The sequence below is a fragment of the Pituophis catenifer genome, unplaced genomic scaffold, assembly GCF_029215685.1.
Source record: "Pituophis catenifer annectens isolate HBS135680 unplaced genomic scaffold, rPitCat1.0.hap2 SCAF_8, whole genome shotgun sequence".
Lineage (NCBI taxonomy): Eukaryota > Metazoa > Chordata > Lepidosauria > Squamata > Colubridae > Pituophis > Pituophis catenifer.
In genome coordinates this window covers 74,822,101-74,966,279 of record NW_027256888.1, presented here as the reverse complement: position 1 = coordinate 74,966,279, position 144,179 = coordinate 74,822,101, and the positions used below count along the sequence as shown (strand labels likewise).

The window sequence follows — 144,179 nt, the reverse complement described above, 5'->3', positions numbered from 1 at the left end:
CTCTTGAAAAAGCACCTTTGGGACCGTCAGCTAACATGATCATTGATTGGGGTCTTGGAGGTCTTCTGGTCCAACCCCCTGCCCAAGCAGGAAACCCTGTACAATTCTAGATAAATGGCTATACAATATCTTCTTGGAAACCTCCAGTGTTGGAGCACCCATAACTTCTGGAGGCAAGTCATTCTATTGGTGGGTTGTTCTTACTGTTAGGAAATTGCTCCTTAGTTGTACGTTGCTTCTCTCCTTGGTTAGTTTCCATCCATTGTTTCTTGTTTTGCCTCATGGTGCTTTTTGGAAAATGACTTCCTCTCCTTTGTGGTAGCCCCTCAAATATTGGACCACTGGTAGCCCTTCTTTTCACTAGACTAGACATACCCAGTTCCTGCAACCGTTCTTCATATGTTTCAGCCTTCAGACCCCTAATCATCTTTGTTGCTCTTCCCTGAATTCTTTCCAGAGTCTCAACATTTTTTTTTTTGCCCCGGTGATTGAGATGCTCCAGGGGCGTTGTGCAATGTAGTGAGCCTTGTGTCTTTTGCTATTCTAATGGTGGTGGTTAAATCTTATTATCTACACTATCCACTTTACTAAAAATAAAAATAATAAAAGCTGGTTTTAAAAAATCTAAAAAAGAAGGCAGGGAGGCAGATACAGTGTCTTTTACATAGTTTCTAAAAGTTCAGACAGTATATTTAGTAAGATGAAGCCCAAAACAACTGAAAACCACTAGATGTCGAAGGCCGAATCGTCCTGTGATCTTAAGCAGAACTGCTATTTTTTAAAGAGCATAAAATAAAGGATAAAAGAAATGGGAAGTGGAAGAAAAGATAATTTCCCTTACTTGAGATTTGTACACTTTGGGATTTTATGAAGTTCAGGCCTCCCCAGTGACTTTTTGATAACAGAATAACAGAGTTGGAAGGAACCTTAGAGGTCTTCCAGTCAACCCCCTATTCAAGCAGGTGACTGTGGGAAGAAAAATCCGGTCCGGTTCCAAACCAGGAGAAAGGTGCTGGAAATAAAATGGAGGATAACTGCAAGGAAAGAAAGTTTCTTTGGTTTCCAGAAACTTCAGTGACAGCAGCAATGTTTCTGGGGTGGCTGACAAAATGGCTGAGTGAGTGGATGGATTTTTATAGAGTTCTGGGGTTTGGTGATTGAGATGCTCCAGGGGGGTTGTACAATGTAGTGAGTCTTATGTCTTTTGCTATTCTAATGATGGTGGGTAAATCTTATTATGTCCTAAAAGGTCATGCCCTGTCCTTAGAATTTGGGTGGGGGAATGTAAATTCTTAATCCCATCAGCTCCAGCCTTCTGTGGGAGCTGTTGGCTGAAGGCGTTTTGTTTATGAATAGATTGGCCCAATATTTCTTGATCGGTACAAAATATCCATCTCTACAGAATTGAGGCTTCTGCTTGAGGCCATGGGGGGAAGACTGGGGCTGCTTTCTGCCTTTGTTAAGATTTTTCTCCATTTCTCCTTTGGGGAAATATAATATTCTGCCTCTATTAATATTCCGCAAAATATTTTATTCTCTTGGGGGGGGGAGACGGCTTCCCACAAGACCTTATACCATTCGGGACAAAATGGCTGACCAGTCCCTTCTTAAAAACCTCCAGTGATGCCATTCCACTGGTTAATTGTTTTCATTGTCGGAACATTTCTCCTTTTTTTCTAGATTGGCTCTCTGTCTTTGATACGTTTTCATCTGTTATTTCTTGTCTTGCCCTCAGGCTTTTGGAGAATAGGTTAACCTCCCACCCCCCGCCTCTTCTCTTTGACAGCCTCTCCAATATTGGGAGTCCGCTATCATGTCACCCCTCGTCTTTCTCTTCATTAGACTTAAAAAGGCGAAGAAGATTTTTTTTCATTCACAGCATATTTCAAAATGATTTACGCAGATGGCCTGAAGCCTTGAAGGTTGGCACGAAAATGCAATATTCTGCAGCCTTTGGAGATCACTCAAAAAAACCTTCCCTGGGCTGTATTAACTCAGTCCCACTTTCTGGTTTGATGTTTCAAAGCCACTGAGCTCTCGGGAGGCCAGAAGAAATCCAGACTGCCAGAATTCACAAAAGGTTGGAGAAAAACAAAGCCGGTCCATTAAGTCCTTTGCGTTCTGCTTTTTTCCTAGGTTGGCATCCCTGTGATAAGGCCACATCAGTAACCTTTCCAGCTTAGCCCACAGATAACAGGAAAGCTCTCGGATCCGTTTATGTTCACTCAATGGAAAGTATCGTGGGAGATAGAAAAAAGAAAGAAAGAAAGAAAGGAAATCCATCAGAACGGCTTTGGGAGACAATCATGTCCAGTTTAATAGAATGTGAAAAACAGGCCTTTGTGTTCATTTCCTGTGGTGTTATTTTGTTAACTCACTGCAGATCAAAACAGCCACACCGTAAAAGGAGGCCTTAGAAGGAGACACCTGATCTCCCCAGTCCAAGCTTCAAGTGCCAAAACTCGTGGTTTTAAAAAGCTACAATCGGAAAAGAAAAAAGCTGGATTGAAATGGAAGACAAATTACAGCATGACTGTGAGAAAGATCGACTGCTCTTGTTTTACAATCCTTTCTGCTTCTTTCTCATTTTTTCATCTTTCCTTTTGGTGTCAGAGTTTGTTGCGAAAATCAAATCCAGAAGCACACACAGATAACTGATTCAGCTGGATTCATTCACTTCTTTATATACATAATAACAGATGAAGCATTTACAATACCAATATAGATTCTTCTTCAACGTAGTAGCAGTTACAACACAAGGCAGGAGAGAACAGTTAGTTTCATTTCAGCAGAGCAGATCAGAATGCACACACTGCTTAGTTTCAGTTTCAATTCTCTGCACAGAATCAGAAGCTGCAGACTAAAACATGCCCTGGCTCCAGTCTGCCTCAGCTCCCAATTGGCTGACTTAGTTGTTATGCCTATTCATTGGCTGACCTTGTTACTATGTCTCTGCCAGTTCATGACTAATCTGACAATTGGTATCTACGATTTATCACTTGTTGTATCTTATGATTAATGTTTGTAACTATGATCTATGCTATATGACCCATCACTTTGTTGTTCGTATGTACACTGAGAGTTTATGCACCGGTGACAAATTCCTTGTGTGTCCAATCACACTTGGCCGATAAAAAATTGTATTGTATTGTATTGTATTGTATTGTGTTGTGTTGTGTTGTGTTGTGTTGTGTTGTGTTGTGTTGTGTTGTGTTGTGTTCTATTCTATTCTATTCTATTCTATTCTATTCTATTCTATTCTATTCTATTCTATTCTCCATTCCCTATATTCCATTTCATTCCACTCCACTCCACTCCACTCCACTCCACTCCACTCCACTCCACTCCAGTCAACTCAACTCTACTCTACTCTACTCTACTCTACTCAACTCTACTCTACTCTACTCTACTCTACTCTATTATTATCATCACCTGAGGGCAATAAATCCATAAACCAATTTTGTATATGACTTTAAGCCACTGTTTCCCAATCTTAGCCATTTTAGGATGCCTGGACTTCAACTCCCAGAATACTCCAGCCAGCATGGTTTCCTATGCCTAAAGTTGGGAAACACTGCCCTAACTATCATATAATTCGTTTGGGTTGGGTACATAGAGTGTCATGCGAATCTAGCCATGGTGGCTAGTTAACCACAGTTGATAGCAACTTTCCTTAACTTGGATACATTCCATTGTGCCCTTCAGTGTGGTTCGTGATGGTACGTGATGGTTCACTTAACCATCATGACAACAAAGGTCGTAAAATCATTACTTAACAACAGGAGTTCTGGTCCTAATTGCAGACATAGGTCAAGCGCTACTTATGTATAGTTTTTTTCTTTCACAACGTGGTGAAGGCGGTGATTGGGCTATAACAGTGAGGCCCCCGTGCCTCATTTTGGGCCTGGAAAGCCTCCTGCACCAACCTGCACCCCCACGCATGCGCCCCGCCCCCATACATGTGCCCCGCCCCCTGTGCATGCGCCCCTCCCCCTGCGTATGCACCGAAGACCAGCTGGCCAGCAGAAGATGGGCGTGCATCAGTGGTGGGTTGCTCCCGGTTCGCACCGGTTCTTGAGAGCCGGTAGCGGTGATGATATGACATCACCGAACCGGTTCTCTGTCTTCGGGAGCTGGGCCCTCCCGCCCGCCCCGGCGTTATCCCGACCTTATATTTCTTCTTTTTTCGCCCAGCTGAGAGGTGCGGCAGAGCGGATTGCCGCATCTTAGCTGGGCAGATTCGCAACGCGCTTGTGCAAAGCGCAAGTTTGGCGTGCAGGCGAGCAAAGTGAGCATGCGCACAGCGATCACACGCAAAGCGCGTGACCGAAGAGGCAATCGTGCGCAAAGCACAAAGAGAACTGGTAGTAAAGCCAGTTAGAACCCACCCCTGGTGTGCATGCACGGTGGAGCTGGGCTGGAGCGATAGCTGGCATGCCCGCAGAGGGGCTATAACCTGGATTGCTGTTGAAGAGGTCTAATGTTCTTTGGAAGGACAGATACTGAAGCTGAAGCTCAAACGCAGGTAGTCCTCACCTTACAGCAGTTCATTTAGTGACCGCTCAAAGTTACAATGAAAAAAGTGGCTTTTGACCGTTTTTCACAGTTGTGAACATTGAAGTCTTCCCATGACCACGTGATCAAAATTCAGACTGTGGGCAACTGGTTCGTACTTATGACGTTGCTGTGTCCCAAGGTCATGTGATCCCCCTTTGCGACCTTCTGACTCGCAAAGTCAATGGGGAAGCCAGATTCATTTAAGAACCATTGGCATCTTTCAGTCTCGAAAGACTATGGTATCGTGCTCTGGAAAGAGGTCCTAAAACAGCATCTAGTGTGGGGGTGGGCAAATGTGGCTTTTTGACAACCTGTGGACTTCAACTCCCAGAATTCCTGAGACAGCTGGCTCAGGAATTCTGGGAGTTGAAGTCCACAGGTTGTCAAAAAGCCACATTTGCCCATCCTTGATCTAATATGACTAAACAAGCCAATTCGAGAGTGGCAATCCCTTCCACACTGAGGGCAGATACATTCTGTCCCCTGCCCAGCCCTCCGGATTTCACTGGTTCCGGGACTGCCTCTTTTCCTCGGCCTGCCGAACAAGTGTCTCTTCGAATTGGAGAAGGCCATGCTGCGTCTTTAGCCTCCAAGCTAAAACAATTGGAGGTCGAGGTTTCCCAGTCGTTAATGTCCATTCCCAGGGCCAGGTTACTAACTTATCAACTGCAGTGATTCACTTAACAGGAAGGTCATAACATGGGGCACTAAACAAATGTCTCACTTAGCAACAGAAATGTTGGGCTCAATTGCGCTCATAAGTCGAGGACTACCTGTCCTTTGGCCACCAAATGAGGAAAGGTTGAAAGCAAAAAAAAAAAAAAAAAAAGGAGAAGGGGACGGCAGAGGATGAGAGGGTTAGATAGGCTCATTGATGCAATGAAGATTAGATTAGAGTTGGAAGGGACCTTGTAGGTCATCTAGTCCAACCCCCCACCCAAGCAGGAGACCCTACACCATTTCTGACAAATGGGCAAACCTGGGGAGACAGAGGTGGAGGCAGAGGTGATATTCAGCTGGTTCAGACAGGTTCGCCCGAACCGGTAGTGGAAATCGCAGGTGCCCCCCCGCCCCTCCGCCCCTCCCCCACCCTGGCACTATGCCATCCTATTTAGGCCTGTTTTTTAGGGCGGGTGCATGCAGGGAAGGTGCGTGCACGAGCAAAGCACATGCGCGGAAGGCTAGGCGCATGTGTGGAAGGAAGGTGCACTCGCGAACCGGGCATGTGTGTGCACGAAGCACGTGTGCAAACTGGTAGTAACATAATGTGAAACCCACCACTGAGTGGAGGATAAAGGGGGACCTAGCATGCTATGGTCCATGGAGTTGCAAAGAGTCGGACACAACTTAGTGACTGAATAACAACGACAAAATCCTCAATTCCTCCAGTATTTTTCTAAGCATTCCATTATCCCTCCCTCAAAAATATTTCTAGAAGGACTCTTTGGCTGCTAAGTTACTGCTCTAAACTACCATTCTGAGCTTCTGTAATGTTCTCTCCAGAGGCTCAGGATTTAGAGCTTATTACTGATCTGAGCTGGGAATTGAGGGACCAACTAACTCCCTTCTCTGGAAGATGCTCCAGGAGGGAGTTTGCGTTGTCAAAAAAAGAGAGAGAGAAAGAAAGAAAGAAAAAAAAAAAAGAATCAGCATTCGTCGGCAACCTAGCTCAAAATTAGCTGGCAAAGCACGACCGGTTTCATAGCAAACTCCAAAGCTGTTTTTCTCCTTTTGTGCTCCAGAGAAATCCACCACAAGCAGCAGCAGAAGAAGAACAAAATAGAAGGTTCTTAAAGACTTTTGCAAAAATGAGTCTCGAGTCGCCTCATTAAAAGGGCAGAGAGGAAACCCGGGGGGGGGGGGGGGGCTTTAAAAGGATTTTTTTAAAAAAATGATCTTGTTCTTCTTAAAGTTCTTGCTCTTCTTCTGAAGAGCCTTGATAGTACAGTGGTATATGCACCCTGTCATTAACACAGCTGCCTGCAATTTCTGCTGGTTCGAATCTCTCCAAGGCTCAAGGTTGACTCAGCCTTCCATCCTTTCTAAGGTAGGTGAAATGAGGACCCAGTTTGTGGGGGCAATAAGCTGACTTTGTATAAAATATACAAAAGAATGAAGGCTATTGCTTAACGCATTGTAAGCCGCCCTGAGTCTCCGGAGAAGGGCGGCATATAAATCAAATTAAAAAAAAAAAAAAGTAACTTCAAGAATAGTAGAGGTTTCGTTGCAGCTGCAGAACACAAAAAATAGGTTTTACTCATCGTGCCACGGTGTGATTGGTTCGTTGCTTGGCGTGTCACATGATCCCCGTCATTGTGGCTAGCCAAATGTGGCTAATAACAGTGGGTTTTATTTGAAGTGCTATCATCTGCGGTTTAGTCAACATTTATGAGGAATAAGACTATGCTTTAGTAGCAGGCCCAGGAAAATGCAGGTGGCCTCAGTTTATGGCCGTAATTGAGCCTGGAATTACAACCATAAGTCATGCCGGTCGTTAAGCGGATCATCATGTTACCAATTTAATGAACCTTTCTGCAGTGGTCATTAAATGAATGCCATGGTTCTAAAGTGAACACCACAGTTGTAAAGCAAAGCTGCAGTTGTTAAGTGAAGCCATACTACCTTCACAGTTAGGGAAATTCCTTCCTTCCTTCCTTCCTTCCTTCCTTCCTTCCTTCCTTCCTTCCTTCCTTCCTTCCTTCCTTCCTTCCCTCCTCCCTCCCTCCCCTCCCCTGCCCTCCCCTTCTCTCCTCCCTCCCTCCCTTCCTCTGAATTAAAATTACAGTTTTCTAGTCCTGAATATTTAATGGTAGATCCATTGGCTAGTTTGTACTTAAGTGAATAAACTGAATTAAGTCTACTTGAAAACATAAAAAAATTAAATGCAGCATTTAAAAAGGGTGGAGGGGTAAATAGCAAGAGGGAAGCCAGAATATGAGGGGAAATAATGTAGAGTGAGAGAATTTAGATTTCTCTCAGAATTGGTATAAAATCATGGCTTAAGTGGGACTAGAACTCTCCATCTCCTGGTGATTGGCCCAGTGTCAACCAACCGGCTTTCATGACTAAGGTGGGACTAGAACTCTCTGTATCCTAGTGATTGGCCCAGTGTTAACCAACCAACTTTCATGACTAAGATGGGACTAGAACTCCCAGTCTCCTGGTGATTGGCCCAATGTCAACCAACCAACTTTCATGACTAAGGTGGGACTAGAACTCCCAGTCTCCTGGTGATTGGCCCAATGTCAACCAACCAACTTTCATGACTAAGGTGGGACTATTTATTTATTTATTTATTTATTTATTTGTTTGTTTGTTTGTTTGTTCGATTTATATGCCGCCCTTCTCCGGAGACTCAGGGCGGCTTACAATGAGTTAAGCAATAGCCTTCACACTTTTGTATATACCTGCTTAGTAGGGCTTTCGAGCCCCCCCAAGAGGTGTTCTTTTTTATACGAAGTCAGCTTATTGCCCCCACAATCCGGGTCCTCATTTTACTACCTCGGAAGGATGGAAGGCTGAATCAACCTTGAGCCTGGTGAGATTTGAACTCGCAGTAATTGCAGGCAGCTGGCAGCTAAGTGCTACTTAACAGCACTTTAGCCCGCTGTGCCACCAAGGCTCCTAGAACTCTCCATCGCCTGGTGATTGCCCCAGTGTCAGCCAACCAACTTTCATGGCTAAGGTGGGACGAGAACTCTCTGTATCCTGGTGATTGGCCCAATGTCAACCAACTGACTTTCATGGGTAAGGTGGAACTTGAACTCACGGTCTCCTACTTTCTAGCCTGGTGTCTTCACCAGTAGACCAAAATGGACAGACATCAGAATTTATAGTCTCTGCGCTTCTTGGGGATTTTACAACTCCACTGAACCTTGTCCACTATTAGTAGACTGACTGAGCCAATCTCATTTGTCAGCGCTGCTCCAGGGGTTTAAATTCTTGGCAACAAGCGTGCTCAGAATCACTGAAGAAGTATGTGAAAATTTCGTCGTTATTTCATGACACTTTCGGATCTGTCAAGCTGACAACACCATTTCCTACTCTGGCAATTTCCTTCCTCCTTTACAAGAAATCACCCATGTTTCAATTTACAGTTAGAACTTGGAGATTATCTTGTTGTTTTTATTTGAAAGAGGGTTGAAAAAGTTTTGATCCTGAGGTTTTTGTGGCCTCAGTCACTCATGACGTTGTGGTCCGACAGTTGGACGAATTAGATCATCAAGTTTCATCAGGCTTTCAAAATCCTATGTAACCTGCTTGACAGAAGATAGTCGTGCAACAAGGAAAATCCTTGTGACTGGCACTGTTTTGGCATCCTATTGTATGAAAACAATAAGCACCCAACCCCATTCAAAATGTTGTCTTCTAACATTTCTGTAATATTTCCAGCCTGAACAGAATCGTATTGTCAGAACTGCCATCATACGGGAGATGAACCGGGCGGGAGAGGGGAAAGCTACAGTTTTATCCTACCTTCCAGAGACACCATCTTAAGGTCAAAACCCTGGGAAAGGAATGTAATGGCTCAACAACCAGCCCGCTATTGAAGAGACCGTTCACAATTTATTCAAATATAATTGGACAATAAGGGACCGGCAGAGGAGAGGAACTGGATGGGGAAAGTTAATTGGGAAACTTTGGCGCGCGAACGTCAGTTCCGGCTTTGCTAAGTTGTATTCCACTTGGCTTTTAGTAAAGTATACCTTTCAATCCAAATGGACTCTGGGGTCTTTCTTATCTAAAGGATCAAATTGAGGAAGCCCTGACACTTATTATATTGATCATGATTTAGTAATTTAGCTCAGGGGTGTCAAACTCAAGGCCCGCAGGATTCTTAGATTTGGCCCATGGGGCTGCCCTGGAAAGTGAAAATGGAACTTGCAAGCTCCATTTTCAGCTGCAACAGCCTCCTGCAACCTATTTTTGCTGGCAGAGGGTTCCAAGAGAGCTCAGTTTTTGCTGGTGGAAGGTTTCAAGAGGCCGTCGCAGCTGAAAATGGAGCTTGCGAGGACCACAGGCAGCCCTCCTCAGCTCCGTTTTCACTGACAGAGGGTTGCAGGAGGCCGTCGCAGCCCAAAATGGAGCTTGGGAGCCCGTTTTTGCTGGCAGAGTGCTCGGGCCACCACAGTCACCCCTGACACGAGTGACCTTGAGCTGGTCATGCCCGCTAGCCACGCCCTCATGCCCGTCCGAGGTCAAACACAACCCTGATCTGGCCCTCAATGAAATTGAGTTTGACACCCCTGTCATAGCTGCATTGCTACAATGCACACTGCTCAAGGGTCTCCAAAGGGGGCAGGAAGCACATCAGTTGGACCCACACCATATAAGACCAAGAGATGGAAGACCAACAGAATGTATCCACAAACACCAACAACTAATCAAGACATGAATCACTAACCTCTCACGCAGAAACCTGGGCTATAACTTCCGCAGTAGATATTTGAATACAGGTTGATACATGCAAGGAAATTGTTAGAATGACTTAAATGCAAGCAATGGACATACAATGTTCATACTATCGATGAACCTATTAAAAGATATAACCATTAGGTAAATTATTGCATTCACTTCAAATGAATGGCTACCCACGGGAAACCTACACCCAAAGCTGGACATAAATGACCTATGAGAAAGATGCTGGAACTTTTGCAATCAGCAATCCTTACTTCCTGTGAAAGAACAAAGGCTCACCAGGCTCAAGGTTGATTCAGCCTTCCATCCTTTCTAAGGGAGGTAAATTGAGGACCCAGTTTGTGGGGGCAATAAGCTGACTTTGTATAAATATACAAAAGTATGAAGGCTATTGCTTAACGCATTGTAAGCCGCCCTGAGTCTCTGGAGAAGGGCGGCATATAAATCAAATTAAAAAAAAAAAAAAAGAACACCGAATAATATAGAGCCTTGGTGGTGCAGCAGACTAAAGCACTGTTAAGTAACACCAGCTGTCTGCAATTACTGCAAGTTCAAATCTCACCAGGCTCAAGATTGACTCAGCCTTCCATCCTTCCGAGGTAGGTAAAATGAGGACCCGGATTGTGGGGGCAATAAGATGACTTTGTATAAAAAAGAACACCGCTTGGGGGGGGGGCAAAGCCCTACTAAGCAGGTATATACAAAAGTATGAAGGCTATTGCTTAACGCATTGTAAGCTGCCCTGAGTCTCCGGAAAAGGGCGGCATATAAATCGAACCAATAAATAAATAAATAAATAAATAAATAAATAAATAAATAAATAAATAAATAAATAAATAAATAAATAATTTTTTTATTTTTATTTTATTTTATTTCGAATTTATATACCGCACCTTCTCCCGAGGGACTCAGGGCAGTGTACAGCCAGATAAAACATACAATACAAACATTAAAAAACAATTAAAAGGATGTATATTAATTTGGCCCCAATTTAAGATAACAGACCAATTAAAAATTAAAAATATGTTAAAACATATGTTAAGCCGAATGAATGAATGAATGAATGAATGAGTTGGAAGGGACCTAGGCAACGGTGGTATTCAGCTGGTTCAGACTGGTTCAGGCGAACCGGTAGAGGCGACCTGCCCACCCACCATAGCGCTATGCCCCCGCCCACCCACCCTTTCCTATTTAGCTACATTTTCTAGGCCGCGTGCATGAGTGCAAGCCATGCATGTGAGCAAAGCCCATGCACAGAATTCTGCACGTATGTGTGGAAGGCGCATATGCAAGCAAAGTCAGCGTGCACACGAGCCCGCTCACATTTTCAGTGCGTGACGAACCAGTGGCAAAATTATGTGAAACCCACCTCTGGACCTAAGATGTCCTCTACTCCAACCCCCTGCTTAAGTGAAGGCCCTATATCATTCTTGTTGTGGCTCCGTTACCTGAGCCTGTGTCATTGGCAGGAGAGGACTCCGAGAGTGAAGGAGAGGAGTTGGCAAGGCCTCCCTCTCGAGGACCCTCCTCTCTGGCAATGCCTTCGGTGTCCGCCGAAGGGCAAGAGATAGGGCCGGGGCCAAGCATGTCCACGCAACCACAGGTGGACAGTGATGAGAGTAATGAGTCTTGGCTGGATCCACGCCAGCGTCGCAGAGATAAGCGCGCGCAACAGAAGAAAAGGCGTGCCCGAGATTAGGCTGAGTCACTGGACCACTCTCCACAGGATATAAAAGGGAGCGTGGTGGCCAGTCAAACCTTGTGACGAACAAAGCTGAAAGCTTCCACGCCATTCTGCATTGCCGGACTTTTGCTATAGACTTTGCTGGATTATCTTTGGACTTGATTTACTCTGGAATTATTGAGCTGTTTACTTTGATGTACCAGAAGCGGGGAGAAGTTATGTCTCCTCTTCGTAAGTAATAAACTCTTGGCAGGCAGCTACTAGGTTGTTGCCAAGTTCCGTTATCATAAGGAAAAGGATTTTGCCGGCTGGTTTGGTCTTTAACTCTTGGACGTCTGTTGGTGTGGGACGGGGACAGAACAATTCTGGACAAGTGGCTGTCCAGTCTCTTCTTAAAAGCTTCCAGTGATGGAGCAACCACAACTTCTGAAGGGGAGCTATTCCATTGGTTGATTGTTCTCACCGTTAGGAAATTTCTCCTTAGTTTGGACTAGAAGATCTTCCAACTCTGTTAATCTGTTACAGGAACCTACTGAATAGCATTGGTACCTGCACAAAAAGCTGATTTTTTGGCTTCTTTCGCACACTTCAGAATAATAGAGTTTGAAGGGACCTTGGAGGCAGTGGTGGAATTCAATTTTTTTTTTACTACCGGTTCTGTGGGCGTGACTTGGTGGGCTTGGTGCGGCTTGGTGGGCATGGCTTGGTGGCCATGGCAGGAGAAGGATACTGCAAAATCTCCATTCCCACCCCACTCCAGGGGAAGGATTCTGCAAAATCTCCATTCCCACCCCACTCCAGGGGAAGGATTCTGCAAAATCTCCATTCCCAACCCACGCCTGGGGAAGGATTCTGCAAAATCTCCATTCCCACCCCACTCCAGGGGAAGGATTCTGTGAAATCTCCATTCTCACCCCACTCCAGGGAAAGGATTCTGCAAAATCTCCATTCCCACCCCACTCCAGGGGAAGGATACTGCAAAATCCCCATTCCCTCCCCACTCCAGTGGAAGGATTCTGCAAAATCTCCATTCTCACCCCACACCTGGGGAAGGATTCTGCAAAATCTCCATTCCCTCCCCACTCCAGGGGAAGGATTTTGCAAAATCTCCATTCCCACCCCACTCCAGGGGAAGGATAGTGCAAAATCCCCATTCCCACCCCACTCTGGGGCCAGCCAGAGGTGACATTTGGCAGTTCGTCTCAAAATTTCTGCTATTGGTTCTCCAGAGCCTGTCAGAATCTGCTGGATAGCACCCCTGCTTGGAGGCCTTCCAATACAACCCCCCTCCTCAGACAGAAGACCCTATCCCATTTCAGACAAATGGTTGTCCAATCTCTTCCTAAAAATGTCCAGTGTTGGAGCATTCACAACTTCTGGAGGCAAATTGTTCCACTAGTTAATTGTCCTAACTGTCAGAAAATTCCTCCTAGGTTGCTTCTTTCCCTGATTAGTTTCCATCCATTGCTTCTTGTCCTGCTTTCCACCACCCCATTCCTTTCCCCCTGTAAAGGGAATTCCTTGTTTTGCAATGACTTGTCCAGATAGCTCAACGAGTCCATGCAACACGCAGAGAACAAAGGAGAATGTTGCCATTGCTTCTCAGTAATTGGTCATTGGAGGAAAGCTTTCCTTAACACTCTGGAGATTTATTCTTTGCTAAAAAAACACACACCACAATAGCACCAAGAAATGTGTCTCTGTCCGTGTGAACGGTTGCTAGGTGGTTGTACACCGATGTAGAGAATTCACATGTGGGGTTACAACAGAGAAGCAACCAAGGCTGGGATTCAGCTGGTTTGGACCGATTCAAGCGAACCGGATTTTAATTTTAATCTGGTTCGCTGAACCAGTAGTTGCAAGGACTGGCTGACCCTGCTTCCTGCCCCTCCCCTCCCAGGACTCTCCACACAGCCTGTTTTGGATGCCAGGTAAGTGCAGGACTTGCACAGAGGCTCTGGGAGGGCAAAAATATGGGCGTACCGGAAGTTCCAGAAGTCCAGAAATAGGCCCGTTTCCGGCCTCCGGAGGGCCTCCGGAGCCTGGGGGAGGCCATTTTCGCCTTCCCGGAGACTCGAGGAAAGCCTCTGGAGCCTGGGGAGGGATAACCCCCCCCTCCATGGTGTAGGAGGCCGAGTAGACCATGCCCACCCAGCAAGCAGGCAGAGAACCAGTTGCTAAAATTTCTGAATCCCACCCCTGGAAGCAACCGACCTCTTTAAGCCTTTTGTTTCTCTTATTTTTTTCTGAATCCTTTAGGACTCTTGGCTCAGAAAGCCACCCCGATGATTTCGGAACAAGTTCTGTTCCAGAAAGCAGAAGAAACTTACTACCCAAATCCCTGCTTGTGCAAAAAGGGAAAACAGCGGGAAAAAAAAAAACGTTGCGTCATCTTTTGACACCGCCTTTCGCTGACTCAGCAGGCAAAGTCAATCTACTCGGAGTGGATGGTTCCCGCTCTGCAATTGTTTTTCCAATTATGAAAGTTTCTGGCTAGCTGCCTCTGGATAATTAAATCTTGGCGATTGGCATGGGCTCCTCTTGGTAAGGGCAGCTCGAAAGAGGAAGCCAGGGATGGGTGAAGTAAGTTGCTCCCCGCGTGTCGTCGATGAGGAAGGGCATTGGGAAATGCAGAGGTGGGAGTCTTCACGCAGAAAGAGCAGGGTGGAAAACGTATTTGGTGCAGGGGTGAACTCAAGGCTGGTGAAATCAGAGCTATGGTAAGCAGGGACATTCAGAGTAGGGCGTTGTAGGAAGAGCGTGTCAGGCTCCAAAACCCAAGAAAGACACGTAGAATTACTAAGCTCAGCACTTTCCTTTATTGTTCCTCATCTACAGGCGGAAATCTTGCCAAATGAACTACTTGCAGCGTGAAAGATATACTCTTGCAGTAGAATAGAGCTGGAAGGGACCTTGGAGGTCTTCTAGTCCAGCCCCCTGCTGAAGCAGGAGAACCTATACCATTTCAGATAAGCGACTGTCTAGTCTCTTCTTAAAAACCTCCAGTGATGGAGCGCCTACGATTTCTGGTGGCAAGCTGTTCCACTGGTTAATTGTCCTCACTGTTAGGAAGTTTCTCCTTCATTCCAGGTTGCTTCTCTCCTTGATTGGTTTCCATCCATTGTTTCTTGTCCTGCCCTCTGGTGCTTTGGAGAATAATTTGACCCCCTCTTCTTTGTGGCAGCCCCTTCAAATACTGGAATACTGCTATTATGTCACCCCTAATTCTTCTTTTCTTTAGACTAGCCAAACCCAGATCCTGCAGCCGTTCTTCATATGTTTTAATCTCCAGGCCAGGGGTGGGTTGTAAATGTTTTTACTACCGGTTCTGTGGGCATGGCTTATTTTGTGGGTGTGGCTTGGAGGTCATGTGACTAGGTGGGCGTGGCTAGCTGGTCAGAGTCATTTCTGGAAGGTCCACGCACTTACGACCAGTCCTCGCACTTACGACCCGACTCATTTGTTTGCTTTTAACACTGATCAGCTGTAGGGCGGCCCTTTGAAGGCCCGCGGCAAGAGTTTAAACAGTTTTTTCCCTCTAGTCATCAGCTGGGACTCAGGAGGCAGCAATAGATTGGGGGTGGGACCAAATAAAAGGTAAGAATAACGTGGGTGGGTGGGGAGGTGGGAGGGCGGGGGGGGGAGAACCAGTTCGGTGATGTCATATTGTCACCGCTACCAGCTCGGCTGAACCGGACCAAACCGGGAGGAACCCACTACTGCTCCAGGCCTCTGATCATCTTAGTTGCTCTTCTCTGAACTTTTTCCAAGGTCTCAACATCTTTTTTTGTAGTGTGATACCGTGTTTTCCCGAAAATAAAACCTCCCCGGAATAAGCCCTCCCCTGAAAAATAAGACCTCCCCCGAAAACAAGCCCTCCGGAAAATATTTAAATGTATGTGCAGCTGGTCCCCGCCATTTCGTCTGGTTAGGGTTAGGGAGACAGAACTGGAAATCAGGTAAGACGGCAAGAGGATCCCCGTCTTGCTCCATGCGCCCCAAAATAATAAGACCTGCCCGAAAATAAGGCCAAGTGCTTATTATGGGGTTCAAAAAAATATAAGACAGGGTCTTATTTTCGGGGAAAAGTGGTAACAAAAATCCTTTAGGGAGGAGTAGTTGCCTTTACTCTCTTCCTCCCAACGAAACTATCTTAACCAGGAATATCCAACCTTGGTAACTTTAAGACCTATCGACTTCAACTCCCAGAATTCCTCAGCCAGCCATGCTGCCATGCTGGCTGAGGAATTCTGGGAGTTGAAGTCCACAAGTTTTAAAATTGCCACGGTTGATCGCCCTGACCTAAACTTTGCTGTCTCTTGGCTCTCCTGGGAATCCAGACTACATTCTACCACAGAGAGCCACGTCCTATGGAGACAAGTGCCAGGAGGGATCTGGGGCAGGTACAACCGCCATCGAGCCCAACACTTCTGTTACTAAATGAGTCATTTGTTAAGTGAGTTTTGCCCCATTTTACGACCTTTCCTGCCACCGTTGTTAAGCGAATCACTGCAGTTGTTAAGTAACTAACCCGGTTGTTAAATGAATCTGGTTTCTCCGTGGAATTTACATATCAGAAGGTCGCAAAAGGGGATCACATGACCCTGACACATTGCAACCGTCGTAAATATGAGTCGGTTGCCAAGCATCTGAATTTTGATCACATGACTGTGGGGATGCTGCAACAGTCGTTGTGTGAAAAATGTGCACAACTCCCTTTTTTCATTGCTGTGGTAACTTTGAATGGTCACTAAATGAAGTGTAAGTCGAGAATTACTTGTACCGTAAAAATCCCTTTTGTGCCTCTTGTTGAGCCAGTTTTCAGCTCTAATTAGCAAACAGTTGCTAATGAAAGAATACAGACGATTTACCTGCACCTGTGTCTTTTACGTACTCCTTTCTGTATCTTTCGGTCTGCTTTCCACTTCCACTCCCACGGTGTTATGTTCACACTCGGAGGATTAGCAGCCTCAGAGCTCTTTGGTGGGTGGACAGTTACAATGTGCCTTTACAACCCAGGAACAAAGTGTAATTGTTGCTTTTGAAGTAAACACAAGGCGAACAAAGACTCTGCTGATGTGTGTGTATGTGTGTTTATTTTCCAGCAGCCCTAAACTTGGTGTACTTACGGCATCTTTGTACGGTTGATGAAAGAAGAAGAAAAAACCAAAAACAGGTCTGGGCAGAGATCTCCTCGGCTCCCGGACGTTTCGTTACGGTTCGCACCGGTTCTCAAGAACCGGTAGTAAAAAATTTTAATAGTTCGGAGAGCCGGTAATAAGATTGGCTGGCCACGCCCCCGAACCAGTTCCGGCCCTGTCTCCATTGGCTTACCCCACCCACTCCCAATCTATTCTGCCTCCTGAGTCCCAGCTGATAGCTAGAGGGAAAAAAAACTGTTTAAACTCTTCCCGCGAGGCTTCAAAGGGCCGCCTTACAGCTGATCAGTGTTAAAAGAAAACAAATGAGTAGACCGGTGCCTGCAAAAATAGAAAAAACAGCCCCTTTCAGCTTCACCATAGGTTAATTAGCACAAGTTGATTAGATCGGCCTCCCGACTCTCAGCTGATTTGCTCTCAGCTGTTTTGCGCAGGGCTCTGCAAAGAGTGCTGGAGCAGATTTTTTTTCCCCTAGCTATGCTGAAAAAAATGAAACTGAAAGTAAAGCAGGGTCTTTGCTGCAACGTGACAAAATGAGGCAGAGAGAGATTTCTTTTTCTTTTTCCTCACCAAAAAAGGTAGGTGCAAAACTGCAAACAATGGGAAATTTAGGGCAAAAGAGGAGAGTTCAAGATTTTAAAACACAAAAGAAAAAAAAGTTCTATTTAACTAGGGAATTGTAATAATTGAAATACTATTAATTGTATATTGTGTTGAAAGCAGAAATGGTTAAGTTGTGGTTTGGAGGAATATATGGGGGAAATTATTTGGTTTATTATTATTGGTAAATATAATTAATTGATTTGTAAGAAATTGGATTGCATGGAAATAATTGGAATATTCATGTTCATATTGATTAATATACAAAAAAGATAGTTATATAACTAATTAATTTATATTAAAATGTTGAATTTGTATTAAACAACTGTAATATTACATAATATGTGAGGATGGATATAAAAATAGATGACAATGGGAAGGGGTATAATATAGAATAGAAGGAAAAAATTGAATTTGATTAAGATTAGAGATGAGATGAAGGGTAATATTGTTTTTTTTTAAAAAAATAGATGAGGAATAAATATGGCAAAAAGGAAATATAGAAATTGTAAATTTAATTGAAATGACTAAACACTGTTTAAATTTGTGAACCGGCCAAATACTCTGTTCAAAGAAAATACATTGTATGTTTGTATGTGTGTTTCTAATTATTGCTATTTATTCATATTTGTTCTCTTTTATTCTTTAAAGTTTAACAATTCATTCTTTATCTTAATATCTTTATATTTGTTTGGGGTTGGCTTTCTTCCCTTTCATCTTTTTTATTGTACAGCAATCTTTCTCCTCAAACCTACCACTTCTCTTTTTTCTTTTCTTTCCTTCTTACTTTCTCTTCCTCCCCCTCTTCTTCTCCTCCCTACTTCCTCTTCCTTTCTCCTTCTCCTCCTCTCTTCTTCCCTCTCTTACCCTCACTCCTAGTCCTACTCTAATTTCCCTTCCCTTCCTTCATCCCTCTCTATTGCTGTATCCTTTTATGCATATGGACTACTCAGATGGCTGAAAAAGTTATTTTTGACTGGTCCTCGCACTTTTGACTCCTCCTCGAACTTACGACTGTCCTCACATTTTACGTTTTTTGCCCTATCTTATCACCATGGTGAAGAGAAGCAGTTGTGAAATGAGTGACATGGTTGTTAAGAATGCTGCATGGGCATAAATGTGAGGATGGTCATAAATGTGAGGACCAGTCAAAAGTGCGAGGACCTGTCAGAAATGACATTTTCAGCCCTCTGAGTAGTCCCTATACACATAACCATGGCCACCCAGTCACATGACCAGCTAGCCACACCCATCCAGACACATGACCTCGAAGCCACGCCCACAAAATAAGCCACACCCACAGAACTAGTAGTAAAAATATTTAGAACCCACCCCTGAAACTAGGTAACATCTTCAGTGGAGTTTGGAGGGAAATGTCTTGTTTTTATAGGTCCTGGCTGCTTGTTTGGTCTCGTGACTCGTCAAATCACCAGACTGACTGAGTCACAAGGCTGGTTGAATCACAAGACTGACTCTGGTCTTGTGACTTTGTGACTTTTTTTTTTAAAAAAAACCACAGTTTATATATACATTTTCAGTTAATGTACACCGGTGCTTTGTGAACTGACTTCGTGACTTCTGACTGGTTGCCCTGAGGAGCGGAATTCAGCCGGTGAGATGAGGGTCGATTCTACTGTTGATCGATGGTTTGGATGGGTCCAGGTGTGGGATTCAGCCGGTTCGGACCAGTTTGGGTGAACCGGATGCTAATTTTACATCTTGTTCACCGAACCGATAGTTGCAAGGACTGGCTGGCCCTGCCCACCCCATCCCGCCCCTCACACGCCCATGGACAACATTCCTCCAAGCCTTCCTGTCCTCTGCCATCCCCCAGAGTCCATTTAAGCTCACGCCTACTACTTCAGTGACGCCATCCAGCCACCTCGTTCTCTGCTGTCCTGTTCTTCTTTTGCCCTCAGTCTTTCCCAGCATTAGGCTCTTCTCCAGTGAGTCCTTCCTTCTCATTAGGTGGCCAAAGTATTTGAGTTTCATCTTCAGGATCTGGTCTTCTATAGAGCAGTCAGGGTGGATCTCCTCTAGGACTGACCAGTTGGATCGTCTTGCAGTCCAAGGGACTCGCAGGAATCTTCTCCAGCACCATAGTTCAAAGGCCTCAATTCTTTGGTGCTCAGCCTTTCTTATGGTCCAACTTTCACAGCCATACATTGCAACTGGGAAAACCATAGCCTTGACTATAAGCACTTTTGTTGGCAGGGTGATGCCTCTGCTTTTTAGTAAGCTATCTAGATTTGCCATAGCTTTCCTCCCCAGGAGCAAGCGTCTTTTAATTTCTTGGCTGCAGTCCCCATCTGCGGTGATCTTGGAGCCCAGGAAAATAAAATCTGTCACTACCTTCATTTCTTCCCCATCAATTTGCCGGGAATTGAGAGGGCAAAACATCAAAATGGAAATAGTTATGCCTAATGGCAATTTTGCTTAGTGTAACAAACTTGGTTTTTCTTTCTGTCCACACGGCATGAAAAAATGGTGAAATGACCTCCTGGAATCCTAGCAGCAAAATTGAGCCGGTCTTATGGTCTAGGAAGGGAACATTCACAGAGCTGTCTATTCCCACCAGCAAAAGCAATTTTACAGAATGAATATTTTTGGAGGATGTTAATTCTTGGAGTAGCACTATTCATGGAAACTGTTATTTCTGTACGTCTCTTGAATTACTCCTAGTGGAATATAGACGTCTCTCCCACCCCAGTTAACCTCTGTAACCTCCAATATTACAGCCTGCAGAAACTTTCTTGTCCCCTTTGGCCAGCCTCCTCGGATAGTCCTTGACTTACAGCAGTCCATTTAGTGACCGTTCGAAGTTACAACGGCGTTGAAAAAAAGTGATTTATGACTGTTTCTCACACTTACGACCATTGCACTATCCCCATGGTCATATGATTAAAATCCAGACATTTGGCAACTGACTCATGCGTAGCAGAGACCCGAAAACCACCTGGCTGGCAGGAGGTGGGGCATCCCAACACCGGCAGCTCGGCAAGAGGTAAGATCTTTTTCTTTCGTGAGCTTCTGTTTCGTCGTTTGCAGGGAAACAGAAGCTCACGAAAGAAATGCCACGGAGATCTGACTTGGGGCGACGGCACACGTGTCAGCAGAGAGGGCTCTGGGTGCCACCTTTGGCATACGTGCCGTAGGGTCACCATCATGGCCCTATACCATTTCAGACAACAAAAGCTTCCCGTGTTGGAACATTCACAACTTCTGAAGGCAGGCTATTCCACTGATTAATTGTTCTCACTGTCAGGAAATCTCTCCTTATTTCTAGCAAAAAAGTAAGGTTCTGCATTTAGGCAAGAAAAACCAAATGCACAGGTACAGTATAAGTCAGTGATGGCTAACCTTTTTGCCATCGCATGCCAGGAGAGGGGGCGTGGGGGAGGGACGTGCACGCACGGATGGAAGGATGGAAGGCTGAGTCGACCTTGAGCCTGGTGAGATTCGAACTTGCAGTAATTGCAGGCAGCTGGTGCTACTTAACAGCACTTTAGTCTGCTATGCCACCAAGGCTCTTATATTATATAATTATTCATGTATTAACCACAGCTAGAATTGTATTTGCACAAAACTGGAAAAGTGAAGAGATCCCTACTGATGAGAAAGTGATTAGGAAAATATTAGAATGTGCAGAGATGAACAGATTACCGCTGGCAATTAAGGAGAAAGAGCAAACTGAATATTATATGTTATGGGAATTATTTTATCAATGGTTAGAGAATAAAAATGGAAGTTGGAAATAAAGGAGATTAAAGAAGAGTAGAAAATATGTTAAGATAGAGATGTAAACAATATGATATATATTTTTTTTAATTTGATTTATATGCCGCCCTTCTCCGGAGACTCAGGGTGGCTTACAATGTGCTCAGCAATAGCCTTCATCCTTTTGTATATTTTATACAAAGTCAGCTTATTGCCCCCACAAACTGGGTCCTCAATTTACCTACCTTAGAAAGGATGGAAGGCTGAGTCAACCTTGAGCCTTGGCGAGATTCGAACCTGCAGTAATTGCAGGCAGCTGTTCTTAATAACAGGGTGCCTTAGACCACTGTACTACCAAGGCTCTTGATCTTTATACAAACCATTTTAATATCTCTTTACTAAAACAAAATTCTGCCTATCAAATTTTTAAATATAATTATATTATTTTGGGGGTAGGGATTATATTACGAGCATCCTGGAAAATCATGCTAGGGCTTATTTTCCGGTTGGGTCTTATTTTCGGGGAAACAGGGTATAAGTGCATATTCATTTATTTGGAATGTCCTTAACAACTCTGCATGGTACAAGGTACCGTAATTGTATCTGTAAAAACAACCATAAATACAAGAAGGACAAAAAGTACCATTACTGTAAAAGGCCTGACAAAAATCAATATGTTTTCCACCTCTTCCTGAACTGTAAAACAAATAGGTTTGCTTCACCTCCAGTGAGAATTTATTGGAGAAAGCCAAATTTGTGATTGATGTGACACATAAACGGATATAGAGGAAACAAACATAAATTTACAGCCTAGAAATGCTGTGCAATCACGACCAACACATAAACTGCCTTTCAGAATTGCATCAGGTCAGTTTTATTTAATGTAGTGTCTTTCAAACTTGGCAATGTCAGGATCCGTGGACTTCAATTCCCAGAATTCTTCATGGTCAGGCTGGGAAATTCTGGGAATTGAAGTCCACGGATGCTGACATTGCCAAGTTTGAAAAAACACCGATTTAAGGATCGGAGATTATTGATAAACACAAACCAGTTCTGGAGAGGATTTTCCCACCCAACTGTAATTTCTCTGACTCCTGTTTTTTTTTTTCCTCTTCATATCTTTTTACACATCTGGATTGAATGCTACTGTTGGAAGAAATATCCATCTGGTTCAGTTCCAAGCTAGGAGAAAGGCACTGGAGACAAAATGGAGGCTGGAAGCTCATTGGAAAGAGGGTCATTGATGAAGCAGAACTATCAAGCCCATGCAATTTGGACCACATGGAGTTGAGAGTGAGGGGTTTTTATATCTTCTCTGGGCTTTGCACTTGAACTTCCTGTTCCTGTGCAGGAACGTGTATTCCATTGGTTGTTTTCAGACTCTCATGGTGCCATGTACAAATCCTAAGAGCTTGTCTGAGCTATGCTTGGTTGAAGTTTGGCTGATGCAATGAAGGGGCTTGTTGGGCAATTCCTATTGTGGCTGAGGGCTAATCCTACCTTTGTTCAGACCTTGCTGTGGGGAATTTGCTTATGAACAGAGCTATTTATCTCTTTATCTCTTAAGTGCTGACATCTGCTGAGAGCTATTAAGAAAGGTGGGGGCTGATTTCCAAGAGCGTGTTTCTCCATTTCTCATCCAGGGAAATATAATATTCTACTTTTGAAATATTTCTTAAAATATTTCATTCTTCTAGGAGAGGGGTGGGTGCTAACCAGAAGTGGGATTCACATAATTTACATACTGGTTCATCCAGCACTGAAAATGTGAGTGTGCGCACCACATTTTTTGGTTTGCTCACACGCGCCACCTCCGAATATGTGCCTGGCCTTCCCGCAGACATGCCACCTCAGTGCATGTGCTTTGCTCGCGAGTGTGCCTTCTGCGCATGCGCCCGGCCTCAAAAATGTGCCTTACTGGGACAGCATAGAGCCAGGCCGGAGGGGAAGGGGAGGCGGTGGGGTCCGGGGAGGGGCAGGCCCACCCGCAATTTCCGCTACCGTTTCGAACCAGGCTGAAACGGCTGAATACCATCTCTGGCGCTAACTTTCTACATTGCAGTGAATGTTTATGTTGCAAGTTCCAAAAAGAGGAGGGATAATCTGGGGATTTTTATGTTTGCTAGTTTGTTTCTTCCTCCAGTCGTTAGTCAAGGCCTTTTTGCATTAAGGCATGGTAAAGAAATGAAGGATTTCATGAGAAAAAAGTAGAATGGACAGCAGAAGAGAAAGAGGTGCCAGGGGGAGGGGCAAGGGGGAGATTAGGGGAGGAAAGCAGGATTTGGACTCAATGGCAAACGGGCTGTCATTGTTTCCTAGCAACCTCTCACAAGTGTGCAAAAAAAAAAAAAAAAGCACAAAGGAACTTGCTTGGAAGAAAATGCCTGTGTCCATTCCAAGGGGTGGGGTGGGTGGGAAGGAGATACTTGTGATACCTTTGCTGCAAATCTACTGGGCTTATTACCGTAATAATGCTTGCTTCAAGTCTTTTTGGGTTGAATCCAAAGTGATAAAAGCAAAATGGGTGTAAAGTAGTCATGGCCCCACAGAAATGTGGAATAGGAGCACACCCCAACAATTGCAGGCTGCTCAGGTTGTTGGAGGGAAATCAGGAAGGCTTCATTGAAATATCTTCTAGTCCCCTGATGGCGAACCTATGGCACGTGTGCCACAGGTGGCACGTGGAGCCATATTGGTGGGCACACGAGCGTTGCCCTACCTCAGCTGCAGTGCGCATGCATGCACCAGCCAGCTGATTTTCAGGCCTTCTGGGCCCACCGAAGGTCAGGAAACAGGCTGTTTCTGGCCTCTGGAGGGCCTCCGGTGGGTGGGGTGGGGAAGGCAGTTTTCACCCTCCCCAGGCTCCTAGAAAGCCTCTGGAACCTGGGGAGAGCAAAAAACAGGCCTACTGGGCTCATCATGTCATTGCGTGCCAAAAGGGGGGGGCACATTTATGGGTATGAGCACGTGCACGTGTGAACCCCAGCCCCCTCGCTTTTGGCACACGATGGCAAAAAGGTTAGCCATCCCTGTTCTAGTCCCTTCTAGTCCTAGTTCTCTAGTTCTAGTTGAAATATCTTCTGGCCCTGGCTTTCAAATTTTGCAGGAATTAAGGCCAGGGGTGGGATTCACATACTGTAGCAACCGGATCGCCCAGCATCAGAAATGTGAGAGTGTGCGCACCATCCGTGCATGCGTGCAGCGCAGTGGTGGGTTGCCCCCGGTTCGCAAGAACCGGTAGTAAAACTGGCGGGAGGCCCTGCCCACTGCCCCGGATGTTGTCATCGGTGATCTGCGCTTGCGCAGAAGCTTCTGCGCATGTGAGTGAAGCGAATGTGCACGCACGATCCTGTTCTGAACTGGTAGTAAAGGTAAGTAATAATAATAATAATAACAATAATTTTATTTCTATACCGCCCTTCTCCCGAAGGACTCAGGGCGGTGTACAGCCTATTTAAAAACACAAAAAACACAACAACAATTTAAAATTTAAAATCATTAAATAATTAAGCTCCAATTAAAATCCCAGAAATTTAAAATACCCCAATTTAAAACGTTATGTTAATAGCCCTGCCTGGCGGAACAACAGGGTCTTCAGAGCGCAGCGAAACACCCGGAGGTCGGAAATCTTTCGTATTTCGGGGGGCAGTTCATTCCACAGGGCTGGAGCTCCCACAGAGAAGGCCCTCCCCCTGGGTGTCGCCAGCCGACATAACTTGGCTGATGGCACCCGGAGGAGACCCTCTCTGTGGGAGCGGACTGGTCGGTGGGAGGCTATTGGTGGCAGAAGTCGGTCTCGAAGGTACCCGGGTCCTATGCCATGGAGCACTTTAAAGGTGGTAACCAACACCTTGAATCGCACCCGGAAGACCACTGGGAGCCAGTGCAGCTCGCGCAGGAGGGGTGTCACGTGGGCGCAACGAGTTGCACCCATAACCACCCGCGTGGCCGCATTCTGGACCAGTTGGAGCCTCCGAGTGCTCTTCAAGGGGAGCCCCATGTAGAGAGCATTACAATAGTCCAACCGGGAGGTGACAAGGGCGTGAGTGACCGTGCGCAAGGTGTCCCGATCCAGAAAGGGCTGCAACTGGCGAATCAGGCGAACCTGATAAAAGGCCCCCCTGGCCACGGCCGTCATGTGCTCTTCTAAAGACAGCCGTGCGTCCAGGAGGTAGAACCCACCCTTGGCGCGGTGTCACAAAACATGGCAATTTGCTCATGCATGCCGTCCGCACATGTGTGCGATGTCAAACAACATGACAATTCTCTCACGCGCGCTGTTCACACATGCGAGTGGCATCAAAAACACAGTAGGGCACCTACAGGGGAAGAGATAGGGTAAAATTAAGCATGGAAAGCAGCTGTGATTTTGTGACTGAAGGCCTCCCTCATTTTATATATGTGATAAAGGCTAGGCTTTGATCATGCAGTGGCAACCTCCATCTTGACTTTTTTGACCCCTGATGACACCCCTTCCCCAATCATCCCTCTGTGAAATGCAGGGGTGGGATTCAAAAATTTTAGCAACCGGTTCTCTGCCCGTTGCTGGATGGGCATGGCTATAGTGTGCATGGCCTACTTGGCCTCCTGCATCATGGTTGGTGCGGGGGGGGGGGGCATTTTCGCCTTCCCCAAGTTCTGGAGGTTTTTCTCGAGCCTCCGGGAGGGCGAAAACGGCCTCCCCCAGGCTCCGGAGGCCCTCCAGAGGCTGAAAAAGGTCCGTTTCCAGACTCCTGGAACTTCTGGGAGGCTCATTTTTCACCCTCGCAGAGCCTCCGCGGAGGCCCTGCACTCACCTGGCATCCAAAACGGGTCGCATGGAGACACCTGGGAGGGGCGGGATGGGATTGGAGGGGCAGGGTGGGCGGGGCCAGCCAGTCCTTGCAACTACCGATTCAACAAACCAGATGAAAAATTAGCATTCGGTTCGCCTGAACCGGTCCGAACCGGGTGAATTCCACCCCTGGTGAAATGTATTCACAGCAGAAGACACTAACCTAGGCACGAGAGTAAAAGGAATATTAAAAGATTTTGATTTGAAAGGTTTTCAAGAAAAGATCGGATAATCATTTTATCCAGGATGGAATAAGGATTCCTGCGTTACTGGGGGGAGGGATGAGAAGATCTCCAAGGCCCCTTCCAGCCATGTGATTCTATGTTTCCATATGGTCTGGACCGGAAGGTGAAGTTAACGGAGTTGGCAGAGATGGTGAAATTGACGGCTTTGATTAAAGCAAATACTTTGTCCCAGCTTCATTTTTTTGGGAGGGGCGGGGGGGGGAATCACTTTTGTTGGACTTTTGGCTTGAAACTGAAAAAAAGGAAATTTTAACCTTGGGATTTGATGACTAGAAGTGTTTATGACTACAGAAGTGCTGTGTTTTATGTTTTACTCTCGTTCAAAAGGTCATTGTGTTGCATACTTGCATTTGTGCTGGAGAAAGTCAGAAGTTACTCTCTTCTATAGTTTATTTTCCCCTTCTTGTCTGCACCTCCCATTTTTTTTTTCCTTGGTCCATCCCTTTCCGTTTCAAACTTTTTGCTTTGTTCTTTTGTACAGGTAGTTCTCGACTTACAACAGTTTATTTAGTGACTGTTCAAAGTTACAACGGCACTGAAAAAAATGACCGATGACCATTTTTCACACTTATGACTGTTGTGGAATCCCTATGGTCATGTGATTTGCATTCAGATGCTTGATAACTGACTCACATTTGTGACGGTTGCAGTGTCTTGGGGGGGGGTTCAGGTGATTTTGAGACCTTCTGACAAGCAAACTCAGTGGGGGAACCAGATTCACTTAACAACCATGTTACTAAGAACTGCTGTGATTCACTTAACAAATGTAGGGAGAAAATTCGCAAAATGGGGGAAACTCACTTACCAAATTTCTCGCTTAACGACATACATTTTTGGCTCAATTGTGGTTGTAAGTGGAGGACTACCTGTACTTTATATTCTTTTGAAATTCAATAACATTTGCAGGGGGAAAAAGATGACATGGTCCATAACAAGCATGTCCAGAACTTTGAGATTGAACAGGCCCATAAAAAGGCTTGTTCCTCTAACTCGGTGTTTCCCAAACTTGACAACTTTAAGACACATGGACTTCAACTCCCAGAATTCTGTCTTAAAGTTGACAAGGTTGGGAAACCCTGCTCTTACTGAACCAAGGACTAGAGTTTTTTAGTTTACCGTTCGGTTTCCAGGATGGAAGATAGGTAGAGAATCCTGAAGATGTCCCCCCTTCATCACTGACCACCTGAAACAAGTCCAGAGACTTGTAGGGAAGTAAAAGTTGGACTTCTCTCTTTTTTTTCTTTGGTAGAATCAGTGGTGGGATTCATCCAGTTCGGACCAGTTCAGGCGAACTGGTAGTTAAATTGCTGGCTGGCCCCACCCCTCCCCATCCCTTCCAGGAGTTCCAATGCGCCCCATTTTGGCTCCCAGGTAAGTGCAGGGAGGCCTCCTAGATCCAAAACGGGGCACGGGGGAGCAGCGGAGCAGCGCGGCCCCCTGCGGCCCATTTTTGCTCCCAGGAGGTTGCAGGGAGGCCTACTAGGCCTAAAAAGGGGCATCAGGGGGCTGTGCATCCCCCCACGGCCCGTTTTTGCTCCCAGGGGGGTGCAGGGGGCCGAGTGCCGAGTGCACCCTGCACCCCCCTATCACACTCCCTGGCCACGCCCACCATGGCCACGCCCATGGCCACACCCACCCAGCCGGTCATTAGGGCAGAGAACCAGTTGTTAAATTATTTGAATCCCACCACTGGGTAGAATGCAACCCAGTGTTTCTCCTTTTATAAAGGAAATTTGCTTCCCCCCCCCCCAAGGATCATTTTGATATTTCCTCAGTGAAAGATCCATCTGGACTACTATGGTTTAAATAAGTGGAATTCCATAGCTTATCTACTCCTCTGTGTTCAGCTAGGCTTCTAAGTAGTTCTTGTCAAGACATTTGATTCCAAAACCAAACCTTTTTTTTTTTCATGTGGATTTTGTTTTTCTGAGCACCGTTTCCAGTAAGTGCTGCATATTCTGGTTTCACCACCACAGTGGGAGACAATTAGGTGGTAACTGTGAGTCAAGAACTGTTCGGAATAAAATAGAAAATTTGGGGGCCTGAACGGGATGCAGGCCAGAAAACAGGATGAAGTGAAAGAAAAGGGGCAGGAGAGGAGAAACCCCACAAAGCCACTGAAGTTTCACTTGAGTAATGATTACATAAAGGATAACTCTATACACTACACAATTTGACAGATACCATAGAAATGTTCTTTTCTCCTTCAACTGTGGAGATCTGCAATGCTCAGGCTCTTTGCAATTTTTACTGTACTTAATGGTCAGTAGACCATTTGGAAGGAGTAAAACTGTTAGATGCAAAGAATCAGGGTCATTTGTAAAGTTGTAGCATGGAAGATTTATTCAAACCTTTACACAAGAATCTGCTGAACCAATGGGCATCACTAAATTGGTGCTAGATAAGGGTCAACAGAATTCAAGGGAGACTGAACTTGAATCTCTTGTGGCAATGAAAGTACTCTGAACTAATGACTCGTTTAATTCTATCCCCTAGCTTTGCTCGTCTTCTCACACACAAAAAACTAGATTTGACAATGTTGGATATTGGTTTGTTTTTATACTTTTGCTTAATTCAATTCAATTCAAATCCAGCTCAAATCTTTATTGTCAGTGCACAACATATGTACAACAAGATGGGTTGGGCTCCTTCAGTGCACCCCGCCTGTATTAAAAGTAAAAGTTTTTCTAATTTGTCAAAACAATCAGTCACCTGGTCCAATCACTGTGCAGTCTGACACCTGAGTGGCATCACTCTGCCTTCTTCTGACCAGGTGTGAGAATGTCCTTGGTTCCCAAGAGAAAGTATTTTGTTTTGGCTACAAAAATCCCTCTATGTCAAATCCTCCTTCCTTGACTCTCAGCTCCTGTGTGGCAACACTGAAGCGGACAAAATGGCTTCAGTCAGGACAGCTTCAGTGTTGACAATAACATTGGGAGGGGAGATTCTCTGGTAATAAAGAAATAGCCAAGAAATCATCATTGTATCATTTCATCCTTTATTATTTGTTTACATGGGTGTATTCTATACATTTTCGTTTCCCCAAAACAATTCTGGGATCTGTTGAACTGAGAAAGGGTGACTGTCAGGCACAAAGGGTCAGGACCATACATTAAATTGCAGCACAGAAAATTTATTTAAGCCTATATATAAGAATCTAAAGGGACACGGTGGCTCAGTGGCTAAGATGCTGAGCTTGTCGATCGAAAGGTCAGCAGTTCAGCAGTTCGAAACCCTAGTGCCTCATAACGGGGTGAGCTTGTCCCAGCTTCTGTCAACCTAGCAGTTCGAAAGCATGTATATAATGCAAGTAGAAAAATAGGGGCCACCTTTGGTGGGAAGGTAACAGTGTTCCGTGCGCCTTTGGCACTTAGTCATGCCGGCCACATGACCATGGAGATGTCTTTGGACAGCACTGGCTCTTTGGCTTTGAAACAGAGATGAGCACCGCCCCCTAGAGTCGGGAACGACTACCACATATGTGTGAGAGGAACCTTTACCTTTACTTTATAAGAATCTAATCAACTAATGGTTATCACTAAATTGTCACTAGATAAGGGTCAATAGATTCAAGGGTGGATTGGACTTAGATCATTTGTAGCAATGTAAGAACTCTAAGCTAATAACACATTTAACCCCATTCTCCATCTCTACCTATTCTTCTCCTACAGTGACTGCCCAAGTCAGCCAGTGAATTCCATAGTCATCTGGAGACATGTTGTCAGCCCTTCAACGGGCTTTAAATGGCCCATTTCTTACACAAATTCACACTTAACATAGGGGGTAGGTTCTACTTACCTTTACTACTGGTTTGTAGTGGGAGCACGCGTGCGCATGTGCAGAAGGTTGTACACATGCGCAGATCACCCATGATGAAGTCGTGGCAGGTGGGCGGAGCCTCCTGCCAGTTTTACTACCAGTTCTATAGAACCAGACTGAGCCAGGAGCAACCCACCACTGCTTAATATGTGTGAACCAGCTCGGGCGGGCGCTACAAAGACACACAACTGACCAAACTTTCTACCGATGTCTTCACAATTGTAGTTTGCAATTCTTAAGTGAAAATATCATGACCTTTTGCATTTTGTTCCTCGCCCAGCATGTGTTAAAAAGCTGAACTCAAAGTGTAGGTGGGGGTTAGAGGGTTATGGAACATAGCAGCCGTAAAATGTAATTTTAGCTGTAAAAGTAAACCGAGACTCATATTTTGGAAAGTTTCATGCCTCTTAAAGTGGAACTGTTTCTTCCCGCTTTCTGATTAACAGCTCTCCCTGGCCACAATTTAAATTTTTCAGGGTGCTATTTTCAGACTGTGGGTATTCCCCCTCTCGCCATGTCATGGTGACAACTGACAGATACCCCAGATTATGAGGCCTGGAAAGGGTTGGGTTCCAGTACAGAAGAAGAATAATATTTGAAACCACTTAGCTGACTGCAAGATGCTGGTCGGGAAAGAGGAAAAAGGACTTCTGCTTTTACACTTTCTTTGTGGCTAATGAAAGGGTATTGCTTAAGCCACAACCACAGGCCAGCTGATGCTTTCATAAGAATGCACAAAGAATTATTTACAGTATGACAAAATCGGTAGCTTATAAAGAAAATCACTATAAGATGTGGTACCTATGGTATCTGGCCCCTGCAAGGTTAGCGAAAATGTACCCGAATGTAAATCCGGTTTGTTGGAAATGTAAAAAAACACAGGGAACTTTCTACCATGCTTGGTGGCTCTGCCCAGAAATTAAGAAATATTGGAACAAAATAAAAACATGGATAGTAGAAATAACAGATTGGGAAATTGAATTAGAACCCGAAGTCTTTTTATTAGGCATGATCAAAGGGAATATTAGAAACGATATAAAATATTTAATACTTCACATAATCACGGTGGCTAGACTAGCGTTAGCACAACTGTGGAAAATAGATCGTTTGCCAACCGACCAGGAGCTAATACAAAAAATCTACACATGCGCAGAAATGGACAAATTAACTTTAGAGTTAAAGGGCAAGGAAGACTCAAAATATTTTACAATATGGAATAGATGGTACCAGTGGATAAATCAGAGGAGGGGGAAAAATGGGTAAAGATGAAATCCAGAAGAAATCAACACAATTAAAAACAGCACTGTCAGATGGATAGAATAGGTAATAAGTCACTGTGTGTATGTATATATGTATATATAATAATAGAAATTAGTCAGTAGGTGAAGTTGTGTACTGTATATGTACATTTGTTTTTGATTAAGAGAAACTTGTATATTTTAAATGTTTTTAAGATTTAATAAAGTTTTGTTTTAAAGAAAAAAAAATAAAAAAAAATAATTATTTAGAATCATAGGGCTATAAGGGACCTTGGAGGTCTTCTAGTCCAACCTCCTAACCAAGGTTCCTTATACCATCCCAGACAAATGGTTGTCCAATATTTTCTTGAAAACTCCCAGTGATAGAGCACCCACAACTTCTGAAGGCAAGCCAGTCCATTGGTTAATTGTTCTCATTGTCGAGAAATTTCTCTTTGATTCTAGGTTGATTCTCTCCTTGGTAAGCTTCCCTCTGCTATTACTTGTCCTGTCTTTAGGTACTTTAGAGAATAGGTTGACCCCCTCTTCTCTGTGGCAGACCTTCAAATATTGGAAGATGGCTATCATGTGTCCCCTGAGCCTTCTCTTCATTAGGCTAAACATAACTAGGTCCCTTATGCTATGGTTTAGCCTCCAGAACTCTTACCATCTTTGTTGCTCTTCTCTGCACTTGTTGTGACCTAGGCCCAAGTAGTTATTACCAGACACAATCAGTCCTAAACTGATTAGAAATAGCTGAGAATTACTTCATTCTCATCTTAGTCCAAATTAATTCCAAAACAAAGCCTTTCAGAAAAAGTACTTCGGCCTTATCACAAACCGTCTTCTTTGGCACCCTGCCAAAGGATTTTCTTGGCAAAGCCCCATGAAATTCAGAAATAAGAGGTGCCAACAAGAAATAAATGTAGCAACATTGCTTTCCTACAAAGAGCCTAAGAGCTGTTGCTGCTCTTTTAAGCCTTATGGGAGGGGCCAATCATCTCCTGGCCTTACTCCCGAGTCGTCCTTTTTGCTTTAGCTGCTCTTGCCTTCTGGCAGCTCTTCGCATGCGTGCACTAGGAACAGGCTGCTCCTGTTCCTCTACCTCTCTGCTATCTGCCTCTGGAGGCTCCGGAGTCTGTGCATCGCTCCCAGATGGCCCTGGCCCCATCTCTGCCTCTGACGCAGAACCCTCATCCGGGGCTTTCCCTGACTCCAGGACTGGCCCATTGTCCTCCCCAGCCTCCTCACTGTCCGACTCCATTGCCAGCTCTGCAAGCTGCTAGTGGACCACAACAGCACTGTTTACAGGGTCTCAACATCTTTCTTGCATAATGATGACCAGAACTGGACACCTGCTGATGTGCTTACGTACAGCATTTAAATATCACTAATTCATCATTCTATGAAATACATCGTCCTTTTAAATTTGGATCTCCATCCCTAAATTACAGATCAAGAGACGATGATTTGTTTGGGTCTGTGAAATCTGGAGCCTTAGCTGAGTCAGGAAAATAAGTCTTTCATGAAGGGCATCTAATGCTTACAAAATTGTATGCGACGTTCAGAGCAGCGGTGAAATCTGGCCGGTTCTATCCGGCTCACGCGAAGTGGTAGCACCAGTGGCGGGAGGCTCTGCCCACCCGCCAGGATGTCATTACATCCTGTTTTTGACCCTCTGCACATGCACAGAAGAGGCACATGCGCTCACACTCCTGAACCAGTAGTGAAGATAAGTGCATTTTACCGCTGATTCAGAGTAGTCTTTAAAATTGGCATATTGATTTGTGAATATTGGTGGGCTCTAAGAAGTTAAAAAGCAACTTTATCAATACAAAATTGAATTCAGATGATGTTTTCCTTGTGGATGAATTTTGTCGATTCTGTGGCTAGATATAAAATTCCGAAAGTAAGCTTTTTGGCTGTATTTGGCCGTTCCTGCCATGGGAATCCCCCACCCCCCAAAAAGTAATACGGTGGTTAAGTGAATCTGGCTTCCTCACTGACTTTGCTTGTCAAAGGTTTGCAAAAGTTAATCACACAACCCTGGGACACTGCAATCATCATAAATACGAACCAGTTGCCAAGTGTCTGAATTTTGATCATGCGACCAGTGGTGGGATTCAGCTGGTTTGGGCCAGTTCGGGCGAACCGGTTGTTAAATTGCTGGCTGGCTTCGCCCCTCCCCACCCCGCCCCTTCTTGGAGCCCCCCCCCCGGCAGCCTGTTTTTGCTCCCAGGAGACTGCAGGGGGGCCTACTAGTCCCAAAATAGGGCGCGGGGGCGGCGGTGCACCCCCCCTCTCCCGTGGCCCATTTTAGCTCCCAGGGGGGTGCAGGAGGCCGAGTGCTGCCTGTCACACCCCCTGGCCACGCCCACCCAGCTGGTCATTAGGGCAGAGAACCGGTTGTTAAATTATTTGAATCCCACCACTGCATGTGGGGATGCTGCAACAGATGTCGGTGTGAAAAACGGTCATAATTCACTTTTTTTCAATGCCGTTGTAACTTTGGTCACTAAGGGAACTGTTGTAAGTCAAGGATACCTGTATTCCGGTAATGTTGCTGTAACAATGAAACAGACATTATATAAATTTAATAAATAAATGTAGGCTACGAATAGAAATTGGAGATTAAGAATTCAAGATGAATCCAAATGGTTTAGGTGAAAAGGTCACCCCAACCAGCATTCAGAAAGGAAAGAGAAATTAATTTTTGCATGCTATTAATACCCTGCTATGGGAACAGGATATCGGAGAATCTTTTCATGATGTAAAGTTATTTTTTTAAAGGAATAGGTCAATGGCCAGGGAAAACTGCAGTTTTCACTTACTAGAAAGTAAATCTGATTGAATGCGGTTGAGATATTTTGAGTAAATATTCAAGGATTTTTCTTGGTATTTGCTATCTGATGGATATTTATTGGGGTGTAAACAACATTCAATGCTAATTCCAGATAATGAATTAAACCAAACAGAAGTCAAGGTCAAAGATTTGCACATGAGCAAGCTAAAAATGAAACATATGTACATATAATATTTTTTTTAATTTTGGTTACATGAAATTGTTCAACTTCAAGGTCACATCTTAAGAGTAAATGAGTTTTTGAAAAAATGTTTAACTCGGGTGTTACCGTCAAAAGAGTTTAGAAAGCTACATTTACTCTCGAAGTCTATTCCCAGTCAAAACTGAAATCTAGATTGTTACAGAGTTTGGTTCTGCAACCCAACAAGACAGACACAGACTTCAGAGGATAATTAGAACTGAAAAAAAAAAATAATGGCTACCAACCTGCCTTCCATTGAGGACCTGTATACTGCGAGTCAAAAAGAGGGCTGTGAAAATATCTACAGACCCCTTGCATCCTGAACATAAGTTGTTTCAACTCCTACCCTCAAAACGAGGCTATAGGACACTGCACACCAGAACACAACAGTTTTTTTCTCGAATGCCATCACTGTGCTACACAACTAATTCCCACAACACTGTCAAATTAACTACTATTATGTACACTAAGAGTGTATGCACCAAGGACAAATTCCTTGTGTGGCCAGTCACACTTGCCCAATAAAGAATTCTATTCTGTTCTGTTCTGTTCTGTTCTGTTCTGTTCTGTTCTGTTCTGTTCTGTTCTGTTCTACTCTACTCTACTCTACTCTACTCTACTCTACTCTACTCTACTCTACTCTACTCTACTCTCTATTCTATTCTATTCTATTCTATTCTATTCTATTCTATTCTTTCTACTCTACTCTACTCTACTCTACTCTACTCTACTCTACTCTACTCTACTCTACTCTACTCTATTCTATTCTAACCATTTGTTTCGTGACTGTTCCAAGTTACAATAGCATTGAAAAAGTGACTTATAGCCATTTTTCACACTTAATGGCCATTGCAGCAACCCTGTGGTAGCATGTTTAAAATCCAGATGCTTGGCAACTGGCATGTATTTATGACAGCTGCTGTGTCCAGGGATCACGTGATCTCCTTTGGTGATCCTCTGACAAGCAAACTCAATGGGGAAGACGGATTCACTTAAAAAGAAACATATTGCTAGATTAACAACTGCAGGGATACACTTAACAACTGTGGCAAGAAAGGTTGTAAAACGGAGCAAAACCCACTTAACAACTGTCTTGTGTAGCATCAGAAATTTTGGGCTCCATCGTGGTCGTAAGTCGAGGACTCCCTCCCTGTATAGTAGTTTGCTATTGCTATGGAGTAGTTCAAGGGCCTTTTCAAGTGATTAAAAACTATAGATTAGACGACACAAGAAGAGGATGCAAGTGGCTTCTGCTCTCAAATTAGAACCATTAGTATGAAGATCTGAACAGAGTATATAAATATTTCCCTTGGCATCCATCAGTTGCCAGCTTTCAGCTTTTAAGGAGTGCTTCTCCTTTTTTTTTTTTTTTTTTTGAAGTACTGCAAAATAAAGTGCCAACCTCCAACGGTATATTTATTTCTGATAATGCCTTAATGGGTAGCTCTTAGAAAACGAGAAAGAGCGGATAGCTGCCGTGCAATATACTTTATTTGGAAACACACCTCCTGCCAAAAAAAAAAAAAAGATTAATTGGCGAGTGAGAATTTTGTCACTGGCCCTGTCCATGATGTGCCCACTTCATGCTCATCAGATCAAAAAAATCGATGTTCACAGCCGTGTGAGCTTGTTTCTCTCTTCACACATAGATTATCCCACTTTTTAAAAAATGTTTCAGATCAATGACCATAGGCCTGGTTTCTGGGTTGAGGCCTGGACATTTATTTATTTATTAAACCAATTTGTACAGCCATCCAACTTACACGTAGGTGACTCCAGGCGGCTTACAATGTTTTAAAAATCCATCATGTAATAAAAACCTGTAAGAACCCCCCTTCTCCTCCCACCCGGGGCAGTAACATTATAATCAAATCAGCCACTTGATTGATTCCATCTCCATTTGAGGTCCCCAGGCCTGCTGACAAACCATGTTTGGTACGGCTGGCCCCAAGAACAACAGTCTTGGGGCCAGCCGTACCTCGAGTTGAATGATGTTCTATAAAGAAGGTGCCACCACTGAAAAGGCCCTTTTTAATAATAATAATAATAATAATAATAATAATAATAATAATAATAATAATAATAATAATAATAATAATAATATCATCACAAATTACCGGGACTTACAAATTGAAGTTGAGCGATTGTGGAAAAAGAAATCGTGTGTTGTCCTGATTGTAATTGGAGCCCTCGGAGCAATACCCAAAGGGCTACCCCCTATTTAGAAATTCTAAATTTGCCGGACTTGAACATTTTGACTCTACAAAAAACCACCTTACTCGGAACAGCTTACATCCTCCGACGATACCTTAACAGTTCCTAGGTCCTTGGTTAGGACTCGAGCTGCTGAGCTATTAACCAGCCTCAAAGGCTGTGAATCTCACTAAAGATTAACCAATAAATAATAATAATAATAATAATAATAATAATAATAATAATAATAATAATAATAATAATAACCAAGAGCAGAGGGTGGTCGAGGACTCCTACAAGTAAAGCAGACTGTGGAAGAAGAAAAACGCAGCTTGAATGATTACATCCAGAAAAGTGAAGAACCAATGATTAAGGAAGTAAATAAAGGAGGCCTTTTAAAGACAACTAAAACAAAAGCAGAATATAAGAAAGAAGTAATTGAGCAGCGAGCTGAAAATTGGAAAAGCAAAGCTCTGCATGGCCAATACTTGAAAAGTATTGAAGGCAAAGCTGACCAGAAACTAACTTGGAACTGGTTAAGGAGTACTGAAAAAAGAAACAGAAAGCTTTATTTTGGCAGCTCAAGAACAAGCATGAAGGCAAAAATTCAACATGTTACCACCAACAGCAAATGCCGCCTCTGCAATGAGAAAGATGAGACAGTCGACCACCTGATCAGTGGATGCAGCAAAATTTCACAAACTGACTACCTACAATGCCATGACCATGTTGCTAAGATCATTCACTGGAAATTGTGCCAGAAGTTTGGATTTGAGTACAGCAAAAACCACTGGGAACATCAGGTTGAGAAAGTTTTAGAGAATGAGAAACTCAAGATCTTGTGGGACTTTAGGATTCAGACTGACAGGCACTTGGTCCACAACACACCTGACATAACAATAGTTGAAAAGAAAAAAGTATGGTTCATTGACATTGCAATACCTGGTGATGCACGGATTGAAGATAAGCAGCAAGAAAAAAATCACAAAGTACCGGGACTTGCAAATTGAAGTTGAGCAACTGTGGAAAAAGAAATCGTGTGTTGTCCCGATTATAATTGGAGCCCTTGGAGCAATACCCAAAGGGCTACCCCGCTATTTAGAAATTCTAAATTTGCCGGACTTGAACATTTTGACTCTACAAAAAACCACCTTACTCGGAACAGCTTACATCCTCCGACGATACCTTAACAGATCCTAGGTCCTTGGTTAGGACTTGAGCTGCTGAGCTATTAACCAGCCTCAAAGGCTGTGAATCTCACTAAAGATTAACTAATAATAATAATAATAATAATAATAATAATAATAATAATAACAACAACAACAACAACAACAACAACAACAACAACAACAACTTTATTATCATTGTACGTGTATACACCAGTGGTGGGTTTCACATTTTTTTACTACCGGTTCTGTGGGTGTGGCTTGGTGGGCGTGGCATGGCATTGCTTGGTGGGGGTGGCTTGGTGGGGGTGGCAGGGGAAGGATACTGCAAAATCCCCATTTCCTCCCGATCAACTGGGACTTGGGAGGCAGAAAATAGATGGGGATGGGGCCAGGCAGAATTTTTACTACCAGTTCTCCGAACTACTCAAAATCTCTGCTACTGGTTCTCCAGAATTGGTCAGAACCTGCTGAAACCCACCTCTGGTATACATAGTATACCCAGTGGTGGGTTTTAAATTTTTTTACTACCAGTTCTGTAGGTGTGGCTTGGGCATGGCATAGCTTGGTGGGCGTGGCTTGGTGGGTGTGGCAGGGGAAGGATACTGCAAAATCCCCATTTCTTCCCGATCTCTGAACTACTCAAAATTTCCGCTACCAGTTCTCCAGAACCTGTCAGAACCTGCTGGATTTCACCCACCCCTGCTCCAAGCCATGTAAAGTGATAACTAGCACCTTGAATTGTTGCTTTGAAATGAGATGGGCAGCAAATACATTTCATAAATAACAACAACTCAGAACTGCTGACATCCTGCGATGATATCTGCGACACCATCAAACATCCACATCTGCCTATCCCCAATTCTTAGGAAGGACTTGATAGGTAGACAAAAATGCCAAATCCAGTCTGAACGTTTGGCTGACTCTGCGATGAATCATAATAATAATAATATCCAGAAGCAGGTTGGCAGCCAGTGCTTTTCCCACAGGAGAAGCAACATATAGGTAAAAGTCTATGGAGATTCTCAGTCATCGGGGTCATGGTTGTCCCAAAGGTGCTTTTTTTTTAAAAATTTTTTATTGAAAATTATTAAAAAATACAAAAAAAAGTATAACAATATGGATAGAATTGCAGAGAGTAATATAATATATAGAGAGTTTTAAAGTATCAATTTTCGCTTAGAGAAAGTACAGACCTCCATTAAACCAACTCATCAAAAGAAAGAAAAGTTTATCCAGAAGAAAAAATTCTCAACTGCCATGCAATGCTCCTATAAATATTTACCCACGTTCACATTAAGGTTAATATTTTCATTCTTCTTAAGATTTCTTTTTTTGCAACCAAGCATAGCATCTGTCCCAGCTCCTATATAACTCCGATTCTTGTCTATCTCGCAAAAGTCCAGTAAGCTTGTCTGTTTCTGCACAGTCCATGATCTTTGCGGTTAATGTAGCCTCCGATGGGATATTTTTGGATTTCCATTCTTGCGCAAACGAGATCTTGGCTGCAATGATGATGTGGAGAGCGAGATACCAATGAGATTTGTTTAAGTTCTCTGGTTTCATGCCTAGTAAAAACGTTTCCGGGTTCAAATCTATCCTACATCCTATGATTTCTAAAATCCATTTTTGAATTCTAGCCCAGGATTTATAATCCTTGCAGACAGCTGGTCATTTGCATCCTTTTTAGAGAGTCATTGAGGCCACTTGAAGATTTGTCTGTGTCCCCAGGGTCACCTGAGTAGGGCTAATGGCTCCTGTAGTCTGCAAGTTTGCTCTGGAAATCCGTTCATACTCCCACACCATTTGAAGGGCGTTGATCCCAAAGTGCATGGCTAAAGGTCTATGGAGAGTTTTCTCAGTCATCCAGGTCATGGTTGTCCCATACCCCCATAGACTTTTAGCCATCCTTTGGGATGAACACCAGTGGTGAAATCTAAAATTTGTTACTACTGGTTCTGTGGGCGTGGCTTAGTGGTGGTGGTGGGTAATGTGACTGGATGGGCGTGGCCAACTTTTTTTTTTTTTTTTACTTTTAAAACCATTTTTTCTACAACCTCTTCGGTGAAGATGTTGTAAAAAAATGCTTTCAAAAGGCTCTGACGATCCCAGCTGAGTTGCCGGATCGGCAGAGGTTTTTTTTTACTTTTAAAAGCCTCTGCCGATCAGGCAACTCAGCTTAGATCGTCAGAGGCATTTAAAAGGAAAAAAGCCTCAGCCGATCAGGCAACTCAGCTTGGATCGTCAGAGGCTTTTAAAAGCATTTTTTCTACAATCTCTGAAAAGGTTGCTTTTAAAAGCCTTTGATGATCCCAGCTGAGCCGCACGATCATCAGAGGCTTTTTTTACTTTTAAAAGTATTTTTTCGGCCGAAGAGGTTGTAGAAAAAATGCTTTTAAAAATAATAAAAAAGCCTCTGATGATTGCGTGGCTCAGCTGGGCATGGGGGCAGGGCAGGGATTTTTGCTACTGGTTCTCCAAACCAACCGCCTCCATCGCTACCGGATCAGGTGATCTGATCCGAACCGGGAGCATTTCACCCCTGATGAACACCCTTCAAATGGTGTGGGGGGGTATGAACAGATTTCCAGAACAAAATTGCAGACTACAGGAACATTTGCACCACTCAGGTGACCCTGAGGATACAGATAAAACCTCCAAGTGGCCTTAACAACTCTCTAAAAAGGATGCAAATGACCAGCTGTCTGCAAGGAATATAAATCCTTCCATTCCCCACCATCCAGCCAGAACTGAAGAAGATTCTTGGATGAAAAGCGAAATGTCTTCAAAGAAAAAAAACAAGAAAAGTCCAGTTGCCTCCTGAAAAAAACACCTTTGGAACAACACTGTCAACCCTGAAGCTGGCCTGACTGAGGCCATAACAACAAGTTATGTTATCAGAGATAGTAGCTATTTATTTAGAATAAATTCTTCAGTGTCTCATATTGTATTGCAACAAACATTACTTCATTCTTTCTGGCGTTAGATTGTCCTGGGCAGTGGGGGACATCAATATGCGGCATTTTATATTGGCTTGTTCTTATTGTTGAACATTATTGTTTAAATTATATGTTGCATGACTTGTTGACGTGACATTGCTTTCAGGTGTATTTCTATTATATGTTCTGAATGTCTCGCTGTGATTTAAGACCGGATGGGCAGATCTCTTGGGTTTGCCAGGATTGCCCCCGTTTTAAGAGAGGCATGGTAGATACCGGTCTACAACCCCCCAACCTGGAAAGTGTTGGAAATTAAATTTAGTAGCTGAAACAGTAAAGTATACAATGGGCCAGAACACACCATTATAGTTGATGAGTTAGAGCAGGGCTGTCAAACTCACGGCCCGTGGGCCAGATGTGTAGTGTGTTGGCCACACCCATGCCCGGTTTAGTGAAGGGGAAAAAGGTCACGATATGTCATGTGATGTTGCCGTGACGATGCGAGTTTGACACCCCTGAGTTAGAGAGTCCTGACTCATGCATGAGGCAATCAACGCTGTGATTGGTTGCTGTGGATGTAAAGGGGCAGTTCCCCCTTTTCCCGCCTTTTTTCTTTTGTGTTATGCTGTTTGAATTTACCTCATGATATTCCTGTGTCCCTGACTATATTGTCTGCTGTAAATGTAAAATATATTTATTTATATAAAACTGCAACTTTGTGTCTGTGTTTTTTAATTCATTTGGACAGTTGCTACACTATTCCCTGACAGAAAGACGCCAAACATCTGAGAGGCTGTCCCAAGAGAAGATAACCAGGGAAGGCAATGAACTCAAGGGATTGCTTCGCCTGTCAGAAGAGGAAACAGAATAAGATAATGTGACGGTTTTATTTATTTTATCCAACCATTGTTATTTTTACAAATAACTCAAGGTGGTGAAGACATTTTCTTCCTAGTTTTCCCATAACAACTACCCTGTGAGGGGAGTTGGGCTGAGAGGGAGAGTGACTGGCCCAAAGTCACACAGCCAGTTTTCATGCCTAAAGTGGGATTAGAACTCTCAGTCTCCTGGTGATTGGCCCAACGTCAACCAACTGGCTTTCATGCGTAAGGTGGGATTAGAACTCTCAGTCTCCTGGTGATTGGCTCAACGTCAACCAACTGGCTTCCATGCCTAAAGTGGGATTAGAACTCTCAATCACCTGGTGATTGTCACAATGTCAACCAACTGGCTTTCATGCGTAAGGTGGGATTAGAACTCTCAGTCTCCTGGTGATTGGCTCAACATCGACCAACCTGCTTTTATGACTAAGTGGGATTAGAATTCATGTTCCCCCGGTTTCCATAACTCAACAATTATTTATATTTATTAATGTCTCTGTTTTTATGGTCAGACATCACTAACTTGAGAGATGGGGTTCTAATGGTAGAGCCTAGAATAGATGCTATTGTAGTTTTTACCCACTTCGATTTGCCTAAGGATAAATTCTCAGGGTTGTATTTAACAAAGCCTTAAGTAGCAACTGCTAAAATAAATATAACTTCTTTGCTTAGTTATTAAGACCGTATCATTAGGAAGCTCATTAAGACTTGTTATACAACAGATTCTAACACTTACTGTTAATTGCAGGGGCCTGCCAATAAGACTTGTTGTTCTTTTGTTTTATTTCCCTGTCTCTTCCTTCCCAACTTATCAGAAGCAGCAAAAATTATTTATTGGCCTCTTTGCTTTAGCCTGAATGTTTTTCTCATCATTTGAATCCTGCAGTTTAGTCAGTAATATGTTCCCCATACCAGAAATGTATTGGTTCCAAAATGACTTTAGAAGTGGAATGCCACATTCTGAATGTATATACCATATTTTTTTGACTATAAGACGCACCAAAATTTAGAAGAGGAAAGCAACAACAACAACAAAAGGTTTTGGCCTCCGCGCGTGCCATTTTCAGCCCTTTTTCCAGCCCCTTTTTTGGCCTGTTTTTGAGCCTTTTTTGTCCCATTTTTGGGGCTATTTATTTATTTATTTATTTATTTATTATTTATTTATTAGTTTGATTTATATGCCGCCCTTCTCTGGAGACTCAGGGCGGCTTACAATACTTTTAAGCAATAGCCTTCATACTTTTGTATATACCTGCTTAGTAGGGCTTTTGGCCCCCACTAAACCAATTATTGGTCTATTTTCGAGGCTTTTTTCAGCCCATTTTCGAGGCTTTTTTCAGCCTGTTTTTCTGAAAATGCCTTGAAAATGGGCCAAAAAACCCCCTCAAAAGCAGGCCAAAAAACCCCCTCAAAAATGGGGGCAAAAAGCCTCAAAAACAGGCTGAAAAAATCCTGGAAAATGGGCCAAAAAAAGCCTTGAGAATGGGGCTGAATAAAAACCTTAAAAATGGGGCCAAAAAGCCTACAAAATGGGCCAAAAAAAGCCTAGAAAGTGGGCTGAAAAAAGCCTCAAAAACTGGCCAAAAATAGCCTTAAAAACTGGCTGAAAAAGCCCCAAAACGGGCCAAAAAAAGCCTAAAAAATGGACCCAAAAAAGCCTCAAAAACGGGATGAAAAAGGCCCAAAAATGGAAGCCAAAAAAACACTGGCAGGTGGGTGGGGCTTTGGCAATATTCGGTCTGTAAGACGCACAGACATTTTCACCCTCTTTTGGGATACAAAAAAGTGCATCTTATAGTCCGAAAAATATGGTAAATCATAGACTTGAGAGCCAGCTGGGTCTAGTGGGTAAGGCACCAGGCTAGAAACTGGGAGACCATGAGTTCTAGTCCCACTTAGTCATGAAAGTTGGTTGGTTAATGTTGGGCCAATCACCAGGAGACTGAGAGTTCTAGTCCTATTTTAGCCATGAAAATTGATTAGTTGATGTTGGGCCAATCACCAAGAGACTGACAGTTCTAGTTCCATTTTAGGTATGAAAGCTGGTTGGCTGACATTGGACACATCACCAGAAGGCTGAGAGTTCTAGTTCCATTTTAGGCATAAGATACAACTCTGAGTGACTCCAAAAATGAAAGTACTTGCATGAGTCAAGGATGGAAGAAATGAAACTGATAAGAGATGCCAAAAAGCTGTGTTTGGAGTTGTCTGTATATTTTATTTTTCTTTATTAATTAATTTATGCCACCCATCTCCCCTACAGGGTGACTCTGGGCAGCTATAAATGTCTATGTGTAATTTAGTTAAGCCACTCTATCTGCTGAATTGGAAATAGGTTGAATTATTTAGCTAAAACATTTTAACCTCAAGTACAGCATACAGGTATCTGGCAAACTCCTGTCCTTTTTTCCCCACTCTCCAATGATATTGCTTTTCTTGTTAATGCCTTTAGGTGGAAGGAGCATGAAGGTGTGTGGGCAGGGGATTGGACTAGATGACCTCCAAGGCCCCTTACAACTCTGTTACTGTAACTGTAACTTCAAGAAGGAAGGAAGGAAGGAAGGAAGGAAGGAAGGAAGGTTCTTTCCAAAGGTTTAGTTTCCGCATTAAGTAACCAGCATTCTTGATGTTATCACTTTCCAACATTTTGAGTTCCCACAGATTAATAATAATAATGCAACTCTCCCAGTTCTGACTCTTCGTTCTGATTTTAAAAAGCCCCACAGCAATTGCACAAAACTCTCGGTTCACACGCTCTCACTAATTGGCAGAGACCTGTTTTAGCAAGATGTACGGGGACCTGGAATGCCCAGGTGTTTACACAATTCACCTATTCTGTTTATTGTTTCTAAGGAGACAATCAGGAAGTTAATGGGCTAAGTAAGAAGAAATTCTCAGGTGGCCTTTGGCCAAGGCTGCTGTGTAAAGCTAGAAATCATGTGAAAATTGCAAGTTAAATCAGTTTATGGGTACAGTTCAGTCCTCTCTGTGCACGGCAGAAGCAGGGCAACTTTTCAGCTGTTGAGGGCCCTCAAGGTTGATCTGTTGGGGGCTGTATGGTAAATACAGTTAAAACAAAGAGAGGACATTATCTTTCCGCCCATTTCCTTAATTTTATGCTTTATAGCAGGGGTGTCAAACTCGATTTCATTGAGGGCCGCATTGGGGTTGTGTTTGAACTCGGGGACCTGGAGTTGATGTGGCCAGGATGGGCGTGGCCAGCTCGATGCCACTTATGTCAGGGGTGCCTATGGTGGTCCGGGCACTCTGCCAGAGAAAATGGGCTCCCAACAGAGGTGGGTTTCAGCAGGTTCTGACCAGTTCTGGACAACCGGTAGCGGAAATTTTGAGTAGTTCGGAGAACCGGTAGTAAAAATTCTGACTGGCCCCACCCCCATCTATTCTCTGCCTCCCAAGTCCCAGCTGATCAGGAGGAAATGGGGATTTTGCAGTAACCTTCCCCCGGAATGGGGTGGGAATGGAGATTTTACAGTATCCTTCCCCTGCCATGCTCACCAAGCCACCAAGCCACGCCCACAGAACCAGTAGTAAAAAAATTTGAAACCTACCACTGGCTCCCAAGCTCCATTTTCAGCTGGGACAGCCTCCTGCAATCCTCTGCCACAGAAAACATAGCTCGGGAGGGCCGCAAGCTCTGTTTTCTTTGGCAGAGGTACCACAGGCCAGTCCTTCACTGTTTCCAGGGCGGCCTCATGGGCCAGATCTAAGCACCCCTCAGTCCGGGTCCAGATCCGGCCCCCAGGCCTTGAGTTTAACACCTCTCCTTTATAGCATCTTCTGGCATCATTTAGTCATCTTGGAAGCCATATAAACTTGTTAAAGCTCTGTTAAAACGACAATGGTTGGACGATGCTACAGGGCGCTATTAATGACTATACAGGTAGTCCTTGACTTACGACCACAATTGAACCTAAAATTTCTGTTCCCAAGGAAGAATTTGTTAAGTGAATTTTGTCCCATTTTACGCCCTTTCTTGCCACAGTTAAGTGAATCACTGCGGTTGTTAAATTAATAACACGGTTGTTAAGGGGAACTGGCTTTGCCCTTGATTTTGCTTGTCAGAAGGTTGCAATCGGTGATCACGTCACCTCCCAGGACACTGCAACCGTCATAAATATGAGTCAGTTGCCAAGCATCTGAATTTAGATCACGTGGTCATGGGGATGCTGCAACGGTCATAAGTGTGAAAAATGGTTGCAAGTCAATTTTTTTTTCCAGGACTGCTGTAGCTTTGAGCGGTCACTAAATGAACTGTTGTAAGTCAAGGACTACCTGTACTTGGAGAAACGTGGCCTTTTTTTTTTTCCACTTGGGAGAAGAAGAAAGAAGCTCACAGCAAAGACATCAACATATTTCAAGAAGACCAAAATGAAAATAGAATGTGCAATTCCGGTTGAGGATTTTACGTACTGGTAAGTGCCATCATGTCCACTTCTGAGCATGAATTCTTCTGGGGATTCAAGCAGGGGTGAAATGCTCCCGGTTCAGATTGCCCAATCCGGTAGTGATGGTGGCAGGTGGTTCGGAGAACCGGTAGCAAAAATCCCTGTGCCCGCCCCCATACCCAGTTTAGCTGTCTTTTACTTTTAAAAGCATTTTATCTACAACCTCTTCAGCTGAAAAAATGCTTTTAAAAGTAAAAAAAAAAAGCCTCTGATGATTGCGCGACTCAGCTGGGATCGTCAGAGGCTTTTAAAAACATTTTTTAAAGACTTTGTATGTTTAAACACTTTCTGCACCAAGCTTAAGCCTTGTAGGTGTGCTCTATCTGTTATTAATTTTGCTTTGTTATAGTAACACTTAATCATGTAAGTGTTAATAATTGAAGTTGTGCTCTGCTGGTACTGAGTAGCTCCATTGGCATTTGGAGAGCTGCGTGAGAGCTGTGGCTTTCAAAGATGCTTTCAAAATGCTTTTAAAAGCCTCTGACGATCCCAGCTGAGTTGCCTGATTGTCTGAAGCTTTTAAAAGCATTTTTTTCTGCAACTTCTTAGACCGAAGAGGTTGTAGAAAAAATGCTTTTAAAAGTAAAAAAAAAAAAAAAAAGTTGGCCATGCCCACCCAGTCACATTACCCACCCCCCGCCCACCAAGCCATGCCCACAGAATCAGTAGTAACAAATTTTACATTTCACCACTGGATCCAACATATTCGTGTCCTCAGCCAGATCTACAAACTACTCAAGCCTTTTGGAGCCTAAAGTAAAGTGCAAAATTATTTTCCTTCTTTTCTATGGACAGATCTGAATTGGATGTCTATGGAGATTCTCAGTCATCCAGGTCACGGTTGTCCCAAAGGTGCTTTTTCAAGAGGCAACGGGACTTTCTGGTTTTTTTTTCTTTTTAAGACATTTCACTTCTCATCTGAGAAGCTTCTTCGGTTCTGACTGGAATTCCCTACCATCCAGTTAGAGCCGAAGAAGCTTCTTGGATGAAAAGTGAAATGTCTTCCAAGAAAAACAAGGAAGCCCAGTTGCCTCTTGAAAAAAGCACCTTTGGGACATCTGAATTGAATGGACAGTTGAATTCCGGAGTTGTTGTGTCCTGTACGCGGCTTGTGGCTGATTTGGACAGTGAGGAGGCTGGTGTGGTGCTGCGCCAGCAGCCTGTGCAGCTGGCACTTGAGTCGGACAATGAGGAGGCTGGAGAAGATGTGGTGCCAGAGGCGGGGATTCATCCAGGGCCTTTAGAACCTCCAGAAGCTCCCTTAAGTGAAGAGGAAGAAGAGGAGGAGCCTCTTCTCGATGCACGGGCGCACAGAGCTGCCAAAAGGCAGGAGTGGCTCCTCAGGAGGAGGTCTCCTCAAGAGTAAGGCTTGGGGCTAATTGGCCACTCCCTTAGCCTATTTAAGGAAGAACGCCAACTGAAGCAATTTGCAGGGAACAACTTCGTTCACTCTCCTTTGCGCCTTGATCTTGGTTATCCGCAAATTGCTTCTGGGCTCTCTGCCAACCATAGTAAGATTAAGATTATTTATTCTTTGGATTCTTGCAGGCTGTTAAGAAAGTTCATTAACAGCCTTTGTTTATAAAAAAAAAAAAACTGATTTTACTTTAGTAAACTAAGGTTTGTACAGACTTGGTGTGTGCTGCGTTCTTTGGGGTCCGTAGCTGGGGCAGAACAGGAGTGTACCTTACGTCACACCTGAAGACTAGTTGAGGAAATGCCAAGGAGAACCAGAGATACAACGGGGAGGCAGCCACTGCTGTCTTCTACCAATTATCAATTGTGAGTTTGCATCACTTTGCCTAGAGGTGGACTATAGATAGTCCTCGACTTACAACAGTTCATTTAGTGACCATTCAAACTTACGACGGGACTGGAAAAAAAAGTGACTTGTGTCCCCTTTTCACGCTTATGACTTTTGCAGCATTCTCATGGTCACGTGACCCAAATTCAGACGCTTGGCGATTGGCTCATATTTATGACGGTTGTGGTGTCCCCCGGGTCATGGGATCCCCTTTTGCGACCTTCTGACAAGCCAAGTCAATGGGGAAGCCAGATTCACTTAACAACGGTGTTGCTAACTTAACAACTGCAGCGATTTGCTTAACAACTCTGACAAGAAAGGGGCAGAACTCACTTAACAACTGTCTTGCCTAGCAAAGGAAATTTTAGGCTCAGTTGTGGTCGTAAGTCGAGGACTACATGTATCCCGTACACAAAAATGAAAAATGTACACATTTCTTAAGTTTTTGCATATTTTTGTTTTTTTTTGCTCTTTTTTGATCTACCTGGGAAATGAATGGCTTATACCGATCATCCTGTTCTCCCTTTTTCAAGGACACAGATGAAACTACTATCTTTGATGACTGTAGATGGCTTTAAAGATAAATGGGGTTGTGTTATGTGTTTGGTAGCTTTATTTAGCCGATACCTGCTTTAACCAGCCGTGACGTAAGTCCCACAGATGACTTCTCGGAGACTGCTGGAGTCAGTCAAGAAATGATAGCAAAATGGCTGCTACTTTAAAGAAAAACAGGGAAGGTGGGTGATGAAATTCTTTTATTTACATTCCCTGATGACCATTCTGGATTTCTTTCATATGCAACTCCAGGGTTAATTTTCCAGATCAATACTTCTAAGAGGTAATTGAAACGGATTTCTCTAGGCAGAGTTTAATATCTGGACTTAGAGCATTTCTATTAGTTTGTTCTCTTCAGCTTTTTCCTGTATTATAGATCTAAAATTCTTGATGAACGTATCCTTTATTTTATGTATACCGAGAGCATATGCACCAAGACCTTGTGTGTCCAATCACACTTGGCCAATAAAAATTCTATTCTATTCTATTCTATTCTATTCTATTCTATTCTATTCTATTCTATTCTATTCTATTCTATTCTATTCTATTCTATTCTATTCTAATTCTATTCTAAAAAGGTTATCAGTGTGAGGATTGGTTGCGGTTATTTTTTTCCCATCACCATTGTAACTCAGGGGTTCCCAAACTTGGCAACTTTAAGATGCGTTGGAGGGTTTAAGACTTCAATTCCCAGAATTCCTCAGACAGCTATGAACATGTTTTCTCAGATTCTGGCTGAGGAATTCTGGGAGTTGAAGTCCACAAGTCTTAAAAGTTGCCAAGTTTGGAGACCCCTTGCTCTAAATGGTTGCTGTATGAGACAGTTGCTAAATGAGGACTACTTGTAAACGTAATTCTTCCCAGCCTGATTTTTTGTGTGGACTAATCAAGAGCTGTCTTTTTCTTTAAATGCTTCATCCCTCATTAGTATCTGTGCTTTTTCTTTAATTCCCCAGATTTAATTCCCCCAGATATTTCGACAGATACCCTGTTTCCCCCAAAATAAGACATCCCCTGATAATAAGCCCAATTGGGCTTTTGAGCGCATGGCAATAAGGCCAAGCACTTATTTCAGGGTTCAAAAAAAATATAAGACAGGGTCTTATTTTACGTAGATGCCTACATTCTTCCCCATTTATCTTCTCTAACATTACCAGAAACTCTTATTTTTGCTTCCTCCCTTCCCCCCACCCTAATACCATCGTATTTCTGATGCCACAATAATCAAAGTAATAGCGAACAGCTTGTTCTTTCATTCCTACTGTCTTGAACTCAAAATTATTAAATACGTCATCCCCCCATAATCTATTAAGAAAGTAAACAAATGAGATCAAGGGAGTTGAGCAGTGCTTGTTCTTGGCAAACCCTTGCTGATTTCTGAAAATGACTGCAATGTTTTTCAAGGTGCTTATAAAGGGATAATGATTTCTTTTTGATCTATTCGCAGATGTTTCCAGGGAATTGATACCAGGCTGAATCAAGTTTGTAGTTGCGAGATTCCACTTTCCTTGTCCCTCCCTTTTAAGATAAAGACACTTGCTTTCCTTTGGTTAGCTAATTCTCCTAATTTTCTCAGAGATAATAGGCAAGACTTTGGCCAGACCATCAGTATATGTAGTTCCTTGACTTCCAATTATTTGTTTAGTGATAGTTCAAAGTGAGATTGAAAAAAAATGACTTAATAGAATAGAATAACAGAGTTGGAAGGGACCTTGGAGGTCTTCTAGTCCAACCCCCTGCCCAGGTAGGAAACCCTACACCACTTCAGACAAATGGTTATCCAACATCTTCTTAAAAACTTCCAGTGTTGGGGCATTCACAACTTCTGCAGGCAAGTTGTTCCACTGATTAATTGTTCTAACTGTCAGGAAATTTCTCCTTAGTTCTAAGTTGCTTCTCTCCTTGATTAGTTTCCACCCATTGCTTCTTGTCCTGCCCTCAGGTGCTTTGAAGAATAGTTTGACTCCCTCTTCTTTGTGGCAGCCCCTGAGATATTGGAACACTGCTATCATGTCTCCCCTAGTCCTTCTTTTCATTAAACTAGACATATCCAGTTCCTGCAACTGTTCTTCATGTTTTAGCCTCCGGTCCCCTAATCATCTTTGTTGCTCTTCTCTGCACTCTTTCTAGTCTCCACATCTTTTTTACATCGTGGTGACCAAAACTGGGTGCAATATTCCAAGTGTGGCCTTACCAAGGCATTATAAAGTGGTATTATTAACACTTCACGTGATCTTGATTCTCTCCCTCTGTTTATGCAGCCCAGAACTGTGTTGGTGTTTTTGGCAGCTGCTGCACATGGCTGGCTCATATCTAAATGGTTGTCCACTAGGACTCCAAGATCCCTCTCACAGTTGCTGCTATTGAGCAAGGTACCACATATACGGTACCTGTGCATTTGGTTTTTCTTCCCTAAATGTAGAACCTTGATGTACTAATGATAGTCCTTGACGTACAACTGTTGCATCCCCACAGTCACATAATAATAACAGTAACAGAGTTGGAAGGGATCTTGGAGGCCATTTAGTCCAAACCCCACTGCTCACGCAGGCGACCTATACTAGGGATTAGAACCGCAGAACTACCGACCTTTCTAATCGACAAAGCTCAGCGTCTTAGCCACTGACAGTTACAGCATCCGGGGGTCTTGTGAATCACTGTTCGTGACATTCATAGCCGGCTTCCCTCAAAGTCAAAATCCAGGGAAGCTGGATTTTACGACCGCCCGATTCACTTAAGAAACTGCAATGATTTACTTAACAAAAAAGCATGGCAAAAAAAGCTTGTAAAACTGGGTGCAACTCAACTTACCAATCACTTTGCTTAGCAAAAAGAAAGTCTGATTCTAATTACCCTGTTTCCCCGAAAATAAGACCTCCCTGGATAATAAGCCCAATCGGGCTTTTGATCGCATGTGCTAAAATAAGCCCTCCCCAAAAATAAGCCCTCCCCAAAAATATTTAAATGCATGTGCAGCCGGTCCCCGCCATTTCTTCTGGTTAGGGTTAGGGAGACAGACCTGGAAATCAGGTAAGATGGCAAGAGGAGCCCCATCTTGCTCCACACACCCCAAAATAATAAGGCCTCCTTGAAAATAAGGCCAAGCGCTTATTTCAGGGTTCAAAAGAATATAAGACAAGGTCTTATTTTCGGGGAAACAGGGTATGGTTATAAACCGAGGACTTACCTGTACTGGACAAGCATCAAATGTTGTTTTGGGAATTGAGACACGTAGTGGCCTGTACCCTTAACATTTTTTAGGTCTGAATCATACTTGTCAATGCAGTAGGATAGTTTCAAAGGACTTTTATGATACCATGAATTACTCGTTAGACAGGTAGTCCTCGACTTATGACAGTTCATTTACTGACCATCCCAAGTTACAACAGCACTGAAAAAAAGCGACTTATGACTGTTTTTCAACACTTAAGACCATTGTAGCATACCCAGGGTCAACGTGATTTACATTCGGATGCTTGACAATTGATTCACATTTATGACGGTTGCAGTGTCCCGGGGTTGTGTGATCCCCTTTTGCAACCTTCTGACAAGCCAAGTCAATGGGGAAGCCAGATTCACTTAACAACGTTACTCACTTAACAATTGCAGTGATTCACTTAACAACAGTGGCACAAAAAGTCATACAAGGGGGGGGCAAAACTCACTTAACAAATGTCTCACTTAACAACATAAATTTTGGGCTCCATTGAGGTCGTAAGTTGAGGACTACCTGTATGATTGGCTATTCCCTATAAAGATCTCTTTCTTGTTATTCCAACTTTCATTACAGAAGAGAGAGGCTTTTGAAACCGTGTAGGTTCATAAAGCTGTATAGTCAGGTAACATGATTCTAATCTATTGATGGCAGGGATATTCATAATTTCAAAGAAAATCTGTATATAAAGTGCAATCCCAAACAGACCTTTCTGATTGGTTATTCCATTTCCATTTTGGTTATTTCCATTCCAATTTGCATATCCTTATACACCCACCTTGTGGCCTGCCAGCTGCCAGCAGAGCTGGCAGTAGACTCGGACGATGAAGAGGTTGGGGAGGCCAGTGCTGGAGTCTGGGGAAGGCTCTGATGGATGCTCTGCATCGGACGCAGAGATAGAGCCAGAGCCGTCTGACATTTCCCAGCCACCGGAGAGGCAGCTGCCTTTGGAGGCTGAGATTAGTGAGGAGGAAGAACAGCTGAGACCTGTTCCAGATGAACGTATGCACACAGCAGTTAGGAGAGGAGAACAACGGAGGACAAGGAGTCGACTCGGGAAGCAAAACACACATGGACGCTGAATGGCCCCTCCCTGGCTGGGGAATAAATAGAAGGAAAGGGGAGTGGTTTTCGTAGGAGACAACAGTTCGTATTTCTGAAGGTTTTGCTCATTGTGATTCGTGCCACAGACAGAGACTGCTTGCCAGAACTTAATTTGCAGCCTTTTCGGCTGGGAGCTCACAGCCTTGAAATTATCACAAGGAACTGATAAGGTCTGTACTGCAGTTAACTCCTTGAAGGATTAATGCCTGGACTTTTCGGTGGGTGAATGCAATTAATTCACAAGAGGAAAATAAAGAGGGGTTTTTCGTGACAAGGAGTCTGTTTCTTGCTTCTGCTAAGGCTGGGCCAGAGCACCCAGGCAGTTCTCAAGTAACAACCATTCGTTTAGTTAACAGTTTGAAGTTACAACGGCACCGGAAAAAGTGACTTAGTTTTCACACTGCAGCATCCCTAGGGTCACGTGATCAAAATTTGGCTGCTTGGCAACTAGCATGTATTTATGGCAGGTGCACTATCTCGGGATCATGTGCTCCCCAGTTGTAACCTTCCCAGCTGCCTTCTGCCAAGCAAAGTCAATGGGGAAAACCAGATCTGCTGAACAATAGTATGATTAACTATTACAGTGATTCACTTAACTATGGCAAAAAAGGGTCATAAAACGTGGCATGACCCACTTTAACAAGCGCCTGGCATAGCAATCGAAATTTTGGCCTCAATTTTGTGGTAGTAAATCCAGGGCTATCTGTAACTCTGTAGTCCCAAAGGTGCTTTTTTTCAAGAGGCAAATGGACTTTCTTGGTTTTCTTTGATGACGTTTCACTTCTCATCCAAGAAGCTTCTTCAGCTCTGACTAGAAGGTGGGGAATGGAAGGATTTATATTCCTAATAACAACAACAACAGACTTGGAAGGGATCTTGTAGGTCTAGTCCAACCCCACTCCAAGCAGGAGCCCCTGCACCATTCCTGACAGATGGGAGTCCAGTCTCTCCTTCAAAGCTTTCAGTGATGAAGCTCCCACAACTTCTGAAGGCAACTTCTGTTCCATGGGTTGATTGCTCTCACTGTCAAAAAAATTCTCATTTCGAGGTTGAATCTCTCCTTGATCAGTTTCTATCCTTTATTCCTTGTCTGGCCTTCAGGTGCCTTGGAAAATAGCTTGACCCCCTCCTCTCTGTGGCAGCCCCTCAAATATTGGAACAGTGCTATCATGTCTCCCCTGGTCCTTCTCTTCACTAGACTAGCCATGCCCAGTTCCTGCAACCGTTCTTCATTCGTTTTAGCTTCTAGTCCTCTAATCATCTCTGTTGCTCTTCTCTATATTCTCTCTAGAGCAGGGGTATCAAACTCACGGCTCGCGGGCTTGATGCGTCACATGCTGGCCACGCCCACCCATTTTAACAAAGGGGGGGAGTTGGGATATGTCACATGACAACAATGTGACGTGAGTTGAATACCCGTGCTGTAGAGCAGGGGTGTCAGACTCAAGGCCCAGGGGCCAGATCTGGCTCGTGGGGTGCTTAGATCTGGCCCGCGGGGCCACCCTGGAAACAGCGGACTGGCCCACAGTGCCTGTGCCAGCGAAAATGGAGCTGGCGAGGGCCACGGGCGGCCCTCCCAACCTCTGTTTTCACTGGCAGAGGGTTGCAGGAGGCCGTTGCAACCAAAAACGGCGCTTGGGAGCCCGTTTTCTCTAGCAGATCTCTCGGGTCACCACAGGTGCCCCCAACACGAGTGACGTCGAGCTGCCCATGCCCACCCTGGCCACACCCACTCCCCCCCCCCCGGTCAAACACAACCCTGATGCGGCCCTCAATGGAATAGTTTGCCACCCCTGCTCTAGAGTCTCAACATTCCTTGCAGACAGCTGGCCATTTGCATTCTTTTAGCGAGTTTTAGCAAGTTGAGGTTTATCTATGTCCTCAGGGTCACCCGAGTGGTGCAAATGGGTGTGGAGCCTCCTTGGAACTGCTGAAAGGACTGTGTTGTAGATTGGAGATAGATGATGTCTTATCCCTCCTCCTCTGTTGAGAGGGGGCTGTTCAATTTTGACATAGATGGCCTCTTTGACCCCTTTCCTGTAACTCTGCACTATTCGTGCAGAAAAGTTTTTTTTACAGAACTGTCCTCGGTCCAGCGAGTTCTGCAAATCTACTTTGCATGCATATAAAGTGTTGCTTAATCATCAATTTTGGCACTAAAACCCACACAGATGTTGCAGAAATCTTGCCCCAAGAAAGGCAGAGCTTCAATCTTGAGCCTTTTCCAGCTTGGTGCTCTCCAGTTGCAAGGAACACACATGCTTTATTAATTTGGTATCCTGAGCTGAGGATGCATATGCATGTATCTCATCTTTGGTTGTTGTTTTTTTCCCCCCCTCTTAGAACCAGGTTGGATTCGGAGCCTCACCCCACACAGTAAGCCAAGGACAGACTTGAGTCAAGTTTTTTGAGCCAAAAAAGAGGTTCAACCCTTTAAGGCACAGTGGGGAAGGTGATGGAAACTGTGGTCCCCTTGCACATGGGAAAATGATGGGAACTGTGATCCTCTTGCAGCGGGGAAGAGGATGGGAACTGCGGTCCCCCTGCACAGGGGAAAATGATGGAAACTGCCAGTCGCTTTGCAGGGGAAAACATGGGAACTGCAGTCCCCTTGCAGGGGGGAACATTATGGGAACTGTGGTTCTCTTGCAGGGGGGAAGGTGATGGGAACTGAAGCCCCTTGGCATAGGGGGAAGATGATGGGAACTGTGGTCTCCTTGAATGGGGGAAGATGGGAACTGGGGGCCCCTTGCACGGGGGAAGGTGATAGGAATTGCAGTCCCTTGGCACAGGGGGAAGATGATGGTTACTGCGGTCTCCTTGCATGGGGGAAGGTGATGGGAACTGGAGTCCCCTTGCACGAGGGAAGGTGATGGGAACTGTGGTCTCCTTGAATGGGGGAAGATGGGAACTGGTGTCCCCTTGCACGGGGGAAGGTGATGGGAATTGCAGTCCCTTGGCACAGGAGGAAGATGATGGGAACTGTGGTCTCCTTAAATGGGGAAAGATGGGGTCCCCTTGCAGGGGGGAAGGTGATGGGAACTGAAGTCCCTTGGCATAGGAGAAAGATGATGGGAACTGTGGTCTCCTTGAATGGGGAAAGATGGGAACTGGTGTCCCCTTGCATGGGGGAAGGTGATGGGAATTGCAGTCCCTTGGCACAGGAGGAAGATGATGGGAACTGTGGTCTCCTTAGATGGGGAAAGATGGGGTCCCCTTGCAGGGGGGGTGATGGGAACTGCAGTCCCTTGGCACAGGGGGAAGATGATGGGAACTGTGGTCTCCGTGAATGGGGGAAGATGGGAACTGGGGTCCCCTTGCACGGCGGAAGGTGATGGGAACTGCAGTCCCTTGGCACAGGGGGAAGATGATGGTTACTGCGGTCCCCTTGCCTGGGGGAAGGTGATGGGAACTGGAGTCCCCTTGCACGAGGGAAAAAGAATCAAGCGGGGTGGGGGGGACGACGACCTCCAGTCGGCACTCAAGACCCCCGCCTTCCCCAAGAAGCGCAGCTTTAACCACCCGTCCCGCCCCTACCGCCCTCCTCCAGCCCCTCTAGCACGTGCTCCTCCGGGCACCACAAAACCTCACTTCCGGCAGCGGGGAAATAGGAGGAGAAGAGGAGACGGCGGGGAAGATGGGGGGGAGAGAGAGAGAGAGAGAGAGAGAGAGAGAGAGAGAGAGAGAGAGAGAGAGAGAGAGAGGAGGAAGACTCAGCAGCGCGCCTGCGCGAACTTCCCTCTCAAGCTGGAGGCATACTTTTTTTTTTTTTAACCCCCAATCCATCTCGCGCCATTTATATATACTCTCAAAAAAAAAAAAGACACGCCCACTTCTTCTTCTTCTCCCCCCCCCTGCTTGGCCCCACCTACCCCTCCGAAACTCGCCAACCAGCGAGCGAGCCTTTTAGGCAGGCAGGGAGGCGCGCGCGCACACACGCACGCACGCCCCTCAGCGGAACGCCTGCGCCCTCGTGGGCTCGCGGCGCGCGCCCGTCCGAGGGGCGGAGGGAGGGAGGGAGTGACGAGGGGGGGGGGCGATTCCTTTTCCCCCTCAGCGCCCGTGAGGCGGGTCCGGGGCGTGAGGGCGGCGCTGCTGTTGCCGCCGCCGCCGCCGCTGCCGCTGGTTGGGAAGCGGGGGCGTCCGCCGCCGGGCTTTGGGCTCGGCTTCCCTCACAGAGGGGGCCCTTCGGCTGAGGGAATGTGAGGCGAGGAAGCGGCTGCTGCAGGCTGCGAAGAAAATATATAAAATTAAAAAAAAAAAAAAAGGTGGGGGGGGGGGGGCGCGGCGGTCGCCTCAGGCTTCTCCAGTGCGGGGACGGGCGGTGCGTCGGTCCCCTCAGGGGAGGAAAGAACGGGCGGCGCCGCCTCCTCGTCCTCCTCGGTCGTTTCCTCGCCTCTCTTCCCGCCATGAAGAAGTTTTCTCGGATGCCCAAGTCTGACGGCACCGGCGGCAGCCCCGGAGGCATCGGCGGTGCACCGGCGGCTGTCGGCGTCGGTATCGGAGGCGGCGGCTCGGGCTCCCTGTCGGTGGGCAGCAGCAGGGTCTTCGCCGTGGGGCGCTTCCAGGTCACGGTGGAGGAGGTGCTGGCCGAAGGTGAGCGGGGAAGGCTTACCCACCACCGCCGGGGCCTGAAAAAAAAAAAGAAAGAAAAAGCCCGACGCCGCTTTCCTTCCCTCCAGTCCTCGCTTTTTCTGCCGACCCGAATCATCTCCCGGTTATGACAGGCGGGGAGAAGGGGGTGGTGGGTGGGTGGGGGCCCTTACCTCGCTTCTCTCCCCGGACGAAAGGCAGAAGTTGCCGACTACGTGGGCTTCCCTTCCTCCTCCTCCTCCCTTCCCGCTTCTCCCTTTGCTCTCCGGCGCTGCCGTAGGAAAAGCCGGGGTTGCTGAGGCGCAAAGCCTTGGTTTCTTGCCCCCCCCCCCCACACACACACTCCCGAAGGGTTGGCCTAGGGGTGTGTGTGCCTGTGTGTGGGGTTGGTGTGTGTGTGTGTGTGTGTCTCCCTGGGAAGCGAGCACAAACCTCATGCATTGGGGTGGGGGCTTAGGGGAGGGGGATAGTAGGGAGGCGTGGGTGGGGTTGGGGGGTGTTCGAGGCCAGGTGCTGGGGAGAGGGGTGGGGTCGGTTCCCCCAAAAGGGGAAACGATTCGGGTAGAATCGAATGGGTATCTTTATGAACAGCTGTTGGGGTGAACTGAAATGTTGGTTTATTGTAGTCGTGTTTGAAGGGGGTCTCTTTCTCTGTGCTTCCTGCAAGCGATGTTGGTCCTGAGGATGGAAAAAAGATGCTCGTTTGGAAGGGGGAGGACGGGTAAAGGGAGGAGGAATCTCTATCTATCTATCTATCTATCTATCTATCTATCTATCTATCTATCATCTACCTACCTACCTACCTACCTACCTACCTACCTACCTACCAACCATCTATCTATAGTAATCAGATGTTTAGATTGGGTTTGGCATTTTTATCCACAATTTAGGCTATCAAGGACCCGACATAGGCAGTTTGTTATATTCAATTTTAAGCTGTCTGTCTGTCTGTCTCTCATCTATCTCATCTCACTTTCATCTCCGCCCCCCCCTCTCTCTCTCTCCTCCTATTTCATCTCATCTCTCCCTTCCTTCCTTCCTTCCTTCCTTCCTTCCTTCCTTCCTTCCTTCCTTCCTTCCTTCCTTCTTTCATCTATCTATCTATCTATCTATCTATCTATCTATCTATCTATCTATCTATCTATCTATCTCTATCATCTATCTGTCAGCTATGTTATCACAAGGCAATGAACATATGTAATACTTCCGTCTCTTGTTTTCCCCACAGGAAAAACCTCTGTGAGGTGGGTTGGGCTGAGAGAGAGAGAGAGAATGAGTGAATGGCCCAAAGTCACCATTAAGCCTGTCGATCAAATAAATATAAAAGCTTGTTTTCTTTTTGTTTGACATGGTCAGAGGCCGTCAAGGTCCACTTTAATGGTTTACATTCATCATGTGAACCTCTGTACATAGGGGTTAAGGGTATTGTAAATCCATTGGTAATCAGCTCAAAATTCTGGGCCATAACTATTATTGTTCAGGGTGGTTATAACTTATAAATGACTTATAGGGTCTGTTTCTCCCTGAATGGTGTATAGAGATGCAGATACAAGATAACAAATTAAGCACTGGTGATAGGTATGTGAAAATATAGCTAAGCAAAATGACTGAATTTTATGAGCTGTTTGCATTCTAAAGTTAAGAAATTCATTTTCATGATTCATCTAAAGGCTGCTCATCAAGATAGTCAAACACTGAATAACAGCAGAAAGATTATATACTTATGGGCCTATCACTTGCAGAAAGGTCCTTGTCATATTTGTATATATAAATAATTTTATTTAGAGGGCACTTGACCAATGTCACTGTCTATACAGATCTATACAGGGATGCTGGTAACATAACAATAAGCCATTTGTTAACAACACTATGAACTTGGCCTGAAAGCAGGTTTGTAACTAATACAATTAGTTCAGAAGAAGTGTTACATGTTCAGATTTCCCAGCCTCCGGATGGTCACATGCTGCACCAATTTAAATTTCCAAGCATTCTTCAAAGGCAAATGTACATGAAGTACATTATAATTGTTTTGTTTGGCTGCAAATGATTCCTACTGTTGAACTTTTGCATGTTTAAAATAACATGTGTTTGGGGGAAGGGAGATTCCTGCTGCGGGAAGGGGAATTTTTGCTGTAGGTTAAAGTGGTATTCAAAACAAATTTAGTATTTTTAAGGAAACAGCATGACTTTATATAGTGTAGTAGTTGAATGCAAAGGAGAAATATTTTCCACATTTATGAGTTTCACTAATGACTGTTTTCTACTCTTATTTGTAATTAAAATAAAAGGATTTGTCCTGAAAGAATGGTTTGCTTTTCCTATAAATAAAAACATGAGAGATTGCATCTAGTTTGTAGCGTGATTAATACATTTGTAAGATAATTGGGAATTTTAAGGAATTGTAAAAACTACAGCCCCAAATCTGATGCTCTTCAAATATCACAAAATACTTTATTTTTGTTTTTGTTGAAACGGAATAAGGCAGCTTTCACTTTGGAAAGTTTTGCATACAGCACTGTAAATGATTTCAGATATAAAGTTGACAGTGGAAAAAAGATGTACAAGGTGATTTGTGGGCATAGGTTAATGATATATTTGATAAAAGGAGAGGGAGAGAGAGAAAGAAGGTGCTTTGCAGTCAGATACATTGTGCCTGGATTTTTTTCTCGGAGATAAAACTTGCAGATGTATTTAATTATTAGGATATGCTGGTTAGTTTATATATGTTGAAAACCTAAGTGTTTTTGGTATTTCTTCTAAATATTTAGGAATAAATAATGATTCTTATGGAAGAGGTACCCCCTTTCCCCATAAGGCAAATTGTAAGTGTAATCATTTTCTCAACTGTATAAAATAACCACAACAATGCTGCCATTAGAAACTGCATTCTTCAGAGGTTTGTCTTATTGATCTTCCACTAGAATGTTCAAGACTCTTTATAAACAGTATTTATCTGGAACATAAATTCATTATTAGATAACTTCTAATATTTGTTATAATCTAGTGGTCACATTGAGAATTTTGAAGTGAACTGAAATTGCAAAATGGTTGCTGGGAGGCATTGCCTATTCATAATGTGGATCATAAGGGTCATAATGGGATACAAAGCATTAATTTATATAGAATATTACTGCCACTCATTTTCTGCTGTTCTTGTTTATTCTTGCCCTTTTTCAGAGGAAGGGGGTATAATAAAAAGAAATACTAAGTTACAGCCATACCATAAAACCTATGTGGGTCCATGTGGGGACTGGAAACGCTTCTGGAAATAAAGATGATGTTGGAGGCTAGCACTTCACTTTGCAGCCTGGTAACCTCTTTTATAATTCAAATAAATATACATACATACCCATCATACTATGATAGTGTGATGCAAAGTGTACAATATGAGTGAGAAGTTATAGTTTTGGTTAATCAAGGCTTTCACATAGTACTTTTAAGTAAGATAACAAATAGGGATGATGAACTTAAGTTATATTCAGTCTGAATGCAGCATTTTATACTAATTATAAGAGCACACTACCAATCAAAACTGATTGGTAGTATGCTCTTATAATTAGTATAGAATGCTGCATTCAGACGGAGTATAACTTAAGTGGTATATTTTAGCCAGTATGCCGCAAGCAGAACCAAAACCCAATTTACTAAACTGTCCTTTCACTTTTCTATGCAAGGTAAGTGTTGCCTGCATCCTGCTAACAAGAAAGTGTGAGTACAGTGTACCTGGTTAGAAAGTCTGATAAGAGGCTGTATCTGTGAATCTATTGTTTCCATTGGACTGTTGGAATTAGATAATCTTTTTAATAGAGTAAATATGTCATCTTAGGTAACCTGCTCCAACTTTGAACTCTGTGTGTGTGTGTGCATAAGTGTGTGTGCATGTGCCTTTGAGTCAGTATTGACTCCTTGTGACTTCTTGGACAAGTCTACAGTTTTCTTGGCAAGATTTCAGAAGTGGCTTGCTATTGGCTCCTTCCTAGAGTTGAGAGAAGGATTGGCCCAAGGTCACCCAACTGCCTATATGCTTAGAGTAGAACTAGAATTCCTGGTCTCCCATTTTCTAGTTTGGTGTCTTAGCCAGTACATCACACCTGCTCTCTAGCATGTTTATTTTTCCTTATTTCGATCAGGTACCAATTCTTGGAAACTGCATGGACAAATCCTTGCAGTTTTCCTAGCAAGGTTTTTCAGAAGTTGTTTGCCATTGCCTCCTTCCTAGGGCTGAGAGAAGGAGATGGGCTGAAGATCATCCAGCTGGCTTTGTGACTAAAGTGGACTAGGATTCACCTTAATCACTAAACCAAATTGAAGAACCCTTTGGAACTGGTGAATTAATGTTGGGCCAATCCCATTTCTCTCAGCCCTACTTGTCTCAAGAATGATAGTTGTGGGAAATAAAATGAAAGAGGAAACAATGTCTTAAGCTCCTGGAGTAAAAGCAAGGTATAAATGTCTGTAATCCCTAAGTAGTTGTACAATATATTTGAGAAGGCATATATTGAGAAAAAGCTGTCTGTAGCTATTCATTTAGGGATACCAAGAAGGCAGTTGTTACTAGAGAATGATGTTGAAGGTAGTAACTCCCATATCTTTCTCAGGTTTGCTGTTTGAAAAAAAGACATGTATTGTTGACCTGAATGACAAGGAACTGAATGACTGTTAGTACATTTTAGAACATTTATTTGCCGAGCTGGAATGTAACAGGCTGGGGTAAACTGATTCAGCATATGTATGAATTTAGTTATCTAAATTGACCTGGGGCAGTCACTCTCTCTCAGCCTAACTCACCTCACAGGATTGTTGTGAGGAAAATAGGAAGAGGAAGGTGTGTTGGATATATTCATCACTTTGAGTTATTTAAGTGAGATATAAATAAATAAAGTAAATGATAAGACAAATTTTCAAGTAAATATGCTGGATGGAAGGTGTTTAGCTATACATGTCAGTAAATACAATCCAGCTGCAGTCAACCTTGTAAGCCGTTAAGTGACAAACACTATTTGCACAGAAGAAAATACTTTTGCTGTGTACACATCAATGTACTCTATGAACATATCAATAATTTCCGTATTTCACTGACCACAGTTTTGTTGTTGCATTAGTGAGTTTGATGTTATCAGTCATGGGAAATGGAAAGCTGCCGATAACTAGGGTGTGTGGTTTTTCACTCCTAAAGGCAGGGGTTCTTGGTATTTCTGGTATTGTATCTCACTAAAATAATACATTTGTGTGATTCCTAAATAGTGCTAGTGACAACAGCAAAAGCAATGATAAGTACAACAGTAATAGCTGTTGAAAGAATGAGGACTTTTTGCTGCTCAAGTTGCTGCCTCTGTCTTCCCTGATCAGCTGGTTAGGATGGTGGGATTTGAGCTTTTCCCTGGTCAGATTGGGAGGAATGTTGTTGCGGAAGTCTCTGAGGCATGGCAGCTGAGAAAGGATGCACTTTATGTGCGTGTGCCTCATTGAGTGAAAACGTCCCGAGGGGCAGTTGGCTCAGCTTTCCTTCCACCAAGTTTCTGCTCAGCAACTTTGAGATTATTGTTCCAAGAAGCAAGGAGGGGAAGGCATGAGGATGGAGCAAGGATCATGAAGAGAAAGAGTTGAAGGAGGGAGAGAAAGAGAGAGAAAAAGAGGTCAAAATAAAAAGTGGAAAAGGCCTCTCTGGAAAGTGAGAATTCACCACTTGCTATCCTATGGGAATTTCTTGCTATCTAGATCCCCTAGTCAGTCCTTCTGCTAGTTTCAGCCTGGTGACCAATAGCTCTGGCAATCCTCCTGCTATAAAATGGATTTTAGAATAGCCCTTCTAGTCCACAGGAGCAAGTTTAGGGGTGTGTATGTGTGAAGGTACTTCTGGAATCTGGATTTGGATGCCCTTTGCCGTAGGAGGAAGGTAACTTGTCAGTTTTAGTGCATTCAAGGCGCTTGAAGAACGTGACAACTTGTATGGCTAGCAGAGAGACATGGCAGAGACTAGACAGCCACAGAGATGATGACATTGAAGAAACAATGGCGACAGCTGCAAAAATACAATAGAGTCCAACATTGTGGTAGAGTCTGTTTTCTGACCTTATCTTAAAGGGCTGTGGAGGAAGAGCCTGAAGTGTTGTGGCAGGAAGGAAGATGGGACTTCTGAAATGTTGGATATCTGGCTTTATAGAAAATGGAGACTGAAGAGCAAGGGGCTTTGTAGCAAATGCTTCCAGATACCCTGAATCCTTTTATTAGCAGCAGTAGCTGCCAAGCATTAGTGGTAGAAATAGCCAAATGAACATGCCATTTTTACCAGTCACTATTCATAGTGATGTGTTTGGCGCCACGGTTTTTCTCAGAGGTGCCTTTGAGAAAGCACATAGCCTGAACCCTAGTCTGTGCTTCTGCAGCCTATCACCAGTCATCCTTTCTGTATTCTCCACAAGTTAGAACTCCTATGCTCCCTGCTCACTCATCCTTGAACCTTCAGGCCACCCAGAAATTTTGTTATAACACCCAGAGTATTGCGGCCCCTTGTTCTCAGCATGAAACTAAGTATAATGGTGACCCACCTTAAATGGATTTTTAATGGTATCAGAAAAAAATACAGTAATAGCAATACATGGCTTTTCTCAACAGACTGATGTATTTGGTTTTTCACTTTTCTCACGCTGTTCTTTGTTTATAAAAGGGGATTTTTTTGGATCCAAGCATAGTACCACACACACCCTGTCCATTCGGATGAATTATGGGCTCAGACTATGCATTCTTTATGTGAGCAAAATAAGTTTGTCCTTTTGGATGGGATTTAATCTTTGCAAAAACCACAGATATAGATACATTTCTTGGTCATTCCAGGAACAAAATATAAATCCTGGAATGAATCTTTAGGATTTCGTAAGCAGTAGATAGGAAACTCAGATAGGAAGGGTAGAAATATAGGTATTTAAGGATTATGGGGATTGAAGTTCAGTGTATCTGGAGAACAAGCTTGCCAGACTGGCTATAACTTTCCCATTTGTATAAGGAGTTATTCTGCTAATGTTGACTGCTACTGTCACTGCAATTTTTGTAACTTGTCAGCAACATGACCTGATATAATAGTGAAAGCTAAGCAGCATTGCATTTCATATTGATCTGGTTGGAAGCTGATACTCAGATATTTAGACAAAATATTTAGACAGGCTTATTGATAAGTTGATGATATTTGCATAAGGCACTTTAATAAGTCATTTGGGGTATAAAAGGTAGGTAAGGCTTAATGTGATATTCCAAAAATTAAGACTTAGCAGATACTATGACTATAAATGCAAAATTGGATGCAAGTATTTCTTTAAGATCAAAGCAGCTCTTTGTGTATATTTAGTTGGGGAAAGAGGTTTAAAATTTCCCCAGGGTGCCATATCTTTTAAAATTGCTTCATGGTCTACAGTACTATTTTTAGGAGGGCATATGTAGGCATAATATCTATTTTCCTTATCATTGATGGGTAAATTTATATAGGGCAATGATTTTAAATTTGAAAAGAAATGGGATTCCCAATCTATTTACCTCACCTCTCGCAATCGCTTGTTTGAAAAAATTTCAAATTTTCTTCTTGATAAATTGCGATTTATCAAGAAGAAAAATGCAAAATGCCTATTTAACATAACTATATTATTCCAAGACACTGGCTGGATTTGCCTCTGTTTCTCATGATAAAAAAATACAGACTAGGAGATTTTAGGCTTATTTGCTCAATCTCCTTTCCTCCTTGAGAAATGTATTTATCCATTTTACAATATTTATATGCTGCCCATACTTTGACTAACTCAAAATAATAATAACTTCACTAATACAATGTCAATAAAAATTACTGTAGCAATTAAATTTTCAGTCCTGTTTTGGATGATTTAGCATTATGCATAATTTAAACCATTCATCCCAACTATATTTGCTTCAGTGGCGCCAATGTGCTACCCTTTGTTTGAAAGTCTATGGAGATTCTCAGTCATCCAGGTCATGGTGGTCCCAAAGGTGCTTTCTCAAGAGGCAGCTGGACTTTCTGGTATTTTTTTATTTGAAGACTTTTCAATTCTCATCCAAGAAGCTTCTTCAGATCTGAGCTGAAGAAGTTTCTTGGATGAGAAGCAAAACATCTTCAAAGAAAACACCAGAAAGTCCAGTTGCCTCTTGGAAAAGCAGCTTTGGGATCTTTGCTTGAAAGTTGATTTCCACTTTTAGGCATGGGTAAAATGACTGTCTGTAGCTAATAAAAAATAGCCCCATAGCTGAACTCCTTGTGTTCAGGAGGAAGACGGGAAGGGAAATTTAAATCTCTGGCTGTGTTCTATTTCTGCCCATCACATGGCTGATTCTGATGATTTGCATGTAAGTGATTTATTATTACTATGAAGGTCCAGATATTGATATAATAAAATACTTCCCAGTGGTGAGTCATTGCCATCTTAAATGCTGTTTAATCAAATTCCCTCAATCGGATGGTTAATTTAATTAAGCAATGCACTCTCTGTTCATGAATACTCTATGAACTGTATCTTATTTTTGATTTAATATATTTTTATAACACATTCCTGTGTTAATAATATTTTTGCTTTTTAAATTTATTTCATTTTTGATACCGCCCCCACTTGAACTGAATCTGGATAGCTCAAAGTAAAATGACAACAACAACATGAAACAAGTAAATAAGAGCAAAGAAGGCACGCTTTCTGGGTCTTATAGATCAGGGGTCTTCGCTGGATGAGGAATTCTGGGAGTTGAAGTCCACAATTCTTAAAGTTGCCAAGGTTGGAGACACCTTTTAGAGATGACATTGTTTACTCAAAGAGTCTGGGAATATTCCCCTCTTCTGGCTGGGCATATTTTGAATAAATGTACAGGTAGTCCTCAATTTACAACAGTTCATTTAGTGACCATTCAAAGTTATAACAGTACTGAAAAAAGTGGCTTGTGACCATTTTTCGCTGTTATAATTGTTACAGCATCTCCATGTGATTAAAATTCAGACACATGACAACTGATTCATATTTATGATGGTTGTAGTGTCCCGGCTTTATGTGGTCATCTTTTGCGCCCTTTTGACAGCAAAGTCAATGGGGAAGCCAGATTCACTTAATAATTGTGTTACTAATTTAACAACTGCAATGATTCATTTAACAACTGTGGCTAGAAAGATTGTAAAATGGGGCAAAATTCACTTAACAACTGACTCACTTAGCAACATAAATTTAGGGCTCCATTGTGGTCGTAAGTCGAGGACTATCTGTATCTAAAATAGAAAAGGAGGGGAAAAAACTATTAAATTAGTTTAAATTAAATCATTACGTATAAATTAAAAGACAGGTAGAAGAACACCTCATTCCCTGAATCATGCAAGAAAGGTTTTAGTGAAGAGATCATTATAATATTGATTATATCAAAGTATCACACTACTTTTGTTTTAACTTGTTTGGGCTTAAGAATGCATGTTTATATTACATAGCTGAGTAAACATCTACAGGTGTGTTTGGTTGGGGCTTCCTTTTCCCAGTCGGGAAACCGCAGCATGTTAAAGGTTCTCTAGCTTGAAAAAGAATAGGAGGAACTACTCCTCCCCCCTACTACCTTTCGGCTTCTTCAGAAGAATCATTGCTGTGTATGTGGAAAGGACATGTTAATATTTTTTTAATGGATCAATATAGATTCAGTTCAAAGTGTTAATTGAGGTGTACAGATGTGTTATTGTATCTGATTCATTCATACAACTGCTTTAACGAAACTGCTTCTTTATCCTTGAAGTAAATTAAAAGTTGGTTTTTGGTGGGAATTGTCTATAATGCTTATGAAAATTTACAAAAACATAACCAAGGAAATTGTGAGCACGTTTTCTTAGATATTTGTAGAGGAAGAGGCAGCTGCTGGCTATTATTAGTCATTAGGGAAACTGTTCTGAAAATGATAACATGAACTCTTTTGGATGTATACTGCTTACTTCATGGGGGATTATTTTATAACACATGGAGGAAATTCTACTAAATAACTTTTATGCTGTGGAAAGAATGACCCAGTGAGGATGTTTGGAAATTCATGAAATAAAAAAATATAGGAGTTAGGGAGGGATTATTTTTAAGAATGGTAATGAAGAATCTCCTAGAGGTGAGAGAAAACTTTGGGAATTGGTAGAATTTATAGTGTAACTTTATTGCTATATTTGTGTAGAACCATCATTTAAAACAAAAGTATTTTGAAACTTTTAAGGAATTTTGCAGTGTCCCCGTATAGGATTGCCCTACATTAAAATTCCTTGTTTTAGCTATTAGAGGTGGAAGAATGTTAACAACAGCAATACAGCATTTAGATTCAAATCTTGAAGTCAGTTCCATGTCTGATTTCCTATACCCGTGATGGCGAACCTATGGCATGCGTGCCGGAAGCGGCACTCAGAGCCATCTCTCAGGGCACCTGAGCCATTGTCCATTGCTCTTCTGGGTTCCAGCACGCTGGCCAGCTGGTCTTCACGTGCGAGGGAGTGCAAGCACACTGGCCACCTGGTCTTCTGGCGCGCATGCATGCTCGAAGACCAGCTGTCTGGGGCGCATGCACCTGCTGGAAACCAGAAGATCATCTTCCCGGCGCACGCATACACACTGGGCGGCTGCTCTTCCAGTTTCCAGTGCGCATTCCCGTTTCGGCACTTGGTGCTGAAAAGGTTCGCCAACATTGTCCTATAGTATCATAGGAAAGCAGGAAAGACTTAAGAATGTAGAAAAGAATGAGATTTGTCATTTTCTGAATATTTTGGTCTATAGCTGCTATCATCCTGACCATTAATGACATTGTTTTTCTGACAAGTTTTTCTGGGTGTTTGGTAATTGTCTTCAGCCATCAAGGAAGGACTCCAATTGCATTTCAGTTTAAAATGATAGTGGGGGAGGGTATTCAGAGAATAATAACCCCTTGAAGGTGGTTATGATTTTTGAGATACCACCCTATATGTCACCACACCTTTTCCTTAAGATCTGTGACCTTTTCAGAATATGAGTGTTTGCTGTATGCTGAAATAGTCTTTCTATACCATGGTGAAATATTAATTAGCCAGAGTGCAAATCTAACTGCTTTGTTACAAAAACGTCTAACTGAGAGTCATGAGTTTGTAGTGGGATTAAAATTGAATAAATAAATCTATGAGACAAAGAACTCATAGACTTAATTCGAAATATACTGCTTAGTATACTGTATCAGCTCTGTGCTTTGTTACAGAAATCAATTGGCATGCTTGTTCAGAAAATGTATGAATTAAAGGAAAATATGTTACTATTTTGGGTGGTGATTTTGAATCATTTTTGCTGTGCTGATTCCACATAGCCAGGCTTTCTTATGCCCTTTTTGTATTACTCGCTTTAGGGAAAATTAAATTAAACATGTATGCAGTTTTGTGAATCAAACAATAGTTTCAATTATATTTTCTTTCAACAAATCTGTAGAAGCTTGATTTAGTCAAATATTTTGCTCTGCCTTGTGATAGTTGCTTTCAAAATTACCATATTAGTGAAATTTACACATGATGTTTTAGTAGCTAATTTTTTTCAGTCTGACAAAATAATACATGAATAAGCTATGTATACACCGGCTGTCATTTATTTACACAAACTGATTGTTGCTTGGAGAAATGAATTCAGATGCTTTGTCTAATGATATACCAGTGGTTTCTTCTTGCCGTTTTTTTTGTTATGGATACCTTTTTGTTTATACAGTTTGAAGTTGTAGACAGAGTTCTTAGTTGTTTGAGACCAATATGTACAGACAGTTCTTCACTTATGATTGGTCACTTAGAGACCATTTGAAGTTATGTCCTATCTGAAAAAGGGGACTTATGACCTGGATCTGAAGTTCTGACAGTTCTTCCCTGGTCATATGACTGCACTTTGGGTGCTTGGCAACACAGCCGCATTTACTGCTGTTTGCAGCATCCCACGGTCATGCGACTGCATTTTACAACAGTTTTGCTGAAAACCAGCAATTCCATTTTTCAGCAAAACCATTCCGTAGGGAACAATGGGTTCACTTAATGCTTAACAACTGCGACATTCATTTTACTACTGTGACATTCACTTAATGACCATTGCAAACATTTGTAAAATCGACTGTTATGATTTATGACCGTAATGAACAGGCTCCAATTTATGACCGTAATGGAAAGGCTTCATTATGGTTGTAATTTAAGGACTACCTGTACATGTGTCACCCAAGCTGTTCCTGAGTGATCAGTGTAAAGAGAGGCCGGATAGAGAAGGTGTAGGTGCATTAATAATAATGACATACTGGAAAATCTTTAATAAAAAATATTGTGATATCTAAAAAGTATTGGGAAAGTTTTTCAGCAGTCTTCGATTTACTGTCCCAAAGGTACTTTTACAAAAGGTAACCAGTACTGAAGAAGCTTCTTGGATGAGAAGCAAAATGTCTTCAAAGTTGTAAAGTGTCAGTCTGATAAGATACTCCAGATCAACAAACAGATGCCACTTAGGCCTAAAACTAATTTTATTAGAATGGCTATACAACAGTAATTTGCACATTTCAATGTGCTTTTCCTTGTTCTCCTTTTGTCTTCATGTGAATTAGGGAGGTGCCTGTTTTAAACGTTTTCTAAATATCTTTGTATTGGCGTAACTAAGTTTGTATGATCATTGCCTTGCCCTCTCTCCATCAAGACCATCTTCTGCACTCTCTACACAAAGGCTGCTTTGTCCATGTCAGTGTTTCTGCAGCTTAAGATTTGATGGAGTTGGCCCTTCCCTGTGTCCCCAATTATTGTGGAGTTATACTGGAGATAAAGGGAAAATAACTTATGAGTAAGCTTTTCCTAAATGATGGGACTCTCTTCCCTCAGAGACCCAGTTGCATTTTTTTAGGCTATCTTTTGCTAGGGGGCAGGGACCTTCCTGTTTAGGAAAGCTGCAGCCTACATTTTATTCTGTGATTTCTGTCTACTTTACAGTAACACATTCAATGTGCAGCATTTCTAAACTGCCCCAATTCCAGTTAGTGAGGGCTCAAAAAATAACAAGACAACTCAACAATTAACATTCCTTTTAAAAACTAGAGTGATGCCCCTATTAAATTTGGGTCAAAGACACAGTATAGTAAGACAATTTTGAATAGCTTATGAAAGCCCAAGAGAGTGGGTGAGGCATCTTCTCTCTGGGAAAAGAGAATTCCATACAAGTATTCTGAATTTTTAGTTCTTTTTGTACTTTAAAATGATTTTAAAGTTCTGTTTTCAAGTCCTTGAAAAGAGATATGTATAGACAGACGGGTATACTATAAATTTTTAAGATAAAAAGAAAAACATAGTGTAAGATTTTGAAAAATGCCTTTCTGTTAATATGACTTTTTCCAGTTTTTCAAAAATGTACTCCTGTGAATTAAGGCAGCAAAATTAAAAAAAGAAACTGGGGAGTGACATGAAAAGAAGGAAGGAAGGAAGGAAGGTATAAGTTGAAAGATTTAGAATACATTCACTTATAGAAAACTACATGCTATAGTACATTTTAACGACTGCATTATGTTATAAGATTTTATGAACTGGAACCCATTGCACATAAAGTGGACCTCTGATAACAAAGTTTGAATAAAATAAAACTTAGTATATTAAAGCTCTATAAGTCCTTTCTTTCTGTAAAAGATCTAAGTAGTTATTTCTCTAGAAACTATTCATAGGAATCTATTTTGGAATGCAATATAGATGAGAACACTGGTGGGGTTGTAGGGATCAATAATTTTGGAGATAACTCTTTATAAACTTAAGACTTAAGAAAACTTAAGAAAAATGTCCACATGGCTTGAATTTACTAGCATTCATAAACTACTTCTGTTAAAGCCAGTTTGCAGTAGTAATTGAGGCATCAAGCTAGACACCAGGAGACTGTGAGTTCTAGTTCCACCTTGGGCATGAAGCCAGCTGAATGACCTTGGGCCAGTCACTTTCTCTCAGCTCTAGGAAGGAGGCAGTGACAAACTTCAGAGACTTGTCCATAACCTCTGCATTGTACTCTAAACATACTGTACTGTATGGTAGGATTTAGTTCTGATTCAAAAAAGTGTTTTGAAATATAAGATTACGACTTCTGTCTTGCATTGTTTCTAGGATTGCACGATAGTCGTACCATTTCAGAAGGAGGTGCATCTGCTTTAAAAGGTTGCAGACAGGTGCTTCATTCCCGTTCCAGTCTACTCCAAAGCAACTTTTTGGAATCTTACCTAAAATATTATATAATCTTAATGTGAAGAAAATGTGTTTGAATTTTTTTTAGGCTGCGAAAAATTGATTGTTAAGACATTTTTTTTCTCCAGAACTCCAGGGTTCAAGAGAGTGCAGAGAAACTCTCTGAAGGGACCAAGAGAAAAAGGATATGAAACTCAATGCACTCCACCATCTTCAACTTATTCTTTAGGAGTGTCTGTAACAATTTTATTATGTAGAGATTTTTTTTCCCTTATTTTTTAAAATTCTTGCTAAAGTTGGGTGGAGGAACCTCTTCACAAGAGACTACGGGGGGAAAAAAAGTCCTTTCTACATGGGAGTACAGTATGCCTCCCCCCCTTAGTTCCTTGCAGAGAGTTCCCCCCCCCCATTAATTATATTGAACCCATTTAAGTCCTTGTAGAATCCTAGATTTTTGTGGAATGCAGTTTCAAAATCTCACTGTTGAGGAATTGGTTTTTGAAACTTGTTTCCTATAGTCACTGTCTAACTGGACCGGTTTTAGTTAATAACGTTCCCTGAAACTTCGTTCATTTGGAATGGGAATAAAACATATTGATGCTTTGGCTGTTTCTAAGGCTGTGCAGTGCAAACTATTCTTCAGATTCTCTGGAATGTAGCATCTGTCTGCAACTCAGATGCTTTTTCCCCTCCAAATCACACTTCTACTTGTGCTTGATTATAGAAGAACATATTTGGTTTAAGGAGTTGCAGAGAGGTGCAATGTTTGAATCCCCACATACACTGAAACACTTTTTTGCCTTTAAAGCCGAAGTTCTGCAAAGCACTATTTGTTTCTGTAAAGATATTTAATAAAAAGAATCTCTTAAAAATGTAAGAGCTTTAAATAGCATAGTACTAACATGACGTCTTGAGTCTCAGAATTTGTTATGGAGAAAGCAGTAGCTAGGGAGAGGGTTGCATACTTTGTGTGTACTTGAACCAATATTTTAAGCAGATTAAGGGTGGCTATGTGGTTTCTACATAAAACATGGCATTTTTGTCAAGGTTTTATAGTGAGAAGGATGTATGGGTATGAACATGCCCACATATGCTTAGTGAGGACTTTTGTGGAATAGAAGACTTGCAAGTCTTATTCTCACATTTTGCTTTATCCAGTCAACAACTTTTCTTATATAATTCTGTAAATAATTGGTCTGTTAATCATAAAAAATCTTGAATAAATATGATGTTGGAAATAATCAAACATCAGTACAGTGACATTCTTCAGGATATTACAGTTTACTATCTGGAACAGATTTAAAAGGTTTTAGGATATGTTGCCATCTAATGGCAAAAGAATACTTGCTTGAATTTGTGCTTTGGTAGTTTCAGACTTCGTTTAATAGAAACTTGTTGGTTTCTCAGTGGTGGTGAAAATAGTGATCCAGGTTTTTTAAAATATGCAGTATTGGTTGTTTTAACTGAAAAGCTATGGGAGAACATACAAGCTTGACTTATTCAGGCCTCCGTGCTGCTGGACTACTCTTTTCCTACAAAGTCAGTTCTTAGAAAAGCTACTGTTTATTGCAAAAGTTCTTTAGAAGAATAATTAGGTGTTTTAGCGTATGTGTTAGTGTTAATATAATCTGCATTCTGACACGTGTCACAAAATGACAGCCAGTTTGGTGTACAGTGTTTAAGATGCTGACCAGAAGTTTAGGCTTTCCTTAGTCATGAAAGCCGGCTGGGTGACTTTGGGCCAGTCACTGCCTCTCAGCCCTACCCACCCAACAGGGTTGTTATTGTGGGGAAAATAGGAGGCAGAAGTATTAAGTATGGTTGTTCACAGTCAGCCCAGTCCCAGCTGCCATTGTTATCATCACCTTGCACTTTGAGGCCCCTGCCACCATGTGCTCCATTATCCTGTATGAGCTTTTTTGTTTTCTTCCTCCTCCTGCTGACAAATCATGCCCTTTTGTGAGGAAACCGCGGGAGATCATCTTCTCCAGGTCTTGCAAGGAAACCACCTGTGCAGCCTTGGGAAGAAAGCCTCATGTAGCCAACAGCTGTCTTGCAAAGGACCAGACAGTGCATGCATGCTTGGTCAGTAGTGGGAGCAAGAAGACGATAAAAGTCAGATAGGATGTTGGGGCCTGGAGCGCAAGGAGCCAAAAGGGCATAGATTGGGGTTTGATTGGCAAATTTTATTTATTTATTTATTTATTTATTTATTTATTTATTTATTTATTTATTTATGTAATTTATATGCTGCCCTTCTCCTGTGGGACTCAGGGTGGCTTACAAAAACGACAGAGAATTACATAAACAGTTAAAATCAATTTAAAATTAATTAAAATCAAATTAAAATTATGAAATATTTAGAATCCCCCTACGGATTCAGCCCATATGGTGAAAAAGCCATGTCTTTAATTCACGGTGGAAGGAGAGGAGGTCCGGGGCTATCCTGAGGCCTGTGGGCAGCTCATTCCAGAGGGTCGGCGCTCCAACAGAGAAAGCCCTCCCCCTGGGGGTCACCAGCCGACACTGTCTGGCTGATGGCACCCTGAGGAGGCCCGCTCTGTGAGAGCGCACTGGACGGTGGGAGGAAGGCAGGAGATGATCCTGCAGATACCCCGGGCCTAAGCCATGTATGGCTTTATAGGTTAGCACCAGCACCTTGAAATGAACCCGGAGAGCCACAGGCAGCCAGCGCAGCTCGCGCAGGAGAGGTGTCACACGGGAGTATCGAGAAGCCCCTGTAACAACCCGCGTGGCCGCATTTTGTACTAACTGTAGTCTCCGGGTGCATCTCAAGGGCAGCCCCATGTAGAGGGCATTGCAGTAGTCTAGCCGAGACGTGACAAGGGCATGAGTGACCGTGGCAAGCGCATCCCGGTCTAGGAAAGGGCGCAACTGGCACACAAGACGTACCTGTGTGAAGGCCCCCCTGGTCACGGCCACCAGATGATCTTCTAAGGATAGCCGTGAGTCCAGGCGGACCCCCAGAATGAGGGGGAGTGGCACCCCTGGAATTATAAGTGTGAGTGGACTGCAAAGTGCCCAAATTTTGATCATGTGACAGTGGGGAGACTGTAATGGCCGTAACTTTGGGCACCAAGTTCTTTTGTTCAGAATCACATAACGTCAAACAGGCGCTTAGCCATGAGAAGTTGCTCATCTTATAAGTGATGTGGCACCTCTGGAACTCCATCCATCCATCCCATTTCTACACAGCCTATCTCACCTAAGTGACTATGGATGATTTACAGTTAAGAAAACATTCAGGATATATTCAGAAACGATTTGCTTTTGATGGTGAGAAAACTGGATTAAGTATTTAAAAGATGGTTTACAAGGCAATATTGAACTAGATAAATATTTAAAACTGGTAATTGTATAAAAGCTATATTGTAGAACAAAAATTTGGAACTTAAAGTTGTTGAGTATGCTATATCAGGATTTCATATGAAATTTGTTTTTCTAGTTTGTATTAACTTCAGCTGCATCATAAAATGTTTCTAAAACTCTTTGCCCCGTGTAAACCATTCTGTGAAGCAAAGTTCTGACATTTCATAGGATGTTTGCAGAAGTTTCTATGAAGTTACAGAGTTTACAGTAATAGTTACTTTTTGAATAAAATTTCCTTCTCTGATTATTTTATATGTTGGCTTTCCAAGTTTGGATTCAACAGACTGCTTCAACCTAATTCTTCCTTTCTAAATAAATGAATTTCTGAAATGTGAAAACAATAGGCATTTGTCCTATACTGCATAATTCTTTTTGCAGATTTTCACAGTTTTATTAAATGGAAGTATTCAAGAATATTAGTAATCATTTGAATTATCTTTTAAGAAATAAACTTTAATTTCTTAAGTTAAAAAGATGAATTTATTCATAGCACTGTTGTTCTTGTAGGTGGCTTTTCCACGGTACTCCTTGTGCGTACTCATGGTGGAGTTCGATGTGCATTGAAAAGAATGTATGTAAATAATGTGCCTGACCTCAATATCTGCAAAAGGGAAATAACAATAATGGTAAGTTAATATAAGTTTTGTGTTGTACATACAGTATATATGTGTGGGTGTGTATAGTTTAGAAATGATGCATAAAGTTTGTGATCTAATGTTTGAATTTATTTTCATTGTGCTTAAATATGGTTCTTTGATATGAGGAAACCACTGTGGTTAAATTATGGAAATGTATTGTAAAAATAGTTTATTTGTGGGTTGTAGCATTCCACATTTTATTTCAACAGTTAATTTTGTCTAAGAGGGTTGGACAATTTGCATTTGTAGAGTTGGAGATAGGTACTCTGTGCTTGAATATACTTTTAAAACAACTTTCTGGAGTCAGTTTTGAAATGCTGCACATTCCTAATTATTAGATCACTTTCAGAAAGAATAAAGGAAATACAGTTTAATTTGCATAAGAGCTTCAATATTTATGCGACTTGTTTCCCCTTTAACCTGGCTTTCTATATAAAACCTCAAATTCATGTTTTGTTGAATTGCTAGATCATGTTAGATAAGCTTTAAGTCAGGGGTGCTTAAATCTGGCCTGCAGGGCCAGCCTGGAAATAGCAAAGAACCAGCCTGCGCTGCCTCTGGCAGCCAAAATGGGGTGCAGGGGGGGCTGCATGTAGCACTTTGCTGGCCAAAATGGGGTGCGGGGGGGGTCTCTGGTTTTGGCCAGCAGGGTGCTGCAGGAGGCATCTGTCCCGTCTGCCCATCCCCACCCCCCTCCGGCCGGTCCATGGAGAACTACAATACTGCTCCGGCCCTCGAAGAAATCCAGTTTGACACCCCTGCTTTAAATAATTTAATGATTCTAAACTAATAGATAACACAAAGAGAGTTTCATAGGTTTATTTAGAAGAGATTAAACTATTTCAGATATCACATTGGTGAGATTCTGCATTCAAGATGATAATAGGAAACATACTTATAAAATGTCTAATACATTACAAAATAATTAACTGATGATTAATAGTTTGCATTGAATGATAGTATGTAATAGAATTTTGTTTTTGATCTTAAAAGTTAGCATAATCTTTTTTTCCTTTATACTTAAGAATGTTTCTCTTTTTACAGAAAGAACTGTCTGGGCACAAGAACATTGTAGGGTATTTGGATTGTGCTGTCAATTCTGTTAGTGATAATGTGTGGGAAGTGCTTATCTTAATGGAATATTGTCGTGGTAAGTACATTTTTGTCACCTTAATAATAAAAATAGTTGGCTAGCATGCAGTGTTTTGGATGAAATTACAGCAGCTTTGGAGATAGTTACTGCAAGGTGAAATAGATTATCCACAGCTAACATTACTTGCCTCCATTTTGTTGCTTCTTATTAGAAAGCAAAAGCGGTCCAAAAATGACAATGATCACTCGTATGTTAGGGCTATATGAAATATTCAGAGCACATTTCATATAGAATCAGTGTTTTAGGTTGATCTGCAGAAGATTCTTTCTCCAATGCGGTGCAATTAATTTTGTTATTTGTGCTTGGACTGCAGTTTATTATCCCTAAACTGAGACTTATTTTGATCAGGCTAATTTATCATTTAAAATTAAATAAAAAATGTTTTGATTCAATTAGTTATTGTGAAATGCTTATGTTAATTGTATTCTTAGTATTTATCTCTAATAAATAATAGATGAAATCTAAACTCTTACTTTGAAAAGCAACATTGTGTTAAGTGTTTCGGGGTTTTGAATATTTAATGTTTCCAATCTTACAGAATTGAATCTAATCTGCTATATAGCATTATTTTTTATTCCTTCTTTGTAGCGGGGCAAATAGTGAATCAGATGAACCAGAGATTACAAACGGGCTTTACTGAATCAGAAGTGCTAAGAATTTTTTGTGATGCCTGTGAAGCTGTTGCTAGGTTGCACCAATGCAAAACTCCCATTGTTCATAGAGATTTGAAGGTGAGAAAAATTGTGACCGAAATCCATGCTGTTCCTGTCTATGAATGAATAATTGTATGGCGTAGTTTGTTTATTCATTATCTTTGCCTTAAAACTGTTTATGGCATTATTTAATATGTTTTTTTTTTAGCTTTTACTATCAATATTTTAATTCTTGTATAAAATGGGTGACTATATAAATGTTTCAAACAATCAAAGTCTCAGTATATTTGCTCTCATGCAATTTATCTATTAGGTTGCTTATGTCCATGTCTTCTTCCTAAATTCAAAGAGTTTAGATAGATGGTGCCTTAAAAAACCCTGTTGTTATTACATCAATTTTGGTTGCTTTGATTTGAGAATACGCTCAACTTGCTGGATGAGATCTAAGAAATTATCTGAATAATTAATTCTTTTTCATCTTGGCTTCTTAAGTTGAGCTGGAAGTTCAATTGAATGGAGGTGGAAAATGATGGCCAAATATATTGAAAAAAATTGCTGTCTTGCTAACAGAAAGAATAGTTTGAAATGCTGTTTTGAAATTGGTAGTAATGATATTATTAATTAGGAAAGTCTTGTGGAAATATTATAACCACTATTTAACACTTGTTTCAGGTATATTCTTTTTGTGTAAAATGCTTGAAAATTTTGGGTTTACTCTAATGGATTACTTATGGGATAAGACTTTACTGTTTTTTTAACTGACAGTAAACTTTAATCTCAACCCTGATTTCTTTCTTCAGTAGTTTAATAGATTAGAGGCCAAATTGATAATAAATTGGGTATGATTGTATTTGCGGGGTTACTGTTAAACAATAGTATTCAGAGAAATTGCTGGCTTCTGAAATAGCTATAATTTATATTTTAAGCGTGTCAAGTTCTGGGAATTTGGAGTAATGTATCCTAGTATGCCGATGATAGTTTTGGCTTTCAGCTTGTATCAACTGAGCGAGGATAGATGGTATTGAAGGATTGTCTTATTAAGTAATGGAATAAACTAAAGGCAGTAAGGTAAAGCCATATGTTGACAAGAAGCTGGATAATTTCTGATCTGGGAGATTGATCCTTATTGTGTTCCAGTCCAGATAGTTCTCCCTTTGAAGAAACAGGAATACTGTTTTTTCCAGTTTGTGTCTCTAGAAAATGGTCCAGTATTTTTTAGAGACATAAATGATTCTGGCAACCTAGCACATTTTTAGCAGTCTTGATTTTTCCTGAACAGGATTCTACTAATCACAGAGGAAGCTACTTTTTAATAATATCTACGTTACTTTACCCTATCACAGGACTTGACAATAGACTTAGAATAACTTTGAATGTACACTAATCGGCATACATTAAAATGAAATTTTGTTGCATACAGCGCTGAAAAGGTCATAACCTCTAATACACACTGCATAAACATGACTAAATAAATAAATACAAAATTATGCACATACCCACATATATTATATGACACACAGAAACAACACAGTCTAGTTCAGATGTATGAATGTACATGGCGAGAAAAACGAATCTTGCAAGTTTACCAGATGGATGGCATAAGGAACAAAGCTGTTACAGAATCTGGTAGTCCTGCTAGACTTCCTAGACAATCTAGGAAGTTCTCAGGTGTTTGATATAGAAAAGGCATAATTCCTAATCAGATAACATGGAGGTGGTGGTTTACATAAGTTGTACTCTTAAACACATAAATTGTCCTTAGAAATAGTTAGAAACGCCTACTAGTTTAAAATTAGGGAGTCCTGGTGACACAGTGGTTAAAGCGCAGTATTGCAGCTAACTGCCCATTGCCAGGAGTTTGATCCTGACTGGCTCAAGGTTGACTCAATCTTCCATCCTTCTGAGGTTGGTAATATGAGGACACAGATTGTAACTGACTTAGACAGAATCTTTTTCCCATGACTCTTTATTATAGCATTTATTTGCCACTGAAATTCAAGTGCATTTTAGTCACATGACTCTATAAGCAGGATATACAATCCAATACAGTACAATCTAAATATAAAATATTAGACATATAATCAACCAAATCGGTACATCAATAAATAGTTAAATAATCCAAGGCTAATAGAGTGCCTTCCTTTTGTTCACCAACACATTCTTCATTCTCTTAGTTGTAAAAACTCTGTGAAAAGCAGTTTTAGCCAGTTTTGCTTCCTTTGCTTATCATATTTTATGCCCTTCCATTTCACTTATTAGGCTTCTATAGAAAAGATGAATAGTTCTTGCCAGAGATCTCCAGAAAGCTTCACTTCATGCTTAAAATGTTCATAGAATTATAAAATGTTAAGGTTGGAAGGGACTGTAGAGGTCATCTAATCCAGCAAGAATATATTATAAAACCTAAGGCATCTTTCCCTTTTTTCCCACTGAAATTTACCACTTTCTGGGGCAGCCTATTTCAAAAACTATTATTGTTAGTAAATTCTTCTTTATGTACTGTGGTAGTATCAAGTATCCTCTCCACACACATATGAATTGCATTCAGCGCCAACCCTATCAGATGCTGATGTAACAATGCTTCCTTGTAATTTAAACTCACAATTTAGTCTTCTGTAAACTGGAACAACACTGTGAAATCTACTCAAATTCTATATAACAATCTTGTAAACAGTTTCAGAGTTACTTGGAAAGTCCCACAATCAAAAGTATTAAAGAACATACACAGAAGTACTTGTATATGTACATGTACTTATTACATGTACTTGTAATCTTTGCAAATAATCAATACCATAAACTTTAATCTCAAAATCTCTGCTGATTTGGTTTAGTTTGGCTGGCTCTTCTGCAGTTTTTGAGTTTGAGATCATTTGAAAACAAAAGACTTAAGTTATTTTGATTTGCTAAAATTTTATTTTTTTGGCATTACACTCTGCTCTTAATTCTCTTTTATGTTCTTGAGTAGATCTCAGTGCATTTAAAACATGCAAATGTAGGACATACTATTTGGGCAGCTAAACTTAGATAATAGCATTGGTTGCTATGTCTTTGATAAGAAGTATAAAAGTACTATCTTTAGTACAGTATGTACTATATTTAGTAAGGCAGCGGACAGTGAAGAGTTTATATATAGGGACAGAGATATTAATCTGTGTTCAAACAGATTAATAAATAACAGAAGTAAACCAACTTGTACTTTTTAAAGCACAGCCTCAGGCTGGCTGTGGTTTGTGGAAATTGTTATTCAATATTTATTTTATTTCATAGAATAATACAGTTTGGAATGGATCTTGGAGGTCCTCTAATCGAGTCCTCTCTGCCCACAGCAGGAATCCTTATGTCATCTTGCACTGTCCAACATTGCTTGGAAACCTTCAATAATGGGGCATCCATGACTTCAGAAGACAGACTATTCCACTGGTTAATAGTTCTTGTAGTCAGGACATTCCTAGTTATTTTAAGTTTGTATCTACCACTGTACCTCCCTCCATTTATTTACAAACTTTATAAACTGCTCAAATCAGATTGACTGTGGGTAGCATGCATCTCAGTAGTTCAACAGTACAATAATTTAAATAAATCAGGATAATAATGATATCAGCTGAATCACTGAAGGCTCTGAAGTAGTGCTGAGAAAGGATAGCATTCTAAGGGAATGTAGGGTAGAGGGCAACCATGCTTCCAGGAAGAGCGCATTCAGTAGGGGCTTCTTCTGGAAAGTTCTTCCTCCTGATATAGCCAGCCTTCTTTATTTCTTTTGGGGGCAGAATGTTTGGCAAGCTGATTGCAAGCCTCTTGTTAACTCTTAATTATATGGAGCTTTACTCTTGAGGTGTGAAGTACATTGCACGTCATAATACAGTATATAAATCTTTACTTGGGGGAATTAAAATAAACGTAACATTTAGTTCTTCGTTATAACTCAAAACAGCTAAGTGAAAGTGCTTGAAAATTATTAGAACTATATTCTGTGTTTGCGTGTGAATTTGTTGTAAATTGATTTTTGTTTTCTTTTAGGTTGAAAACCTTTTATTGAATGACAGTGGAAACTATGTGCTTTGTGACTTCGGCAGTGCCACTAATAAATTCCTTAACCCTCAGAAAGATGGAGTCAGTGGAGTTGAAGAAGAAATTAAAAAGTAAGTTGTACATCTTAAGGCAGTAGTTTTCTGCATCCTAACAATAACAAAATACATTTTTAAAATATTTGGAAATTTCAGTGCCTGCTTTAAAGTCACAATGTTTTAAAAAGAAATAATGTGTCCAAAGGCTCGGTTCTTTAATTGGATGAATTTCTACATTTAGAAATCTGTTATAGGTAGTCCTCATTTAATGACCATTCATTCAATGGCCATTTGAAGTTACAGTGGTGCTAAACAAATACAGATAGTCCTCAATTTATGACCACAATTGAACCCAAAATTTATGTTGTTAAGTGAGAATTTGTTAAATGGGTTTTGCCCCATTTTACTACATTTCTTGCCATAGTTATTAAGTGAATCACTGCAGTTGATAAGGTAGTAACATGGTTGTAAAGGGAATCTGGTTTCCCCCTTGACTTTGCTTGTCAGAACATGACCCTGGGATACTGCAACTGTCATAAATATAAACCAATTGCCAAACGTTGAATTTTGATCACATAATCATGGGGATGCTGCAAAGGTTGTAACTGTGAAAATGGTCATAAGTCACTTTTTTCAGTGCCGTTGTACCTTTGAACGGTCAGTAAATGAACTGTTGTAAGTCAAGAACTACCTATAGTTATGTTTTTCAAAGTTATAGCCACTGTAGCACTCAGCTCCTGGTAGTCACATGATCAAAATTCAGGTGCTTAGCTGCCTGTCTGCATTTACAATTCCAGCATGCACTTCAACTCCCCCCCGCCCTCTCTCTGCCATCTCTATCCCTTTGGCCACTCTGCATTCTGTGACATCCCCCTCCCCTACTCCTGCTGCCCCCAGCTGACCTTTGGTATCTTTTTCCTTCTGCTGTTAATGTGGAGTGCCTTTGCTCTTTGCTATTGTGTGCATCCCTAAATTGCAAAAAGCTAAGCAAAACCATCAGTAATCAAGACATTTTATGTGCATATCCAAGTCTGATTTCTTTATCAACCATCCTGAGAAAAATGTGGTATCAAAGAGTGCCATTAAAAAATAATAATAATACCCCACCCTAAAGTACTTTTATTAGTGCAATAGCTGTATAGTTTGGGTTTGTAAAACAGGTCACAGTAGTCATATTTGTGTTTGATTAACTTTTATTCTAAATTATTTGCTTTAAGGTATACCACATTGTCATATAGAGCTCCTGAAATGATCAATCTTTATGGAGGGAAAACAATTACAACCAAGGCAGATATCTGGGTAAGATAAAATGTTTTGTAAGAATTAATAAGAAAGGTGTTGACCAAATCAGTATATCAGAGGAATCCAGAAGTAGCCAGACTCAGGTTTATTGTAATATTTCTTAATTTCTGTGAGTCTGCTGCGTAAGTGTCTGAATCCAACTCTATACAATTTATAAAAATTTGTAAAAATGAAATGGATGACATTTTTATTTGTACAATTTATCTATCTATACAATTTATAAAAATGAAATGAGTGACATTTTTAATCTGCCAAATTCAGTGTAGAACATAATTTAAAAAGAATCATGTTTATTTTGGGTTTTTTTTGTTCTAGTGACTAAATTTATAGAAACAATTGATTGGATTTAATCCATTACATTTTGAAACTATTTACCACAAAAGCACTTTTACTAGGACAACTACATTTTGAAGATGTGGAGGTGAAATAAACAACCATCGGAATAAATTGACATAATGCCACAAGCAACAAAAAAATCAAGAAAAATATTTGTTAAATGTGTTAAATGTGACAGAATTATAGTTTAGGAAAAGTTGCTGCTAAATAGTACTAAATGATCTAAGTAACACAACATGTTTTAACAGATTTATTATATCTACCGTGTTTCTCAAAAGACGACCTATCTTGAAAAGAAGCCCTATTACGTTTTTGAGTGCATGCGATCAAATTAAGCTCCACCTACAAAATTAGCCCTAACTAAGACCCTGCCCACCCCAGGGCACATGGTGTGAGGCGAGGCACACAGGTAAAAAATAAGCTAGGGTGGGGATGGGAGGGTGGACCTACCCTATTTACCAGGCCTCACACACCGCGACACCTGCCTTGCCTTCTTCTGCGGCTGCTTGCCGCCACTCGCACGCATCGTCCTGGCCTCCGTTTTGCCTTCAGATGTCTGCCAACATCTGTTATCTGCAGCCGATAACAGAGCTCTGGATCGGTCTGGAGTTCTATTATCGGCTATAGATGCCTTCCGGCAGGCTGAAAGCAAAATGGAGCCTGGGGCAATGCGTGCGAGTGGTGGCAAGCGGCCACAGAAGAATTGGGCCGGCAGCGGGCTCCTGCTGGGCAGGGCTGCCGGTGCACCTCCGCGAGGTGAGTCAATAATTAGAACACTCCAAAAAGAAGGCCTAGCCATTTTTTCTGGGGTCAGAAGAAAATAAGACCCAGCCTTCTTTTTGGAGAAACACGGTAGCAATTGTTCAAACAATATGAAATTGTGATAACAAAACTTATTACAACTTTTGAAATAGTCTGCTGTTTTTATAGTTCAGTTACTACTATAATGATGTGCTTTTTTAAACAGGCCCTTGGCTGCTTGCTGTATAAACTTTGCTTTTTCACACTTCCCTTTGGTGAGAGTCAGGTTGCTATTTGTGATGGAAGCTTTACCATCCCAGACAATTCGCGTTATTCTCACAGTATGCATTGTTTGATAAGTAAGTAACTGGTACATTTTACCAACTAAACTTTCTATGTGAAACTAAATTGCTACATGTAGGCATAACCAAAACTGATTTCTTTGGTTATTGCATATTTCATTACGCAGACTTCCAATGTAGCCAAAGAAATAATGTACATTGTAATATTATAAAATATTGGAGTAAATATTATTTATGAATTGGAATAATATTTTGGAAAATGAGTTTTATGTATATTTTACGAGTTTTTTTCATAAAAAATACATAATCTTTTTTTGATTACAATAGATACACAATTTTTTTTAAAAAAATCAAGACTTGCTCTTTCCCTCTCTTTATTATTAACTACTTTATATTTATATAAAAACATTTTTATATAAAAATAAACATTCCAATGTTCTGGGACGCAATTCAGGTATATATTGGAATATTCATTTAAATACAGATTAGCATCACTGTATATATCAGGAGTGTTAAACTGGCGGCCCACGGCCCGGATGCATCATGCACAGGCCACGCCCACCCCAGCTCTGCAAAGGGGAAAAACGTCACAATATGTCACAAGATGGCAATGTTACGTGATACTGTGAATTTGACACCTGTGGTATAGATAATCCTTTTAGATTGTTTGTTTCCCTCCAAAAAGCTTTGAAGGGTGAAAAATTTCCGTAAAACTGCTTTTATTTATTCCCTTGGTTTCTGAGAAAAAAGCAAAATATAAAAAATATTCCTAGGCAAGAAACTCAGTGTTTTCCATACAAAACAACCCTGTTGCTACTTTATGGTCTTTATATTATATTAGTTTTTTATTTTTTAATAAATTTACAGACACTTCTAAAATTCTGTTTTCACTTTGTCATTATGGGGTGTAGATTAATAAGAAAAAAAAGAATTTCAACAACCGTAGAATCAGGTGTAGCGTAACAAAATTGACAAAAGCGAAGGAAATCTGAATACTACATATTAGTTGTAGTTGTAGTGAAGCTGATAGTTCTGGAAAACAGAATAGGGAAAGTATCCAATTTCTTTTCTTCTTCAGCATTTCTGTAGAGAGGGTGCTAAACTTAAGATGTGCTTTTATTTATATATATTATTTGATTTATTATTTTTATATATATATTATTTGTATTATTCAAAGCTAACAGGTCTTGTTATATCATATTTTGTTTCCCAACTTCCTTCTTCACCCCCTTCATTCTTATCTTTACATGAGCATTCTAATTTATACTTATATTTCAATGGCTATTTGTGTATAATCATACTTCTTTTCTATTAATACCTTGTTTTCTCTTCCCCCTCCCTTTCTAGGGAAAGTTATTGTTGCAAATATAAATAGAATATTTTTTTTACAGATTTGTAAAATCCACCCATAAAATAAATTTAGAAAGTTCAAACCACTTTTCTTCTTAAAAAAATTCCATTAATTTATAAACTGAAAAAAATACAGATATATGAAAAGTGATACTTCATTTTTGTGTAGGCTCACTTTGCTTTCAAACTAAAAATACATTCACCCTCTAGAGTGTTTATACAGGGAATGATACTAAAATTTTTGATTGTCTGTAGCTTAATCCTGGCCAGTACAGATGAGACTCTTTCCGGAATCTAAAAAATAATAGAGTTAAGAAGTAAAGAATCTCAGGGAAAATTGCTTCATTATCATGCAGTCATGAAATATACATTGTGATGATTTTCTAGGTAGAATTGATGTGGTGTTTTACTTGCTTGAGAATGATACAATACGAGAGAGGTAGGGCATTCAAGAATACCTAACCTTGGTAGTTTAAGGGTGTGGAAAGTTAAAATTGGTACCATAAATTAGGCATGAAAGATAATTTACAGAGGTGCAAAATGGTGATTAAGATAAATTTTTGAAGCAGTTTAGAATAATTTAGCTGTTAAGTTATGGAGGCATGAAATTAGCCAAATCTAATTTAAAAAGAAAAAAAACCCTGTAGTTTTGTTGCTAGATAAAACCGGTACAAAGTTCACAGTGTGGCTTATGGATGGATGTAAGAATATTACATAAAATAATGTAATGACAATTAAGAGGAATCAATCCAGTCACTCTATTCTCTTAACATCCATACCTGGCTATAGTACTTCCTTAATCTGTAGAAAATAATGTAATTAGAACTCAGAGGTAACTATAAACTCAATTTATTCTTAATAAACTTGGTTGCCTTAACGACTTCTCACTTTTATGTTAATAATTTAATTTGCTGTACTCAACAGGATACATGCTTGAACCAGATCAAGAGCGAAGACCTGATATCTTTCAAGTATCTTATTTTGCCTTTAAACTCGCCAAAAAGGATTGCCCAATTTTAAACATGAATGTAAGTAGATCTGTATTTGTGCTTGCTTTGACACAGTAAATCTTGTTCAGAATAATAAGTAGGAGTGGTAATCAGGTTTACTTTAAAAAAAAAAATTAATTCATCTTCCTCTGTTGAAAAAAAAAACATAACTTTTAACAAATGTAGTATTGACAAAGGAAGAGTTTATTTTTAAAAGTTACTGAATAAGATAATGTATGCTTGCATTGATCATAGGAAACATGATATGCATTTTTAATGCACTTGATATAGTGCATTATACATCATCATGGCCTCATTTCCAAGATATGCTTGTGTCATTAAATAATTGACCAAGTTAAGAGCTACTCACCTGACCTTGTTTCTTAACAACAAAAACAAAGTTAAAAATGCAGAATACAACTGTACAGGTGGTCTTTGAATTACAATGGTAATTGGGACTGGAATTTCCTTCACTAAGCAATGTGATCATAAAGCCACCAATATAAAGCCACCTCTGTTGCTCTGCACTCTGCAAGCAGGGGTGGGCTGCTGGGGGTTCACAGGGGTTTGGGAGAACCTCTAGCTAAGATTCTGTGCAGTTCGGAGAACCCCCAAATCCCACTCCTGGCTGGCCTGTCCCACCCCACCCCTCCCAGGAGTCCCCAAGCGACCTGTTTTGGATGCAGGTAAATGCAGGGCGTGCGCAGAGGCTTGGGGAGGGTGAAAAACGGGCCTACCGGAAGTTTGGGAGCCTGGGGAGGCCAAAAAATGTCTCCCTGCCGTGGTGCTGGAGGCCGACAAGGCCACGCCCACCATGGCCACGCCCACCTAGCAACCGGGCAGAGAACCCCTTGCTAAAATTTTTGAAGCCCACCCCTTGCTGCTCTCAGGTGACTTTCACCATCTTTCCACTATTGACGAGGGGTATCTGGCCTCTCCTTATGTGAGGCAGCTGATAGCCACACCAAATCTGTTTTTATGTCATTCTTTAAATAGCACATACTGTTCCTGTGATACTTTAGAACAGAGGTGTCAAGCCCACGGCCTGGATGCTTCACACGTCCACCCCCGGTTTAGCAAAGGGGAAAAAGTCACTATATGTCATGTGACGATGTGAGACCATGACTTTGACACCCCTGCTTTATAGAAGGTTTCGGAGACCTTTTGAAACCTCACAAGGAGGCTGCAGCCCCAGATAATACCATATATGGGTTTCTTTGTTTATTGTTGGTATGCAATGTGATTATGTTCAAGTTGGTATGATATAACACTTTGCTATTACTATCTTTATTTCCAAAATAAAGCTATTAATAACATACGCTCATTTATTTCCCCAAGAATTCTCCTCTCCCTTCAACTCTTCCTGAGCCCTTGACAGCTAGTGAGGCTGCTGCTAAGAAAAGCCAAATAAAAGCTAGGTAAGTGCAATATTTTTATTAATAATTCAGTGCCCTTTTTGGCATAGTATTAAACTTCATTATGCAAAGCTTTGTCCTGTGGTCACAGATGCTCCCTCCTGAACACAATTTCCCCTGGCACTGCTGTGAGTCCAGGAAAGCTCCTAGTTCCATTTAGAACATAGTTCTATTGAGAATCAGAATTGGTACAACACTATGGTCAGCCAGCTGCTGAATGAATAGCCCCTTGCTCTTGCTTGGGTTGAATCCAAGCTGGTTTCTCCACATATAATCCTTCCACAGCAGTTCCCATTTCCCACTGGCTTCATGCAGATTTTAAAGGGAATGAAGGGAAAGCTGAAGCCTAGAATCCCCCATGATGAATTGACCCCCTCTCCTCTACAACAGTTGATGGACAGAACCTGCCCACTCAGGAACCGTGTTGTTATTGTGCAGTGCTTTCAATCCTTGTGGGTGGTCTTGAAGCTAACAGTACCAAAGGTTGTCAAAAGGTCCAGTAAAATGAGGGTGGCCATGCTCCCTCCATCTTGGCTTGAATCTATACTTGTGATAGTTCTGGATCATAAGTGTCTTCCAGAATGTTTTTGTTGCTCCACTGCTTTCTTTTTTAACATTAATTATATGAAAAGTTTTTTAAAGAGCAGATTAAAATCAACAAAAACTTAATATAAAGGGAGGAAAAAAGCTTCCAATTTTCTTTCCAGATATGATTACAAAGCCATCTCTTACTTTGTGCTTACAAAAAAAGAAAAGCTCACTTTTTATCGATTTTTTCCTAATCGTCGAAACCACAAATCATTTGCATTTTTTTCTGTGTCATACAAAAAGTCTACAAAGGGGATTGTCAGACAGCCATAAATGTAGATACTGGTTTTTTTTCTGTAGTCAAGGAAGTCAACTTAGCCTTTTCTGCAAGTCCATCCTCTTCACAATCATTCCTCCATTGTGGGTGGTGTTGAATCTTTCCACTTTAGAGCATATAGTAATCTCACCGCAGTGGTCAAATAGGTTGCTGCACCACTTTCTCTTCAATGTGAAAGTTGGAAATTGGATGAAATATTTATATCCATTAGCATGTCCAACATTAGTGTATTTAGAGCAGATCTCTTAAGAGGGGGATGGATCAACCTCTTGTTAAGACTGCTGGAATTCACCTGTCTCACAGAGAGACATTGACAGTTCCTTAAATTTTGGCTGTTTAACCTGGCAGGAGATATCAGGGTAGATATCAAATCTACAAACGGGAGAGCTAAAACCGCAAGGAACCCTATCCCTTTTTTGTGAGTTCCACTGGTTTTAGAACTTTCCAGATAATATTACCAAATTAGATGAACTTTTGGCTGCTAAGCTTCCAACTCAGAGTGAATATGAGTGATTTTATTTATAAAACTGCTACTCACTAAAGTAGGAAGACATGATTTCAGCCAGCAAACATTCTGCAGATGCAATAGGGGAAGAAAATAAATTCTACTTCACCACTCTTAATGTCGCCGAGTAGCAGGCTTGTATTTAAGGGCATCCCTGTGTCCAGACATGTTCTCTCCTCATCTACCAACACAGTATTGCTCCAGGCATCTTGGAGCTCCCATATTTTCCTCTGCCTTTCACTCTTTGTTCTCTTGCATATATGTAAGAGAAAGGGTACTTGAGACAAGGATTGTCCATTTAAAGAGAATAATCCGGTATATTTATAAAATCAAATATTTGCTCTTGAATGGTTTCCATTGTTAATAATCTGATTTTGCTTTTTCCCCCCTGCAATGGTTTATTATTGTAGAAACTCAATTTGCACACACTGGGGTACATTTGAAGGTAAACGGAGTGGCACAATCAGGAGTTTGAGTCATTACAGCATGTTACACAGGCGCCCTCTTGTGATAATTGCGAAGAATAAACATATATGATGTATGTATATGTATACACACATACTCTTAAATACACACGTGTACATGCACACAGACACACTGCCTCCCAATGCACAATTTTGAAGGCATAGAAAAAAATATGAAAGATGTTTATGTGTCGCATAATTTAAATAAATTAAGCAGAGATATTTCTAACTTGTGCTTTTTATGATTTTTTTTTTTTTTGCATAATAAGGAATAGGGGTAGAAGCCAGAACATTTTCCTGTTTTAAAACTCTCTTTCAAACTGTTCAGAGTAAAAAAATCAATATATTTTTAAAGAAAACAAGCAGTAGTAAAGAATTCTCTTTGTTTCTTGCTGTGCTTCTTAACTAGACATGATGCATATTAATATAACAGGATGCTGAAAAAAAGGATACAGAGATGAAATTATCTATACTTCCACTGCCAGACTACTAGGCTCTTATTGTGAAACAAGGCCTGGTGACAAGGATTATTCTACCCTTTCAACTGTAACATGTTGTTGTTGTTATTGCTCAGCATTGAGACACAATAGGCTGGTTATGGGGTGAAGAAACACTATTTCCATTCACGCTCTCTTGGTCTCATAGCTGGGAAGAGGAAAAGCTGGTTTTATTTTTATTCGTTTGAAATGTATAAGCTGCCTCAGTCAGCACAGAAACTCTAGGCAACGTGCCACAAAATATACTTTGAAAACAATGTCAAAATGCACAAGCAAAATGGCATAATAATTAGATAATTACAATGCATCTGTTAGTCAATTAGTAAAAGCGGGGTCACAAATCACCTTGGCCAGAACCTGCTGAAAAAAATCAGGTCTTTAAGGGTTCCTTAAAGGACAGCAAGATAGTAGCTTCTGGAGTTTGGGCAATATACTTCCAGCAAGTAAGGGTGGCCACAGAGAAGGCCTTTGTTGAAGTACTGTTGCCTCTGGTGCCTGTGATCCTGCTGGGTCTTACCAGATGGATAGAAAGAGATAGAAAAAGGTGATCCCATAGATATCCAGGCCCCAAGCCAAACAGAACTTAATAGATCCTTGAATTGTAGCCAGTAGCAAACCAGCAACCAATGCAGTTTGTGTCGTAGAGGTATCACATAGATGGAATTAAGTCACCCCTGCCTTGGGACCAACTATAGTTTTTGGGTGGTCTTTAAGGGAAGCCCTGCGTTCAGCATATTGCAGCAGTCCAAATAAGATGCAACTACCTATTTCATTCCCCCACACTCCTGGCCTTCTGGAATAGCCTTAAAAACTGGCTGTGCTTGGAGGTCTGTGGCCCCAATAGGGGCTGTCTATGCAGGGGGTGGCTGATGGGTTAATCTTTCTTAATTTGTAATTATTTTGTATTATCTTTTTATTATGCTGTAAGACACCCAGAGTTGCTATAACTGTGAGATGTGTGGCATAGAAAATACATAACTAACTGACTAACTAAATTAGAAACATTGTGAGTTGGGGAGCTGTATTTGTCAGCTCAGTAATCTTTGTGAAATTCTTAGACACCTTTACCACCCATATTATTCTGTACATTGGCTAAAAAAAGATTATAACAAAGTTCCTTCTTAATTTCTTTTGTTAGAATAACAGATGCCATTGGACCAACAGAAACCTCAATAGCACCACGTCAGAGACCAAAGGCCAATACGAGCACTGCCACTTCTAGTGTACTTACAATTCAGAGCTCAGCCACACCAGTAAAAGTGCCAGTTCCTGGTGATTTTAACAATGAACACAAAGGTAATTTCTCAAACTAATGCAGTGAACTGCAAGGAGCTTCTTTTGGTAACAAGTAGAAATCATTGTTACTTTATTCCAGAATTAGAAGGCACCAGCAGTTGTAAATGTGTAAGAATCAAGCAATTGTGGGGTTTCCCTATGCTTAAATGGATTTTAGCACAGTATGAGGGAAATTGCTACCACAGAGTTGTGAAAACGTGTTATTGTTTTGAAAAGCAATGCATCTAGTTAAAAATTTCTTTGTAGCAAACAGTTCACTCATCCCAAAATAAATGTAGTCTTGTTAATATTTCAGGAGATAATGTTACATTTCAAATAATATTGTGGAGTTCTTAGCAAAAACTTTAATGTGCATTTTAAAATGTTCTAGGAGCCTCAAAGGTTGGAAATGGACACGAGAGCGTATTATCACCGGGAACCCCACAGCAAAACAGAGTATTGCAACAACTGCAGCAAGGTGACTGGAGACTACAGCAGCTGCATCATTTACATCAGCAACAGCAACAACAACAATTGCTCCATGATTCATACGTGCAGCAGGTAACGTGGTGGTTGAGCTGTGACGTGTAATCGCGCTTTAATTTTGCCTCTTCTACTTTCTTTAAAACTTAAATCTTGTAACCTGTCTGTCTTCCTTGCCATTTCGCAGAATGCTTGTTGATTTGTAATGCTCTGAATTTGTGTTGTGCCTGTTTGCTATTTCTAGCATTTTTATGCTGGGTACTGAGCGTAGAGAATGTGAAACTCAGAGTAGAAACAGCCCTCTAACCCCAACCCCCCCCCCAAACTACCCTGTTTCCCCAAAAATATGACCTATCCCAAATGTAAGTCCTAGCTTGATTTTTACATGTACGCCCAATATAAGCCCTACCCCAAAATAAGCCCTACTTAAGACCCTAACCACTCCAGGGTGCACGGGTAAAAATTAAGCTATGGGGGGGGCGGGTGGAGCTACCCTACTGCTTACCTTCGGACAGTTGCAGGCCTTGTACACCACGACACCTGCCTTGCCAGTCCATTTCTTCTGCCTTCAATTGTTCTTCAATAGGCTTTATATTCATAATATCTTTTAGTGGTTGTAGTCAGTGCTTGGATAAATCTTCATATCATTAATTCAAATAGTAAATGGAAAACCTTCATTGTTTATTGGAATAATAAATATGATCTTATTAGCTATATTTTATGACAAGTGCATAAATCTTAAATATATATAAATGTATAATGTTATCTTTTTAATAATTTAATAAATTATTTTTGGCGCTAAACAGCTCAGAGCTCTCTTATCGGCTGCAGAGGCCTTCAGGAAAGCCTTGCTGGCCGCAGGAGAAGTTTCTGAAGGCCTCTGACAGCGAAAAGGGGCTGGGGACGATGTACGCAAGTGAGTTGAGTCAGTGGATGACATCCCTCCCCAAAATAAGACCTGGTGCCTTTTTTGGTGGCCCCCCCAAAAAAGTAAGATCCGGTCTTATTTCCGGAGAAACACGGTAGCTTACCTTGAATCTGTTTTGTTCACAGTAAAGATTTTAGCAATTACTAGAAAATTCCACTGTGGCTTCCCCTGATTTTTTTCCGAATTGCCAAAAACAGTTTTGTTTGTGGGTAAATTTCACTTGATTGAGCAGCATTTGTGATTTATGCAAATGTTTTCTTTTTCAATTACAGTATCAGCAAGCAATGCAGCAGCATGTCGTTCAACAGCAGCTTTTGATACGCTCTGGGTATCAGCAGCAGCCCCCTCCTCCATATCCTGCTATGGTAAATCACTTTGGGAAACCAAATAAAACCCATCTAGCTAAGAAAGGGAAGTTTGGACTGTAAAATAGTTTGATTGCGCTGGTTAACTTCATCTAATTTATTAGACTTTACTTAAAGTAAAACCATTTTGTAAAACCATTTCTTGTTCACTACAGCAAATCAATGAGTTGAGAGTGAATTTAACAGTATTATGTAAATAAATGAAACTCAGAATATATAAATCTAGTGGCTTTTAGCGGAGCCTCATGTTAAAGATATATATTCTCTTCTGGTTCCTTATTTTTCTGTGCTGCCATTTTTTTTTACCTTGGCTTATAAAACAGTGAATATATGTGAAGAAAATGATACATCTTCAGTTTTCAATCCCTTCCATATTATTTAATTCCCATAATATTTAATTATAGAAGAAAAACTTTACTTCCTGAAAAACAAATTGTCTGTAAGGCTTTTTTGGTCAAAATAAATAGACATCATCCTCGACTTAAAACCGGAATTGAATTTGGAATTATGGTTGTAAGTTGTTGCAGTTGTAAGTCATGTGACTGGACATGTTTTTTTGACATAAGTGAATCCAATGGGTATTTTTTTGCTGGAAAGCAGAAGTAAATATTGATAACAGGAAAAATACCCATCAAAAAGAGCAATATTTGTTCAATATTGCATGTTTTTGATGAAGATTTCCCCCCACCCCCAAGAATGTCCTGCTACATCAATTTATGTTCATCATAATGTGGAACTAGATGAATAGGCATACTTTAATTGTGCTAATTATGTAACTATTAATTAACTGGTTTCATTTCCTACCATTTATTTTAACCACTTGTTTGTTTTTTAATGCCAGTATAAATTCCAGATGTTTGTGTTTTTGTGTTAATTCAGTTAAGATGTTCATTTTCTGTACAAGGTATGATTGGGATTATTTGTTTAAGATTTACATGAGGTAGTGTTTTGTAGTTCTGACATTCTTCTCCTTCTCCTTTGAGATGCAGCAGTACCAACAAGCTCTTCTACAGCAACAGGTCCTTGGGAATCAGTTGCCACCACCGAAACGTTCTCCTGAATTTCTTACCTCTCCTCAGGAGTTTTCACCAGCCTTAATCTCTCATTCTAAATCCTTTCCAGCTCATGTTGGTGCAGCTCTGGATGCTCCTTATTCCACAAACAGGCAAGCTTCCTCAACTCATGTTTTTCATAACTATACTTAAAGAACCATCTCACTCCAATGGGATTGGCCAACCCCACTCAATCTGGCAGAAGGGAGTTGGCGGGGTCTAGGAAAAGAGCTTTTCTGCCATGGTTTCTACCCTCTGGAATATCTTGCCCCTCGAGTTCACTCCTATCTAAAATAAAACACTTTGTAATACTTCAAATTCTAAAGGGTCTTGTTCTGCATCGTGTCAGGGTCCCAAGTAATAGATCTATAGCAAGCAAAAGTTCGAGGCAGGTATTCCACAAAGAATAGCTTTATTGGATATATCATATTGGCACAGATCAGGTGAAAACTGCGGGAACCTTCAGAGTCTGTTTTCACCTACTTAAAATTAAATTAAAAGTGTTTCACTTTCTCAAAACAATCCGTCACATGGTCCAATCACAGCTCTGTCTGGTTGCCTGGTGACATCACTCCTCCTTCCTCTGACCAGGTGTGAGAATGTCCTTGGTTCCCAAGAGAAAGCATTTTATTTTGGCTACAAAACCCCAGCTATATCTATCCGCCCCCCCATGCCTCAGCTCCAGTGTGGCAACACTGAAGCTCCAAGATGGTACTTAATGTTCTACATTGTGTTTGATGACATTTAATGTGAATTAAAATAACCTGAAGAGTGCCTGAAGTCATTTTCTCAATCAATTCCTACAGATCATCTTCCTCTGACATGGAGTCTGTTTCCAGCTATCCGAAACAAAACATCAGCAGTCCCCCTGATATGTCTGGGTGGAACCCTTTTGGAGAAGACAACTTCTCCAATCTGACAGAGGAGGAGCTGTTGGACAGGGAGTTTGACCTTCTGAGATCAAGTAAGGGACGCTTGAAGGCTTATTTCGCTTCACAATAAGTAAAAAAGCTCTTTAGGTACAGATGGCAGTGCTGGAGACTGTTTTGTTCAAGGGCCACACAGTCTGTTGTAGAGAGAACTCTTTCTGAGCATTTGAGGGCAAAACTAGACCTGCCATGTGACTTGTCTTTCTGTCACAAAAATAAAAAATAAATAAAATGTGTGCAATAGAAATAATTTTAACATTTTGCAAAAACCACAGAAAACGTCAGGGTCGTATGTTGAATAATTACTTGAATGTTAAACGCAAATGCAAAAAATATAAAAATAAAATGCTTGTGTAACCCTGCAGAATACCAGTTAGCACTGTGCATTGCTTCACTTGGCAGTTTTGTTCTTTTGCACACTGGAAGAGGAGATTCTGTGGGTCTGAAAATGCCTTTTGAAAGTGCCTGAAAGAGGGGAAATGACCCAGTACATTATGTTAATGTTTTGTAATGTATTTTGAGTAGCTTAATGTTAAAGGCTGCTTTATTGTTCTAAATAACAATATTTGAATAAAATATCAAGTCAAAAAGCCAGTGTGTTTACTTGAAGTTGCTTCCCCTTACTATATTACCTATATTGTTCATTTTTGCGGAGATGAATTGTGGAGAAAACACAGAATGCTGTGAAGAATAAATCGATTCTAAACTTGGTAAAAGGCAACCTAACCAAAATATAGGTGATGAAACTAATAATGCATCTTACTGTTTTAATTGGAAGCGTTACTGTCATGAAAGGCTTGTGGTTCAATTTAGACATGTAGCATCCCAGAATTAACACAAACTTCAACTAAGGTTCTCTCTTACGCCCTTCATATGTGAACTAAGAAGCTTAAATCTGGGCTTTCTTTGTTACGTGGCTAAAATAATGGATAATGTCATTGATTGTCATTGAAACATTGCCATCTTATGAGCTGTAGTTTTGATAGGCATATTATTAACATGATGGGCTGACTTCTGAAAGATTACAGTTAAACTGAATCCTTAAATATGAATAAGTTTAATTCATATTGCCAATTGTCTTTTGTTCTCTGTTTTAACACTTTGTTAAAATATAACATTTACTGTATTGCTGTATATTTAACACATGTAACTGAATTCAGGAAGGCTACAGAGAAACTGTTACAGGACCTTTGATAGGTGCCAGTATTAAATGAATGTTGAGTTTTACTTGGTTTACCAAACAATTATTTGATTAAAAATGAATCATTTATAATATCTATTCCATCTTCCACAAAGTTATAAATGCAAAGGAGTAAATTTTATTCCTTAAGCAACTTGATAAAATTGGATAACTTCATATGATAGAATATCCACACGAGGATCAACCATAATTGGATTTTAAATTTCTTTGTGTTTTATGGTTAATTTTTTTCCAAATGTTTTCTTGTAAATTTAATGGGAAATTTTTTAATGTTTTGCAAAAGTGCAAGAAAGTCGAACAGAAAGCTTTAAACATTTAGTAATTTATTAAAAACCTATGTATTAAGTTGAAAGCAGTAGTTTTATAATTCATAGTTTTGCACTGTTTTTCAGTTTATTTGGAATGTATTTACTCTGTAAATTTTCAAAATGCTTCCCTTTGAAGGAGCCATGATAAAACATTTGCTTTTCCTCTTCTCTGAATAAATGTTTCAACTTCTTCTCAAATGCTTTTTGTTATGTACTGGAATGTCCTTTTCATAGCATTGGAAACATATAACATTTTGATATCTGTTTTGGGGCTGCTTACCTAAAGAGCACACAATAAAAATTCAATATTACTAATAAAGTATTTAATCACCCTGGAAGAAATCTATGATAAATGTGTAAATAAATATGTAAGAGTTGAAAGGATTTCACAAAATGTCTTGCTTCTCAAACCACAATTAGATCTAGAATTACTTTCTGGGCCCTACCTATTGATATTAACTGAAGATCATTCCCCAAACTGTATTTCAGCCATTGGAAGTTGTGCTGTTAGTAAGTGAATTGCAGTTCTGACTTGAAGCAAGAATTGGATTTAAAATAGACCCAATAGATTTATAGCATTCTTGTTGCACTTTGTACAGTTCCAGCAATCTCCACAGTAAAAAACTGATAATGAATATAATATCAGGGTTAGTGATGTGGGAAAACCCAGGTTTTTTTCTTCCAAAGTACTTGTTTTCCCCTTAATTATTTAAGTAACTGAAGAAACAAATGCAATTTATTCCATTTTGATAAACAAGTGAACTGAATTACTGCTTGAAAAATTTGGATTGTGAACAGTATAAGGATCTGAGCCTTCCTGTAGTTACAGAATTGAAATATATAAATGTAAAGTTTTTTTCTTTATTCATGAGAATGTTGTCTTCCAAACTCACTTTTTGTACCTATAAGTACACCTACTAAGATAAAATTCCAGTATTTATCCTGTTGTACTGCAAAGGTCTCTAAATTTACTTCTGTATAATTAATAGTAGATTCAATCAAAAATGCAGAATAAACAATCCGGTAGGATGTTTTGATTATCCATTCTTGCATATCCTGAATGAACAAAAGATAATACAGTAATTATGATTTAGTTATTATACTGTTAAGTTTTTAAAATCTGTATGTAGCAGAGAAACATTTTTGTACTGAATAGAAACTCTTGGAATATGCCAATTCTTTTTCAGTTTCCTTTCTTGTAGAAAAGGAGAAATAATACCAAAGGACCCTTAAGTATAATTCATTTTTCCAAGACTTGACTTAGGTAAAAAAAGAAAAAAAAGAAAAAGTCTTGCATGAAGAATATTCATTTGCTGTGATTGAAGGTTGAAAGTTAAGCGTTTTATGTTATTCTTTGTAATGTGTATTTTAATTACAATTGTCTTTTGCTTTCTATATCCCTACATGGTGTTGATTCTGTGAATATTTTATTTTTTAATTCGTTTGACTCTTGTACAGGCTAGCTGGCTTTGATCACTGGGGCCCAGAGAAAAACTTATATTGTTTTAAATTGCTTTAAAAACTGATATAGCTGTCTTCTTGAATGACATTTATAAGGAAAATTTTAAATTGATTATAAATATTCTACCTTTACTCTTCAGTGAAATTTCATTCACAAAAGGATCCTGTCCAAAAAAAAAAAAAAAAAAAAAGCAGATAGAATGTTATTGTTTGAAAAGTTAGGTTTAGCAAGAAACCATGTGGGCAAAACTGATGCTTTGTTAGTTTTCAATTGTTTCAGAAAGAAATGGGTCTCTTTGATTTATAGAAGAGATAATCCGTATCCAGCTAATGGCTCAGATCTACACAGGAAAGAAATTCTCACATTTTGGGCTCTTCTGAAAAAACGATTCTTGCACTTTGAGAAATGACCAGGCTCTAGCCAGAGAGGGAATGGGCTGAGGCAGTTTGCACAAGCTGGAATTAAGCCTTAAAAATAAGCAAAGTGGAATATACTGGTCTTGGCAGCTTTACCCAAAAGAGTTTCTTAAATTGGAGCAGAACTGTACTGCGCTGTTAAGAATGTCAATTTTTTTTTAAACTATAGATTTCTGAAAAAGAGTTAAAGAGCAGGTGCAGTGCAGCTTTCATATATGATAAATTGCATAGTCTTTCTATTGCTAACAGTTTCTATCTCTGCATGCTTACAGTTGCTGTAAGCATGCAGTTCGCCTGTGCTTTATATTTAATTTTGACAGGTGTTTCTCATGCATTGCTAGGACAGAGAATAGTTCTGCGGGAGAATGATGAAAGAGTTAAGCCATTGTTTTTAAATTAATGAAACATGAAACCCTACAGAATTCTGAATTAGTATGAAATAACAACAGTGTCTTTTCATGCAGAACCTAGCCTTTAAAGTATTTGAACCTGACTAATAAGTAATCCTGGAAAAACTCAGAAATTAAACAATCATTATTTTGATTTCTTGAATTTCTTTACCCTTTTATTAATGCATGTTGTCCTGTGGCTGCTGCACAACCTGTGATGTCTCCTTGGCTTGGATATTTATTAAATTCCGGACAATTTTTTGGAAGCAATAATTAAATTTGTCCCTTAGTTCAACTAAATGTTTGGGTTAAAAATTGAGGTATTTTTTTGTTCGTTCGTTTGTTTCTGTTTGTTACCCTTCTGCAATTTATCTCAGAAGGGTTGCAGGAAGAATTTTTGGATATTATTTCCACGAATGAAAAGAACTTTTATTAAATACAAACGTTAAACCGGCTTAAAAGTTGCCATTTTTGTTTTACTTTTGTTTTTGTTTTTGTTTCGTTTTTATTTTTGCAGACAGGCTGGCGGAGAAGAGAACTTCCTTAGATAAGCCAGTGGAGTCACATTCTGCTCCACTGACCCATCCTCCGGAAGATCCCTTTGGTTCTGTTCCTTTCATTTCACACGCAGGCAAGTCACATAATATACCATGACTTTATTTTTATTTTTTTTACGTGTAAATTTATCTTGATAGAAAGGAAATGGGGCTGGTTCAGTGGTATAAGTTCTTCCCTATGATCAATTAGAGAACCAAATAGATCAGGGGTGTCAAACTCGATTTCATTGAGGGCCACATCAGGGTTGTATTTGACTTCGGGGGCCGGGGTGGGCATGGCCAGCTCAATGTCACTTTGTGTCAGGGGTGCCTGTGGTGGCCCGATTGCTCTGCCAGTGAAAATGGGCTCCCAAGCTCCGTTTTCACCTGCGATGGCCTCCTGCAACCCTCTGCCAGTGAAAACGGAGCTCAGGAGGGCCATCCGCGGCCTTCGTGAGCTCCATTTTTGGCTGTGATGGCCTCCTGAAACCTGTTGCCAGTGAAAAGAGAGCTCTGGAGGGCCGCATATGGCCCTCATGAGCTCTATTTTCGCTGGCAGAGGCATTGTGGGCTGGTCCTTCACTGTTTCCAGGGTGGCCCCGTGGGCCAGATCTAAGCACTTCGCGGGCCGGATCCGGCCCTTGGGCTTTGAGTTTGACACCCCTGAAATAGATTATTCCCACTGTTTTCTTCCTGAACACATTTGATAGACTATTTTTTCTTTTTTTGGCAAGTCAATTCGCAGGTAGTCCTTGACGTAAGAGCCCAAAATTTCTGTTGCTAAGCAAGACAGTTGTTAAGGGGCAGCCCATTTGACATCCTTTTTGCCACAGTGGCATGACTCACTTAACAACTTAAGTTGTTAAGTGAGTCATGCAGACGTTAAGTGAATCCGGCTTCCCCATTGCCTTTGCTTGTCAGAAGCCGGCTTAGAAGGTTACGAATGTTGGTCACATGACCCTGGGCATGAGTACATGCCAGTTGCCAAGCGCCTGAATTTTAATCACGTGACCATAGGGTTGCTGCAATAGTCATAAGTGTAAAAAAAAAACCCCCCAGACATGTCACTTTTTTCAGTGCTTTTGTAACTTCGAATGGTCACTAAATGAATGGTCGTAAGTCAAGGACTACTTGCGTGTTCTCTATATCCCACTGAGAGATAAATGCAGTGTTCAGACACACATTCAGGAGGCAGTCTACTGATTTTGTGGTTTATTATGAGAGCCGTGGTGGCGCAGTGGTTAGAATGCAGTACTGCAGGCTACTTCTGATGACTGCAGTCTGCCTGCAATTTGGCAGTTCGAATCTCACCAGGCTCAAGGTTGACTCAGCCTTCTGTCCTTCCAAGGTCGGTAAAATGAGGACTCAGATTGTTGGGGGCAATAAGCTGACTCTGTAAACCGCTTAGAGAGGGCGTTAAAGCACTGTGAAGCGGTATATAAGTCTAACTGCTATTGCTTAAATGCTATTATTATCTTAAGCATCTTTTCCGATTGAAATAAATCTAAATTTTGCATATAGAGTTCCAACATCCAGATTTCACCACAGAAGAAATGGACACGTGGCAGGAGGTTGAGGTTCCAATAGTGCAGCCATTTTAAGTGCCCCCCCTCCCCCGCCTTCAAACACTCACATCTCAAAGTAGGTGAGGCTTAGGCAAAAGAACGCAAAAAAGAAAGGGAAATTGAGAAATAATATTGGTCAGCCTGAGGGGTAAACCAACATTTATATCCAAATTGGCTCTACTAGTGGAGAAATAACCTACCCCAATGTTTCTCAACCTTTAAGGTGTGCGGACATAAATTCCCAGAATTCCCCAGCCAGCATAGGGAATTCTGGGAATTGAAGTCCACACACCTTAAAGTGGCCAAGGCTGAGAAATACTGATCTCTATCCAGTAACCCCTAGGCACAAATATCAAAAAATGCTGACTTTTCAGTCCGAGATTAAATAATCTCCTGATAGTTCTGCGTTCTGTGTCCGATTATTTGGCTCTTCTTTTTGTCAGATGTACATTTTGGGAAGCAGCTGATAAAATCTCCCGGGATCTCTTCAGTACAGTGGTAAAGGCCCAATTATGCATTGTTGCAAATTCCCCAGGTGAAAAGGAAGTCGCTAATATGGTTTTCTGAATAAATCATACATATATTTCTTGTGCAATTAATGTCCCCCTGGCAAAACAAACCCCCAAACAAAAGAGTTTTTGCGTGTTCCTTTGTATGCTAATCAGTTTCTAATTGAACATCAGTTTGATAATGTAATTTGAATTGATGACTTTATCATGTACCAAACAGGATTGCAGGTAGTCCTGTTTTAGCAACTGTCTAATTTAGCAACTGTTTTCACGTATAATGATGAAAAAGTAACATTTTGATGAATCCCCACATTGCAAGTCTGTAAAACAATGGAAAGATGAAGTGAGGTCATAAACGTTTTCCCTTAGGGACCATTTCACTTAACAACTGAATAGCTGGTCCCCATTGTGATCCCTAAACAAGGACTGTTCTTTTTCTTGAATGTTTTTTACACTGTCTTATAAAAATATAATAATAGAGAAAAAGAAAGAAAATAATATCTAAGAATCACAGCGTAACAATAAAAGGATAAATTTATTAAATACAATATGATTCTTAAAATTACAGGTAGTCCTCGATTTATGACCACAATTGAGCCCAACATTTCTGTTGCTAAGTGAGACACTTAAGTGAGTTTTGCCCCATTTTACCACCTTTCTTGCCACAGCTGTTAAGTGAATCACTGCAGTTGTTAAGTGAGTAACACGGTTGTAAAATGAATCTGGCTTCCCCATTGACTTTGCTTGTCAGAAGGTCGCCAAAAGTGATCACCTGACCCCGGGACACTGCCGCTGTCATAAATATGAGTCAATTGCCAAGCGTTTGAATTTTGATCACGTGACCATAGGGATGCTGCAATGGTTGTAAGTGTGAAAAACAGTTAAAAATCAACTTTTTTCAGTGGCGTTATAACTTTGGTCACTAAATGAAGTGTTGTAAGTTGAAAGCTACCTGTACAATGTTCTTACAGATCTTCTACAGTTTGAGGGAATAGCTGGCTCTAAGAAGAAACTGGCAGAGCTGGATTCCTGGAGGGGGTCATATAAACAAATCCATTACGGTGTGCAGTATTACATAGGAAGGTTAGCCAATATGTACAGATAGTCCTCGACTTACAACAGTTCACTTAGAAGACTGTTCAGAGTTACAACATCCCCGAAAAAAGTGACTTACGACTGTTTTTCACACTTACGACCATTTCTTATCTCGTGGATAGGGAGACGCTGTCCTCTTCTGTAAGAAGGGAGTTTGAAGAAAGAGCAGAACCCATTTTCCTTGAAAAACAAGTTTAGAAGCAGTGGATTTGCATAAGCTGACTAGGACAAGTTGAACAAAGGAGAGCTTTCTTCATTCATGAACACAATGGGTGTTTCTATTGATGGTAGAATGAGGTTTTATATTATTTGGAAATCTGCGCAACCTCATAAACAATATCATGAACACTTCTTCCAAATATTGACTTGATTACTTTCTATAATTTTACCTTTAAAATATGTGGCTTAACCACATATTCTACCTTTAAAATATGGGACTAAATCTTTTATATGTCTTCGCAGTAAGCTTACAAATCCAAATGTCTGAATTATTTTCAATAGAAAGAACTCCATTAATCAGCAAAAGGTAACACAGGCCAGAGTTTACTTCTTCTGGCAAAGTATCCCCCCCCCCCATTCCTGAACATTACTACCAAGCACTGAGAAAATTGAGAAAACCAATAACATCCTTGCTGTTTTTCTTTTAAAAAAGTGAATGATTGGGGAATGTGTCTAAAAAGCCTCTCTTCCCTGGTTTGAAACTGGACTTCAAGCCTCTGAATTATTTGTTCATAATTTAGTCTGTTTCATAATTTAGAGTAATACTCGGCTAGTAATAACTACCTTTCTGAGCCATTTAGAAATGGAGGAGTAGTTAAATATGATCAAAAGCTAACTGGAGAACATATTGATTGATTGATTGATTGATTGATTGATTGAATTTCTATACCGCCCTTCTCCCGAAGGACTTGGGCCGGTGAACAGATTAAGATTTCATATACATATAATAATATTTTTTTTATATAAACAGTAAATAATAAATTGAATCAACTTGGTGTATCTGCTAAGATCTTGGCATAGAATTTAGATGTTTATGCTAGCCCTGCTTGTTGAAACAGAAAGGTCTTCAGGGCACATCGGAAAGTGCGAAGATCTGGGATTATTTGTATTCCAGGGGGTATTTTGTTCCAAAGAGTAGGTGCCCCCACAGAGAAGGCTGTCATATGTCGTCTAAGCCATGATTGTCCAATCTTTTAGCTTGCCAGGACTTGCTTTGAGTGAGGAGGAATTAACATACTTCCTTTTTAAAAAAAATTTTTATTATCTTAAGGGGCCGCATTACTAGTTGACCAAGGTTACATGCGACCTTTGGACCACAGGCTGGGCCCACCTGGTGTAGGCCAAAGATTCTTATACATAAACTGGAGATTATTGCTTATTATTCTACATAGAATTCAGACTGAGACCGATTTTATTCCTTTAAAGGCAGGTTTGAAATGCTTGAAATAAATACCAGTGCTTAATACAGGTAATCCTTGACTTACAACAGTTCATTTAGTGACCAATTGAAGTTACAACATCGCTGAAAAAAGTGATTAACGACTGTTTTTCACATGTACGACTGTTGCAGCATCCCCATGGTCACATGATCAAAATTTGAAAGCTTGGCAAGTGGTTCATATTTATGACGTATCCCGAGATCATGTGATTGCCTTTTGCGACCTTCTGACAAGCAAAGTCAGTGGGGAACCCAGATTCACTTAACAATCGTGTTACTAACTTACCAACCGCAGCAATTTACTTAACAAGTGTGGCAAGAAAGGTCGTAAAATGGTGCAAAATTCACTCAACAAATTCTCTCTTAGCAACATAAATTTTGGCCTCAATTATGGTCATAGCTTGAGGACGACCTGTACCTAGATCAGCCATTTGATCTGCCATTCATTCCCTGTTTGAAAAAAAAAAAGAGATAATTTTCTCAAAAATATTTCTCCTCGATGATTAACAGTTACCAGGATTGAGAACTCAGAATGGAAAAGATTCCCTATGTATTCCAAACACTGCAATGCAGGAAGCGGGTGAATGGAATGAGGGAAATGCAGTTTGACTGTCCCTTAAGTTAAAAACACTAAGCAAACCACTAAATCTCTTGACAGCGTTCAACATCTGCCTCTCTTTCTGTTGTTGAAGACTGCAGATTTAGTTGACATCTCTGGCAATCCTTGAGCTAACATGTGGCGGATTGCTGGGGAATGATGACAGCAGTATGTTCCCAATTCAGGAAGAGCTTTAAAAATGGTTATGCCCATGGGTTTCTCCCAGTTTTTGAAATGATGAACTAGCAGAAGGCATGTAATTACTACAGTTGTTACAAGCCATTCATCCTCTTATAATCGGATGTCTAGAAAATGAACACAGGAACAGAATTTTTTTTTTCCCCTTGAAGATTGGGATCTTAATGATTAAAGATGTTCTACCTGCATTGGATTTGAGAGCAGAATTACAGCCTGGTACAAGAGGCAAACCTGATTAGAAGTGATATAATCTGCACATTTTCTTGCGAACAGATGTTACGCTGCCCAGTTCTGAGCTGTTCATAAATGCAGATTTGAAATGTCCATTGGAGCAGTTTTGAGATTACTTCGATCAAATCTTTTTCTACATGTTGTGTATTACAACATTATTATGGCATTAATTTAAAAGTGAATTTGAAATTTCTCTTTCTCGGGCTTTTTATAAATGTAAGAATATTAAATGGGGGGGAAGGTTGACATAGGAAGTTGAATTGGGTTAAGATATGGATTTGGTACCTCTTGTGTGCATATACTGTATTTAAAGTAGCATTATGCTAGAACTGCTGTTGAGTTAATATCTGGATTCATTTGGGCTTAACTGTTTTTTTTTCCCTCTGTAAACTGAATGCTCAAAACAGAGAAGTAGTTTTAGAGCAATTTATGAGTTACCTGATTTATATGTTATCTCAACCAAGCAAATGTTACATGTAACAAATTATCTTCCTGATATAAAGGGAAAGTACGTCATCTTTTAAGATAAATATTTATAGATAGATAGATAGATAGATAGATAGATAGATAGATAGATAGATATAGATATATGAATTTAGCTGTTTTCAGTTATACAAATAGAAGTATGCCCATATTACCAACAGTTTTAAAGTTGGTATTTAAACAAAAATAATTATGCTCATTTTAAAATAATAAGTTTTTAATTTGAAAGAATAATAATTTCTGTAAGCAATTTTAGCATATAAGGATACGTTGAAATGGATTTCTGAAAGTTCTTTATTATGACTGTTACTTTGGGGGAATACTCTCACATCAAGAAAGTGAATCTACATATTCATATGACTATAAAGTCCAGTGTATGAAATGTAGCACAACATATTACAGTATCACACTTGAAAAACAGTTATTAATGTTTTTTCATTTTTAAAAAATGGGTGGTTCTCCCCCCCCAAATTATTTTTATGACTATTTGCGGGATTGGATTATTACTATAGCAGTCTGCCCCTATACCTTCTTCCCTGTTTCTATTAATTACTTCCTTAGTTTGGGATATTGTTGAAGTGTAACTTTTGTGGTAGAGTACATTAATACTCATTTGTTGTCAGTAAATGTTTTAGTGCTTGTCAGGGAGATGAAAAAACTTTAGATCAAATCAATGTAATATTGTAAGGGGAACTTTTTCTTTTAATGTAAAGGAGAACAATCTTAGCAGAAAGGGAAATTAATAGAAATATGCTTACTTTCAAAACACCTTGATTAAAAAACACATTTCTTTGATTAATTACTGTACTGGGTGGAATGAATCCCACTCTTGAATATTTTATGAACAATATATTATTACTAGGATTTTTTTCCCTTGCTCTTTTGTCTTGGAAGGCTCCCCACATAGTATATTACAAAGAGCAGTAATTACCAGGCTTACAAAATATGCAATACTGTGCAAAAAAAAAGAGGAAAAGGAATGGGAAGGCAGAAGAATGAAAAATGAAAATAGATACTATTTTCTACAGTTCACAGGCTAGAAGGAATGGTTAAAATATTTTGCCTTGATGGTTGATTGATGACTTATAGGCATGAATAGAGCAGGTTGTAACCACATCAAAGGCAGCAGCTAAGGGTTAAACATGTACTATATATGTTTGATATATCTATGGTACATGTGGATATTAATCTTAGAAAACCGTGGATAGAAAATTATCCCTCCAAATGCTGATAAAATATTGGATGCAACAAAAACAATCAGTATTGGCTATTTAATACTTAGAGCAGGGATTTCTCAACCCCCGGGCCATAGTCCGACACCTGGCCACGAAACCGGGCCATGCAAACAAGTGAAGCCCCATACAGGCAGCATGTGAAATCATACCTTCTCAGGTCCATGGAACCGGTCCCTGGTGCTGGTTGACTTAGAGGGCCGCTGACTTAGAGAACATAAACAGTTCTAATGTTGTGAAGAGAGTAAAGAATAAGATAGGTTTTGTCTCAAAAGACTTGGAATCTAATAGATATACTACAAAAGGAAACAGGAAGAATGGATGCCTGGTACTTTCTTTGCTTCACAGTGGCCTTGTTACAGATTTTGGTCAGTTAGATGGGTCCAGATGTACTAATCTGCTGCTCTTTCGACTCAAAAAGCAATCACAGCAGTTAATCCAAAGCTCCATTTATAGGAAACCAATAACTGGGAAGCACGGTTTAAATACAAAGATACAGTTTTCCATATTGTAAGGAAAATAATTTCTCCTTAACAACAGTTTGATGAGTGAAATGAGACAGAAAATTTCCTTGATGTGTTGAGATAAATAATGCTAGCTTCACATGTAAATGGATCAAAGCTAAATCTGTCACTAATACCCTAGGGAAAAAAAAATACAGTATATAGTTGATTCAAAGTGTAAATATCAGCCTGGTATACTTTGTGAGAATATTAAGAGGGCAAATAAAATTGATCAATAAAGGGGTGTATTTTATTATGTAAAGATTTAGGTGAAATCTGAAACACGTTTGCTAGGTATTAAATTGTATGGATTCTTAATAATGGAATTCTTAATAAACAGATACAGAGCTGTATTGCTAGAATGCTGCATGCCAAACTCCAATTAGCTCCAAAGGAGTGCGTTTTCAGGACAGAAAAGCGTGTGGAAAGGACAAAATGACTAGAGAGTGAAATATATCATGAAGGAAATGTCAGCTTCGGATTGTTTATCTTCAGTGTGTGAAAATAAGTGGTGCCGAGATGTGGGACAATCCAAACTGGAAAAAATCATTCAATAATGAAATAGAAACATTTCTAAATAAGCATGTGATCAGGAATGGCATTACAAACATAATTAAGTACAGTACTTCAGTACATTTCCTTTTAAAACTGTTTGACTTACTGTATATAAATAAGATAAGAGAAAGTGCTGACCTCCATTATAAAGTCCCTACTCAGAGAATGCAAAATGATGGTTGGTGGGAAGACATCTGTTGATGGTTTAGCAGAGGAGTTGCTATTGAGAGTGAATGTACTAATACTAGGATATGCCTTTTATGGCTGTAAGGCAGGGGTGAAATCCAGCAGGTTCTAATAGATTCTGGAGAACCAGTCGTGGAAATTTTGAGTAGTTCGGAGAACCGGCAAATACCACCTCTGGCTGGCCCCAGAGTGAGGATGGATTGGGGATTTTGCAGTATCCTTCCCTCAGGAGTGAGGAGGGAATGGGGATTTTGCAGTATCCTTCCCCTGGAGTGGGGTGGGAATGGAAATTTTGTAGTATCCTTCCCCTACCATGCACACCAAGCCACACACACAGAACCGGTAGGGAAAACTTTTGAATTTCACCCCTGCTGTAAGGCTGAATTAAAATTCTAGTTTCTGCTTTTTTGTGAGTCTAAGAATCGTAGCTTGTCCAATTGTACAGTATAATGTAAAAGAATGTATTATATATATGTATGTGTGTGTGTGGAGGTGTGAAACACTGATTTGAAATTGAAGTTCTTTTGCCTGTTCTTCATCCTTTCAGGCTCCCCAGGAAATGAAATTAATAACCCAGCCAGCAATCTAGAAAACACGTTAGAGAGTCTTTCTAAGTATGAGAGGTCAAGCCAGGTTGTCAAGGACCAGGATGCTGGAAAGAAGGCTGTGGAAGCACCTGCTAAGAAAGGAAACGATGAATCGGAGAGTGATTTTGAATCTGATCCCCCTTCTCCAAAGAGTAGTGAGGAAGAGGAAGAACAAGAGGACGAAGAAGTCTTGCAGGGTGAGACTGGAGACTTCATTGATGACAACGATACAGAGCCAGAAAACTTAGGCCAGCATCCCCTTCTCATGGATTCTGAAGAAGATGTAGAAGATGACGATAAGCACAGTTCTGACTCTGACTGTCACCATTTTAGGCCTGCAGAAGAGGTACCTTGCGGCAGATACAGAGAAGGACCTGGCAATATAGAAAGCAGAGAGATGATTCTTCCCTGTCCTTCATTGACCAAGTTCCCGGGTTCCAGTTTGAGCCCCAAACAAGAATTCGATGTCTTTGGAGCGGTTCCGTTCTTCGTTTTGCAGCCCCAGGAACAAAAGGATACTTCTTCCCACGTCGCCCATCCAGAACAAGACCAGGACGACTTCGATGTCTTCACCAAAGCCCCCTTCAGCAGAAGAATATCTCAACAAGAGGATTCGATCCCAGGCTCAGAACCTCAAATGTCTCCTGTTTCCCCCAAAAGCGTGGACGTTTTTGGCTGCATCCCGTTCCAGCCTGTTTCCATCCAAAGCTTCCACGGTGAAGCAAGAGAGGATCTGTTCGGGCTCATCCCGTTCGAGGAGATCACCGGGGGGAGCCAGCAGCAACACAAGGCGAAACAGCAACAACGGAATCTGCAGAAACTCTCTTCCCGTCAGCGGCGCATGAAGCAAGAGGGGTCCAAGAGCAATGGCAAGCGCCATCATGGAACCCCCACCAGCACCAAGAAGACCCTGAAGCCCAGTTACCGGACGCCGGAGAGAGCCCGAAGGCACAAAAAGGCTGGCCGCCGAGATTCCCAAAGCAGCAACGAGTTTCTGACCATTTCTGATTCCAAGGAAAACATAAGTATTAGCCTGTCGGATAGCAAGGACAGAGTCAATCCCCTGCAGGGTGATGACAATCTCCTGGATCCCTTTGGAGCCAAGCCTTTCCATCCTGCCGAAGGGCTACGTCTCCCCCAACACCAAGGATTGGCTGACAATCGTGGGGATCACAACATGGCAATGCTTGGGAGACCTAGGCAGAGCTCCTTACTTGGCAGCATTCATTCTGGCGACGGCGTAAAATTAACAGATGATTTTGGAGCAGTTCCTTTCACCGAACTCGTGCCAAGTGTGAAGTCTCAACAGAGCCAGCAGCAACAGGCAGTAGAGTTAGATCCATTTGGGGCAGCTCCGTTTCCTTCCAAACCGTAGACTCTTTTTTAGGAAGATCTGAATTCTTTTTTTTTTTTTTAAACAACCTTGGATTTAATATGCCACTCTAATCCATTTACTTTGGTTGAGAAACAAATGTTTTGTTTTGTTTTAAATCTGCTTATTTCTCTGCTGTGACTCGACAATGTTAAAGATGCAAGATCAGGATAATACAACGGTGAGAAAAGTTTGAGTAGAGAAAATCTTTCCAAAAGTTAGATCAGAAGATAGTAGCCATCACTGAGGATATTGGCTACGACTAGAACAGGGGTCTCCAACCTTGGCAACTTTAAGACTTGTGGACTTCAACTCCCAGAATTGGACTTGTGGACTTCAACTCCCAAAAGCAAAGCTGGCTGAGGAATTCTGGGAGTTGAAGCCCACAAGTCTTGAAGTTGCCAAGGTTGGAGACCCCTGGACTAGAACATTCAGAATTGTATCCTTTATAGAGTGCAATTACACTTGAATTGATGGAAGCATCAGACCGGGTCGAACGAATGAAATGGGACCTTATCAGTCAAAAATCAAGAAAACGTCTGAAAAAAGCCAGGTTTATTTAGAACTGCTTCATTGTACCTGTTCTAAAGGGTTTTTTTTTTTTTAGAAAAACACTCTCCTCTTAACATTTCTGAAAATCAGAGCTTGTGGTCTTGATACTGGTTCCTAAACTTACATGAAGAAACCCAAATCTTTCTATCTGCCTGAACTGTGCTTTTCCACAGTAAGTGCCATTAATATAAAACAGGGATTGTTGTAATTCTTAGGATTTCAAGAACTTAGTTGGGGATGTTGGAAATGGGAATGGAACGAGAAAGCAGCAGCACTAACAGTTAGCTTCTTGCAGCACTTTGAAGATTGCCATTTCAAGAAGAGAGCGTGGATTACTTGCATACCATACCAACCCAGAGAGAAGATGGGGAAAACAGCCAGAAAATTGTAGCAAATTCAGACCTATAAAGAGTTTAAATCAGAGTTTTTACCCCATGTCTGCTCGCTTTACTGGGGTTTTGTATTTCATATAAACTGTATGTACCCCACAAGGTTTTTAATCTTCTAAAATGGTTCTCACCTGATTTTTGAATGCTTTCTGTATTACATGATTGTACTTTTGTAAGACTTTATACAAAACACACCGATCAGTTTTCAACAAAAGGAGGTTTAGAATGGAAGGCTTAAAAATGATGCTCTTTTGAGTCTCTTACCATTACCGCAGAGTAAAACCAGCAATGCCTTAACAGCCAGGACCACGTCCTGATATAAATTTACCTCTTGAGCCAATTGGTGCCCTTGAGACACAGATTGTAACATTTGTAGAACTTCGGTGAGTAGACAGTACATTTTTGGAACTTTCAATCTGAGCAAAGGAATCTCTAATGTCTTCATTCGCTGTTGGTCATTCTAGGGGCAGCTGTGTTTGTTCAAAATAGCCATTTTGATGTCCTGCAGTTCCTTTTCGGTTTCGTGAAAATGGGTGTCTTTGAAGTGAACATAGTAAAACGTTTTGTCACAAAGAATGGCCAGGATCCAGAGATCATGGCAGGATCTTTTTGGAGTATGTGTGTGTGTGTCAATCAAAAATTGCTAAACGTCTAGCACAGGGGTGTCAAACTCAATTTCATTGAGGGGCGCGTCAGGGTTGTGTTTGACTTTGGGGGGCCGTGGCGGGTGTGGCCAGCTCAACGTCACTCGGGGGCACCTCTGGAGGCCCGAGCACTCTGCCAGTGAAAACGGGCTCCTGAGCTCCGTTTTCAACTGCGACAGCCTCCTGCAACCCTCTGCCAGTGAAAACATAGGGAGGGAGGGCCGCACGCAGCCCTCCTGAGCTCCTGGGCAGAGGCACCTGGGCCAGTCCTTCGCTGTTTCCAGGCCAGATGTAATCACCCCGTGGGCCGGATCCAGCCCCCAGGCCTTGAGTTCGACATCCCTGGTCTAGCAGAATGCTTGCATGACAAAGAGGAATCCATTCTTAAAATGTGAAAAGTTTCAGTAACCATTTCTCTCATTAAACAAATGAAGGTTGACATCTCCGGATCCTTGCATAGACATTCACACATATATGAATTTGGACTGTAGAAGCTACATGACCTTAACTATAGCTGTGTCTGGGTACCATTTACATAATTTGAATATCATTGTGGGGGAAAAAAAAAGATTTCCAAGGGGGAAGAATTGAATGAATTTCCTTAAAAGATACCAAATAGTTGGTTTTTGCCATCCAGTTACTGTATTGAAACGCGAAGAAAATACAGTAACTTTTGGATAATTTGCAAACATAATAAATGTGAAGATAGAGGTTTAAGACCCTTTAACTGTACTTCAAAGTTTTGAAAAAATATGTAGCATTTTAATCATTCTTTGAAGTTAATAGTTTCAAGTTCTTGCTAAATGTGCTTCTAGAAGTGAAGTCCATCTCTTCGCATGGTTTGAAACCCATATCCCCCCCCCAAAATTAGATGTCTGTCTTATTACACTAAATATTGTGTAAAGATCAGTTAAAAATCAGCTGTGCATGTGCCTCAGAAGGCCTGTTCCTTTATTTTTGTGCCAAAGCCTCAAGACATAATGTGTGTTGTAAAATAACTCTCTTTTTAAAGGCCACTTCAACCATGACAGACTTCTGAGCAAGAAGGGTTATAAGCTGTCCAAAATCAAGTCATTAAGAACCTGCTAATTAAATGTACTGTATTTGGCTTTCATAGTGGAAGGTTTTCTGTGTAGGCAATATATCCATATGAGTTGGAGACCCAGAGTGAACGGAGAGATGATTTTAAATATGGTCTCATTGTGATAACCTCGTTTTATTTGAAAAGATGTACGTGCTTCAGGTGGTATAAAAGGAATGCAGTAGTATGGATTCCTCACTCCAAAGTTGCCACCACTTACTAAAATCAATGGGACAAAAAAGTAAATTGTAGCTAATCCACCTAATTAGCTTGGTAACGTGTTTTTTTTTTTTTTTGCTTCTGAATGTTATCTATATGATTACACCTGACATCTGATTTTTTTAAAATATCTCCATCCAAACCCTTTTCATCAGAAAATCCTGATGAAATCAGATTGCTGTAAATTGTTTTCAGTAAGCAGTTAAGAAGATGATGATGTATATGCCATGAGAAATGACATTTTAGAGTAATTGGGTCACTCCATTTTCTGTCTTCAGAATTCCAAATTGTGGCTTCAATTTGCCAGAAGGATATCCTTTGTACCAGTTATGGTTAGTTTTATTCTGTACATTATGTACATCTGAACTTACACTACATGGATATATGAATTCCTGTACTTAATGATCAAAAATGGCACCAATCTATTTAGTGATGGGAAGAGCTGAAATAGCAAAACTTCGGGATTTGCATCCGTTTGTATATTTCTCAGATAATTCTTCCCAAATCTGATCTGTGCTAGAAAACGCATGAGGTTATCTTGGCCATCGTCTCTGGTTGCTAGGACATATTTTTCATTAGACAACGTTGGGGTACCCTTACATGGCTCCAGCTCAGGGGTGAAATCTACTTACCTTCCTTACTGGTTCGGAAGTGCATGCGCCGTGCATGTGCGTTCACTTCGCTTGCGCATGCACACATCTGCGCGGACCCTCTGCGCATGCACAAAACCTTCTGTGCATGTGCAGAGAGTAAAAAACACATTACTTCCTGATTAAAATCAAGAAGTAACGACACCCAGGTGGGTGGGCGGAGCCTTGCGCCACCATCGCGACTGGCTCTCTGAACCACTGGCCCCAATCGCTACCGGATCGCCTGATCCGGTCTGAACTGGGAGGATTTCACTCCTGCTCCAGCTATATAATTGGTAGATAAGGATGAAGACAGGAAAGATATATAGAGCTCTGCAGGATTGGGGCCGAGGAGAACCCTGTGTCATTCATGGCCATTCGTTTGTTTCATCAACATTTTTTTTGCTTTTGAGTAACATCTTTAATCTCCCGGCTTTCTGCACCTTTGATCAATCAGACTTTTAAAAGAATTTGATTTCCTAGATTATTGTAAATGAGATTCGTACACTGATCTGTGTGTGTGTGTGTGTGTGTGTGTGTGTCTTTGGTGGCTGAACTGGGTGAGCTATTGGCAGTTCCCACAAAGTTGATTTCTGTCGCTTTGCCAAGTAAGCTTAAACATTGAATTCTGTGCTTCACTGAGAAAGCTGTTTATTTTCTTTGGGTGGGGAGTTTGGGATAGCCTTGCTCGCTTGATGGATGTATTTATCCACATATCTGAAGTTCACTCTGTTTCGGTCTTTCCTCCAATAGTAAGAAGATTGAGAGGCATTGATTCAGAACTGGAGATGGTTATCCAGTTTCCATTTTCATGAAACGTGTAGACCTTCTCATTACTGCGTAGGGAAATCTGAGCCTTCCTTTTACTAATCAGCTGCGTCCTTCATCTTGGGGCCTATGTAGCTTTGGACAGGATAATTTACTGGTAAAAATACGGTACTGTTTATATTTAATTTGAATATATAATTTCTATCTGTGAGGCTGAAGATAGAAATCAAGGTGCTTCAGGGGAAATATCACTTACCCCTTATGGACTGCATTTGTTACCTGAATGTGTTCAGAAGGTACAACTTTTGAGTTTTGCAATCGAGATTGAATCTCTCGCCACAAATCTTGTAGATTGAAATAATCAATTCGGGGCTACTTCCCTGGCGTGTTCTACCCAGATATACTCTGTGAAGATGATCCTTCAACATTGAAATTCAGTAGCAAGCACCCTTGTGGTAGGGCTGCCCAAAAGTCCTGTTTTCTCCTAATGATAAGAAGAAAAAAAAAACCTACTGTGAGAATAAAAGGAGATAGCTACTACTGTGAGAATAGCAATTAGAGTTTATTGGAATATTTTTTTATATGATAGTGTATTTTTATAGAGAGATGTATATAAAGCATACACGCGCACACATCCTGTAGTCTCTTGGGAGTCTGTGATTTAAAATATAGCATTGCAGTCACAATCATTTTCATGGCATTGGAAGACGAAACGGAGCCAAAAGCTGCTAAAAGAGTAACAAGAAAATGCAAAAACATTGTCTGTCTGATTATTTTTCTAGAGCGCTTTGAAGAGAATATTGTAAACCATTGCCTAGATTAGTTTCTGGGATAAGAACATCACTTAAGAATAAAACAATAACGTTACATTCTAATTGCTGGCGAACAGCGTTCAAGTGCACTTTTCAAAATTACACTTCCATATCTTTTTTTTTTTTTTGTTTAGACTTGAAATTTCTAAAGCGTCGTGTGGTGTGTATGTGTGCATGTATGTGTATGGGTAACCACTAATACCTTTTTGTGCAAAAACGATGTACATAAAACAACTTCCAGATGTCATGTTTCTGTAACACCAACCACTGTGTGAATTTGCAATGGGGCTAGGATGTTAAGAGTAAAACCTGTCATTCCAGTACTGTATGAAGATTTTTTCAATGTGTAAGATCTCATTTACATCTCCTTTAATTTTGTTCCATCCAATGCCAGCTGTTATAATAAAGTCTTATTGTACCATTTTCAAAGAAAGCATGTTTACTAAGATGTGTTAATAACAACCGAGTGAAATTTCAAAGTTATCTAGCTATTTGAAAAGTGTTTCTTTTTCATGCTTAGTGGGAAAAAAAACAAACAACCCCAAACAATTGGATGGGCAGATTTAAAAAGATCCGGAGTCATAACTCAGCCTGCCCCTTTTGAACTCTTGAAGAATGTAGACTTTCCCCCCCAGTCCATTTGGTGGTGACGAGAGGCGGCTTTTGTGAGGCTGGGGTTAGATACTGGAAGCTTTCCCTTATCTTGCTATGGCCAAATGTGAACAATTGTGTGAAATCACATCACGAAAATATATTTTTGTTACATTTTTGCTAGCAAATCTAATTTACAATAAATTAGTTTCTGCCAAACTTTCACGGTACAGATTAGTCCACCACAAAGACTAAATTATTCTCACATTAAGCTATAAGATGGCATGTGTGCTTGGGCTTAAGGAATTGTGTGAACCCAGCTGCTCTTCAACTTTTCATGGATTAACATACGGGAGGCAAAGCCACAATTTATCAAGGCTCAGAACTTTCTGAGGGCAGCACAACAGTATGGCTAGTTGTTTCAAACTAGTTTGATCTATATCCTACTGAAAGCCTCATGTTACAATACTTGTCTTAAAAACTTATGGATAAAGAGGCATAAGGGATGTAAAGCTGCCCATTTTTCCCTCTTGAGATTTGCTAGTATCTCACAAGAATACTTAAGATTTTCTTTAATGTGCTTTTGAGCAGGCAAAGTAATGGCAGGACATACCAGGCATCTCAAGGTTTACAGCCCTGCCATGCTGGGTTTTTAAGGCCTCCTTACCCAATTATTTGTTATATGCAGCACACCAAATCATACGTTTTGGCAAACCATTTATTGAAGCACTATTTACACAACACCTACAGCGCAACCTGATAAAATTGCCTTTATACTTCAGTGCAAATAAACTTCGCCTGTAGTGAACTGTGAATGTACAGTTAGAGGTTCCTCCAGGTTTTTCTGTAACAGTTGTCCCAGACTAGAGGAATAAATCTGAAATAAAGCTGTAGCTTTCATTTTAGTGTCGGGCAAACAACAACAACAATAAAGCATGAAACAAATGAAAGGCATAGGAGATGGATAAAGATGTTGGAGAAGAATCCGTTAGAAGAATTGATTGCATTGACGATAAACCATAAAACTTCTTCCAGAAGTGCCTGGTGATTCCTCTATGGCCATGCTTGCAGCTTTTATGGCAGATCATGGCACGTATCAACTTTGCTGATAGTCCTAGGGCAGTTACAGCCTTCAGAGGTGGAAATCTGGTATTGCTGTTTGTTGTGTTTAGCTTCCTGAAAGTGTCCAAAAAACGTACGTTAATGCTTTTAAAATATAAAAACAGAGTGAAAATTATCCCTGGAATTCAGTCCATCTATGCAGGAAAAAAATTCATCTGCCATTTCAGATGTTACTTTAAAACATCCTTTCTCAACTGAAATTATCAAAATTGAAGCAAGGCAGGAAAAGCATACAGAGAAATTATTTCAGTAAACTTTCCAAATTTAAAATGTTGCTTCTAGGAATGCACCTGTGGTAACAGACTCCATTTTTAATTTCAGCAAATTAAAAATCCTGGAGATTCTTTAAATTACTTAAATGAAAATGAGGTATTTATTTGAAAAACCTGCTGCTACAAGTACATCTTGAAGAAGGCTCTGGAAAGCCCTTTAAGTATCTCTAATACCTGCTTTTTCTGCATAAGAATCTCCACTTGGGTTTTCATTTTTTTAAAAAAACAGAATCGAATAGACTTGCTTCTGTACATTTTGCTACAAAATGTAACAAAATACACCCTTACATAAACAAACTAAGAACTGTTTTCAATCATGTTAAAATACACTAGAATCACTTTGCCTGAATAGCCAAATTTACTTTTAAGGAGGTTCATTCTATGTCTTGTTCTCTATTGCACAAACACTCAGCTTTTTCTATTATCACATACAGGGTATGATAGAAAGAAGTTATAGGGGCCACGACACACTATTAATAACCACAATAAAGCCATTAATTCTGTTTTTCAGTATTTCTTGCACCAGTGAAACTTAAAGAGTTTTAAGTTATGAGGCAAAAATCCAGTACCAGTTTTTAAAGGATAAGACTGGAAACCAAAGGCAAAGTTTGATCTTGCAGAAGACAAAATGCATTTGTTTAGAGGATGTTTTACACTGGTTAATAGTGAACTCTGATTCTGCCTATTTGTTGAACAATTTATGCTTTGTCCATGGTTTTTCTATTATTATTTTGCTTTATTATTTGCACTCATCATTTTAGATCATTCCAAACCCAAGGAATTTTGCACCTTACAGGTACGTACTGTAAATACCTGGAGAAACCCAATGCCTTCCAAGGACTATAATAGAACTGCAATATGCGGGAAGACTTAATTTTACCCTCTCCAATTATAACCTCTTGAGGGAAACTGCTAGTAGTCATCAGACTTAAAAAAGAGGTTTCACTGGCAGCATAAGTCCAACCGCTGTAGGGGCTGAAAGGTTCTACAAGACATCCCTTTACCATTTGTGTCCTAAAGTCTGAGTGTGTGTGTGTACAGGGCAAAATCCTGCTTTCAGACAGAGAAAATAAGCAAGACTTTCCCCATTATGTGACTTTTATGGACTCTGTATTCTGAAAGTTAATGTGTCAGCGTTCCAGCGCTGACATATGAAAGGGAGAAGCTTGAACTTTTGCCTACTTAATTCCTTTGAAGATTCTGTTTCCTCGGAGATGGGAGGAGGGGGGACATTCCTGTGATCTGACGGAGATGGGATGAGGAGAGTGGCTTGGAAGATAGCCAATGAGACGCAGAGAATTGGGGATCGGAAATGGAGGGCCTGGGGGGCAAAGGTCGGTGCTGACCGCGAAAGAGCCAGGGACAGATCACTATGCTCAATAAAGAGAAAATTTCCTCAAAGATCGGCAGTTTGGAAATTCATTTATTTTGAGATAGCATCGAAACCTGACATAATGTGCATTGCAGCACAATTTTCAGAATGGGAAGAACTGCTGAAAAGAAGTTGTAAGCACGCATGAAAATTTCCCCAAACACTTAGCAGAAGACACATTAAAACTAGAATTACATGGATTTTTTTGAAACTTCCCCAGGGCAAGATCAGACAATATGATCAGAAAATAAAGAGAGGGAAGTTACAGGCAAGGAGAGAAGTACTGTGGTTCTCCAGGGGTTTTTCAAGCAGATTTTTAGTAACTTAGATTTTGTTGCACGTTAAATGCTATTTTTCCCTCCCTCTCCAATTCTATACCAGTATTTGCAACCGACACACTGTAACTCAAATGCTTCTTACCTTCCTTCATTCTTTGCAAATCCCCTTTTGGCACCAGGTTGTGAAGACATGGCTGCTGGAATCTCAAAACCCGAGATGGCCACACTGCTAGTCAGATATTCTTTTTTGCATTGGCTGAATTTACCTCTTTCTTCCAAAATTTCCAGGGCAGCAGGAAGTGCTGTCAAGGCACAAGCAAGCACTTTGTGTTTGGCATTAGGCAGGGATTATCCTGAAGAATGGCTCAGAAGAATTCCACTTATCCAAGTAGTAGAAAGCAGGTCACTTTTGTGGCGAGTGTTACTTGAAGCAATTTGTAGTCGAGTCTAAAATCTTTTGACTCTTGTCACACGTTTGACCCATTGACTACAGGCTCCCAAAATTAGAAAACGATGGTTTAATTCTAAATTGACTGATGGGTCCAACTCTTGGTTTGAAGATAAAAGTTACCCTGCGATAATCTACGGAGACTCTTTTATTGAAAGGAAAAGGAACTCCAATAAAAAAAATCTGTATTACATTTGATTTTTTTTTTCAAATGAAACGTCAGCGCAACAACACAGAGCACATTAAAAAGGTACAGTTAACATGGATTTTCAAGTGAGATCCTGGCATGCAAATGTCATAAGAACGTCACATGCATGCATTATGGAGAACTTTTCTTGTTGATAGCATAAACAGTCCCCACATCCAAGTTTTATTATAATTTATGTATGTCAGTAGTTCAAAGAAAAGTTGTTTATATATGACGGAGTTATCTGCAGTTCTTTCAAACCTCCTTAAGTGGACAAAGTTACTCAGATGATGGAGATCAATGATATCAGGAGTGCCTATTAACATACTATTCCTAAAAGAAAAGAGGATTCAACAAGAACTGAGGCTGTTGCTCCTGAAATCAGCATGAAATGCAGACATTCAATGTCCAAACTTCGGTACAAGGATGAAATTCTGAAAAATGACACAAAACTCATTTTAAATTATTGCAAGCAGAACTTAGCGAGGTACTTCGGCTAAGAGAGCGTTCCTAGTAGGGGGACGTTGCCATCTGCAGGTTCACAAAATAAAGAAAAGATGGCTGAAAAGCATTGCTTTTCTCAAATTTATTTTACATTATCGATCTGTGCATATTGAAAATAGAAACCATTACAAAAATGAGCTCTGTTATCTGCTGCAGAGGCCTTCAGGAAAGCCTTGCTGGATGAAGAAGTTCCTGAAGACCTCTGGATAGTGAAAAAGAGGCCAGGGGTGAAATGCACAAGTGAGGGGAGTCAGTGGATTACACCTCCCCTGAAAATAAGCCCTGGTGTCTTTTTTTGGTGTCAAAAATATATACCATGTTTCCCCCAAAATAAGACCCTTTCTTATATTCTTTTGAACCCTGAAATAAGCGCTTGGCCTTATTTTCAAGGAGGTCTTATTATTTTGGGGCGCGTGGAACAAGACGGGGCTCCTCTTGCCGTCTTACCTGATTTCCAGCTCTGTCTCCCTAACCCTAACCAGAGGAAATGGCGGGGACCGGCTGTGCGTGCGTTTAAATATTTTCGGGGAGGGCTTATTTTCAGGGGAGGGCTTATTTTTGGGGAAACACGAAATACATTACAGCTGTGCAATGATCATTTAGCTCACTTCATGATCTCAACCTCAAACTCAGTATCTTAGTTTGTTCCTGATTCACTAATTTTGGACATTCAGAGCTCAGGATTCCCATTATCTAAGCTGGAGAAACCTTTGATCGCCTTTGGTTGTATAACTTGTTTAGAATATGAAAGAGTTTGCATGAAAAACAGAATCTTAAACACAAAGGGAACGAATATTCCCCCATTATCATCCTCCCTGGTTAAAAAAAAAAACCAGTATATCCTCCTTATAAAGACAATATTTCAATACACTCTGGCAACCTTTTCCTCTGCAGCATACATCTGATTTACAGCAATTGCAAGCCAACAGGATCAGGGCACAATTTCTGGAATCAATTTCAAATCTTCGGGCTGCTAGAAGAATGTGATGTTTGAAGAGTTGGCCCGGGAGGAATTATAAGAATGGAAGAATGCAGGTTCAACCCCATCCTTAAACCAAGAAACTCTGAGTCACTTCACTGGCTGAGGGACAGGTTGTGAAGAAAAACAGAAAGGAAAACTAGGCAGGTAGTCCTTGCCTTACAACAGTTAGTTTAGTGACTATTCAAAGTTACAACAGCACTGGAAAAAAATGACCATCTTTCAGATGGCCATGCTTAGCAACTGACTCATATTTATGACGATTGCGGTGTCCTGGAGTCATGTGATCACCTTTTGCAACCTTCTGACAAGCAAAGTCAATGGGCAAGCCAGGCTCCCTTAACAACTCTGTTACTAACTTAACAAGTACAGTCATTCACTTAACAACTGTGGCAAGAAAGGTCGTAAAAATTAGGCAAATCTCACTTAACGATTTAGCCACAGACATTTGTGGCTCAATTGCAGTCGTTAAGTCAAGGACTACCTGTATTCACTACCTGGAGTTCCTGAAGAATAGACAGTTTATAACCTAATAAATAAATTTATTTATTAATAAATAAAATAACCTAATGAATAAAAACTTACAAAAGGCCTGTAAGAGTAAAAGGTATCATAAAAGCTTTCCTTCTATATTTATATCCTGCCTTTTCTTCAAAAGATTCAAGCCTTCTCCCCTGCTTTTATCCTCCAATCGTCCTGGGGGTATAGGCTCGCTTAAAAGACAATGAATAGTCTAATCCAGGGGAGTTCAACCTTGGCAACTTTTAAGACTTGTGGACTTCAACTCCCAGCATGGCTGGCTGGGGAATTCTGGGAGTTGAAGTCCACAAGTCTTAAAAGTTGCCAAGGTTGGACACCCCTTAAAGCTTAAACTCTCCTACTGAACTCTGTGATCATGTGGGGAAAGCTGAACCTGGGTACCCCTAGTCCCACAACTACACTGGCTCTCCTGATCACAATTTCAGGGGCAGGAAAAAGAAAAAATCAATCTGAAATGACGGAGAGACATTGCCAGCCAACAGTCATACTGACTTGGAATAATGAGCGAAACATTGAAGGAATGAGAGGAGAAATGCGCTGACTACTGAAACAAGTAATTTGATAGATCTGGGATTCACTGTGAAGGGAAATTCCAGGCTAGGAATTAAGTGCTTGCTCTCCAAGAGATCAAATTCATTGCAGTGATGGGATTCCCCACCCTACAACAGGCTAGAGCCGTGTTGGCGAACCTATGGCACGGGTGCCACAGATGGCACACAGAGCCATATCTGTGGGTATGTGAGCTGTTAACCTAGCTAAGCTCCAGCGTGCATGCACAGGCCGGCCAGCTGATTTTCGGCTGGCCCTGCCCACGCCACCCTTCCCCTCCCAGGAGTCTCCACACAGCCCGTTTTGGATGCCAGTTAAGTACAGGGCTTGCATAGAGGCTCTGGGAGGGCGTTTTCGGTCTCCGGCAGGATGGGGGAGGCCGTTTTCACCCTCCCCAGGCTCCAAGAAAGCCTCTGGAGTTTGGGGAGGGCAAAAAACGGGTGTACCAGGCCCACCGGAAGTCGGGAAATGGTCCTTTTCCAGCCTCTGGAGGCTTCAGGGAGGCCTGCTAGGCCCAAAACGGGGCGCGTGGGGGTGGATGTCGTGCGCGCATGCGTGGTGTGTGTGGGTGGGTTGTGCGCGCATGAGTGGGGCAGCACAGAGGGGTTGTGCATGCATGCGCAGGGGAGAGGGGTGCAGGGGGACATTGAATTAAGGGTGTGGGCACACGGACGTGCGATTTCGGCACCCGAGGAAAAAAAGGTTTGCCATCACTGGGCTAGATGATCTTCAGTTCTCTGATACTGAGAGCGCCTTACCTTGATGCACTTTGGGTGCATTACTCTAATCCAGGCAAGGCTTGCTGTGTCGGTACTGCATGATGTACATGGTTGATTGGTGCCACCAATATAACATCACCACAGCAAGAATGTGCCAAAGTTGGTGGCTGGAGCCGAGGTAGTTTAGCTGTCCTGTGGAAGAAGAGAAAACCAATTTAATCAGAAAGGGAGTAAAGGAACATGTTTTTTGTTCACCCAGATGAAGATGAGCGCACAACCATTCAAATATATATATTTTTTCCCTCTGGCTGATCTGGAAATGAAGGATCTTTTTCAGCCCAGAAAGTGAGAGAATATTGCATTTTTTTTTGGGGGGGGGGGGTCAGGAAAGGATCGTCTCACTTATGTCTGGCTCTTGAGCTTCCAGGTTATTTATTTATTTATTATATTTCTATACCACCTTTCTCCCGTAGGACTCAAGGCGGTGTACAGTCAAGAAAAATATAGATACACAAACATCATAAAATTGCTAATTAAAATTATTATTATTATAACATAGTTTGGCCCAATTAAATAGAACCTAAAATTAGATAACATCTTAAAAACATTCACATGTTCATATGTTTAGCCCCGCCTGTTGGAACATCAAGGTTTTGAGGGCATGGCAGAAAGCACGGAGATCAGGGATATTTCCTATCTCAGGGGGCAATTCATTCCAAAGGGTTGGAGCCCTCATAGAGAAGGCCCTCCCCCTGGGAGTCGCCAGTCGGCATAATTTGACTGACGGTACCCTGTGTAGTCCCTCCCTGTGAGAACGAACTGGTCGGTGGGAGGCTATTGGTGGCAAAAGACGGTCTCGTAGGTACCCAGGTCCTAAGCCATGGAGCGCTTTAAAGGTGATAACTAACATAATAGGTTATGTCTGGCTGGCTACTGTTAACTGTCGATTTGTGGTTAGAGTGCAGTACTGCAGGCTACTTCTGCTGACTGCTGGCTGCCTGCAATTTGGCAGATCGATTCTCACCAGGCTCAAAGTTGACTCAGCCTTCCATCCTTCTGAGTTTGGTAAAATGAGGACCCAGGTTGTTGGGGGCAAGAGGCTGACTCCGTCAACTGCTTAGAGAGGGCTGTAAAAGCACTGTGGAGCAGTATATAAGTCTAAGAGCTATTGCTATTTAAAAAATTGTGTGTGGCAATGTGGATACTATTTTTCAAGTTATAGAAATGCATAGTGTGTTAAGATGCATATCATGCTAAATATTCTCCTAACGCTGAATACTGCTCTATGCCTCTGCAGATTTAAAGACATCTGCCTTAAGTACAATACTTAATAATTTAGGTGCTGAACCGGGGAGTTTTCTATATTTCCTCCAATATTCACTCTAAAACAAGATCACAACAGTAGCCCAAACTACAATGTGCACCTTTTATCCAGCTAGCAAACAATCAGGAATATCTTTACCTGGAAAATACCTTTCTGGGACTTTAGAAATATAGAAGAGAAATGCTGTGACGGCTATTAAGTACATCACAATCACGCGGGGAGCAAATTCCTGAGAAAGGAAAATAAAACATAAACCGTAGTCACTGAAAGCATTCAAGTTTCAGATCTCTGACACAGAAGATGGTAACCCTTTTCAACAAATTTCAAGTATTATAAATTTAAAAAAAGCTGGATGACTTGCAAATGAACTTACCCAGTTCATTTTCTCATGTTTTATGCGTTTCATTTCATTCAAAACAAAGAATTAAATATGGGGTACTTACAGTGTGGATTACTGGACTTTCCCTAAGCAAAAACATTTTTTTAAAAGAAAAAAGCACCTGGTTTTTCAAGCTGACTTTGTATAAATATACAAAAGGATGAAGGCTATTGCTTAACGCATTGTAAGCCGCCCTGAGTCTCCGGAGAAGGGCGGCATATAAATCAAATTTATACAAAAAAAAAAAAAAAAAAAGTAAATATATTCCCATGTTCTCCAGATATCCTAATTTCAATACAAAGCAAAAAAAAAAAAAAAAAAAAAAAAAAAGCGAGGCTGTAAAAATGGGAAGCAAGTTTAAATACCGACTGTCCTCATGCTTGACTTTTTAACTGGCAATAACCAAAAGAAATTGGGTATCATAAAAATGCCCTCATGCCCAACTCAGGCATCAGTGCGGTTATGAAAACAAATTATGTTCTCCCCCAGATTGTTTTTTAAAATAATTTTAATAGTTTGTATTTTTATATTTTGATGACTTTAGTAGATATATTTGGGGGGGGAAGGGGGGAATAGCATTTTAAAATTTGTAAGCTGCCCAGAACCATGTTTAAGTTTAATGCGATTTATATGTGAGACGGACAACTATAAAATAAACAAGCATACAAAACGCAGTTTCTTGGCAGTGTTTTGAAAGTATCTTCTCTTTGTGGTTTTCCAAGATTTCCTCCCCACAATTTCCTAGTTTAGCCAAATCCCAAATGGTCCTGTATCCAAGTACTAACCGAAGCCAACCCTGTAAAGTCTCCACGATTAACCAAGGCTGGCTAGGTACTAAGCCCTGCCCTCAACCAGTAATAATAATGGGAACAGGCCTCCATAAGGTCCATAGAACCATCTTTTGAGCAAATGTAGCAGAGCAGGTAACTGTTCTAGATTTACCTGTACAATAGATGCCGTGATGCCTCCATTAAGCCAAATCCAGTGGATGGTGGGAATAATTCCGTAGCCTGACACAGAGCAGAAGATGGCTGAGCGCAGCCGATGCCATTGCTGAGTGAGGTAATTGGGGTGAATCTGAGCGAAGAATACTGCCAAGATCATAGCCAGCACCGTGATCAAGTATACTTGACGCCAGTACTGGAATGTGGGGAGCAAAAAGGGAGGAGAGATCTGCGTGAAGAAACCTGGGTACTCGCACGGCAATTCCAGCCAATGCTGGAATATCTATTTAAGCTGCTTTTCCAAAACACAGGGAACAACTATATAAACGAGGGTGGTACTATTTGCATTTCCAAATATTGATAGAATAATTTTAACAGAAAAACAGAGTTGGAAGGGACCTTGCAGGTCATCTAGTCCAACCCCCTGCCCAAGCAGGAAACCCTACACCATTTCTGACACATGGCAATCCAGTCTCTTCTTGGAGGAATGGTGTTGGCCCACAGAGGAAAAAATTAGCAGAGCTTCTGCAAATAGCTTCCTTCCCAGTTTATGCTCCCTCGCATAGACCCAACATTCTCAATGGGGCTAATATTGAAGACCCAAATGAAACCTGCACCATTTTTAGAGAGCAGCATTATCCTTGGTTGCATTTGTTAAATTATCATGGACTGTGAGAAATTATAATTAAATAATAAAGGTTATTCAGGATTCACGTCTGCTTAGATGGGAATAGCAGACTGGATTTTGAATCGTCTTATTTTAAATAGATTATACTACAGATTGGAATTTTGAATAAATGATGTACGTAATTATTTGGGAGACGATAACCTCAGCAGAATTTAAGGTATACAACAGCTAGCATTGTGCCCAACTTACATTACTACAGTAAAATGCATAAAAAACTCCTGACACATAGCAGCCTAGGATCCCAATCGAAATTCCTGCATAATCCAATGCCATCCATCTTCGACTGGTCTTTTCTGAGCGATGACAGCAGAAGAGGTGATACCCTACTGAGCAAAGCATACAGACCTACCAAAAACATTGAAACAAATTCACTTTAATTTTATGCAACTTATTTTTTTTAATTTTTTTTTAGATTTTAGCATGCAGCAGTCTAAGGAGCTTGGGCGTTTCTAGTTGAAAACTATAAAATGGAGCACAGCAAAAACATCTGGCTTTACTCTATCAACCTGCTTACAATATGAAAAGAGATGGAAACATTTATTTATTACACTACTACCTTCCAATATAAAGGGGATCCTAGAGGAAGGCTAACAATAATTCGCAACAACTATAGGAAAATACTAATAGATTAAGCAGAAAAATTGAAAACTAGTCAAATTAGGATTTACGCGATCCCCTAAAATTCTATTACTATGTACTACTAGCGAGTAAAATTCCTAATGAAATACAAATGCATTGAGACTAGGAAGGAGGGGAGAAGATCAATTGGAGATGCTACCTTGATTTCAGAGTAAGATGATAACATTGTTCCATGAAGGCTACAATTAAAGGACCGTAAATTATCACGATGTTTTGATTAAAATAAATGAGGCAAAAAAGCCTCACCTTGGAAGAGAATGCAAGCTTTATTCTATATCACTCCTTCCGAAATACCCATCCCTTGCAAAGTTTGGTTGCCATAGGTAAAAAGAACTTACCTGAAAGCAAAAAAGACAAATAGAACAAATAACAAAATCTTCTCTAGAAGCTTTCGCAGAAGGCAACACAGAAGTCATGTCGTATATGCCCAAAGTGAAGAAGAGAAAGAAGCCCAGCAAATGACTCCAGATATTAATTGTCTCATTGGACAAAACGAACAGACTGGGGGAAAAAAAAAGAGATAAAAACAATAATGTCTGAACTAGTTTTAAATAATTTTGACTAATAGCAGTGTAAGTATGTGATTCAACTCAGCTAGTAGTGTATTTTTTTCCATGCAATCTGATCAGAATTCTGTCCTTTAGTCTGTCTGTCTGTCTATCAGAAAGGGGCACTTTATGCTGAACCTGAATTAGCGTTATTAGCATATATTCTCTGCCTTTCCTCAGGAAGAATACAAAAATGAAATAAATTGATCACAGAATAGTTCGTTTTGTATTCAGAGATTTTATTTTTCCTCATTTGCAAAATTTATATTGCCGCCATATGTGCATGAAAATGGTTCTCGTTACAACCTCGTGACAATAATTTTGTTTCCTGTTAATTTTTTTGCTTCAGACAATGCCTAGATCTAATCAGGGATTCCAGTCCTAAAGCAATGGACTGCATACAAATTAGTCTCACTGCTCCTGCATTATTAGGAGACTCATTTACTTCTGCTGTTGTATAGATATACCGTGTTTCCCCGAAAATAAGACCCTGCCTTATATTTTTTTTGAACCCTGAAATAAGCGCTTGGCCTTATTTTTGGGAAGGTCTTACTATTTTGGGGTGCGTGGAGCAAGACGGGGCTCCTCTTGCTGTCTTACCTGATTTCCAGCTCTGTCTCCCTAACCCTAACCAGAGGAAATGGCAGAGACTGATTGCAGATACGTTTAAATATTTTTGGGGAGGTCTTATTTTCAGGGGGGATTATTTTCGGGAGAGGTCTTATTTTCAGGGAAACACGGTACTAGGCCAGAGAAATTGCAGGGTGGAGTTTGTCTATTTAGATTCTGGAAAAAGGGACTGACAAGAAGAGACTTGTGCCTCAAAAGTTTCAAAGGATAAATCAGCAAGACAGAATTACCGTATTTTTCGGAGTATAAGACACACCTTTTTCCCCCTAAAAGGGGGTGAAAATTTAGGTGCATCTTATACACCCAATGTAGCCCTGCCCATCCACTGGCGCCCACCCTTTGGCTCTGCCTCCAAGCAGTTATCTCCTTGCAAGCAAGCAGCAAGAAAAAACAGCTCCTTTCAGCTTCAGCACAGCCTAATTAGCACAAGTTGATTGGATCGGCCTCCCGACTCTCAGCTGTTTTGCTCTCAGCTGTTTTGCGCAGGGCTCTGCTGTTTGCTGCAAAGAGGTAAATTACTGGGAGCAGATTTTTTTTTCTCCTTGTGCTAATCAAGCTATGCTGTAAACGAAAACGAAAGTAAAGCAGGCTGTTTGCTGCAACGAGGCAAAATTGCTCAGAGGCAGAGGGAGATTTCTTTTTCTTCTTTTCCTCACCAAAAAAGGTAGGTGCGTATTATACTCGTGCGTCGTATATTCCGAAAAATATGGTAAGTTGTATTTCACACAGAGAAAAGAACATTTCAATTAAGTCAATGCACCTTGCTTCCTTAGTCGCTTTGGTTATAATTTGCAGATAGCAGGATATACATATACATAAACCAAGCAGTTTCAAAATAAAAACATTTCACTGTTTCTTATAGGCACTGCTTCAATCCAGGCTAGTTGATTAATTTCACTTTGAACCATTTCGATCAACTCCAAACCTTTTTAAACACAGCCTAGAAGGCAGGTATGCTCTGTAGCCGTCAGTGATGTAAGGATTATCCTTAAGGAACACAGGAATCTGTTCATAGGTGTATAAACGAATTCCTCGAGGAACGAGAACAGGCCAATACTGATAACTTCCCAGCTCAATGTAATGAGAGCTCTTCAAGAGTTTCTGGTGCATTTTAGTAATGCTTCAAGTCATCAACCCAGGCAAGAGTAAACATGGAGCAATACACAAGGCTTTTGACTTCTGTTATAAGTTATCTGAAAAATATGAGGACAAAATATTCAGAGGTTTAAGGTCTAAAATAAGACAGATATGGAACATCTAAGCTTTCCCCTTGGTTCACTTGTCACAAAACAATTTGCATTTTTCTATATAGAAAAAACATTCTGAAAAAGCAATAGCAGCAAAAAAATGTATATTATCAGCAGCAGACAATTTTAAGACTAGTCATTAACAATGTAGGGCAAGAAGTATCTGGGGTGATAGAGACAGGCCTGTTTAATATTCTTTCCTCTTAAAAAAAGCTTTGTCGGCAGTATTTTGACAAGAGAAACAGGCCTAAAGGCAGCCCTCCCAGAAACTGCTCTGTTATTACAACAACCTTAAAAGTTGTGCTCTGCATACAAGGAATACAGGTAGACCTCGACTTACAACCAACAATTTAGTAAGCATTCAAAGTTACAACAGTGCTGGAAAAAAAATGACTTATGACAGATTCCCTGCGGTCGCATGATCAAACTTCAAACACTTGGAAACTGGCATGTATTTGTGATGGGTGCAGTGTCCTGGGGTCACGGGATCACCTTTTGCAACCTTCTGACGTGTAACCACTGTGGCAAGTTCATAAAATGGGGCAAAACTCACTTAACTGTTGCTTAGCAACAAAAATTTGGGGGTTGTGACGTAAGTTGAGGACTACCTGTATACAGAGGGAGAAACTAGAGGTGGGTACTTTCTAAATCTGATTAACAATAAACCCTAATAATTTCTTATTTTCCCTAGTTCCCATCTAGACTGGTTTTCTTCACGATTGATTTTGTTTCATGTTTCTTATCATGTTGTTTTATAATCTACAAACTTTTTTTCAGTAACTTAAATCAGGCACATTATGAACAAGTTGCCTGTTTAGATTTTAAAGTCCCATAAGATCTTAGCCAGTTCATTTTCCAAAACTTTCCAAAAAATCCTTTTCAATGTTTTTAATTAAAGTTCTGTGTGAAACCCTCCAGTTGCCTCTCCAAAGGAACAGGAAGTTAGGCAGTATACAAATTTAATTATTAAAATGTATATATTATCTAAATGTATAATTTTAATCATTATTATTAAAAGGTTTACATTTAAATATCATTATTTAAATGTATATACCTCCCAGGCAACTTCAAACAGTGGGAGAGAGACAACTAGAGGTTTTCACACAGCAGAACCTTATTATTATTATTGGTGTGTTGCACAGTCAGCCAGATGTTCAGATCAGATATGGCATAATTTTGCCTGCCTATCGAGTCCTTCCCAAAGACCTGGGATGGGCAGATGTGAATGTTTTACAGAACGTTTTAAAGGTGTTACAGTTATCTTCTCAGGATGTAAGCTGTTCTGAATAATGCCACCTTTTGCAATTTATTGATGGTGAACTTGTCAATGCCACGGTGATCAAAGGATACCCCAAGTATTTTGGGATTGCACCCAAGGCACCTTTCACTATTGGTATTACCTTGGCTTGCTTTTGCTACAACTGTCCTATTTCTATTTGCAGCTCTTTGTATTTTGTTCTCTTCTACAGTTTTTTCTCTTCTACAGGTAGTCCTCAATTTACAACCGTTTGTTTAGTGACTGTTCAAAGTTGGAACTGCACTGAAAAATATGACACACACACACACACACACACACCCATTATGACCTTTGCAACATCCCCATGATCATGTGGTCAAAATTCAGATGCTTGGCAACTGACTCATATTTATGACCGCTGCTGTGCCCTAAGGTTCAGTCATCCCCTTTTACGACCTTCTGACAAGCAAAATCAATGGGGGAAGCCAGATTGCAGTTACTATACTAACTGGTACGTTACCCTGTCCCCACCCCCCCAAAAAAAGACATCCCCTGTTAATAAGCCCAATCAGGCTTTTGAGCACATGGCAATAAGGCCAAGCGCTTATTTCAGGGTTCAAAAAAATAAATAAAAAATAAGACAGGGTCTTACTTTCGGGGAAACATGGGTAGTAACCTAACTGGTAAGTTAGTAACCCAATGGGCATACTAATTTACCAACTGGGCATACTAATTTACCAAGAGCCTTGATAGTACAGGGGTTTAGTGCACCCTGTTATTAACACAGCTGCCTGCAATTTCTGCTGGTTCGAATCTCTCCAAGGCTCAAGGTTGACTTAGCCTTCCATCCTTTCTAAGGTAGGTGAAATGAGGACCCAGTTTGTGGGGGCAATAAGCTGACTTTGTATAAAATATACAAAAGAATGAAGGCTATTGCTTAACGCATTGTAAGCCGCCCTGAGTCTCCGGAGAAGGGCGGCATATAAATCAAATTAAAAAAAAAAAACAAAAAAAAAAAAAACCTGCAGTGATTCACTTAACAACGGTGGCAAGAAAGGTCGTAAAATGGCGGCAAACGTCACTTAACACGTTTCCCTTAACCACAGGAATTTGCCCACCTCCATTGTGGTCGTAAGTCGAGGACTATCTGTATTATGCTCTCTCTCTCTCTCTCTCTCTCCAGGTCCTGCCAAGTTCCACCATCCAGCCTTCTCTTTTCATCTTTCTTATCGGCAGTTGTTAAGCCTGGGGCTGCTGCGTGGCAGGTGCCTGTCTGAAGTCCCAGAGTACTTTTAGCTTATGACAGGGGTGGGCAAATGTAGCCCTTTTACCACCTGTGGACTTCAACTCCCAGAATTCCTGAGACAGATTGGCTGTCTCAGGAATTCTGGGAGTTGAAGTCCACAGGTTGTAAAAGAGCCACATTTGCCCACCCCGGGCTTATGAAACGTCTCCAACGGCCGCTCTCCCACCTTCCTCCCCTGGGAAGGGCCCAGAAGCCAAACCAGAGAAAGCCACGGCCTCAGCTTCCCCGCCCCTTCAGAGCTGAGAGCCCCGACAACGCAAGCGGCGGTCTTGGACCTCGCTCACCCCGGTCGCTGCTGCTGCCGCCGCCGTCGCTGCCGCCACCTCAGCAGCTGAAGCCGCCTCAGCCCTTCAAGCATCCTGGCGGCGAAAGAGGCTCCTTCCCGTCCTTCTCCTCCTCCTTCTCCTCGCCCAGAAAACAGCCGCCTCCGTCTCCCACCGGTCCCTAAGCGGCCATTGCGTCGCTCCCTCACGCCGCTGGTCGCCTAGGCCCGCTCGGATGACGCCGCAGCTTCGCGACGGTCGCGCGGTGTTGGCGTCACGGCGAAAAAAAGCCGACAGCGCACCAATAGGAACGGCTTTCCCTCACTTGCTCTTTTCCCCCCCCTCCTTTACCCGCCAACGGGGCACGTGCAAGGGGCGTGGCCTAAGACACATAAACAGAGTGAAGCGCGGGGAGGGGGGGGAGTGGGCGGAGCAAGGAGGGATTGGGATGGTAGTGAATGACAGCTTTACTGTGGAGTATTATTATTATTAGTGGAACCGATTTTAAATGCTTTTCCATTTAAAAAAAAAATATTGAAATTGTAACTAAGAGGATTGGAAGGAATTAAGTCTACCTAGTTGGGATGCTTACTTACCCTTTGCTGTTTAGGGCAGGGGTCTCCAACCTCAATATTGTTCACCTGCCTGCCTCACTGTATTTCAGACATCAATACATTAAAGAGGGTCCAGAGATATTTTACTAGAAGAGTACTCAAAACTTCTGCTCGAAATAAAATTAATCAGGCTTGAAATTTTAGGTCTGGATAGCCTCGAACTATGCCGTCTACGTTCCGACCTGTAGGAAGTTAGCACCCACCCCCCTTTACTAGAAGAATGAAATATTTCAGGAAATATTAAAAAGGCAGAATATTATGTTTCCCTGGATGAGAAATGGAGAAGCATGTTTTAAAGACGAAGCAGCTCCCACCTTCTTGCCCCCCCCCCCCCCACACACTTTGTCAATTGGCCAGAGGCAGAAATTCAATTCCCTCCCATCTTTGTCAAAGGACCATCACGTGCAACACAATAGGACCCATCTAGCAACAGAAACTAACACAATTTTTTTTTTATTTTATTTATATGCCGCCCTTCTCCGGAGACTCAGGGCGGCTTACAGTGCGTTAAGCAATAGCCTTCATACTTTTGTATATTTATACAAAGTCAGCTTATTGCCCCCACAAACTGGGTCCTCAATTTACCTCCCTTAGAAAGGATGGAAGGGCTGAGTCAACCTTGAGCCTGGCGAGATTCGATCTTACTTTAATTGCAGACAGCTGGTGTTAAATTACAGTGCTTCTGTCTGTTGAGCTAAACCAGGCTCCTGGTTTAGCTAGATGGGTCCAATAGGACCCATCTAGCAACAGAAACTCACCACATGGCACCTGGGAAGATTACATCAGCCAGCAAGGCTAGCTAAGACCCCCCACCCCCTGGGAGTCTGACAACCAATCAGGATACTCTTTCTGGGCCCCAGGAAGTTCAAAGCCAGAGAGGGCATAAAACCCGGGGACTCGCAGCATCTCCCCCCTTTTCTGTTCAGGAACTCAAACCATGTAATCCTGTCCACCATTAAACCATCTTTCCAAGCAGTCTCCGTGTTTCCAGTGTCTTTTTCCCCACTTGGAACTGAACCCAGAAGGATATTTCTTCTAACAGACCTATGCTTAGTTTATAAGATTATTTACCAAAAAGTCCTACCTGTAAATGAATACTTTAATTTCAACCGTAATAACACAAGGGCTATCAATAGATTCAAACTCAAATGTAATTCGCTCTAATCTTGATTGTAGGAAATAGGACTTCTGCAATAGAATAGTAAATGTCTGGAACATTCTACTTGATCCTGTGGTTAGTCTCACTAACCTCCATACCTTTTGCCTTAAACTGTCTACTGTGGACCTTTCATGTTTCTTAAGAGGTCGCTAAGGGGGAATGCATAAGCGCACCAGCTTGTCCCACTGTCCCTGTCCTACTGTCCCCATTTATATATATTTTTTATTTTTTTATTTTTATTTATTTTTATATGCCGCCCTTCTCCGGAGACTCAGGGCGGCTTACAATGCGTTAAGCAATAGCCTTCATACTTTTGTATATTTTATACAAAGTCAGGTTATTGCCCCCACAAACCGGGTCCTCATTTTACCCACCTTAGAAAGGATGGAAGGCTGAGTCGACCTTGAGCCTGGTGAGAATTGAACTCGCAGTAATTGCAGGCAGCTGGATGTTAAATGCTGCCTTAGTAGGAGGCATTAGCCTCCTACGCCACTCAGGCTACTTGCATATAATCATTCTATGTGTTTATGGCTATGTTTTGCCTATTTATATCCTTTTATTTATGCCAATTTTTTTCATGTGTCCATGTCTATGTCTATTCTGTTACTTGTTTCCTTGTACTTGTTGATAAACAAACAAACAAACAAACCTTGGCAACTTTAAGTCTTGTGGACTTCAATTCCCAGAGTTCTGGTAGTTGAAGTCCACAACTCTTAAAAGTTGCTAAGGTTGGAGACCCCTCGTGTAGGAGATGAATGGGATGCCGGCAGTGGTGGGATTCAAGCAATTTAACAACCAGTTCTCTGCCCTAATGATTTCTTCCAAGAACCAGTTTGCCAAACTGCTCAGAAAGTTAACAACCGGTTCTCCCGAAGTGGTGCGAACCGGCTGAATCCCACCATTGGATGCAGGGACTCCGATTCAGGCATTCACCGGTTTGTTTGTTTTTTTTTTAAACAGTTTTTATTAGTTTATAATATAGCATACAAAAGTCTATGGAGAGGGTCTTCAGCAATTTTTTTGGGTTTAGTGCAACTGCCGGCCCTGATGAGTATCTTGAAGAGAAGACAACATCCACAATCTTATCAGTCTAAATGCATTAAAGGTAGTCCTTGACTTACGACCGCAATCGAACGCAAAATTTATGTTGCTAAGTGAGACATTTGTTAAGTGAGTTTTGTCCCATTTTACGACCTCCCTTGCCATAGTTGTTTTAGTGAATCACTGCAGTTGTTAAGTTAATGACAGACTTACTGTAAAGTAAGTCTAGCTTCTCCACTGACTTTGCTTGTTAGAAGGTCGCAAAAGGAGACCCCGGGGGTGGGCGGGATGGGACAGTGTAACCATCATAAATATGATCCAGTTGCCAAGTTTCCAAATTTCAATCAGGTGACCATGGGATGCTGCAATGGTCGTAAGTGTGAAAAATGGTCAAAAGTCACTGTCTCAGTGGTGGGTTGCCCCCGGTTCGGACCGATTCGCAAGAACCAGTAGTAAAACTGGCGGGAGGCCCCACCCACCACCCCAGATGTCGTCATCGGCGATCTGTGCATGCGCAGAAGCTTCTACACAAGCGCGGAAGCAAGGCATGCACGTGTGAGCCTGTTGCGAACCAGTAGTAAAGGTAAGTAGAACCCAACTGTGCACTGACTTTGCTTGTAAGAGGGTTGCAAAAGGAGACCCCGGGGACCAGGGGTGAAATCCAGGAGGTTCTGACAGGTTCTGGAGAACCGGTAGTGAAAATTTTGAGTAGTTTGGAGAACCGGTAAATACCACCTCTGGCTGGCCCCAGGAATGGGGAGGGAATGGAGATTTTGCAATATCCTTCCCCCAGGAGTGTGGAGGGAATGGGGTTTTCGCAGTATCCTTCCACCAGGAGTGGGGAGGGGATTTTGCAGTATCCTTCCCATCAAACCACACCAAGCCACGCCCACAGAACCGGTAGTAAAAAAAATTGAATTTCATCACTGCTGAGGACACTGGAAACATTATAAATATGAACCAATTGCCAAGTTTCCAAATTTCAATCAGGTGACCATGGGATGCTGCAATGGTCATTAAGTCACTTTTTTTCAGTGCCATTGTAACTTCAAATGGTCACTAAACGAATCATTGTAAATTGAGGTCTACCTGTATGACGTTTGCTCCTAAATGTGTCTGTAAAAGTTTTTGAGAAAGCAAAGGAAGATTAAAAATTGGATGCGGGGAAATGCATGTCACCCCATCAAGTTTTGCTTTAGGATCTGGCCACAATTAAAACCTATTTAAACACCTTACAGAAATATAATGACTTGTCCTTGAAACCTGATTGTGGAGTATCAGTTACTAATGGAGTAGGGCAGTGGTGGGATTCAGATAATTTAACAACTGGTTCGCTCAGGGTCAGATTGGCCCATCCCCGTCCTCCAGCTCTGACCCAGATGCGGGACAAGCCTCCCGCAATGTCCAATCTGACCCTGGGTGAACCAGTTGTTAAATTACACCCCCCCCTGCCTGCTATCAAAGTGGATTCTGTGCACTGCACTGCAGTGGAGAAATGGGAAAAGGAGTAGCTGGCACGACGGAAGGAAGAGAAGCAGGGAGAAGAGAGAGGGAAATGGTCTTCTCCTTCCTTTGCTCTGCCTTCTCCGTTGCCTGTTTCTTCATTGCAATGCAGCACCCAGGATCCACTTTGATAGCGGGGTGGGTGGATAATTTAACAACCGGTTCTCAAGAACCAGTGCGAACCGGCTGAATCCCACCACTAGAGTAGGGCCCCTTCCCTATCTGCAAATTTGTATTTTTCTGCCTGTCCAGAACAGTCTCATCCGTGCAATAGCTTCTATGTTCCTAATCTAATCCTAAATAGTTATCCTGATTTCTATGAGGCACTGCACCAGAATAAATCTCTCATTTGTTTTTTGATTAGCAAATAGGACAATTTTTCATTGGAAGCAATGCATAACTTCTAAAAATTTCTCCCCATCTTCTCTAGGGGAGAAATGTGGACTGTGAACTAAAAAGATGGAAACCTAACTGCCAAGGGCCAGATGTTGTGGCATTAGAAACTGTAATGAAATTATACTGCCAGCAGTGCTGAGTAACCCACCCAATTTTATATTCTGACATGGTGGAGTTGCATTTGATGTTACTGTTCCTTCGTTTCCAGTCTCATAAAGGGAGCTTTCAGATATTTCTAGCAATCTACTGTGCAGATAAATCTAGATTCTTTAAATATGAAAGTTGGAAAGTTTTTTTTTTTATGGTACCTTGCTTGCTGATACCATTAAGAGCTGTGGTAGTGCAGTGATTAGAATGCATTACTTCAGGCTAACTCTGCCCACAGCCATAAGTTCAATCCTGACTGGCTCAAGGTTGACTCAGCCTTCCATCCTTCTGAGGTCAGTAAATTGAGGACCCAGATTGCTGACGGAAATATGCTGACTCTGTAAACTGCTCATAGAGTGCTGTAAAACACTATGGAGCGATATATAAATCTAAGTGAATCTGGCTGCCCCATAGACTTTGTTTCTCAGAGGGTCAAAAATGTGATCACATGACCCCAGGACACGACAACTGTCATAAATATGAGCCAGTTGCCAAGTGTCTGAATTTTGATCAGGTGACCACGGGAATGCTGCAACCAGTCGTAAGTGTGAAAAATGGTCATGTCGCTTTTTCCAGTGCTGTTCGGTCTCTAGACAAATAGTTGTAAGTCAAGGACAATCAGAGAAGTGTGGACTTTACTTCCAAGTAGAATCTTTCTCCAAATCGAAAGTGTGATTCAAGTGTTCAGTTCATTGAACTGATTACTGAGATCAGCAGGAGTTTAGTATTCCAAACTGATCTTGTGTGATTCTTCGTGGATCAAGCTGTCTGAAAAATTCTACCTTTCCAACTTCCACCAGATGTCACTCCACCACTGTTATTTCCCCCCCAACAGAAACTGTTTTCCATTCTGTTCTGTTTTTATAAGAAGCCTTACCAATAATATTTTGGGCTCTACAGTCTTTTGGTGAAGGAAGCATTTGTGGCTTTAAAACTCACCCACTGGTAATAGGAGCACTTCTGTCTCACCACAGGTTCAGTTCCCCAATTCTACAAACGGTATTTTGAAGAGGATCTAGAAGGGATTGTTAGAATTATCTCACATATTCCTTCTGCATGTTCATCTCCTTTCCTTCCTTCCTTCCTTCCTTCCTTCCTTCCTTCCTTCCTTCCTTCCTTCCTTCCTTCCTTCCTTCCTATCTTCCTTCCTCCCTCCCTCCCTCCCTTTGTGAGAGTGACTAACCAAAAGTCATTTAATGAGAATGCAAGTGTCAGACCTGCCTCAGTCTGATCTCATAAGGAAGTAAAACTCTCGACTCCATTTGAAATGAAAAGGCACTTTTACTAAGAGATGCTGATTGCAGTAGAGCAGGACTGTCAAACTCCCGGCCCACGGACTGGATGCATCATGCGTTGGCCACACCCACATCCAGTTTAGCGAAGTGGGGAAAAGTCACGTGACACCACTGTGACGACGTGCATTTGACACCCCTGCAGTAGAGTCAAGCGGAGTCTAAAATTCCTGTGAGCCAATACAGAACTAAACCCCTGGTTTCCCCTGGCCCTCCTCCCACGGTCTGTCCGAGCATAGCCAATCAAGCAATGCTGTGATGTTATGAGAAACTCAGAGGTATTTGAGCTGGTGAAATTCCACACTCGGGGCCTTGAAGATGCCAGTGGCGCAGCAGACTAAAGCACTGTTAAGTAACACCAGCTGCCTGCAATTACTGCAAGTTCAAATCTCACCAGGCTCAAGGTTGACTCAGCCTTCCATCCTTTTGAGGTAGGTAAAATGAGGACCCGGTTTGTGGGGGCAATAAGCTGACTTTGTATAAATATACAAAAGTATGAAGGCTATTGCTTATCGCCCTGAGTCTCTGGAGAAGGGCGGCATATAAATCAAATTAAAAAAAAAAAAAAGAACACCGAATAATACAGAGCCTTGGTGGCGCAGCAGACTAAAGCACTGTTAAGTAACACCAGCTGCCTTCAATTACTGCAAGTTCAAATCTCACCAGGCTCAAGGTTGACTCAGCCTTCCATCCTTTCGAGGTAGGTAAAATGAGGACCTGGTTTGTGGGGGCAATAAGCTGATTTTGTATAAAAAAGAACACCGCTGGGGGGGGGGGGGCGAAAGCCCTACTAAGCAGGTATATACAAAAGTATGAAGGCTATTGCTTAACGCATTGTAAGCTGCCCTGAGTCTCCGGAGAAGGGAGGCATATAAATCGAACCAATCAATCAATAAATAAATAGTGTGCCCAGTACGAACTGGATTCCAAGCTGCTCTGCTCTTCCTCAATTGTCAATTTCCTTTTCCTAATTTCCCGTCATAAAAGTATACAGCAAATTGCCCATTTGTGCCCCCCTCCCTTCCCCATTGATGACAGAACGCTGGCAAAGCGCCAAGCCAAAGCTGATGGTTCTGATAGCAGATCCTTCCATGTTGTCTAAAACCCTAACCACCTTGTGAGCATCGAACTGGGAAGGCTTCTTCTCTTGGTAATCTAAGTCACTAGGAGGGGGAACTTTCTTTAGGTGCTATTGAAGTACAGGTAGTCCTCAACTTACAACTATTAAAAGTTAAAACGGCACTGAAAAAAAAGTCACTAATTGAACAGCTGCAGTGATTCACTTAACAAATATGGCAAGGATGGTTGTAACAAATGTCTCACTTAACAACATAAATTTTGGGCTCTTGTAAAATTTACCCAAGCCCAAAACTTGAGAGAAAAATTTTACAAAATGTTTTATAGATGGCATTTAGATCCCAAAAAGTTAGCTTGTATTTATCCAATCTTACAACCTACGTGTTGGAGATGTAAATGTGATGATGCAACGTATTATCATATATGGTGGACATGTAAAAAAATTAAGGCATTTTGGATTAAGATATGGTGAATTATACAAAATATTCTTAAAAAGAAGATAAAATTTACTCCACAGTTGTTTTTATTGGGGATAATTACAGACTGTACGGTTATAGAGACTAATTTGATTTTGAACTTAATAACTGCAGCCAGACTTTTGGTGGCACAGTATTGGAAGAAGGAAGACTTACCTACTATTGAAGAATGAACATTAAAAGTAGCTAATTTGGCGGAGATGGCTAAAATCTCTGCATATTTGAAGGATTGTTCGAATGAAAGATACATATTGGAATGGAGAAGATGGATTGATTATATTCAAAACAAATATGGGACTAAAAAGTTGCAAATAGCTTACGAATGAAATATTTAGGTGAATTCTTATATTCTTATATTTTGGTATGTATGGGAGAGTTAAAGTGTAAGGGGGAGTGAAGAGCTTATAGTTAGTTTGTTTATGTTTGATTATGTTTGTTAAGTGCTATACCCTGTATTTTGCTCTGGGAAGTGGGGGGGGGGGGGGAGGGAGAAGGGAATGGGTGGGGGGAGGAAGGGCGGGAAATTTGTTTGTAAAAATATTTTAAAACTTTTCAATAAAAAATAAATAAATAAATTTTGGGCTCAGTTGTCATAAATTGAGGACTACTTGTATTCACCTTGCCAGACCAGCAACTGTAGGGGGAATCAATAATATTTGATAAAAATCTGTCCATCTAGGTTTCAAAGGGTTTTCAGCAATGGTGATGGCGGATGGCAGTAGGAGGAATACTTGGGAAATCTCTTGTATTGTAACATGTTCTAGGCTGTGAGTTCTAGTCCTGCCTGAGGCAGGAAAGCCAACTAGGTGACTTTGGGCCAGTCCTTCTCTCTCAGCTCAATCCACCTCACAGGGTTGTTTTATGTGGGAAAAAATAGGAGGAGGAAGGAATATTGTGTGTGTTCGTACCTTGAATTAAGACATAACCGGTATATCTTCAATCCCTCCTCTCTATTCAGATAGCAGATTTAAGTTTTCACCTCAGGTGTCATAATCAGAAAAGATGCTACAGGATGATTGGATTTTCTGCTTTCAAGCATCAGGAATATGTCAGTATGCTACACGTTCCTCCTACTTGATAGGATGCAAAAATAGAATGTTAGTTTGCAGGACAACGTTTTGAGCAGAAATAGCAGTCTTCCAAGATTTGAGGGGCTGCCACAAGGAAGAGGGGGTTAATCTATTCTCCAAAGCACCTGAAGGCAGGACAGGAAGCAACGGATGGAAATTAACGAAGGACAGATCTAATCTAGAATTAAGGAGATACTTCCTAACAGTGAGTACAGTTAACCAATGGAGCAGCTTGCCTCCAGAAGTTGGAGGCAAAACCATCATTGAAGGTTTTTCAGAAGAGATTGGAGAGACATTTGTGTTCAGGATAATATAGAGTCTCTCTGTAAAGAATAGTGTAAGCAAAGTTGGGATCAAATGTGGACTTTGGATTTTAAATGCTGTATCAACCAACATTTCCTTCCTCCCTCCCTCCCTCCCTCTGAGATATCCCCCATACAACCTATGAGAATTGCTTCAGAACTTGTCAAAAGTGTCTTTAGGAATACAGATGCTAACGTCATCACGTCAATCTATAATATACCAAGTTGCAAATTATTATTTTTTATCTAACCTCTGTTGGGGAGATCATGGACCTCAAATACATGGTTGGCTCTTTTTCTGAGAAATGTAGAACATTCCCACGATCACTGCGTTAGATCTCAAGCCGCTCTACAAATCCACTTTTTGACGTGAACCGTTCTTAAATGTTGAGATGGAAACATGTGAAATCGGCCCTCTGCACATGCCCAGGTATACTGCAACCTCTAGGGCTGAATCCTGGCAAGCCCTGTGTGCAACTAACCCAAATTTTTATTTCCATATCGTGCTGTTTTTTTTTTTATTTAAAAAAAGTAGGGCTACTATCTTACAACAAGAGCAGCTGGAATGACAGTTATAACCTCTAATGATGGAGAGAAAATTGTGTTATAAAACCCTCAGCTGGATAACTACATGGCTCAAGGCAATCCCCTTCTTCCTTTTCTTTCCTTTTTTTTTCTTTCCTTTTTTTTTTAAAAAAGGCAATGTTAGAGTAACAGGAGAATAGATGTTTATTAAACATTCTGCCCATTAAAAATATATTATTCTTCATTGGTCATTCCATGTGAAGTGATGCCAGGCTGTTTATCACATTCTCCACCTGGGATGGGGTGTGTGGAAAATCTGGCAAGTGCGTTTGACAGGCCCACAGCCTCGTAATCCAGCAGGCCATCAAACAATAAATACATTTCAACGGGCAGAAATTAAAATCAGCCAGGTCCCCTGGCCAGGGGGCTCGTGCGTAACATGGTTAGGGAGGAGTTGTCTGTTGCCATAGCTCAGCAGGCTGTCTTTGCCGTCCGTCGAGCCTGGCCATGAAGCTGATGTTCCAAAAAGTCGTAATTGTGTCTTGTGTCTGAATTTGTGTGGGTGAGTCATAACGAGGCCGTTCTTTCAAGAGAAGGAGAAGGAGGGAAATGGAAAGGAAACCCGATCGATTATTCCGGCACAGTTTCCTAGCTCGGCAGCAATCGGCAGCCTCCTTCAACCAGATGCCCTCCAGATGGGTTAGCTATGGTGGACTGGATTTATGGATTTGGTAGCCCCTTACGCACATGGAGGACACCAGCTTGGGAAGGGTGTGGCACGGGGCTTCGATCAGCCTCCCCTAATGCTGTCTAAGAACTCAGATGGCAGCAGTGATGTTTGTCAGGAGGATGCCAAGTTTGGAGGTGTGGCGATCAGGGAGATGTGAGGCCAGGAAGAGGAGGAGGAGAGGCCGGTTTACGACTCACAAACAGAAAAGGCATCACCAGCCGAGAGGACAACTGATGACCATGAGGTGCATTGAAATGAGCACGTGCTAATTAACCTCTACAATGCCGATTATAGGAACAATGCCTGCGATTTAAATAGAGATACATTCTCAGCGGAACGCAGCAGAGAGTGTGATCATCGGTGCCCCTGCTTTGCACACTTTTCAGATTCCATGGTTTATCAGTGGGCCACTTCATGATCACTTCCTTAATGTCCTCTTGTCATGGAGGTTATCGTTCTGCATTCATTGGGAGTCAGGTGGCACATCAATTTATCAATATCAAACAACACCAGAGGTGGTATTCAGCCGGTTCGGATTGGTTCGCCCGAACCGGTAGTAGAAATCGCGGGTGGGCCCGTCCACTCACCCACCCACTCGCCTACCCACCCCGGCTCTATGCCATCCTATTTAGGCATATTTTTGAGGTCAGGCGCATGCACGGAAGGCGCACATGTCAGCAAAGGGCATGTGCAGAAGGCCGGGCGCATGCGTGGACGGGGCTCACATTTGTGAACCGGTAGGGAAAGTAAGTGAATACCATCCCTGAACAACACCAACAATAATAGCAGCTCTATACTGTCTGTGTATACAGCTGAGGGAAGTCACCCAGGGGTGAAATGCTCCCGGTTCGGACCGGTTCAGCCAAACCGGCAGCTGGTGGTTCGGAGAACCGGTAGCGATGGCGGCGCGAGGCTCCACCCACCCGCCTGGTCGCCATTACTTCCTGGTTTTAACCAGGAAGTAACTTGTTTTTTACCCTCTGCGCAAGCGCAGAATGGTTTGCGCCTGCACAGAGGGTACGCACACGCACATGCGCTTCCGAATTGGTTGGAAAGGTAAGTAGATTTCATCCCTGAAGTCACCCCTCCCAGAAGAATGAAATATTTTGAGAAATATTGAAAAGGGTAGAATCAGGGGTGAAATGCTCCCGGTTCGGACCGGATCGCCTGATCCGGTAGCGATGGAGGTGGGTGGTTCGGAGAACCGGTAGCAAAAATCCCTGCCCCCCCCCATGCCCAGATGAGCCGCACAATCATCAGAAGCTTTTTTTTTACTTTTAAAAGCATTTTTTCTACAACCTCTTCAGTGGAAAAAATGCTTTTAAAAGTAAAAAAAAAAGCCTCTGATGATCACGTGGCTCAGCTGGGATCGTCAAAGGCTTTTAAAAGAAAAAACCCCAATCCAGTCTAAACATCTGGCTCACAATTGTGAGAGCAACCATAATAATTATAATAAGCAGTTCTTCCATTCCAGTTATGGAAGAAGAGAAGATAATAAGAGGAGAATAAGTTGGTGGGCTTTAAACGATCCCTGTTAGTGCTCGGGAAGCCAGAAATGGCAGGTGAATTGAAAAGTATATTGCATCTTTTCTATTTTACAATCTGTCCCGCACAGATTTCTCTCCATATAATTTTCTGTAATGTTTAAACAGAGATATTATTATTTTTATTATTTTTTGGATAAAATCTGGCAATCCATTTTATTTCCTCTGACAAAAATTTGCAATAAAGAAAGAATGAGTATCCTGGATAACCAAGAAAGTATAAAGATGGTTTGGCACAATCAAGATGGCAAGATTCTGATAGCTGATCTTAATTCTTAATATAACACGGTGGTTCAGTGAATCTGGCTTCCCCGTTGACTTTGCTCATGAGAAGGCCGCAAAAGTAGATCACGTGACATCTCCCAGGACACTGCAACCTTCATAAATACGAGTCAGTTGCCAAGCATCTGAATTTTGATCCTGTGACCATGGAGATGCTGCAATGGTCATAAGCAGTGGTGAAATCCTCCG

The 144,179-nt window shown here is 41.2% G+C and overlaps 2 protein-coding genes across 3 annotated transcripts; one reads left to right on the top strand and one right to left on the bottom strand.

Annotated features, from left to right (window-relative positions):
- The first annotated feature begins 56,684 nt into the window (after nucleotides 1-56,684).
- Nucleotides 56,685-110,519, top strand: BMP2K (BMP2 inducible kinase). 2 transcript variants are annotated; one of them, XM_070948414.1, is made up of 16 exons: nucleotides 56,685-57,233; nucleotides 75,310-75,428; nucleotides 76,485-76,590; nucleotides 77,182-77,324; nucleotides 81,264-81,385; nucleotides 82,528-82,609; nucleotides 83,916-84,048; nucleotides 86,266-86,369; nucleotides 87,669-87,748; nucleotides 91,215-91,372; nucleotides 91,743-91,912; nucleotides 93,035-93,127; nucleotides 94,117-94,292; nucleotides 94,986-95,143; nucleotides 99,402-99,515; nucleotides 108,561-110,519. In XM_070948414.1, exons 1-16 carry the CDS (start codon nucleotides 57,047-57,049, stop codon nucleotides 109,973-109,975), a joined length of 3,360 nt encoding a protein of 1,119 aa, XP_070804515.1. In that variant the 5' UTR covers nucleotides 56,685-57,046; the 3' UTR covers nucleotides 109,976-110,519. The 2 variants fall into 2 exon arrangements, with proteins under 2 accessions (XP_070804515.1, XP_070804514.1); XM_070948413.1 differs by having other exon boundaries at nucleotides 94,111-94,292.
- Nucleotides 110,520-116,357: 5,838 nt separating this feature from the next.
- Nucleotides 116,358-132,024, bottom strand: PAQR3 (progestin and adipoQ receptor family member 3). Its single transcript, XM_070948844.1, has 9 exons — nucleotides 131,854-132,024; nucleotides 128,705-128,972; nucleotides 126,940-127,102; nucleotides 126,152-126,307; nucleotides 125,273-125,470; nucleotides 124,090-124,180; nucleotides 122,667-122,819; nucleotides 118,844-119,770; nucleotides 116,358-116,833 (listed from the first exon to the last, which is right to left on the bottom strand). Exons 2-7 carry the CDS (start codon nucleotides 128,887-128,889, stop codon nucleotides 122,692-122,694), a joined length of 921 nt encoding a protein of 306 aa, XP_070804945.1. The 5' UTR covers nucleotides 128,890-128,972; nucleotides 131,854-132,024; the 3' UTR covers nucleotides 116,358-116,833; nucleotides 118,844-119,770; nucleotides 122,667-122,691.
- Nucleotides 132,025-144,179: the final 12,155 nt, after the last annotated feature.

What these genes read in the sequence shown, in the direction of transcription:
- BMP2K (XM_070948413.1), top strand. Translation starts at nt 57,047, where the DNA reads ATGAAGAAGTTTTCTCGGATGCCCAAGTCTGACGGCACCGGCGGCAGC. An exon ending in AAAAGCCAAATAAAAGCTAG is followed by an intron (nt 87,749 to 91,214) that starts GTAAGTGCAATA and finishes TTCTTTTGTTAG; the next exon opens with AATAACAGATGCCATTGGAC. An exon ending in ATGATTCATACGTGCAGCAG is followed by an intron (nt 91,913 to 93,034) that starts GTAACGTGGTGG and finishes TTTCAATTACAG; the next exon opens with TATCAGCAAGCAATGCAGCA.
- PAQR3 (XM_070948844.1), bottom strand. Translation starts at nt 128,889, where the DNA reads ATGCACCAGAAACTCTTGAAGAGCTCTCATTACATTGAGCTGGGAAGT. An exon ending in TCTAGGCTGTGTTTAAAAAG is followed by an intron (nt 127,103 to 128,704) that starts GTTTGGAGTTGA and finishes TTTTTCCCCCAG; the next exon opens with TCTGTTCGTTTTGTCCAATG. An exon ending in ATGCATTTTACTGTAGTAAT is followed by an intron (nt 125,471 to 126,151) that starts GTAAGTTGGGCA and finishes CCCACATTCCAG; the next exon opens with TACTGGCGTCAAGTATACTT.